This window comes from Chiloscyllium punctatum, chromosome 24, assembly GCF_047496795.1.
Source record: "Chiloscyllium punctatum isolate Juve2018m chromosome 24, sChiPun1.3, whole genome shotgun sequence".
Lineage (NCBI taxonomy): Eukaryota > Metazoa > Chordata > Chondrichthyes > Orectolobiformes > Hemiscylliidae > Chiloscyllium > Chiloscyllium punctatum.
In genome coordinates, this window is record NC_092762.1 from 12,430,585 (window position 1) to 12,574,763 (window position 144,179).

At 45.4% G+C, this 144,179-nt stretch overlaps 1 long non-coding RNA gene and 1 other non-coding gene across 2 annotated transcripts; one reads left to right on the forward strand and one right to left on the reverse strand.

Annotated features, from left to right (window-relative positions):
• Positions 1-28,089: 28,089 nt before the first annotated feature.
• Positions 28,090-109,828, reverse strand: LOC140494443 (uncharacterized). The gene is made up of 9 exons (XR_011963965.1): positions 109,767-109,828; positions 108,710-108,825; positions 87,280-87,416; positions 83,240-83,368; positions 72,900-73,034; positions 53,168-53,295; positions 47,315-47,869; positions 37,320-37,422; positions 28,090-29,777 (listed from the first exon to the last, which is right to left on the reverse strand). It is a non-coding gene; the product is annotated as an uncharacterized lncRNA (long non-coding RNA).
• An 18,642-nt stretch (positions 109,829-128,470) lies between these two features.
• trnas-gcu (transfer RNA serine (anticodon GCU)) lies at positions 128,471-128,552 on the forward strand. The gene has a single exon. It is a non-coding gene; the product is annotated as a tRNA-Ser (tRNA).
• The last annotated feature ends 15,627 nt before the right edge of the window (positions 128,553-144,179 follow it).

Sequence of the window (144,179 nt, forward strand, 5' to 3'; positions counted from 1 at the left end):
CCGGCCCTGACATCAAGACATCATTTAACTAAGGATGGTCTCAAGGAGCCTAAGCAGGATTGCGCTTAATGGGAATGAGTTGGAAACTTCCCTGGTTAGAGTGATTTAAAGCATAAAACACAATGATTGTGGTTTGTGTACAAAAATCCATGTAGTCCTGGACAAATCTGCAAAAGATCCTCAAGGTAGCTCCCTCAGCGCAAACATCTTCAGCTGCATCATAAAGATTAGAAGTGAGGGTGTTCATTGAAGGTCACACAATATTCAGGAAAAATGTTCCCCTTCAGCTCCTGAACTAGTCTGTGTCCATGTGCAGCAAGATCTGGACAACATTCAGGCTTGTGATGTTGGAAGTATCGGTAGCATTCATGCAACAGTGCTGCTGGACACTGCACATTTCCACAGTTAAAAGGAAGAGATTATTCAGCGCCTCACGCTGGCTTCACAGGAATATGAGGAAGTAATTCAGCTCAATGAAAATATTGGAGAAGTTTATAGATAACCCATTTAGTGCATACAACGAATTATACAAGAAGAGGAGGAGTCACGTGTTATAGAAGACCGCAGAGCTCCTCAAAAATATTTAAAGGCTTGGCCTAGACTCTATCAACAATGAAATGTTCTGATACAGTAATATCCCATAAACATGTACTTGGCAAAATGGAAAGATCAGACACAGATTGTCAGATGCAGTTCTCCAGTCTAGGAAGGAAAACAAATCCACTGACGCTTCCAACTCTGTGGTGACCCCAATAGCTTCTGATGTTCATGAGAAACCAAAACACTTGCTGTAATGTGGCTGCCAGAACTGCACACAGTATTCTATCTATGGCCTAACCAATGGCATGTTTAACTCATATTATGTCGCCTCGATGAAGAAACACTATGCCTACAGTCCCGTGTGATTTCTTAACGGGCTATTACACTGTCCAGTCACATTCAGGGATGTGTGGAGAAACACCCTCTGACCTCCCTAGTGTTCTGCTATTTATTGAATTCTCCCCTGTCTAGTTCCTTCATCCAAATTGCATCATATCCTATTTATCAATGTTCCATTCCATCTGCCATTGATCTGACAATTCCACCTGTATCTTCCCGTAACATAAGGCTTTCCTCCTCACTGCCAACCACCTGGCCAATCTTTGTATCAAACACAAAATTACTTATTACGCTCAGCACCCACCCCCCACCAGCCCCTCCACATTAATATTTACATCATTTATGAATAATTAGATACATTACACTTCTCGCTGTGGTACACCACCAGACACTGGTGTATCGCTAAAACCTTCCCAGTGACTTGGGACCACATAGCTGTTTTCTAGTCCTCTAGCACCTCTCTTGTGTGGTCAGATTCGATTAAAACATTTAGGTCAGGACATTTCCTCTCTTGTCTCCAACAGCATCCTGCGATACAACTCATCTGGACATTACATCATCCAAAACCATTAATCCCAACTTGTATCTTATATAAATCTGCTCGAGAACTTCCCAGTCCATCTTCTTGAATTCTGTACCTGCATCTTCCTTTCTCAAATAAAACAGATGTGAAACTCTCATGTCACAGTCTATCAATGTTCCCCGGTTTCACATACTGATTACACCATTGGTTTCGATATGGGTCCTAATTTTTTCCTTGTTATTCTGTTCAGCTTGCTTTTGTAGAACATCTTGGGTTCCCCCTAACATTGCCTGCTGCACTTCTCCATGCCCCTGTATTAGTCAGTCTGCTGTGGGTGAATTTTCTAAGTTTCCCTGAGATCACCTCTCATTCTTTGAAACAGTACAGAACACAGGTATAATCTCATCCACACTGCATGCAGTCTGTGCAGAACGCATTTACTTCGATATTCCAATTTCCGTTAACTGAAGGCCAACTTCACTTTTACCTTTCCGTTTCCTAAAGTCGCCCTGGAACCACTTGGTTCAATTTTATTTACTATTCACTTTCTGAACACTTACACATCCACCTGAATATCTAACTATATCACATCCAATAGTTCTCCATTGTCTCCCCCGACAAGAAACATCTTCAAACCATTTCAAAAAAAGTTTCTTAACAGTGATTATTCGGGTGAGATCCAAGATGACGGTGATCCAGTAGGTCTGCCCTGCTGAGCTCTGCACCAGAACCCAGACAAAGTTTTGCATTCACCATCTCCTTCTTCCCTATTGTGGTAAAATCGGAGGTTTTTGATCCCCAGTATTGCTCTATGCCATTTTAAGTGAGTAACGTCAAATAACTAAGTGAAAAGGATTATGAGGATCACAACCAGCAGGGCACTTCAGCAATGGATACACCCGCGGCTGTGACGTCAGCCTCTGCGAACGCTCCAGGAGACTTATCTGTGGAGTAGAGCCTGGCCTCAGAGTTCAGAGCCTGCGAGAGAAGATTGATTCAGTGATGGAGGAGACCTGAACCCGGCTGGAACTGATCTCAGCCAAGCTGCAGAAGCAGGATCAGGAGACCCAGCGTCTCGGGCCGTGCATTGTCGAGGTGGAACAGCGGATCGCGGCTTTGGAAACCATGGCAGAATCTTCGGCGGTTCGTGTCGAAGCCCTGGAATGGTAGCTAAGCACCTGAGTAGAGTAGGTCGACGACCTCGAAAATCAGGGCCATCAGAACAACATCAGCCTGGTCGGGTTGCCAGAACGAGAAGAAAACGGCCAGCTCGTCAACTTCTTTTCATTTCTCTCACTTACCGCTGAATGAGAAAGTGGGTTTAGCGATGGTGGGGGTGGTTACATTTTGTTTCACCCGGACTGCCTGAGGTCAAAGTATGGATGGGACGGATTTAATTTTCTTGTTGTAAGACGCATGCAACTTTTGAAATCATTGTTTTGCCTGGATTTGATGAGCCTTCAGCTCGGAAGAGCCATGGGGGATTAATGGGTAATATGTACACCCTCTGCAGGAAGGGGGGATCTCTCCACTTATTTGTGTTATATGTTGGCTCATTTTAGAAATATTTGTGAGAAGTTTTGCTTTGGCTGTTATTGTAGTTATAGTTTCAAGTTTGTATGAACTGTTTACTGCTTTCACTTGACGTGCTATAAATGGGGTTCTTCTCCCAGTGGGTCATGGGCTGCTTCGGATAGTTATGGCTAACCGCTTGTTTAATGGTGCACGAGGAACCTGAAGGAGAGTCACTCACTCATTAAGAGAAGAAGATACTTTCAAGCCTCAGAAAGGAAGGGGTCAATGTAGCCTTGCTGCAAGAAACACATCTAACTGATAAGGAGCACTTAAAGTTACAGCAGGGAAGGTTCGGTCCGGTGTTTATTTCATCCTTTAATTCGAAAAGTAGCGGAGTAGCTTCACTCATTCATACAAACCTTCCACTTCAGTTGTTTGACCAAATTAACGACGAACGTGAGTGGTTTCTGATCCTAAAAGCTTTAATACATGGAGAGGAATATGGGACATTGTATAATATTGCCCCACCACACCAAGTCAAATGCACACTCCAGGTTGATGACCCTTGGGGAACATTGTACAATTAAAAGGGAGACTTTTACCGACTTATGGACCCCGAAGTGGATAGGATGACAAGGGGTCTCACGGGTATTTTCCCGCCATCAAGGCAGCTGGTGGACCTGAACAGGGAGCTGTCTTGGTGAACGTTTGAGATGTCTTCACCCTGAAGGTAGGGGCTTCACGTTTTTTTTACCCCATGTAAGTGCTATACCAGGATTGACATTTCTTTGCCCCATTGGACTTTTTAAATTCGATGCTGCCCTGCAAAATTCTGATCATGCAGCAATGTACGTGGATGTTAAGGCCGATGGCGATGGGACAGGCTCGTAGCACTGGCGCATGGATCCTTGCCTCCTGAAAGATAGCAAATTCATTGAGTACTTTTCGCGGGAATTGAAGTTTTTATTGGGACATTAACTTGGGTATGGCCAATAATCCATCTGTGTTCTGGAAGACTGCCAAGGCCTATACAAGGGGTTTGATTATTTCTTACTCGGTGACTCGGAAGTGGCAGAAGGGACAGCAGTAGCATATACTCAAGGCTTGGCTGAAGGCAGCTGAGACAGAGTTCTTTGATAGACTGTCTGTAACTAAGCTGCAGCTTATTACAGTGCTCCGGGCTGCTCTGAACAATGCGCTCACCCACACCGCAAAGAGGGAGATTTCCTTTGCAAAACAGAGGTTATTCGAGTATGGTGCGAAACTGGGAAGGTATTTGGCGCACTTGGCCAGAAAGAAGAGTGCCCCCAATCTATTACATCCATTAGAGAGGGTGCTTGTACTATCACCTGCCGTCCCAAAAGGGTTAATGCAGCATTCAGAAAGTTCTACTCCGGGTTGCTCCAGTCGAGGATTGTGCGGACAGATTGGTGAAAACGGAGTCATTTTAAGACCCTGGACATCCCAGGTATAACTTCAGAGCAGGAGTCTCTTTTGAATGCCCCGTGACATCCAAGAGATACAGGATGCGGTAAAGCAGATCCAGAGTGGCAGACCGATCGGCCAGATGGCTTGTGGAGTGAGATTTATAAGGAGTTCATAGACATGATGGCTGGTCCAATGTTGGATATATTCAATTATACTTGTGGTCAGGGCTGCCTCCCATCCTCTCAGAGAGAAGCAAACATGTCTCTTATTCTCAAGAGAGGGAAAGCCCCAGAGGATTGCGTATTCGTATAGGCCTATACAGTTATTAAACGTGGAATTTCAAATTTTGTCGAAAATACTAGCGTTGAGGCTGGAGAAGATCTTGTCCTTCATTGTGAAAGAGGAACAGACACGTTTTATAAGGTGTCACAGGTCCCCTGTTAATATTAGGAGTTTGCAAAATATGGTTCAGGTGTGGCAGCAAGGTCGATTCCAGGCTTGGTAGTCTCATTGGATGCAGCGAAAGCATTTGCTTGTGTGTCGTGGCCGTACCTCTTTTATGTCTTGGAACTGTTTTGCCATGGAGGTGTCTTTGCCTGGTTGATGGCAGAATTATATAGTGACGCAACAGCGACATGAGTTCTCACTAATGGTATAAGGACTAATGGTATAATTTTAGCATCGGCAGAGGTGCCTCTTTCGCCGTTATTATTTGTATTGGTGATTGAGCCGTTGGCAGAGGCCACCCAGAGGGGCCCCAATATAACTGAACGGGTGGTAGGGTCAGGAAGGTATTACATCATCCTTACATAGATGACGTTCTTCACTCTCCACCTAACCTGATGATATCTTTGCCCCGTTTTAAATAAGTGATTGATTTATTTGAATCTATCTCGGGGTATTACATCAATTTTATGAAATCGGACGCCATGCCTGTTGGGTGTTATTCGAGTACCTGATCATGGGGGGTGCAATCCGATTCTCTTTCAGATGGTCACAAGAAGGTCTCCTCTATTTAGGCATTTTAATCACACCCGCCTTCTGTCAATTATATAAAGCAAACTTCTTGCAGGTGCTCGAGAAGATATGACAGGACCTTCGGCTCTGGGAAGATATTCAAATATCCTGATTGGGTAGAATACCTCCGGTTAAAATGAATGCACTTCCTCGTTTCTTCTATCCCATGTGAATAGTCCTTTTGATGCTCTCCAGGTCGGTTCTATGGAGGCTTTACAGTTGGTTAAGCTTGTTTACCTGGCACCACAGGTGGCCTCTTATGAAGCTCGCCAAATTGCAGCTTCTGCAGAAGATTAAGGATGTGAATTTTCTGGACTTTAAGAAATACCAACGAGGTTCCCTGCAGTCGTATGTGGTTGATTGAGCTTGCAAAGACCTGCGGTCAGTTTGGCTGGACATTGAGTCATCCCAGGCAAAATGTCCCCTCATTAATCTGTTGTTCATGGACAAGACGAGGATTGTTATGAACCATTGCAGAAATCCAATTGTCCATAAAATAGTTAAAGCCTGTAAAATGATGCGACAAAGTGAGGGCAATTTACAAAAATAATCTTCCCCTTTGACTCCCATTGTACGATTGATAGGATCCCAGCTGGGATTGATGGATTATGGCTTTCGGCTCTGAGAGTCCAGAGGAGTTTCCTGTTTGGGAGAATTATTTGACGTGGTGGTCATGGTGGTTTTAGAGCAGCTGAGCCAGAAATATGAGTTATCTTGGAGGGGCCACTTTCGTTAATTTTAGATGAGGACCTTTAGACAGAAAAAAAAGACTACATTAATGGTTCGTCCCCATAGGTCGGAAATTCAGGGAAGAGTGCTCTGGTCCACAGGTGCTCTCTCGGTCAGCACCCTCTATGATTTATTAAGAGGTAGTGTCTCAAATGATATAGAGCAGCTGCATGGAATCTGGGCTCAGGAATTGTGGGTGGAGATCTCACCAGAGGAGTGGGAAGATATTTGGGAAACCGTAAGGAAGATTTCAATTTGCAATAGGATGTAGGCTATGCAGTTGAAGGTACTCCGCAGGGTTTAATTGACACCCGAGCAGCCTGTCAAATTTAAGACAGGAGAGTCCCAAATATGCCCCAAATGTACAATAGATGTTGGTATACTTACGTTTTGCTTGTGATCATGCCACAAGCTTCGTAGGTATTGGTGCACTATCGCAAGTGTTTTGGAAGGGGTTTTGGGAACCGAGGTCAAGGCAAATCCGGTGACCCTCCTCTTGTGTTCGCTGAATCCTCCCTCTTTGGACTTGTATGGGAATAAATTGTTTAGTATTCTTTCATTTTGTGTGAGGAAGAACATTCTGATAAACTGGGTCCCAGGAAACCTCCCAGGACTCTGATCGTGGTGTAGGCTAGTTATGGAGCCAATTCCCCTCGACTTCCTTATGAGTATGGGCACCCAAGAAATGAACATTGTCATAGGACGTGGCGGCCCTATTTCAACCATATACACATGGTTTTATTGGCTATATTGGTCAGGACATTTGTGTAACAGTGAGGGCTCTGAGAGGAAGAATTCTGAACAAATACGGGTATGGCAACTCATGCTACCGGTGATGGGGAGCTTTGGTAGGATTGTGCTGGGTGTTATAACTTCATGTAATTTAAGTTAATTTGCCTTGGTTCAGCTCGGTTTAATCTATGTTTTGTTTTGATTTTGTTTTGACATCAGCCCATTGATTTTGTGCACAGGGAAGAGAATGAGTCCATTCAGCCACTCATGCTTCTTACACAGCAACCAGAGTAGGTCATTTCACACCATGTGTCAGTTATACAGGAAAGGAGGGAATGAAAAGAATATATAGAGGTGAGAATACAAGTTTACCACATTCACGATGGAATATAAAGTTGTGAGAAACCTGCTGGAATTTAAGAAAATTATTAAAATCGATTATTCAGGAATTAATGAAAGGACATTTACAAAGTGAAGCCACAATCCATCAGAATCAACATAATTTTACAAAGGATGAATCATATTTTCATTATTTATTTGAGTCTTTAAGAATGTGACAAGCAAGCTGCATAATGAGGATCCTGGAGATGTAAAATCAGGACTTGCAGAAGACATTGAATAAGGTGTGCAAAAAAGATTAATCTGCAGAATAAGATTGCATATGGTTCGAAGTTATTTATTCACTTGGATGTAGGCTTGGCGAAACAAAGAATTGCATTGAGTTGGAATAACTGGTTCATTTTCTGTTTCCAAAAATACCATAGGGCTCATTCCCAGGCCCCAACTATTAGCAATAAATACTATCACCTATTTGAGGGGATGGACATGCTATAATCAGTTTTTCAGAAGACACCGACTCAGTTGAGAAATTGTAATGAATGTTTAAGGATAGGTTGCAGATGAAATGAAACAATGAAAAGTATGCGGCCGTTTTGGTCAGTGTAACAGAAAGGCAACTTACTATCCAAACAGAGGGAAACTACAGAGTGCTTCGGTACAGAGGGATCTGGTATCCTCATCCATATCGCAAAAGACACAGATGCAGGTGTTGCAGATAATGAGAAAGGCAACTGCAAATTTGGTATTTATTTCTGAAAGAATAGATTATAAAGCGAGGGAGGTACTGCTGCAATAATGCCAGGCATTTGTGAGATCGCAATTGAGTACTGTGTACAGTTTTGGTGTCCTGACTGCAGGAGGGATGTAATTACCATAGAGGCAGTTCAGAAGAGGTTTACTAGACTGATTCCAGAGATAAGGAGTTTGTCCTCTGAAGGGAGATTGAGCAATTCAGGCCTATAATCTCTGGAGTTTAGAAAAATGGGAGGAGATGTCACTGAGGACTGGACAATGCTAAAAGTGATTGATAATGTCGACATGCATTGGGTATTTCCTCATGTGGGGCAACCTACAACAAGAGATCAGAGTTTTAGGATAAGTGGAGAGGAATTAGAACAGTGATGAGAGAACTTCTCTCAAAGCATTTTAAATCAGTGTAATTCACTGTTCCAGAGTGCAGTGGATGCTGGGATATTGAGTAACTGAGGGGATATGGAGAGTGGGCCGGAAAGTGGGACTGAGACCGAGATTACATCAGCCATGATTGTATTCAATGGTGGAGCAGGCTGACATCACATATGATTGTATTCAATGGTGGAACAGATTGACATCAGCCATGATTGTATTCAATGGTGGAGCAGGCTGACATCAGCCGTGATTGTATTCAATGGTGGAGCAGGCTGACATCAGCCGTGATTGTATTCAAATGTGGAGCAGGCTGACATCAGCCATGGTCCTCCCCCTGATATGAAGCTGCAGGCCGTGTTGAAGGAGGTGACACCGCTCTGTGACGAGCTCCTTGTTCAGTCAGGGTCCCCTCACACTCTGCTCCTTGGTTAAGTGGAGCTTGGGAAGCTGTTCCTGGAAAACCCCGGGGTGGATCCAGCAGATCCCTTTCCCCAGACACACGGATTGCGTGGTTTCAGAGCTTCCGCTCTCTGCAGCCTCTGCTCCATTTGTTGTTCATGTTACAGACCCAGAAGCTTTTGCTATCGTCCCCATGCTCCATCCACAGTTGTGTCACCAAATCCTCAGGTCTTCCTGAATGTCTGAAGTATCTCACAGCAGAACCTCCAATAAAACATTTCCAGCAGCTCCACTAACTTTCCAATAACAGGAGTCAGTCCGGAGTCCCTCAGTTCCAAGTTTGATGCCTGGTAATTAACAATAATCCTGGAGGGGCTTCCTCGTGTAATTGACCGCATGATCAGCTGAGAGGGACAAACACAGATGTTCAGTGAACAGGCACAGACCAAGTTTCAAAGACGTGTCTCAAAGCTGCTGGGACCCTCTGCCCACCAAGGAGCAGTACCTAGGACACATGGGGAAGTGAGCAACAGCCCAACACACACTCCACTGTTAATGGAGCACCACATGGGACACACCAGGCAGTGAAAAGCCCGAGACACACCATTTTATTGTTTCTGAGCTTCACAGTGCCAGCTCTTGATACGTTAAGGATCCAAATGGGACCCACAGCCGTGATGTATAGAAGAGCATGAGCCGTGCACTTTGCATGTTGTTTCTGAACTTCATAATTACGTCCCCGGGGATTCAGGAATATTAGCACCAACGGTCAGGTTAAGGTACAGAAAGACAGATACTCGTGTTATATTTGGATGATTACTTGATCAACAAGTTGAATAAACACGGCTCTTCTCAGAGAAATGGGATTAGCCGGAGGAGTCAGATGCTGACGGGTCCAATAACAAGAGTAAGAACATAAAATAAATATGCTGACAGATCAGCTCAAGTGGTCATTATGCCCGATACCAACTCCACCTCACAGAATCAGACATCATAATCCAGATGAGATATATATTCAGCGTGAAGCACTGTGCAGATGAGGCTAGTGTAGTGCTCAATACAAACCAGCAATCTGTACAGACTGTGCAGACCACATCAGTCCACGGGGGGCTGTGCAGTGAATAACTCTGTAAACCTGGAGCAGTTACCCTTCCAGCATGTCGAGCTGTGTCCACCATCCGAGTGCATTGCTCAGTAATACTGTGTTTGATCACTGCACACTGTCGGGAAACTTGCAGCCCATGCTGCAAGTGACAGGATGTGCAACTCCCATCCATTTACAGCTCCATATCTTCATTGTTACAGGCGCTTTAGAACATCTAATCAAGAGGAAGGATGAAGCTTACATAAGGTTGAGGAGCCAAGGGTTACGCAGTGCCCTAGAAGGTTGCAAGGTAACCAGGGTGGAAATGAAGAATAAACTCAGGAGAGATAAAAGTGTGCATGATAAAGGCTTGGCGGGTAGAATTAAGGTAAAACCTAAGACGTTCTACACTTACATGAAAAACAAGAGGATGGCCAGAGTGAGGGTACGGCGATCAGGGATAGTGGAGGAAACTTACGCCAGGAGTCAGAGGAGGTAGGGGAGGTTCTTAATGAATATTTGCTTCAGTATTCCCAAATGAGAGAGACCTTGACGTTTCTGAGGACAGCATGAAACAGGCGAATATGCTAGAACAGGAGGATGTGTTGATAAATTTGAGAAACACACGGATAGATAAATTTATTTGGCCAAACAGGATATGCCCTATGATACTATAGGAAGCGAGAAGAGATTGCTGCGCATTTTGCGATGATCTTTTGCATCCTCACTGTCCACTGGAGTCGTGCCAGATGTCAGGAGGCTGGCAAAGGTTCATGCCTGTTTCAAGAAAGGGAATAGGGATAATCCTGGGAAGTATTGGCCAACCAGTCTTACACCAGTGACGGGTAAAGTATTGGAGAGGATGTGAGAGACAGGATTTATGAATACTTGGAAAATTATAAATGATTAGAGACAGTCAACATGGCTTTGTGAGGAGCACGTCATGCCTCATAAATCTTATTGAATTCCTTAACGATGTGACAAAACACGTTGATGAATTAGAGCAGTGGATGTGGTATATATGCATTTTAACAAGGCGTTTGATAAAGTTATTCACGGTAAGCTCATTCACAAGATAAGGAGGCATGGCTTACAGGGAGGTCTGGAAGTCTGGATGCAGAATTGGCTGGCCCACAGAAGACAGAAGGTGGTGGTAGATGGAACAGATCCCGCCTGGAGCTTGGTGACTAACTTGGTGATCTGTTCTGGGACCTCTGCTCTTTGTGATTTTTTTTATAAGAGAGTAGATGACGAATTGGAAGGGTGGGTTCATAGGTTCGCCGATGTCACGAACTTTGGTGGAGTTGGTGGTTAGTATGGAGGGCTGTTCTGGGTTACAACAGGACATTGACATAACTGAGCTGATGAGTGACAGATCGAGATAAATCTGGAACGGCGGGATCTTGGGTCCATGTCTATAGATCGTCAAAGTTGCCTTCCAGGTTGGTGCTGTTGTTTAGAAAGCATATGATGTGTTGGCTTTCACAGCTGGGGAGATCAGTTTCAGAGCTATGAGGTTATGCTGCAGCTCTATAATCCCACTGTTTAACCCACTGTGATAAAGTTGAATGTTGTTCTGCATTGAGAGCTTGCAAGTTCTTGTCATATGACTAGCTAATATTTTCAGAGTTTACTGGACTGAAACTATGTGACATCTGGCTGTGAAACAGATATGTTGAGCTTTGGTTGCTCTTTTAACAACTATTCGAATTTAAACAACCAAGTTTAAATAATGTCCCACTATACTAAAGCCAATCGATTTTAAATTTATTGTTTTGCCAACATCAAACCAAGGAGATGAGCTGATGTTGAGGGAATGAAGAGGCACGCATTTTGGAAGTTAGACAGAGAGTAAACTACTATCGTGAGAATTTGCCAAGGACAACATTCTCTGTGTAAGATTCATTTTTTGAACGAAATATCCTTGCATTAAAAGACAGAACATGACCCAGGGAGATATTCAGTGGAAAGAAGGAGGGCATTGGAGACTAAAGCCACTGTCTGGTTTAAGTAATTGTAATACAGTTTTTCTTGAATTGGAAGATTATATTGTTAAAGGTGGAGAAAGATAACAAACAGTTCAGAGAAGGGGAAGCTTTGAGTTGGGAATAACTGTTGTTATTCAATGTTCACTTTTAGAATTAAGGAATACATTGATATTATTTCCTGTTAAGTATTGGAATTTGCGAGCTTTCTGTCACTCGACTTTAACAGATTATGAGCGAGGTGAGCTTTTCTGAGTGTTTGGTTTCATTAGCAGAAGGGTTCATCGCCGTGTCATAACACCACACTTGTAATACCGTGTTCTAGTCACCTCATTAAAGGAAAGAGGTGGAAGCTATAGAGAGAATGCAGAGAGTTATCTATGGAACAGCAGAAAGGTTGACAGGAGCCACACAGAGTGAGTGAAATATTGAGAAAGTCACCACGTGAAAAGTAAACACTGGCAGATTCCTGATGTCTATTTAAACGTCAGTGTGGCACTGGGTGTAGTGCGTCTGTATTGATGACTGGGTATCTGTGTGTGCATGTGCATCTGTGTATCGGCATTTGTCTATGTGTGCTGAAAATGTGTTGCTGGAAAAGCGCAGCAGGTCAGGCAGCATCCAAGGAGCAGGAGAATCGATGTTTAGGGCATGAGCCCTTCTTCAGGAATTTGTTTATGTGTGCCTGTATATGTGCTATTGCATCAGTCTCCGTGTGTGTCTGTGCATCTATATTCATCTCTGTGTGTCTCTGCATGTCTGATTTTTTCACTGTGTGTATCTGCGTTTCTGCATTCATCGCTGTGTGCATCTGCATGTCTGTATTTGTCTCTGTGTGTATCTGCATGTCTGTATTTGTCTCTGTGTGTATCTGCATGCCTATATTTATGTCTGTGTGCAGCTGCATGTCTGTATTCATCTCTGTGTGTACCAGACTGTCTGTATTCAACTCTGTGTGTATCTGCGTGTCTGTATCCATCTCTGCGTGTATCTGTGTATCTCTATTCGTCTCTGTGTGCATCTGCGTATCTCTGTGTGTATCAGCACGCCTGTTTTTGTCTCTGTGTATATCAGTTTATCTGTATTCAACTCTGTGTATACGTGTATTTGTATTCCTCTCTGTTGGTATCAGTGTGACTTTATTCATCTCTGTGTGTAACTGCGTATCTATATTTGCCCTTCTGGGTATCTGCGTGTCTATATTTGTGTTTCTGTGTATCTGTGTGTATGTATTCATCTCTGTGTACATTTATGTGTCTGCATTCATCTCTGAATCTGTGTGTCTGTATTCATCTCTATGTGCATCTGCCTGCCTGTATCTATCTGTGTGTGTCATTAAATTCGTCTCTGTGTGTATCTGCGAGTCTGTATGTGTGTCTGTGTATCTGTGTTTGTCTCTGTGTGGATCTGTGTATCTGTTTTCATCTCTGTGTGTATCCGTGTGTCTTTATTCGTCTCTGTGGGCATCTGTGTGACTCTATTCGTCTCTGTGTGTATCTGCATGTTTGCGTTTGTCTCTGTTTGTATCTGCGTGTCTGTATTCATCTTACGTGTATCTGTGTGTCTCTATCCGTCTCTCTGTCTATCTGCGTGTCTCTGTGTGTATCTGCGTGTCTGCATCTGTCTCTGTGTTCATCTGCGTGTTTGCATTCGTCTCTATGTCTATCTGCATGCCTGTGTTCATGTGTGAGTATCTGTGTGTCTGTATTCGTCTCTGTGTGTATCTGCAGGTCTGTGTTTGTCTCTGTGTGTATCTGCGTGTCTGTGTTCATCTCTGTGCGTATCCTTTTCGTCTGTATTCATCCCTGTGGGCACCTGTGTGAGTCTATTCGTCTTTGTGTGTATCTGCATGTCGATATTTGTCTCTGTGTTTATCTGCGTGTCTGTATTCATCTCTGTATCTGCGTGCCTGTATTCATCTCTGTTGTGTATCTTCCTGTCTGTATTTGTCTCTGTGTCTATCTGTGTGCCTGTATTTGTTTCTGTGTGTCGCTGCACGTCTCTGTGTGCGCCTGTGCATCTGTATTCATCTCTGTGTGTCTGTATTTGTCTCTTTGTGTATTTGCGTGTCTGTTTTCATCTCTGCATTTTGTCTGCGTGCCTGTATTCGTCTCTGTGTGTATCTGTGTGTCCATGTGCACAGCGGATCTGTCAGCCTCTCTGGTGTTTAAAGTGATGCAATGTCCCTCTCTGCTGGCCTTCACACTCCTCTGAGTTGACAGCACCGCAGGGTGACAACCATCAGGGGATTCAGTCTGGGAGGGAGGGGGAGGGAGACAGCTCAGAGCGCCATCCAAACTGACAGAACCATCTGCACACGCACACATCCACAGTTTGGTATATGGAGGATTGTATTCGTACTGAGGACCCTTAGAGTGGAGAATGTTCATGTAAAGTTATGTCTATGGTCACTCTGCAATGTGGAAGTGATTTGTCTTTGAAGATTATTCATGACACAGAGTGCGCAAATTAAAGTGTATTTCCATCGCAAATGCATCCAAGCAAGATTGACGGAACAATTTGTAAGTCAATGCAATGAATGTATTTCACGTTCATTATCTTGAAATGTTTTATAATATACTCCTACAAATTATAAATGAGAAAAGATTGAAAATCCTGAAATGGACACAGTGGTGGTGGTAATATCTTAGGAACGATATCGTTAGGTATCAGACGAAACTGCTCTGTGCTTCCAAAGACGTTATTTGAAAAACCAAACAGCCATGCAATGTGAAAGATTGACAGTATTTGATGTCCTCTGAAAGAAACAAAAAAAACCTGACACTAGTGCAAAGGCATGGGGAGGCTAGCAGAAGGTGGCATTGTATAACTATAAACTAAACAGGGACAGACGTAGAGGTGTGGGGAGGGAGTGGTGAGGGGTTGATCTCAATTTCAATGGATTTACCCCAAAAAACGGCAGGACATCATCTCAGGAGATACACACATACATACACAGACACGTTAAACACACAACACATATTCATACAGAAATGGACACACACACAAACACACACACTCCTGCACACAGTTTCTTTAAGATAGAGTTGAATAAGCTTTTCATTAATTTGGGAATCAGTGATCATTTGGCGAAGGCAGGAGAATGTAGGTGAGAAACAGTTCAGCTGTAATCCAATGGCACAGCAGATCCAATGGGATAAGTGGCCTGATTCTGCTCTATTTTCCCATATTCAGGAGAGAGCTTTCAAAGGTTGAATTTGAATGCAGATTACGGGGTTAAAGGTAGGCTTCTTGGCAGTGTGGAGGAACAAAGGGATGTTGGGGTCCACGTCTGTAGATTCCTCAAAGTTGCCAAAGCCCTCAAGGTAAGAATGTGTATGATGTGTTGGCTTTCATAAGCTCGGGGATTGTGTTTAGAGCTGCGAGGTTATGCTGCAGATGCATAGAGGCCTGATTAGAACACACTTGGAATATTGTGTTGAGTTCTGTTCGCCTCATTAAAGGAAGGATGTGGAAGTTTTAGAGAGGGTGCAGACGGGAGTTCCCCGCACGTTGCCTGTCCTATAGGGCATGTCTTATGAAGATGGTTTGAGGGAGCTTTAGCTTTTCTCATTAGAGTAAAGAAGGATGAACGGTGACTTGATAGAGGCGTGCAAGATGATGAGAGGCACAGATGGAATGGATTAGTAGATTCTTTATCATAGGGTAGAAATGGCTAACACGAGGAAAACATAATTTTAATGTGATTGGAGGAGGGTTTTGGGGGGATGTCAAGAGGCAGGTTGTTTACACAGGTAGTGATAGGTGCGTGGAATGCACTGCCAGCAGTGATCGTAGAATTACTACATTAGGGACATTCAAGTAACTCTTGGATAAGCACATAGATGATAATAGGATGAAGGCTCTGCAGTTTAGTTTAATCTTAGAGTCGGATAAAAGGTCAGCACACCATTGAGGGCTGAAGGGCTCTTACTGTGCTGTACTGTTCAATGTTCGCTGTTCTAATTTCTTGAAATCTTGTGAAAATATTGTACCTGGAATTCCTTTAACGTCAGTGGAGGTTAATCTGATCAGTATTTGATTGTTGAGGGTTAATGGAAATTTGGGGAGGTTTGAGGGGCTGAATGGTCTATATCTGTTCCTAATCGTTGTGTCAAAAGAATAATGATTGGTTTAAGGGGAACTCATTTTGAGAATAAGGTTATTCCTATTTCAGACTGGGAAAGGGATGTTCCTTTTTCTTTAGGATTGTATGGTCTGTGGTCTTCTCATGCCCAAGGATCAGTGAAGACTGGGTTAATGAAAACACTCAAGGAGGAGTTATATAGATCGTTGATGAACAAGAGAATCAATGATTGTTGGGAACAGACAGGAAAGGCATGCTTAGTTACCATCACATCAACAATGGACATTCTGAATTGTACAGCAGGCTCGAGGGGCTGAATGGCCACCTGCTGCTCTTGCTTCATGTATTGTTCACTCACTCAACCCCGCGATGCTGTTACAGAAGGTGAGGAAGATCGCATTCAGCCATTCAGAATCGATCTGCACCTCTAAGTAATTATAAAGAAATAGGATGAAGATCTTCAGCCATTTCAGTACATTACGCAGCGCAAGAAGAGGTCACACCTACTTTCTAGATTGCTACACAGGAACAGGGGAGTCCTGGGTAACTATGAGGAAATAGATAGTCGGGAGAAATGTGTATTTTCGGGTTGGAAATCTTTAACTTGGTGACGTGCCTCAGAGATCAGTGCAACATCAAAAGCTATTTAGAATCTGTCAATGATTTGCGTGTGGGAACTATTGGATGGAAATCAATTGGCTCAAACACGAAGATTCGATAAGATGTCAAGTGGAGGTAGAGAGTCTGTAATGTGATATAGACAGCGAAGGTTAGTGTGCAAACCTTCAGCAGAAACAGGATAACATGGGGTACCGAAGTTTGTGCTGTGGCAGAAGGGGAAAACAACAATTCAAAGAAGAGAGATCGCAAAACTCAGTTGTACAAAGGCATTTGTTCAGCCGGGTACATACATCACACGGGGTTAGTATGCAGATGCAGCAAGTAATTATGAAGGTATTTGGAATGATTACTTCATGAAAAGGCTATCAGGATATTTTACTGCATCTTTACAGAGGATTTCTGAGTCAACATCTGATGTACTGTGGGCAGTGGTGATTCCATAAACTGAAAAATAAATATACTCAATAGCTTTAGAAGATTTTGTGAATATGTTTCACTGCACTTGCTCTTGGAAAGATGGCCTTATTATGTCATACAGCACGGAAACAGACCCTTCGGTGCACCATGTCCATGCCGACCAGATGTCCTAAATTAATCAAGTTCCATTTGCCAGCACTTGGCCCATATCCCATAAAACCTTCGTGTTCACTCAAATGGCTTCATTCAAATGGCTAAAAATGCTGTAGCTGTCCCAGCCTCCAACATTTCCTCTGGCAGTTCATTCTATACACTCTGTGAATAGTTACCACTTTTGTCCCTTTTATATGTTTCTCCCCTCACCTTCAATCTATGTGCTCTAATTGTGGACTGCCCTAAGCTTGGAAAATATTCTTGGATCTTCACCATTTCTTTTCTCCTCATGATGTTTTAAACCTCTATAAGGCGAGAGCACTTCAGGGTTGAGAATGAGAGGCGTTCGTATTGAACTGTTTCAGATATTGAGGAGAGTGTATCTGATGCACAGCCTATGGACATTGTCTCTGGTATATGAGTCTAGAACTGAGGATTCAAATTTAAGAAAACAACATGTATATGTTAAATACTCTTTTCATAGTATAAGAAAACAAATACTATGAAGACATGATTTTATTGGACAAAAATATGAGGACACATACAAACGTATCTTCATTAAATTTCCTACATGGAGCAGAGAACAGGGACATAGTCCTACAGTTCCGAGAATGTTCAAGGAGGCCTCACGTGGTCCAGTTTGGTGTTGAGATAACATTCCTGTATATTTCTGCTCCGAGATGGAGAAAATGCAACATGCTGGAAAAGCCACTGCTTATTGCTCCCTCTCTTTCCTTGTTCCTTCTCGCAGCAATGTATGAGAGATGAAAACCGTTCAGTCATCTTTATCATTCATGTAGGATTACTGTTGAGGAATCATTGGCATCTCCCCACTGCCTAAAATCAAAGGTAATTCAGCAAATCCGACTGTTCCAGGAATGAATCCTGCTTGTGTGAGCAGAACAACCTCAGAGGCAGAATAACATTTCATTATTTTACTTTTGTCTTGAGTTTAACTATTGCTTGGTCAAAGCTCTTTCAAGCTGATATTTTGCAGCTTTTTTTCCTGCTTGTATTTAGGTATGTGTATGTGTGTGTCTGTGTGCACTTGCGTGTGTGAGACACTGTGTATGTCTTAGTGTGTGTGTCTGTGTGTATGCACAGACTGCATCTCAGTGTGCGTTCAAAGATAAATATTAATGTACGTATTTGTCCAAACTGTTTGCCATTTATTTTTCCATCTTAGCTTTGAGTAACTTTGCTTTGATGAATTATTTTTGCAAATGTAAGATATCGAGATGTCTTGTCCCCAGCAAAGAACCTGACCTAGTCTGAGACCTATATCATTGGTCATATCACCAACCGAGTTACATTTAAAATTTATCATGATCAATGGAGGAACGGGACTAGAAAATGAAACAGTGGTCCATCCAGCCCCAGTCTGAACACGGATGAGGAGAATTTCACAAAAGTTTGTTTGTGTGGGAATGCTCTTCCCCAGATGTTTGTGGTGCCTGTGTGTTTGCATTTAGTCAAAGCAATGGCAGTCAGATATTGAACAGTAAAAGACAATGAACTACAGATATGGAAGTGGGGCTGAGAGCACATCCAGATCAGCCACGATCTTACTGCCTAGTTGAGAAGGCTTAACGTGTCTAATGACACACTCCTACTCCTCAGCCCTACGTCCCTATGTTCCATTCAGTTCCTCAAAACTGCAAGACAGGAGCGTTTGGAGTTCATTTACTCCGATAACCTGGTGCACAGAAACCGAGGAGACCATTCAGTGACTGAAGACTCGAGAGTGTAGCGTTGTAAAAGCACAGCAGTTCAGGCAGCATCCAACGAGCGGGAGAATCGCCGTTTCTGAGCATATACTTCTGCGCTAAACGTGGTTTTAACAGAATACAAGGACGCCATTCGATCCAATGAAACTATTGGACAAGAATAGGGATAGCCCATTCAGACCCTCCTGCCTATTACACAACGAGTGAAGGAGTGTAGTCAGCACATCGAGATGTTAAACAGGAACCGGAGTCGCCAAGTCAGGTCCTTGAGCTGCTTCCAGATGACCAGGAGGTGGCCATTCAGCCTATCGAAACATGTATACAGAAATAGGAAGATGTCTTTGATGCCCGAACATAACAAAGAGTGAAGCAGAGTCTACTCAGATAGACTGCTCTATGTTTTTCCTCCTGGTTCCTTTGCTCGTGGTACATATGTGTCACTTTAACTTGGTTTGCTGAACGTGAGAGGGAAAAGTGAGAAGTGAAAAGTTTGTGCGAAGTCTCAAGGAAATGCCTTCTATCTCCGAGAAGACATTATTGTGCTCCTATAGAGGACAGAAGGTGGTGGGAATAGCGAACTATTTCAGGAGTAAGGCATTAAGGCTGCTGATAGATTTATGAACAGTGCAGAGACACACACCAACTGCACATTGAGACAGTGAGAATTCATTCAGAGCCTGGCGCTCCCTCTCAACCAACATGGGGTCTCCACACTGGTACGTGAACTACTGGGAATTACATATCATGGGGAAAATGCAATTTCTCACAAAATCACCATCTTTTTTCCGGACATAATAAATGTTAGTCCATAATCCTCAAGTTTAAATGTAATTGCATGTTATTCTCTTGAAGTGCTATGGCTGTTGCTGGATTATACTCTTATACCTTTTATCAGTTAATTATCGTTTACACAATGCAATTCAATAATTTACTTGCAAAGGTGCAAACGTCTTATTGCACAGTTGTATGCCGTTTCTTTTTTAGGTTTGTTGTAGCCTTAGCCGTGAGTGCGTGAGTTTCCTCTGGGTGCTACGGTTTCCTCCCACAGTCCAAAGATATGCAGGTTACGTGAATTGGCCATGCTAAATTGCCCAGTGTCAGGGGTGAATCGAGGGTCGAGGAATGGATCTAGGTTGGTTACAGTTCGGAGGGTCGATGTGGACTTGTTGAGCTGAAGGGCCTGTTTCCATATTGTAGGAATCTAAAAAAAATCATGTTTATCGGGATTCAAGGGTCAGACACAGTATGTATTTTTCATGGGCTAAGAAACAGAAAGGAATAGAAGACAGTGACTGTGGAGACTGATGAGTAGTAAAGTGATATCCCCCCATCCCCAATGTCTTCTTGACAGACAGAATAAAATCAAATGTAGAGAAAGAAACAGATATATTCGGAAGAAGGAAAAGCAAGTGACAGTGTAAATGAAACAGGATAATTTGAAATGGAATGGCCGAACAATGATTGATCTGTGTGTGTGTGAGAGAGAGAGTGTGTGTGAGTGTGTGTGTGTCTGCGTGTGTGTGAGCGTGTGCGTGTCTGTGTGTGTGTCTGAGTTTGAGAAAGTGTGTTTGTCTCTGTGCTTGTGAGTGCGTGTGTGTCTGTGTGTGTGAGTGAGTGTGTGTGTCTGTCTGTGTGTGTCTGTGTGAGTGTGTGTGTGTCTGTGTGTGTGAGTGAGTGTGTGTGTGTGTGAAAGTGAGCGTGCCTGTGTGTGTGAGTGAGTGTGTGTCTGTGTGAGTGTGTCTGTGTGACTGTGTGTGTGTCTGTATGTGTGCCTGTGATTGGGAGAGTGTGTGTGTCTGTGTATGTGTGTCTCTGTGCCTCTGAGGGAGGACTGGGAAATGTAACCTCCCCCTTTAAGGAGAGAGGGACACAGAAGACAGGAAATTATAGAAGGATTTATTGGATCTTTGGTTTATGAATAGATGTGTGGAGCATAAGAACAAGGAAGTTGTGAAGCATATTGGAAATAGTGTGGTTAAGCTACAGCATAATAAGAGTTACAATTACAATGCCATTGCGAACAGCAGTGATGAAAGTACAGTTAAAACAAAGAAAATCAGTTCGAAGCAGACAGGTGCATTAATGACAAAAAGACTGTTTCCTAGATCCTGTTGTGCGAATGTTGAGATAAGCTTGTCAGTAAACAGACAAGGAATGTATAAAAAGCACAATAAAATCTGTTGCTGATAAGGTCTCAACGTGCAACTATGTAGCCAATACCTATGAAGCTGAAAAAGCACAGCAAGTGAGACAGCATCCTAGGAAGAGGAAAGTCAACGTTTCAGGCTGAAAGACTTCATCAGGATTGGGGTGGGAAAGGGGATCCGGGAAGTAAATAGAGGGAGGGCCGTGGGGCTGGTGGAAGGCTAGGTGGGATGGCGATAGGGGGATGCAGGCAGGGAATTATTGTGATTGGTCAGTGGGAAGGATGCAACAGATATGCGAATGGGAAGATGCACAGCTTTGGTGAGGTCAGGGAAAGGGGACATGGGGTAAAGCTGTTGGTCGAGAGATTTTGAAGCCAGTGAAGACAATATTAAACTGTAAGGTCTCCAGCTGAAATATCAAGTTGTGTTCCCCAGTTTCTGTTTGACCTCATTCTGACAGTGGAGGAGGCCTGTCGCCGGATGAGCAAGGGGAGGGGAGTGATTGAAATGGATGGCAACTGGAATGCTGAATTTGTTAAAGCGCGCAGAGAGCCGATGCTCCATGATTATGTCCCTGAGTCCTCCCTTTGGTCTCCACAACATAGAGGAGACAACGTTGGGATTTGGAGATGAGCTCAGTGGGCCAGGATCAGGCTCTGTGTGGAGCATTAGTGCTCTGTACAAAACAACCAACCCGACTTTCCAGTTACCATTCATTTTATTTCCCACTCCCACTCGCCCGGCGACATGCCTTTCCTTAGCCAGTCCACTGTCAGAGATACACCACGTGAGAGTTTACCTTTGAAGCTGATAGCCCAATGGCCTCAATATTGACTGAAGCCGATTCAAAAACACTCCACCCACAGCGTTATCCCATGTCCCTTTTCCCTGACCAGACCCACCTGTACCTGATCCACCCTTCCCACTGACCAATCACAGTAACCTCATACCTTCATGTACCTACCACCCCCATACCTACCCGCCGCCCTTTCATATCCCATCACTCCATTTCTGGGCTCCCCTCCCCCTCACCCGTCCTGACGAAAGGTCCAAGATCAAAACATTACCTTTGCTCCTCCTCTGATTCTGTCTGGTCTGCTGTGTTTATCCAGATCCAAGTTTATTAACTCTGGCCTCCCGCAGCTATAGTACTTACACTTTCCAAGCTGTGGAACTAGGTGGTCTAAATATAAGAAGAAATAAATTTGGACATTTGAAAAAATGGCGGACACATCTGTTATTTCTTAACAACCCAATACACATATTCCAGAAGAAGCAGCATTTCATTTGTACTCTTTCAATCCAGTCTCCTGTCATTGCTGCTCACAATGCAGTCTCCTTTATATTGGGAAGACCAAACAGAAACTGTATTGAGGAACACTCCCACTCTGTCTGTGGGAATAACCCTGACCTTCTCATTGCTTCCCATTTCAAAAACTTACCTTGCTGTCATGCAAACATTTCAGTCCTGGGTTGCTGTAATGCTCCAATGAAGCAAAACCCAAGCTCGAATAACACCTCACTTTAGACCTTGGAACGTTCTATCCTGATGGAATTTTTATTCAATTCCATACTTGCACAGCCTGACCGCATTATGGCTGGTCTCCATTCTTCACACATTCTTTCTCCTGGTCTCCCAATGAACTTGCCCTGTTTGTGAATCGTTTGTCTTGCAGTTAATTAATGAACCCATTTCCCCCTTCACAATCTAATTAATACTCATTTTACATTTGATTCTCTTTTACCAGAAATAAAAGTCAATTTGTCAATGGCATTGCTCCTCTACATCATCTTGTTTCCCGTCACCCCCCCTCTACCGCAGTCAAGGGATTTAAAAGCCCATTTTCCAATCCTTTTTTGTTCTGAAGAGAAGTCACACTTGAAAAGATTCAAGAAAAACCTCCTCTCCATTGTTGTAATGTTCCAGTCCGCTATTCTCAGATTCAGATCTGTCCTCTCTCTGTCTACGCAGCTGTTGATCTCTGTTACTGTTGGAGCTGATGCATCTGCTCCTACACTGGGATAGCGCACTGAATGAAGCCCTTCACCAATAGGAGAGGGAAACCCTCCAGTGACAGTTACATTGCATGGAGACTGACATCAATCATAGTCACGGAGCAATCAGTCCCAGCTTTTAATCCAGAACAGTCAGTTCACAATATAACTGGACTCGACTACATGTCGACATTGCTGGCTATTGGTCAAATCTCCCATCACCAATTGCTCTAGTGAAGTCAGTTGTGAGGGAGAAAGATGAATGTTATCTTTTCGTAAGCTCGATGATTCTGCTCGGTTGTCCATTTACTATGCTGTAACCATCTCTCTCCAAATCCCTCCACCTACCAAAATATACACAATCAGGATGTTGTTTCTGTGCGGATCTCTCCTCCACGGGAACAACCGCCAGCCAACACACTGTCACTGGGCACAGTTGCCTTGAACATAGACAGGAAGTGTGGACTTCTCTGAATGTTCCTCTCACTGCTCTAATAAGGCAACTAGGGAATATTCTTCAGTAATTTATTTATACAAATTGACAAACTTCTAAATGCAGTTTTATTTGTGTAAAACCGTACTTTTTTACGCATTTTGGCCTCAGTTGAAACCAAAAGTCATAATTACAATGAACTTATGCATTAAGACTTATGAATTAATGAGTCAGGTTTGAATGATCATGACATTCGCTGGGAGATAGGACAGAATGGGATAGTGGCTGTGGAGACTGCTTGGGGTGGGGGGGGGGGGAGCGGGGGTACAATGATATTCCCCAGTCATCATCACGCTTTCTGCCAGACAGAATTAAATCTAATGCACAACAAGGAAACAGCAACTTTTGAGAAATGCAATGCTGAATGACAATATGAACTGAACAGGATCATTTTAAATGTGATAAAGTGAACTGTGTTTAATATACACACCATTTAATCATTGGGAATACAGTTCGATTAGGATCACTGGACCAGAAACATTAACTTTGATTTCTCTTCACAGATACTGCCAGACCAGCTGAACTTGCCCTCTAAGTTCTGCTTTTTTTTTTGTTTGAGCTTGATCATATTGTTCTTATCCGGCAAGATGCTTAAAATTAAAAGCAGACACTAATAACAAAATGTGGAGGGCTATGGGGACAGTGCAGGAGACTAACAGTAGAGATATAGTCGTTCCAAACTGGAAGAGACAATGGGCTGAGTTTCCCCCACTTTTGCTGTAAATAATTCTGTGTTATGTAACCAAAGCCTTTGGGAGGGGGTAGACAAGCGAGTTCAATGAAGGTCACAGAGTGGTCCACCATCAATAATTTGTTCCTATTATCTCATGAAATTTCTGCTGCCTCTAAAATGTCTTTTCAAACAAAGTGGAGTTCCTGAGATTTACAGGATAATCAGAAAAATATTCTTTTTTCCTTTGAATCTTAAAGAAGCAACAGATTTCGGCTGTAACACAGGTGTCACAGACACACCAACTATAATAGTAACAGGAAAGGACTACATGGTCCACATATAACCAAATTCAGCATGTAGCCCTGCCAAGAAACATGAAATATAGTGATACAGAAACATGAAAAACAAATAAAAAATGGTGAAGAAGTGCCACAGATGAGGAAGTATCTGCAGAGATAAACAAAGTTAGCAAGAATCCAAAGTCATAATTTTGGTGTATTAAGGGGAAGACGATAACGCGGGAAAGAATGGAAGTGTTAGGGACTAAGGGGACAGCCTGTTTACACAGCCAGAGAATATGTTAAATACATTCTACGAATCGGTGTTCAGTTTGGAGAAGAACTTTCTGCATTCAGGGAGAGTGACGGTTTGACCCTTGAGTAAATTGACACAGGAGCTGAGGAAGAATTGGAAGTTTATGCAAGAGAGAGTGGGCAAATCACCAGATTAAGGACCACCAAGTCTCACATCAGTGAGAGGGAAACAATTGTAGAAAATTCGGAGGGCTGTTGAGGCTGGAGCATTAAATATCTTCAAGGCTGAGACAGACAGATTTTTATACAAGTGTTGTGGGAATTCGCAGGAAAGTGGAATGGGGGATTAACAAAATAAAAATAACCTAATCGAAGGAAAAGCAGACTCAGTTAGAGGATAGATATATTGTTGTCCCAATGTCTAATGGTGTTCTTTTCCAAAAGCCCTGTACTCACAAGAACATCACCTCTGTCGCTATGGAGTGAGACACAGTTTTGAATGCAATCGAAGGATTCAATGAATTCATAAACGCGATACTAATAGACAGAAAGTACGAGAGGACTGCGACAACACACATTGACTGTTGGGGGGAAGATTTGCATTGACAGTCACCACTACCAGAAGGCAGACTTCAGCGTGACACCCTCCAAGGCCAAGCAGAGACCTCCACTGGGGACCTGGTAGTCAGTGGCCAGGTGTCAAGGAGTGCTGAAGGCCTAAACACTACATCACTGTCGTGTCTCCTTCCCTCCCTGACCAAAACTGTTTCTGGAGGAGTAGAGAGACATGCCGTTGTAGCAGAGTAAGCAGTAAGGCATTGACACGAGTGGCTTCGGACAGCTCCAGCTCAGCAAAATGTACAGGGATACTGAAATACAGTCCTTTCAACTTTATTTTTACAGTTGTCGCGATGCCAGTTAGGGCAGTCGCACGTTCCTCTTGTGGGATGTGGGAGCTCACGGAAATTTTCACCGTCCCTGATGACTATACATGTGGACAGTGCACCCAGCTTCAGCTCCTAGGAGACCGTGTTAGGGAGCTGGAGCTGGGTGGCATGGTGGCTCAGTGGTGAGGACTACTGGGAGTAATTCAGGAGACACAGCAGAGACTCATCCCAAGCTAAAAGAAGCATGGTATAGGGAGGATGAGGCAACAACGGCTGACAGGGGAAATCAGGGTTAGCGTAAAAGCAAAAGAGAAATCAGATAACATGGCAAATGGCAGTGGGAAACCAGAGGATTTGGAAGCTTACAAATGCCAATATAGGGCAACAAAATAAGAAATAGGAGGAAGAAGATTAAATATGAGGGTAAGCTAGCCAGTAAAATAAAAGACTGTAAGAGATTCTTTAGATACATAAAGGGCAAAAGAGAGGCAGAAATGGACATTGAATACGACGCCGGAGATACAGTAATGGGGAACAAATAATGGCTGAGAAACTGAACAATTATTTCAGGTCACATTTCACAGTGAACGACACGAATAGTATCCCCAAAAATTCAAGATAGCGAGGGGACAGAGCTTATTAGGAGAAGTTGCTCGAAAAACTAAATAGGTAAATAAACTGGACAAGATGGACAATATCCCAGAGTTCCAAGGGAGTTAGTTGAAGAAATAATGGAGACATTTGTGGTGATCTTTCATGAAATTCTAGAATCAGGGAGAGGCTCAAAAGACTAAAAAGTTGCAAACATGATACCCTCTTTATAAAGGGAATAAGGCAAAAAGGCAGAAAGTGATAGACCAATGAGCCTAACCTCAGTCATGTGTAAGATCCTAGAATCCATTGAGAAGGATGAGATTCTGAATACTTGCATGTGAATTGTAAAATTGGGCAGTCAGTATGGGGTCATCAAGAGGACGTCATGCCTCATAAATCTGTAAATGTTATTTGAGGATGCAACAAGCAAGAGAGACAAAGGAAAGTCAATGGATGTTATCCACCTGGATTTCAAGAAGGACTTTGGCAAGGTGCTGCACAGGAGGCTGCTGAGTAAAATAAGGCCCCTTTTTGTTCGAGGTAAGTTACGAGTGTGTGCAGAAGCTTGGCTGTCTGGCAGCAAGTAGAGAGTGGGGGTAAAAAGGCCCTTCTTGGGATTGCAGCCGATGACAACTGGTGTTCCACATGGCTCAGTGTTGGGACCACAACTTTTTACTTTGTGCATTAACGATCTACATTAAGGAACTGAGGGTATTCTGGCGAGGTTTTTAGATGATACAAAGGTAGGTACAGGGACAGGCAGCATTGAGATGGCAGGGAGGCTGCAGAAGGATTTAGACAGGGTAGGAGAGTGGGCAAAGAAGTGACAGATTGAGTACATCTTGGGAAAGCCTGATGCGATGCACTTTGTGAGGAGGGAGATAGGCAAGGACTATTTTATAAATGGAGAAAAAATTCAGAAGTCTGAAGAGCAAAGAGAGTTGTGAGTTCTAGTACAGGATTGTCTCAAGGTAAACTTGCAGGTTGAGTCAATAGTTAGGAAGGTGTTGCATCTGCCGCACAGTTTGCTTAAATTCTTCCAATCAGCAAAAGAACTGAGTCAACTCTTACAAACAATAATATTTGTTTATTGAGCACACTCCATGTTAGTCCAATAAAGTTTACTATAAAGTAATGAAAAATACTGCAAACCATCTTATTTTTTTAAATTAACTTTGACTGACTGTGTACCACCACACTAGAACTTGGCCGGGCCCCACGTGGTGATGCCTTCTTACTCTTCTGATGGTCTTGGAGTTGGTTTCTTTCTCAATGGTTATTCTCCAGTTGCCGCACTCTGTGCGGCTTTGAGAGATTCGTATTTTTGCAAGTCTTCAAGCCCTTGGGAGGGTAAGGAGGATCTGCCAATGGAATTATCAAGTTCATTTACCCAGATAAATCAGACTCAACCAGGGGTCAGCATATTGATGGCCCAAGGGCGACATTCCATTGTACCATTGAAGTCCAATTTCAGGTGGGTATTGCAGAGTCTGTAGCTGTCAGGTTTTTTTTTGCAAACTGTCTGTGGGTAGCTGCAGCCTGTCTGGATTCTGCAGCATATGGATTAGCAAAGAGTTTATTCAAGGCTGGGAACCATTTCCCACCATGCTTTAATTATTGTTCATTTTTAGAACTCCGTGCTAAGTTTATTAATGTCCATCATGTGTTCATTGTTCCTGGTGGTCTATCCGGTCAGAAAGACAAATACAGTGATGGCATTCATTTTGAGAGGACTTTAATATTAAAACAGAGATGGATTGATGAGGTTTTACAAGGATCTGATCAGACCATATTTGGAGTATGTTTGCAATAGCATCATTTAAGATATATCTAGACAGATACAAGAATGGGCAGATAGCAAAGGGATACAGACCCTCAGAAAATATGCGACAGATTTAGACAGAGGATCTGGAACAGTGCAGGCTTGGAGGGCCAAAGGGCCTGGTCCTGTACTGGAATTTTCTTTGTTCTTCGTTCTTTCTTTTTCATTCTAAAAATTGCAAGTTTTCATCTTATTGTATGTTACAATTTAATAACATAAACCATTTATTTATTTGACAGTGCATGCTAAATTATTGTCATTTCTAAATTAGAGTCAGAGAGTCATAGAGATGTACAGCATGAATACAGACCCTTTGGTCCAACTCAGCCATGCCGACCAGATGTCCCAACCCAATCTAGTCTCACCTGCCAGCACCCAGGCCATATCCCTCCAAGCCCTTCCTATTTATATACCCATGCAGATGCCTTTTAAATGTTGCAATTGTACCAGCCTCCACCACTTCCTCTGGCAGCTCATTTCATACATGTACCACCCTTGGCGTGAAAAATTTGTCCCTTCGGTCTCTTTTATATTTTTCCCCTTTCACCCTAAACCTCTTCCCTCAAGTTCTGGACTCCCCCACACCAGGGAGAACACCTTGTCTATTTATCCTATCCATGCCCCTCATGATTTTATGAAACTCGATAAGGTCACCCCTCAGCCTCTGACACTCCAGGGAAAACTGCCCTAGCCTATTCAGGCTCTCCTTACAGCTGAAATACTCCAACCCTGGCAACATCATTGCAAATCCTTTCTGAACCCTTTCAAGTTTCACAACTTCCTTCCGATAGGAAGGAGACCAGAATTGCACACAATATTAAAAAAGTGGCCTCACCAACTTCCTGTACAGCCACAACATGACCTTCCAACTCCTGTACTCAATACTCTGACCAATAAAGGAAAGCATATGAATGTCTTCTTCACTATCTTATCTATCTACAACTCTACTTTCAAGGAACAACGAATCTGTACTCCAAGGTCTCTTTCGTCAGCAACACTCCCTAGGATATCACCATTCGGAATATAAGACCTGCTTAGATTTGCTTTCCCAAAATGCAGCACCTCACATTTATGTAAATTAAAAGCCTAAGCCCATTGGGCCATCTGATCCTGTTGCAATCCGAGGTCATCTTCTTTGCTGTTCTCTACCCCTCCAATTTTGGTGTTATCTGTAAACTTACTAACTATACCTCTTATGCTCACATTCAAATCATTTATATAAATGACAAAAAGTAGTGGACCCAGTACCGATCCTTGTGGCACTCCGTCAGTCACAGGCCTCCAGTCTGATAAAAAAAAACCCTGCACCACCACCCTCTGCCTTCTATGTTTGAGTCAGTTCTGGATCCAAATGGCTACTTCTCCCTCTATTCCATGACATCTAACCTGACTAACCAGTCTCCCATGGGGAACCTAGTCGAACAACTTACTGAAGTACAAATAAATCATGTCCACCACTCTGGCCTCATCAATCATCATTGTTACTTCTGCAAAAAATTCAAAGAAGGTTGTGAGACATGATTTCCCACGCATACAGCCATGTTGACTATCCCGAATCAGTCCTTACCTTTCCAAATACATGTACATCCTGTCCCTCAGGACTCCCACCAACAACTTGCCCACCACCGCTGTCATGCTCACTGTTCTATAGTTTCCTAGCTTGTCCTTACCAACTTTCTTAAACATTGGCACCACATTCACCAACCTCCATTCCTCTGGCACCTCACCTATGACTAGCGATGATACAAATATCTCAGTCACAGGCCCAGCAATCCGTTCCCTGGCTTGCCACAGAGTTCTCTATACACCTGATCAGGTTCCGGGGATTTATCCACTTTTATACGTTTCAAGACATCCTGCACATCCTCCTCTGTAATAAGAACATTTCGAAGATGTTACCATTTATTTCCCAATGTTCTATATCTTCCATGTCCTTACCAACAGTAAACATTGATGCAAAATACTCATTTTGTATTGCCCCCAACGTCTGCATTCCACACAAAGGATTCCAAGCCGATCTTTGAGGTGCGCTATTCTTTCCCTATTTACCCTTTTGTCCTTAATGTCTTTGTAAAATCCTTTTGGATTTTCCTTAATTCTATTTGCCAATGTTATCTCATGTCCCCTTTTTTACCCTCCTGATTTCCCTCTTAAGAATATTCATATTGTCTTTTGTACTCTTCTAAGGGTTTACTCGATCTACCTTATCTCTACCTGTCATATGCTCCCTTCTTTTTCTTAACCAGACCCCCAATTTATTTAGTTAAGCAGCATTACCTATATCTACTATCTCTTCCTTTCACCGTAACAGGAATATACTGTCTCTGGACTCCGTTACCTAATTTCTGAATACTTACCACTTTCCAGCTGCCCCTTTATCTGCGAACATCTGCTTCCAGTCAGCTTTTGAAAGTTCTTGCCTAACATCATCAAAATTAGTCTTACTCCAAGTTAGAACTTCAACTTTTAGATCTGGTCTATCATTTTCCATCACTATTTTAAAACTAATTGAATTGTTGGCAGATAGCTGAAGCTCACACACTTCAGTCAGAATTCAATCGATTGATTATACATAAATGTGTCAGAATGATAATTCTATCTGATTTTTCAATCGTTTGCTCACTCTGAATATGCAATCAGTCAGAGGTCAACCACTTTGCAAATGATATAGCCACAATGTATGCATTTGTATACTGGCTTTTAGTGTGTCATTGTGATCACCAGAATAATCAGACAACATTTTCTTTTTGGTACAATACAAAACGCACACTCTTTACTTTTGTATCATAAAATGTTGGTAGGTGTTTACATTTTAGTTCCATCAATATAGAACCAACCTAATTGTTTTCAGAGATGATGCAATTATTGTTCAGTTGAATAATTGTAGTTCATATCTCATCATTGCCCAATTCACAAACATGGCTAACTCCTGATCATTGTTCAGGTCAGTAAACCCACCACGTTGTAATCATGGCCGACATTAAAAATGGATTCCAAAAGGCCTGAATTCAGGCACCGTGCTACTGGACCTCGCAGCTGCCTGTGACACTGAGTGAGATACTGGCCTGCTCCAGAATCTGACCAGAAAGTTTCCAAGCTGGTTCAGGACAATCATTCAAACATTCCTTCAAAGTGAATCATTTGGATTCCACCTTGGGCAGGAGGAAACTAGCCAACACACTGTCAGTCATCATTCCTGATGAAGGGCTTTTGCCTGAAACATCGACCTTCCTGCACCTAGGATGCTGCCTGACCTGCTGTGCTCTTCCAGCACCGCTGTAATCTAGACTCTGGTTTCCAGCATCCGCAGTCCTTGTTTTTTACCTAGCAATGTTCTTAGTGTTGTTAAAAATACTGTCTAAATTAGATACCAATGTTTGATCAGGAACCAGGTCTTACAAGTTCATCTTCAGTCAGAGCATGACCCAGAGAGCATTGTATGGACATGGAGTGTCAGATTCACATGGTATTGGTTATGGTGCTGACATCTGGTATGTTCCCCATACTTCCTACATCTGCTCCCTGGTCCAGACGCTGTGTGAACATGTTCACAATTGACAGTTTTCTGCAGCATCTTGTGTCTCCCTTTGAATCCTCTGAAATTATATCCAATAAAGGCACCTTCACATTCACCAGTATCAAAATAAAATTGTACCTGCCTGTGGATGGTCAGATATTAATACATGGGTCACCAAACAGAATGTATCTGAAGAAACCAGGAGCTAATGACAAGACAAAAAATAGTTTAACAACTAAACTTGTTGGATTTTGTCTGGTCGAGGTAACCACACATATTGTGCTGGCACTCAGCTGACTGTAACCATGCACACCATAACTGGAAGTCTTGGCCTTACGCCCCTTCCAGCTTCCTGACCTCACACACCTCACTCTCTCACACATTCACCATCTGATGAGAATCCACCAGCTGAGAGAAACTTGGAACATAGAACAGTGCAGCACAATAAGAGCCCTTCAGCCCTCAATGCCTTGCCAATATTTTATCCTACTCTAAGATCAGATTAACCTACATAACCTTCAATGCACTAGCTTCCATGTGCCTATCCAAGAGTCTTCTTAATTATCCCTAATGTATCTGACTCTATTTCTATCATTGGCCGTGCATTCCACCCCACCACTCTCTGTGCAAAGCAGCTATCTCTGACATCTCCCCTAAACCTTCCTCCAATCACCTTAAAATAACGCCCCTGGTAGATAGCCATTTCTGCCATTGGATTAGACTCCCATGTCCAATCTTTGACTCTCAATTCTTGTACACCTCTATCAAGTCAGCTGTCATTCTTCTTCGCTCCAGGGTAAAATCCCTAGCTCCCTCAAACTTTCTTCTAAGACATGTCCTCCAGTCCAGGCAGCATTCTGGCAAATCTCCTCTGCATACTCTCTAAGGCTTCCATATCCTTCCTATGATGAGGCAAACAGAACTGAACACAATATTCCAAATGTGTTTGAACCACAGCTTTATAGAGCTAAGCATTAACCTCACTGCTCTTAAACTCAATCCCCCTGCTAATGAAAGCCAACACACCATACACCTTCTTAACAACTTTATCAACTTGGGTGACAATTTTGTGGGACCTATGGACGTGGACCCCAAGATCCCTCTGTTCCTCCCCATTGCCAAGAATTCTGCATTTATCTCTGTATTCTGTAATCAAATGCAACTTTCCAAAATAAAACACTTCACACTTTTTAAGGATGAACTTTATCTGCCAATTATTAGTCCAGCGCTGCATCCTGTCAATGTCCTGTTGCAACCTACAACAGCCATCCACAGTATCCACAACTCCATCAACCTGCATGTCTTCGGTAAACTTACTAACCCACCATTCCACTTCCTTATCAAATTTATTTATAAAAATCACAAACAGCACAGGTCCTAGAACCGATCCTTGTGGAACACCACTGGTCTCTGAGCTCCAGGCTGAATACATTCCATCTGCAACCATCCCTCTGTCTTCTATGGGCCAGCCACACTCGTATCCAGAGAGCCACATTTCCTGCGTCCCATGCCTCCTTACCTTCTGAATGAGCCTACAATGGGGAACCTTATCAAACGCCTTGCTAAAATTTGTGTTCACCACATCTCCTTCGATCTACCTTCATCAACATGAATTTTTCACATCTTCAAATAATTCAATAAGGTTTGTGAACCTCCTATCTCTAATCAAATTATCATTTTCTAAATAATTGTAAATCCTGCCTCTCAGAAGCGTCTCCAATACTTTGCCTACCACTGATGTAAGACTGACTGTTTGATCATTCCCAGGATTATCCCTATTCCCTTCCTTGAACAAGGGAATAACATTTCCCACACTCCAATCATCTGGCCCCACTCTAGTGGACAGTGAAGACACAACGATCATCACCAAAGGCACATCTTCCACCACTTGCTGGAGTAACCTCGTGTATACCCAATCTGGCCCAAGGGATTTATCTATCCTTATGTTAGTGCTTCAATCAGTCTGTATTTCCCCTCAACTTGTCTACACCCTGCCCAACCAATGGATTGAATGCTTTCCATTTCAGTGATATATATAGTGCTGCCTTCCTGAGCAAGTATAGTTCCCCAACGTCCTGCGAATCACGGAATCAAAGAAAAAGGAATGCACCAATCCCTTCCTGATGAAGAGCGCATGCTCGAACCGTCGACTCTCTTGCTCCTCGGATGCTGCCTGACCTGCTGTGCTTTTCCAGCATCATACTTTTCGATTCCAATCTCCAAGAACTGCAGTCCTCACTTTCTCCATTACTGAGGATTGTCCCCTCTGCACATTGAGCAGGGAATTAACCATCAAAAATCATTTTATGTGGAGCTGACTGCTCAGTTCTGGAAAGTTGCACTTGATGAATACATTTTAAAAAAAAATAAATTACAATTCAACAAATAGTCATTCAGTCCTAGAGTTACAATTTTGGTTCATGATTTGGGCAGCCTGATAACAAATAGAGAATGATTGACGAACTCCGGGGCACAGAGTAGTCCAGGTGTTATATTCCAGCTTACATTAATGCTGGGAGTTTTATCAGACAGACTGTTGTGACAATGACATGAGTTGACATGGAACTTTTTTGCCATCACAGAGACGTGTTTGAGAGGGGTCAGGGCTAACAACTCAATATTCTGTTGTACTGGAACTACGGTCAGGACAGGAGAGGGTGTTAAAGAGGAGGTGGTTTTGCATTATTAATTAAGGAACAGTTACTGCAGTAAGGAGGGACGATACATTGGACGTGTCTTGAAATGAGGCTTTATTGGTCGAGGTTAGGGTCCAAACGATGACAGACACAATGCTGGGGATATTTTAAAGAGCCCCAGAAAGATGAACATGCAGATGCAAATGCATAAGCAATTCACTGAGGTGTGTAAAAACCAATTCACTGAGGTGTGAAGGAAAGCAAGTCCGAAGATGTTACAGAGATAGGAAAGCAAGGCTGGAGATGTTACAGGGATAGGAATGAAAGGCTGGAGATGTTACAGGGATGGGGAAGCAAGGCTGGAGATGTTACAGGGATGGGGAAGCAAGGCTGGAGATGTTACACAGATAGGAAAGCAAGGCTGGAGATGTTACAGGGATAGGAATGAAAGGCTGGAGATGTTACAGGGATGGGGAAGCAAGGCTGGAGATGTTACAGGGATGGGGAAGCAAGGCTGGAGATGTTACAGGGATAGGAAAGCAAGGCTGGAGATGTTACAGGGATAGGAATGAAAGGCTGGAGATGTTACAGGGATGGGGAAGCAAGGCTGGAGATGTTACAGGGATGGGGAAGCAAGGCTGGAGATGTTACAGGGATAGGAAAGCAAGGTAGGAGATGTTACAGGGATAGGAAAGCACGGCTGGAGATGTTACAGGGATAGGAAAGCAAGGTAGGAGATGTTACAGAGATAGGAAAGCACGGCTGGAGATGTTACAGGGATAGGAAAGCAAGGTTGGAGATGTTACACAGATAGGAAAGCAAGGTTGGAGATGTTACACAGATAGGAAAACAAGGCAGGAGATGTTACAGGGATAGGAAAGCAAGGTTGGAGATGTTACACAGAGAGGAAAGCAAGCTCTAAATGTTACAGGGATATGAAAGCAATGCTGGAGATGTTTCAGAGAGAGGAAAACAAGGCTGGAGATGTTACAGAGATAGGAATGAAAGGCTGGAAATGTTACAGAGAGAGGAAAACAAGGTTCTAGATGTTATAGAGAGAGGAAAGCAAGGCTAGAGATGCAACAGAGGTAGGAAAGAAAGGCTGGACATGTTACAGAGAGAGGATAAAAAGGATGGAAATGTTACAGAGAGAGAGGAACGCAAGACTGGAAATGTAACAGAGATAAGAAAGCAAGGTGCGAGATGTTACAGAGATAGGAAAGCAAGACTGGAGGTATCACAGAAATAATGTGGCCTGTGCATGCTAGAACAGGTTAGTGAGATATTTTTGAACTCCTTCCTAGGATATGGGGAAAGGTGAAGCAGCTGGAGTTTAGAGAGATAGGGAGGGGTGTAGGGGCTGGCGGAGTTTACAGTGATAGGTGGGGCTATAGTATGATATAAATGTTGTAGTGATTACGGAGGGTTACGGAGATACAGATGGATGTAGCGGCTGGAGGAGATGACAGGGAAAGATACAGCGATACACGTAGATAGTTTAAAAATGGAATTGTGCAATGTCTTAATAGAGAAAATATTGTAGACATCTGTGGAATAAACAAGGTACTGAGAGGAACTGAAAGAGTGAGATCTTGGACTGTCCAATCACAAAAGTTATAGAGTGTCATACAGCACAGAAGAGGCCCTTCGATTGATAGTGACAGAAAAGTAAAAGCCCTGCAGACACTGGAAATCCCTCCTTCCTAACGTCTGGGGGCTAGCGCTAAATGTGGGAGAGGCGTCCTACAGACTCCTCAAGCAACAATGTGACAAAATGAAGCCTCACGTGTCAGATCAAACACAGAGACGGAAACGTCCTGCTGACTCCCTTCCTTCAGCTGATGGATCAGTGTCCCTCTACATTGAACATTTGGAGGAAACACTGACAGAGTGAATGAGCTGAAGAATGTATACTGGGTGGGCTATTTCAAAATCACCACCAACAGGTGCTCAGCAGCACCGTTCCTGATCGGGATGGTCATGTCAAAAAGAATATAGCTGAGAGAATGGGTCTGCACCAGGTGGGGAGGGAACGACTGACAGGGAGAAACATACTTGACCTCATCTTCACCACGGCTGCAGAGAAATTGATCGATGGCCATATTGGGAATTGGGAACAATGACTACCGCACACAGCATTTTTGGAGACACACACACACAATTCACAATGAGTCTGTGTGTGTGTGTGTGTGTGTGTGTGTACACGCGTGAGCGCACATGTGAGAGATACTATCCCCATGCTAAACGGGACAGATTTCGAAGAGATCTGGAACTCAGCACTGGCCTGTGTGAGGTGATTCGGGTCATGACCAACAGCAGCAGAAGAGTACTCCAGCACAATTTTCACTGTCACTGCTTGGCATTTGGTCCACTTTACCCTGACCATCAGGCCAGGGGATAAACCCTTGTTCAATGAAGAATACTGCAGGCCTGGCCAAGAGCAGCACCAGGTACACCTCACAATGAGGTGATGTTCCCAAACAGGACCACTTACTCACCAAATAGCAGAAACAGCTAGTGACAGACAGATCTAACCAACAAATCTGACCTAATCTCCACAATCCTGTCACATGTAGTCAGGTTGAATGGTGGTGTCAATCAAACAACTCACTGGAGGAGGTGGATCCCCACATATCACCTTCCTCAGTGACGGAAGAACCCAATACAACAATAGAAAAGCTCAGGCTGAAACGACTACAACAATGTTCAGACAGAAGTATCGATAGGAGGATCTATTTTAGTCTCCTCCAGATGGCAGTCTTCAGCTAATTCGATTCACTGTGTATGGTAATTCCAAACGGCTGGAGGGATGGGGAATGCAAAGGCTGTGGGCCCTGATAACATTCCATTCAAGCTGTTCCTGTTGGGATACAGCACTGGCATCAACCTGTCAATGTGGGAAACTATCCGGGTGTGTCCTGTACACACACAGACAAACCATCAGACAATCATTGACTGCCCCATTGCTCTCATCTCTATCGTTAATAAAGGGATGTAAGATGTCACCCACAGTGGGATCAAGCAGCACTTCCTCAGCACCAACCTGCTCACTGAAGCTCAGATTGGGCTCTCATCCCTTGGACTCATTGAAGCCTTGGTTTAACGATGTACAACAAGAGACCACGCAGCTGAATTCTAGAGTTGAGGCAACAGTGACTGCACTTAACATCATCATAACTACCTTTGACTAAGTGTTGTATCCAGTATTAACAGCAAAACTGGAGCAAATAGGAATCGTTTACACTGACTGAAGTTATACCTGGTACAAAGGATGGTGGTTGGGTTTGGAGTTGGAGGAGAGCAGCCATCTCAGTTCCAGGACAGCTCCATACCAGTTCCCCTGTGTTGGTGTTTGAGTAAGTCTGTAGATAAGAAATGGTAAAGTAAGGTACCATACTCTTACAGGATGATAGGGCTGCTCTCTCGTTAGACAAAGACGACTGGCGGTAGTTTAACTGGACAGTCATAATGCCTCAGGTAAGGGGGATGTTGGGTAGGACAGCCCTTTTCAGTCACCGCAGTCAGTGCAGCATTGAACCCACACTGTTAGTATTAACCTGCATTACAAACTAGCCGTCCAACTGATTGAGCTAACCAAGTCCTCACTCGGCTCCTTGGGTTAGATATTGTAATATTATTCCATTTAGATATGTTGTTAGACACCTCTGGAGAAGGTGGAACTAGAAGCAAGCTTCCTAACTCAGAGAGAGGGACAGCATCAGTGAGCTATAAGAGTGCTCTCTGCCCTAGGCCCAATAATTTTCAGCTGCTTCATAAATGACTGAAAAATCACAAGTGGGGATGTTTGCCAATGATTTTGCAACGTTCAACACCATTCGTGATTTACTCAGATACTGAAGCAGTCCTTATCCAAATGGAACATGACCTGGAAATATGACAATCCCATTTCCATTACACATGTGCCAGACAACAATTACTTCTACCAATGGAAAATTGAACCACATCCTCTCACGTTCAATGCCACCACCATCACTTAACACACAAAATGCAATATCGCAGGGTTCACCGTTAACCTGAACTGGACTGACCATATGATTTCATTACCCATTCCTATAAAGGGCTTATGCTGAAACATTGACTCTCCTGTACCTCAGATGCTGCCTGACCTGTTTTTCCTTTTCCAGCGCCACTTTTTGACCCATATTGGCTACAAGAATATGTCAGGGGCGAGAAATTCTGCAGGAATTACTCATCTCAAAATTTCCGAAAGCCTGTCCCCTATTGCTAGGACACATGTTGAATGTGTGTGTGATTAAATACTTCCATTTGCCTGTGTGAGTGCAGCTTCACCCCTCATACACTGACACTCAGTAGCAGCAATACCTGACATCTACACGGTGCTCTGCAGAAATTTACCAAGGCTCCTTACAATAGACCTCTGAAACCCCCGACCATCGAGAAGGACAAGGGAAGCAGATACACGGGACCCCCACCATGTTCGCTTCTGTCCCAAGCCATCTACCATCCTGATTGGGAAGTATATTGCTGTTCCTTCAGTGTCACTGTTTCAAGTTCCCTATCTATCAATAAATGCCGTCCCAATCACATTTCATGAATAAATTAACATTTAAAAAATTGTCTAGACCTATTCAATGCTGGGTTTTGTGAGCTCAGGCTGTTTGGTCCAGGCAATACTTTGCTTGTTGTGAACAGCTGAAGGGATACGATATTTTGAAACAATCTGTCAGTCTCTCAGAGGCATGGCCTACATATTGAGCACCACAGAATCTGGCATTTTCATCCCACATCACTGACCTCTGAGATAGACAGAAGCAACTGAAAACGTACTCATATTTGACTGGAACATGTTTAAACACAGTGATATTTTTGCCACGAAAATGATTATGAGTGGATATTAGCAGGGAGAAAGTGAGGACTGCAGATGCTGGAGATAAGAGTCAAAAAGTGTGGTTCTGGAAAAAAAACTCAGATGTTCAGGCAGCATCTGAGGAGCAGGAGAATCGACTATTAGTAACAATATTAATACAAGGGAAAATAATTGTATATTTTCAAAGTCCTTGTACTTAATAACAATTTGATCTTGGGAGTGGCAATGAGACTCATCATTTCAATGCTACTTACTGTGAGTTTTCATCATATTGTTGTTATAACAGTGTATTGAATAAATGGTTGGATTTTGTGCTTATTGGACAATCTAAAAGTTGGTATTATGAAAGGCTATCGGACCTTCAGGAAAGAGACTTTACTTAATGGCTGTTAACGATGAGAACAAAGCTGCAAACACTTACACAGAAATAACCAGCTCAAGTCACACACAAGGTTGTTTGGCTGCGATCACGCTGGCCATCAATGGAGCTGCACAATTCTGTTTGGATACTGACATTGTGCGGAAAACATACACTGGATGTGGTTTATGAGGGATTCAATGTAAGATGGCATGTGCTGCAGGAGACCATCACCTTTATAACACCTTCATTCAGGATCAGGGCCAAGGTTCAGAATTACAGAGTTTAGGTGGAACACAAGAAGACTTGCAAGTAAACACTTGCAAGACATGGCTGTTTACAGGTCGTTGTTATAAATATTGAGCTGCGTCTGGACCAGCGCCATGTGCTAGTCCATTGAGCAGTCTGAACCACTCACATCTCCCCGTTGTTCAGGTATGTCTCTAACCAGTCTACTGTGGGGCATTGTGTGAGTAACTGCCCAGCTCCAGCTTGAAAGCTCTCTGGACAGATTTTGGAGATGGCCAGTGTTTTGGAGGTCGTGGTGAGGCCCAATAACACTGTGTCTGAATTCAGGCTTTTCCTCAAAGTCATTTCCAACAGCTTTGCTGCCTGCGAGATGGTGTGTTCACTGATCTGAACATGAATCGGCTGTTTACTACAGTCACTGAATTGTGTAATAGTTAGCTGTGCGCTCTGGTATTTCAATTATTGTTCCCTTCAATTGTTTTCAACTGAAAAACAATGATGTTTGGTTTATTTTAAAATATGTAAGAAATAAAGTGATATTAACTCTTCATTACAGAAAATGTGAAAGTGACCTGGTATATATTTCCCATGGACTAATCAAGCAACAGTCAGATATTGTCTGTCAAGCAGGATTCTGTGAACAGGACTATGTCCCAGGCAACATCACCACCCTCGCTGGTAGGTTCTGTCCCACTGACAGGACATAGCCAGGCAGAGGGGGACAGCTCCTTGGTATATAGTCAATATAGGGTGGTTAGCGCTGCTGCCTTATAGCACCAGGATCCCAGCTTTGATTCCAGCCTCGGGCAACTGCCTGTGTGGAGTTTGCACATTCTCCCTGTGTCTGCGTAGGTTTCCTCCCACAGTCCATAGATGTGCAGCTCTGGTGAATTGGTCATGGTAAACTGCCCAAAGTGTTCATGCATTAGTCAGAGAGGTGGGTGTTGCTCTTCTGAGGGTCAGTGTGGACTGGTTGGGCCGAAGGGCCAGTTCCCATACTGTATGGAATCCAATCTAATGATAGTGCTCAGCATTGATGCTGGATCCTGTGGCTGCTAGACTGCTCTGTGGCAGGTTATGGTGGAATCAATAAAAGGGAAACATATAATTGACCACATCGTCACCGATCTGCCTGCTGCAGAGACACCTCTCCATTTCATATATCAGTAAGAATGGTCACTCCACAATGGGGAGCAAGGGCTACCTTCACATTTTGCAGACCCTCCTCCCCATGATACTGAATGGGACAGACTGTAAACAGGTTGGATAATTAATGATGATGCAGCCATGAGGTGCAGAGGGCCATCGGCAGCAGCAGAATCATACTCCGTACAGCTCATTCACTCTTCAACCTCACAGCCAGACAGACCTCCCACTGTACAGAAACCATCACGGCCCGACATATCTCCCTCTGTACAGTAACCATCACGGCCCATCACTGTGGGCGGCACGGTGGCACAGTGGTTAGCACTGCTGCCTCACAGCGCCAGAGACCCGGGTTCAATTCCCGCCTCAGGCGACTGACTGTGTGGAGTTTGCACATTCTCCCCGTGTCTGCGTGGGTTTCCTCCGGGGGCTCCGGTTTCCTCCCACACTCCAAAGATGTGCAGGTTAGGTGAATTGGCCATGTAGTGGTAGGTAAGGGGTCAATGTAGACGTAGGGGTATTGGTGGGTTACGCTTTGGCGGGGCGGTGTGGACTTGTTGGGCCGAAGGGCCTGTTTCCACACTGTAAGTAATCTAATCTAATCTAATACCTCCCACCGTACAGTAACCATCATGGCCCATCATATGTCCCACTCTACGGGAACCATCAAGAGTGGCATGGTGGCTCACAGCGCCAAGGTCCTGGGTTCGATTCCAGCCTCGGGCGATCCTCTGAGTGAAGTTTGCACATTCCCCCCCGTGTCTGCATGGGTTTCCTCCCACAAACCAGGTGAATTGGCCATGCTAATTTTTTAAGTGTTTTAGTCAGAGGGAATTGGGTATCCATGGGTTACTCTTCACAGGGTTGATGTGGACTGGTTTGGCCAAAGGGCCTGTTTCCACACTGTAGGGAATCTAATCTACTCTGCAAGGTTCAAGTCAGGAATATGATGGAATAATCAATTGTCTGAATGAGTGCAGCTCCAACAGTACTCTAGTATGGACTTAATAGCAACAGGCAATGCAGTTGCGTTGGGAGGATCATGTCTCACAAACTTAATTGAATGTTTTGAGGAAATGACAAAATTGATTGATGAGGGCATGGGGCTGAATGTTGGTCAATTAGACCTTAGCAAGTCGTTTGGTGTGGTTCCTTATGGCAGGCTCATACAGAAGGTGAAGTGAAATGGGATCAGCGGTCAGTTAGTAAGATGGATAGAGAACTGTTTGGTCATAGAAGACAGAGTAGTGATGGAACAGTGTTTTTGTGACTGGAGATCTGTAAATAGATTGGCGGAGTTGCAGATTGTAAGGATGATTGCCAGATAATACAGCAGGATGTAGGTCAGCTGCAGACTTGGACAGAGAAAACACAGATGTAACTTTATCTGGACAGTTGTGACGTGATAAATTTTAGAAGGTCGAATGCAGGAGAGAAGTATAAAGTGGATGGAAAAACTATTGATTGCATCAACATCCGAAGGGATCTAGGTGTACAGCTCCACAGTTCCCTGAAAGTGGTAACACGGGTGGAGAGGGTGTTCAAGAAGACTGATGGCAAACTTGCAGACAAGCATCAGAGCATGCAGTATGAAAATTAGCAGGTCATATTGCAGCTGTAGAGAAACTTAGTTCAAGTTACATTTAGAATTATGTGCTCAGTACTAGTTGCCACACGATGCTGAAGTGTTGGAGAGGGTATGGAAAAGTTTTACGAGGATGTTGTGTGGTTTGGAGGGTATTACCCAGAAGGAGAAATTGAACACACATGGTTTATTTGCACATGGGCATCATTGGATATGGGGCTACCTGATAGATATTTACACAATTATCAGAGGCATAGACAGAAGGACAGCTAGAGGCTTCCCCCCACCACCCCCCACCCAGAGTACAAATATCAATTACTCAGGACCGTAGGTTTTAGGTAAAAGGGAGAAAGTTCAGGCGATATGATAGGTAAGGGTTTTTTTTGCTGTTCCAGACAGAATGTGAAAGTGCCTGAAATGCACTGATAGAGGGGAAGAAGCCACTATAGCAAGGTTTCAGAGGGATCTTGGCACAAGAATGAGTAAGTAGGGAACAGAATGACATAGAGGGTATTGGAGCAAAAACTTTTGTTTTATCTTTAGAAGGTCATCCTGTGTCAATGCGGGCTTGCTGGGCTGAAGGGCTTGTTCCTGTGCTGGACTGTTCTTTCAGACAAGATTTGAGCACGGGAGTGGCGAGATGCTCACTGAATGATTACTGATGATCAACAGCCACATTATTGTGGATCCCTCCCCTCATCATCTTGCAGCTTCAGATCGTTTCCCAATGTGGGGAAACTGAATATTGAGAATTTGACATAATGTCAGAGCTGGTACCTGGTGAAGCCACCTTGACCCTCGCTCCTGCAGACTTCTGTCTTGGACACCAACGTCTCCGGGGGACACTGCACTGACAGAAGCTGCATGTCCTCCACACTCACCAATGCTGACATCTGACACATGCCAGCTTCACCGTACCATCCCAGCACATCTCCGACCCACTGATAGTACACTTCTGTACTTCAATGCTGCAGCTCAGGCTGCACTGACAACTCTCATTGCAATGCTGCTACAAGGACACTGTGCTCAGGGACACACACCCAGCTCATGGTCTGTCCCTCTGGGCTGCTCACTCCGTGTTTGTACGCACACAATCCTGCTTCAAGGACACTGTGCTCAGGGACACCCACCCCGCTCATGGGCTGTCCCTCTGGGCTGCTCAATCCATGTTTGTACGCATTCACTTTGAACTGACTTGAATGCTCACAGAATTATTGCCTTGCCTTACCCTGCCTTTAGCAGCGTTTCTCCTCGGCTACATGTACTAGGCTCACCCATCCGCTGTGTTGTCTTGGTGTTTAGCAGAGACACAAACCCAGGAAGCTTGATATCATTGTCCACAGTCAGTCACGGTGCCCAGCACAGGGAGTCAGGGAGAGTCTCAGATCCCAGTCCGGGAGCTTGAACACGGTCAGTCACGGTGCCCAGCACAGTGAGTCAGGGGGAGTCTCAGATCCCAGTCAGTCACGGTGCCCAGCACAGTGAGTCAGGGGGGAGTCTCAGATCCCAGTCCGGGAGCTCGGACACGGTCAGTCACGGTGCCCAGCACAGTGAGTCAGGGGGAGTCTCAGATCCCAGTCCGGGAGCTTGAACACGGTCAGTCACGGTGCCCAGCACAGTGAGTCAGGGGGAGTCTCAGATCCCAGTCCGGGAGCTCGGACACGGTCAGTTAGCCTCTCATGGTTGGTGGGGTCAGGATCCTTCCCCTTGAGGGGGTGAGGAGATGAATATTAGGCTGCCCCATATCCCTCTTCGCTCTTTGTGCCCTAGTGTGGGATGATTCCTTCCGGAATGTGAGAATTACCAAGGAGGATTAGTGAAATGGAAGTGGTTGGTACAGCTGTTAGTGCTGGGACAGTTGGGGGAAAGGTGTCGAGGTGTTCTGAGTGAGGGAGTTGGCAGCACAAACACCAGGCAGAGTTGGGCAGAGGGGCAGAGAAGAGATTGCAGAGAGACTGAGAGAAGGTGCTGCATTCACTGATGGTGGGAGAAAATGAGCCTTGGTGGGAGGTGGGTGCAGTAACAGAGAGAGAGTGAGGGTGAGGTCACGAATTTCAGATGGTGGCACTTACCCTGGTGGAGTGGAGAAGGTCACTGACCTCCTTCCTATACTGCTGGGTATTCACCCAGTCGGCTGGTACCTCACTGACCCAGGGATCAGCCTCGGACGAAGCTGGCAGGGTCTGGTGTCATAGCTTCCCCTGCCAGCCCTTTAGGAAGATAATGTCCCTCTCCTGCACCATGCCGTCCACCAGAAACTCAGGGGCTTGGCCACAAAGTGAAGCCCCAGTTTAACCCCCTCTGCCATGTCCAGGACAGTTTCAGATTCACAATCCAAGAGTAAAATGACTTTTTAAAGATGGCTCTGGGAAACAGGGAGGCCGGTGCATTCTGGGATATCCAGGCAGAGGGCAGTTGTTGTGACAAAGGGGAAAATCATCACGTTAGTGTCAGATGAGAGGAAGACCACACGGGCAGGGAGGGTAGTTAATGAGGCAGATTGGGGATGGTATCATGAGAAAATGCAATTCACCTTGTGGAGAGAAACCCTCCATAAAACCTGATTAAAATGAGACTTGACCAATCTTAAGATGGGTTAGGCCTTTGTCTGTCTGGATCAAAATAGGGATGAAATATTGGGAGCAACAAACTTGGAGTGGACAAATATACAGGAGATTCAAATCCTTAGAAAGAGGCAACACAATGTTCCAGACTGTTAAAAGGAGCCGGGGAAAATTCCCGGCCTTATAGTTACCTACATTATCCAATCCTCACTGGATGCAGGGATGGTGCCGGAGGCCTGGAGAACGGCTAATACCGCGACTTTGTTTAGTGTAGAGCCAGAGACTGACTGAATAGGTCGCTGCTGGAATTCTGAGACAGTGGATAAACGGTCACTGAGGAAGTCCCATGGACTCCAGGACAGTCGGTTTGGATTTGTTCAAGGAAGATCGTGTGTAATTAATCTGACTGTGTCGGTTTGAGGCACTAACCCGTAACTGCATGTGAATTTCTTGGATTTGACGAGAGATCCCATGGCACACTGTTTAAAAACAGAAACTATAGGATCCAGGGGAATGGAGCAAATAACCCAGAGAAGTGCAAGGCAAGGCATTTGGGGACATCAACAAGAGAGAGGAATACACAATAAATGAGAGTATGGTCAGTGTGGGCAGGTAAATGAAGTAGGCTGGACTGGAAAGGGAATAGAGGAGATCCGTTACCCTGTGACAGTGGAAGTGCAGTTATGGGGAAAGATTGGAATGGAGGATACTGAGAGGAGATTTGATTGGGGTGCACATAATGTCAGGAGCCTGGATAGAAAGGGAGAGAATACCTTGCTCCCGTTGGAGAGCTCAGTTACCTGTGGCGAATACTTAATGTATGTGGTTGAAATAGTGGAGACATGATGAGGAAAGTTGTGCTTTCACCCAGAGTATGGTCGGGATCTGGGAGTCACACATGGAAGCGGAGTAGAGACAGAAACTCTCAAACCATTTTAAAAAGGTGTTGGAATCTGCACCTGAAGTCCTACACTGTCTGGGGAGACAGAACTTGGGCTTTAAAAAACAACGTTACATCTTGTCCAACGCAGACAGTGGACAGAGGTATCTCCTCTATACTGTGCTATTTTCTGAAGTTTGCAAAGGTGACCAACATCTGATAGGATTAATACGCAGGGATGAGGCGTTAGGGCAGAGAGGAGCAGTGTGTAAATTGATGAGCATCACAATAATACTGATCCCATCCTTTATACACAATGCTACTTCACTGTGTTGGCCTGTTTATCCTTCCTGTAAAAATGGGGAAAAGATCTGATTCTCCAGGTCTGTCGTGGTCACACCACAGCCCCATCTCCATCTGATCTGGTTCACACTATTTAACGCTACCATTTCACTGGTCTTGTTGAAAAGTTCCCAGCTTCATTCTTGTCCCATTGAAGACTGCTGTCAGTCAACTAATGTTTCTCACTCTCAATTATTGCATTTCATTCGCTACCAATATCCTGAACTTTACAATAAAATGATCGCTGCGCCCCAAAACCATCCCCTACCGACAGTGGATCCACTTGCCCCACCTCTTTCCCAAGGACCAGATCCAATAGTACATCCTCTCTTGGGTTGGATACATACTCCTGCAGTCAGCTCTCCTCCAGGTAATCCAGGAACACTTGACCCTCGTGAACCTTCACCACCAGTATCTCTGTCTATATCTGGAAACATTAATTTTTTCAGTATAACTAATCTGTAGTATTGTCATCGCTCTCAAATGATCCTGCGTATTTATTGTCTCCATCATTTTTTTGGTTCCTGGCAGACAGACTGCACCTCACAGTTTAATTGCATACTTTTTGTTCTGTAGCTCCAGCCAAATTCTGTCCTTGGATGGATCCTCTTTCTCTTGGACACCTTAACTAATGCTAATCTAAACCAATACTTCTACCTTCATTCTTTCCCTTCCCTTCTATCATTTTGGAATCCTTTATACTCAGCAATATTTAACACCCAGTCCTGCCATTCCTTGAGCCAGCTCTCGGTGATCAGTACATCAGATTTCCACACACTAATCTACATCTGTAACTCCCTACATTCCGAGTATTTATGTTCCTGCAGAGTACCTCAGATTAAGGCTTCCTTTCTTCATCTTCCACTAATTAACTTGTTGCTGTAAATTAGTACCAACTGTCACTCCCATTATTTTGAGAATCCTGGTAATCTCTTCTACTATTCCTTTTTGGATCCTAAGCACACATCAAGTTATTTTCAATCCCTCCCACGCAGCCCGCAATGAATTCAGTCCCAGCTCTGTCACATTAGCTCATCCAGCTTGTCCAGTTGCTGCCTTCCCCAGAACCAGTCCCAATGCCCCAGGAAGCTGAAGCCCTTCCTGCTGCATCATCGTTCCAGTCACACTCTCATCTACCTAAAACAGAACCACAACAACAAGCACCCGAGCTACAAATCTTCTCCCAAACTTTGAATTTATTCTTGGCTCACAATTTCACTTCTCCCTCTTATTTCTGTGCTCAACCCTTATTTCAGAAGTTAAAAAAAATTGCTAACTTACAGCAATTAACTGACAGTTGCTAATACCGGTGTATTTATCAGCCAATGAACTTGCAGGTTTTTCTGTGATGGCTCTTGCATTTCTTTCAAACTCAGTGCAGGCAGGTCCCAGCAGCAGGAAGTTGTCTCTGTTACTCCCAGGTACATGTAATCCTCCAGCTCCCACTCCACTCTGCTCCTTCACAGGGTCACCGTCTCTGTGACTCCCAGGCACGATTCGGCCTTGATCCTCAGTGTTGATTTATATCCTCCCACTTTGCTGCCTCTGTAACTCCCAGGTGTGAGTTAGCCTCATGCTCCTGCTCCAAGTTGTTCTGTCACATGGTCACTCCCTCTGTGATTCGGTGCTGGTTTCGAGGCTCCTGCTCTGCTGTTTCTCCAACTCCAAGTCCCAGTTGGCCTCGATTCTCATTGCGGATGTATATTCTCCCGGTTTGTGCTGCTCTCTCTCAGGTTCCCTCCATTTGTGACTCCCAGGTAATGGTAGGCCTCAAGCCTCAGCTGAGGTTTATAACACCCCATTCCGCACTGCTCTCTTATAGGATTGCTGTTGTGCCTGGAGGACAGTGGAAAAGAGGAGGATTAGACAGAGCAGAGGCTGTTAGAGTGATTGAGCGAGCTGTATGGGATGGAACAGGTTATCTGGGGAGCTAGGCAGACCTGCAGCAACTAAAGAAGTTTGCTGGAAGATACAGTGAGAGTTTCAGACATTGAAGAAGGCAAGGGAAATAGAGAGATGGTGGATTGATCATGACGGAGCTTTGTAGAGTCAAAAGGGCTTTTTCTGAGCTGCTCACAGAGATGTGTAGACTTCAGCAAATACAAATTGACAGCCAGCAAGTGTCGTATGCTACTGGAGACTGTTGGATGTTACAGAGCGAGAAGACTTGCAGCAACTGGGCAGAATATAAACTTTTGGAGCACTTGTGGTGTTCAAGGACCCTCAGGACATGAGGAGGTGCAGAGAATGGGAGCATTCCAAATATGGGATTATAGGGGCTGGAAGTTCTTAGATGGATAAGGAGGATGAAACGTCCCAATTTAGCACACGCAACCATTGTAATTATAGAGATTTAGGAAGGGAACCTGTGCTGTCATTGAATACAGTTATGTGGAGAGTTACAGAAGCTTAAGGGTTTACAAATTTAAAAAGGGATAGAGTTGAGGTGATCAGAAATTTAAACAAGAATAAAGAAATTTTAGAGATCTCAGGCACAGATGGGAATGGATGAGGTGAGATAGTGTGAGGAACTATAAGAGTTATAAGTCAGGGAGGATGTCAGATATAAAAGGGAGAGCTGCATTGTCTGTTTGCAGTTAGAGACATGAGGAGTGTTGTAGCGCCTGCTGGAGGGGACACAGATAACTACAGTTCCAACGGCTGATGCAGTGGCTCAGGAAGGCAGCTCCCCACCACCTTCTCAGGGACAACTCCAAATCAACAATAAATGCTGGCTCAGCCAACAAAGCTCATCTTCATGAATGAAGGAAGAAAAGATCGACAAGTAGAACTGAGATCACTCAGGCAGGCCCTTTCAACAGCACTTCACAAACCCGGAACCACTATACCCTGGAAGGACAGGAGCTCCAGGTGCAGAGGAATACCAGCATTTCCAAGGTGCCCTCCAAGGCATGCTCCATCCTCCCAGCACTGAGTCTGTCCCTACACCCAAAGGACTGCAGTGGGTCAGGAAGGCAGCTCCCCACCACCTTCTTCAGGGAATTACAGATGGGAAGGTAATGGGGAAACTCTGCTGTTTACAGACAGACAGAAAAATAAATCCAGCAGTGGGTGTGAAATGACATTTCCCTGTCAGAACAGCATGCTGAGCATGGAGAGAGGATTTGTCTGGTTGGCACAAGGCAGAGAGTGTGAAGAAAGGGGTCTTTTTCACGATGGGAACTGGTGATGGGGGGAGCTCCGCAGGGGTCAGTGTTGGGACTACACTCTACACGTTATTCATTCAGAGTCTGGACAAAGGATGTGAAGGGGTACGAGAAATGGGTTTCCAAGAAAGATTCCAGGGATGAAATGCTTGTCATATGAGGAGCAGGTGAAGTCTCTGGGTCTGCACTTGATGAAGTTTCAGAGGCGGCGGCAGAATCTCATTCAAACTTACAGAATACTGAGGGGCCTGGATGGAGTGGACGGGGGCAAGATGTTTCCACGAGCAGGAGAGACGAGGGGCCAAGGGCACAGCTTCAGAGTGAAGGGACGACCCTTTAGAATAGACATGTGGAGGAATTTATTCAGCCAGAGGGTGATGGATCTGTGGAACTCACTGCCTCATGGGACTGTGGATGCTAAGTTATTCAGTGTATCTTACTCAGCGATAAGCAGGTTCTGGATGAATAAGGAGATCAAGGGTTACAGGGAGTGAGAGAATGGGGTTGAGAAACAATTCATACACAATCGAATAGTGGAGTAGACCTGATGGATTGAATGGTCTAATTCTACCCCTATACATGATGGTCTTATGGACTGCGCTTATTCCATAGGTTTCTAACTGTGCAGTTAGTATTTCTGGCATATCGTTTAACATATATTCCTGTACTTTCGTGATTATTGCTGTAACCTCTTGGTTTCAGATCAACTGCAGAAAGCTACACTATGGTGTAACTTGGGAATCCTGGTGTATAAATCTCAGAAAGGTAGCATACAGGGCCAGCATGACAGAGAATGTAAATGGAATGCTGGCATTGATTTCAAAGGGAATGGAGAATAAAAATAGTGAAGGCTTGTAACAACTATAGAAGACTCCTGTCAGCCCGCACGGAGAATACAGTGAACAGGTTTGGTGCCCTATCTGGAGGGAAAATATCCTTGTATTGGAGGCAGCGCAGAGAAGGTTCACCAGGCTGATCATCAAAACGGAGGGATATTGATAAAAAGAGGTGGAGAAGGTTGAACTTGCAGTCATTAAAATTTAGAAAATGAGGCAAATTTATTGATACACCAAAGATTCTTGTGTTCTTACAGATTAGGTACTGAGACATTGTTTCACTGTGCAAGGATCTGTAACCGGAGATGAAGGGGAATACAGTTACCAGACAAGCTAAGAGAGAAAAACTGGGCTGTAGAGACTGGAGGATGTTACAGAGTTCAGTGATTTGAGATCAGGTGGTTATCGGGCTGAAAGATGTCAAGTAGAGTTACAGGATTATCAGTTCTGAAGGATTTACAGAGATTGGGAGGAATATAGGGACGAGAGATTACACAGAGGCACTGGAGAGTAGACAGATGGGGTGGTATTGGAGCTACAGGAGTTTATAGAGAAAGGGAGGATTGGAGGGACTGGAGAGTACACAGGTAGGGGTGGCAGTTGGAGCTGCAGGAGTTTATAGAGACTGGGAGGATTGTTGGTGCTGGGAATTACACTGACATGGACAAGAGTTGGAGCTGCAGGAGTGAGTGAGATAGGGAGGTTTGAAGGGGCTGGATCAGTTCACACAGCCAGGGAGAAGTGTAGGGATTGGAGGAGCCAGAGATACTGAGGGTTGTAGGGCTGCAGAAGTTCAGAGAGTTACTGAGGACTATGAAGGCAGGTTTACAGCATTCCCATCAGTTACACAGAGATGTGGAGTGCTGTTCTGGAGTGGGTTACAAACATCGAGAGGGTTGCAGATACTGGAAGATATTACAAAGACAGTGAGCTGTAGTATTTGAGGAGGTTACAGCGACAGGATGCGTTGAGGAGTTGGAGGCTGCTCCAGGTGTTAAACATGCTGCAAGGGATCAAAACCTTACATCAATCGGGGGGATTGGAAGCTCTGGAGATAAAGAATGAGAATTGCAGTAACTGAAGAATATCACAGAGATGGGGAGGAACATATAAGTTAGAGGAGTTATAACATGAGACGGGCTCTCTTCAATGGAGTCAGGGAAGATACAGGGAGATCTGAAGGGACAACAGGTGATCAAAAGGTCAGTGAGGCTTCTCACTGTCGGATTGCGTCAGTTTACGCAGGCATGGGGTATTTTATGGAATTGTGTTACTTACAGAGATTAAGAGAGTTGTATAGAATTGAGGAAAGAACAGAGATATGGAAGGCTGTAGTTAATGAAGACTTTTGTTGATGTCAGATGCTGAGGTTCTGGAAAGAATATGGACCGGAAAGCTGTACAATCTGTAAGAGCTTACAGAGACAGGAACAGCAATAGATCCTGGAGACACGAACACAGATAGGGAGTATTACAGACACTGGAGGAGGTTTCTGCTTTAGGGATGGTTGTAGGGAAGTGTAACGTTTACACAGATAGGGGTGTAAGAGCTGGAGAAGGTTATGGAGATGATTAGATTGGTGGGGAGACTAGAGGAGTTTACACTGACAGGACGGGTGATAGCGACGGGAGGATGTTACATAGATAGTAAGTCTTATAGAAACTGATCGGGAGAGTCACAAGCATTGGAGCTGGTTCCACAGATCGGGGGTTTTACAGTGTCCTGGGAGGATTACGCAGATAGGGAGGTTTGTAGGATGTCCACATTTTCAGAGTGCTTCAGGAATGGAAAAGGTTGCACAGTAAAGGAGGGATGGTGGAGTGTGGGAGTTCACACAGACTCGGAGGTTTGAAGGGGTTGGGGCTGATTATGGATAGAGGGATATATTTAGCTGCAGTAATATGGAACGCAGAGGGAGAGTTTAGATTAGATTCACTACAGCATGAGAACAGGTACTTCGGCCCAACAAGTCCACACCAACTCTCCAAAGAGTAATCCACCCAGACCCACTTCTCTCCGACAATGCACCTAACACTATGGACAATTTAACATGGCCGATTCACCTGACCTGCACATCTTTGAACTGTGGGAGGAAACTGGAACACCTGGAGGAAACCCACGCAGACACAGGGAGAAGGATCAAACTCCACACAGACAGACAGTCACCTAACGCTGGAATCGAACCTGGGTCCCTGGCACTGTGAGGCACCAGTGCTCACCACTGAGCCACCGTGCTGCCCAAATTGTAGAATTACACAAAGAGAGAGTGTTTGAGGTGCTGGGAGGAGGACTGTAGGGAGTGGACGAGCAAACAAAGATGTGGAGTGCTGCTGTGGCTTGAAAAGGGTCTGGAGGTGTTCCTATCGGTAAGGAGGTGGGTAGGGTTGAGAGAAGGTTACTGTGGTCGTGTGGTGCTATAGGCCAGGAGGCAGGAGTGTGATCGGGCCTGCAGAAGGTTACAGTGATATCATGTTTTCTTGGGGCTTGAGGAAGGTCCACAGGTGGGTATTTTGCTCCAGGCTGGAGGATTTTACAGAGACAAGGACACTGTAAGTATTGTGCAAAACTACAGAAATGGGAATTATTGAACTGAGTGATTATTGAGATTGGGCATGTTATCGACATTGGAGCAATTTACATACAGGGAGAGTCATCAGCATCGGAGTAGGTTTCAAATATACAGTGGGAATTTGGGAGGGGTGGAGGTTACAGAAATAGGAAAACTTCTGGGAATTACAAGCATTCAAGACATTGGCACAAACAAGTTAGACCGAAAGGCATGTTTCCTTGCTGTCTGACTCTATCACATGACAAGAGACAGCGTGGGGAGGGAAGATAGAACAGAAAGATCCCATGTTTCAATACCATCTCCTTGAGGGAGGCCTGCTTTCCCCTCTGTTGAACTGATCCTCACTAAGACAGCACAGGCCTGGATTGATAACTGTCAACCTACTGTATTGACACAGGAAGGCTCAGTACAGCAGAGATGTAAATTAACAAGACGGTGGGGTTTGAGCCTGGGACCATCATGCTCTGGGTTTACCCTTCAACACTGTATCTATGTCATGTCTTCTGGACCAAAGTTCGATCCCTTAAATATACTCTGCTCTGTTCACTGTGAGTGATCTTGCCTCACTGCAGGATTTACTGAAGGCTCCAGCTCTCACTCTCCATCTCTCTGGCTGACCAACCATCTTCAGTGTGGTGATGGACGAAACAGGAATTGGGAATTCTGTTGAGTCAAGAGCATCCTGAGTATCTACAGGAGATAGAGAAACAGACAGAATGGGAAATTAGACTGATGCAGTGAGGGTTACACAGGGAGAATGGCACTAAGTCCCACAGAGATCTGGAAAATCCCAGTCTCCATCCCTGGTCTGTGTTGCCTCATCTCCCTGGAGTGGAGAATTCTGTTGGCTTAGGATCTGGAGTAGCTGCAAAAGGTGCAGTCACCGGCCTCAATTAAACCCTCACAGTGACAGATACCACATGGAGAGAGACTGAGGGATATCACCAGAGTGCAGGGAGGTATCAGGATCAAACCACGGTCAGGAAGATGTACTGGGATCAGTACTCAGGGATGAGGGAGCTATCAGTGGACCAGGCAATGACCTTGTGTTACTCTCACTAGACTGTTCATCCCGAATTTAACGCCGACCAGATATCCTTTCCTAATTTAATGCCAGAGTCAGGGATACCCATCTAACCACTTAATAATACCCTTTCAGTAAGCAAATCTGTTCTAGGCTGCCAGTCTGGCCTACATATGAATCCAGACCCAGAGGAATGGGATTGACGCTCAAATTCCCACTGTAATGATCTGACAAGCCACTCAGCTCGAAGGCTGGTCAGGGTGGGCATGCGATGCTGGCCAGCCAGAGACAGCAACATCCCATGGGTGATTTAAAATCAACACTGGTGGGAGCAGTGTCCTGGCCAAACATGTCGGTAGGTTTATGGACAGGGTTTTAAACTGACATGGAGGGTGCAAGGACATAGTTCAGATGAAAGGAGCTTTCCAAATCCAAAGAGAAAACGTGAAGCCTCGGAACTGGAAGGGACAGAGTTTAACTAAAACTGTACATCAATGAATCGGTTTGTGACAGGACATTGTGGGGAAGAGGAAATTATAATGTTGTTTTGATTTGGAATGGACAAAGTATCTACAATAAGGAAATAGCCTTGGGACACAGAGATAAATGAGACTTAGTCACCAGACAGACATGATTACAGGGTGAACAAAAGGTGGTACATCAATATTCAACAGTAAACAACCGTACAGGATCTCAGGCAGAATGGAAAAGCAAGATGGGAGACCCCTGACACTAATGGATAACAAAGGCATTACAGAGAAAGCATTTGGTCTCAGATTATGCAGCTGAATCAGCCCGAATACAAATTCTGGGTGCTATGTGTCAAAAACACAAGCAGGATAACAGTTTTTATGCTGCCTTGCAGTATTTCATTGCTCATCCCTGCATTAAACAGGAATTCATTAGAAATTGTAGCCAAGGTGGTGTGATAATTTTTGGAGACTTCAATCTTTGTATAATCTGGGACAGACACATTGGCAAGAGTGATATTATCCGAGATCCTCCTTGAATGTTTTTGTCAGTGTTTCTTTGAATAACACATTGTGCAAATAGCTAGGGATGTAACTATCTCAAATCAATCTTTGGGTGATGAAGCTGAGTGAATGAGTAATATCACACCGAGATACTCCAAGAAATTATACCGGAATTCAAAGAGATTATGACATTTTAAAGTGACCATAAATCACACCCGAGCATCAGTAACAAAGCCCATTATATGATTTTGAGAGAGAACTGACCAAGGTAAATAGGGGAAACAGACTGAAATGTCAGGCTGTAAATGAACAGTGGAAACCATTTAGAGCCAGAGAGACCTAGAGACGTACAGCACATAAACGGACCCTTCGGTCCAACTCGTCCAAGCCGACCAGATATCCTTTCCTAATCTCGTCCCATCTGCCAGCACTTGGCCCATATCCCAATAAACCCTTTTTATTCATATACCAATCCAGATGCTTTTTGAATGCTGCAATTGTACCAGACTCCACCACTTCCTCTGGCAGTACATTCCCTACATAACCACACTCTGCGTGAAAAGGTTGCCTCTTAGGTCCCTTTTAAATCTTTCATCTCTCACCTTAAATCTACTCCTGCTATTTCTGGTCTCCACTACCCCAGGGAAAAGAACTTGTCTGTTTGTCCTATCCATGCCCCTCATGATTTTATAAACCTCAAGAACATCACCCCTTAGCCTCTGACACTCCAGGGAAAACAGTTTCAGTCGTTTCAGCCTCTCCCAATAGCACAAATCCTCCAATCCTGGCAACATCCATGTAAAACTTTTCTAAACACTTTCAAGTTTCACAACATCCTTCCAATAGGAAAAAGACGAGAACTGCATGCAATATCCCAAAAGTCCCCGAACCAGTGAGCTGTACAGCTGCAACATGACCTCCAAACTCCTATAATCAATGCTCTGACCAATAAAGGCAAGCAAACCAAACACCTTCTTCACTATCCGCTTACCTAGGTAACACTTACGGGGGCATGGGTGTGGACATGGATTGGACGGTGGGTGTGGTGGGCGGGGGGGCGGTGTTGAATGGGTTTGGGGATGGGCTGAGGGTGATGTAGGATGTGTCTGAGAGTTGGGGGCAGGCGGCGAGTGGAGGGTGGTGTCAGACGGTTTTGGGGGCAGGATTCGCTGTTGGGTCGGTTTGGGGGGTTGACGTTGAGTGGCGGGTGGGGGCGGTGTTGGATGGGTTTGGAGGCGAGCGGGGTGTGTTTTTGGGGTTTGGCAGGGTGTGGGGGCTCGTCCATGGCTTGCTGCTGCCGAGTCACCGGAACAGGGAGCAGACTGGACTGAAAACTCCGAGCCCCAGAGGAAAGGTATTGAATCGATTAACCGAATAATCAATTATCCAAACGAAATAGTGCCCGCCCATCTCGTTCAGATAATCGAGGTTCCTCTGTAAACCATCTGGACTATACCCTAGTGTTGTGTGAGTTTTACCTTCACCCAATCAACCCCTGCTCGATCCTCCTGAATGGCCCCAATATTGGCCCAGTTCCAGTTTGACCTAAATCTGTCAACCCGTCTGATCGTTTTCCACAACTATGTTAAAACAAAGACAGTTGTGGTGACTGGACGCAATGTGCTCTCCGACTGACGCTTCACTCAATTGCCTGACCTTATTTTAGATTAGATTACTTACAGTGTGGAAACAGGCCCTTCGGCCCAACAAGTCCACACCGCCCCGCCGAAGAGCAACCCACTCAGACCCATTCCCCTACACCGAACACTAAGGGCAATTTAGCATGGCCAATTCACCTGACCTGCACATCTTTGGACTGTGGGAGGAAACCGGAGCACGCAGAGGAAACCCACGCAGACACGGGGAGAATGTGCAAACTCCACACAGTCAGTCGCCTGAGGCGGGAATTGAACCTGGGTCATCTGGCGCTGTGAGGCAGCAGTGCTAACCACTGTGCCACCGTGCCGCCCACTATGCCACCGTGCCGCCCACCATTTTCTGAGGAGAGGTCCAGTGTTGCACCCGCCTGAGTAGCATAGCGCCCTCTACGTCTTGATTGAGGAAACTTTCTTGGACACATTTTACAAATTCCACCCAGTGTGGGCCTTTTACACTCTGGGTGACCCAGCCAATCCAGGGGAAGTTAAAATCTCCATCCAATACTACTCTATTATTTTTATAGGTACCTGCAAACTCACTACACATTTGCTCCTCTCGTACCCGCTGGCTATTTGAGGGTCTAGAACACGATCCCAGCAGACTGACCATCCCCTCTTTGTTTCTAGCGTATAAATTTATGCCCTCATTTGATGACTGCTTAACAGAATTGTCTCGATGCACAGCTGTTATGTCCTTCCTAATCAAAAGGACAACTCCCCCTCCTCACTTACTTGTCCCTCTGTCACGTCTGTAGTTTCTGTATCCTGAGATCACTGAGCTGCCAGTCCTGCCCTTCTCTCAGCCATGTTTCTATTATGGCTATAATATCCCAGTCCCCAGAGCTAATCCATGCTCTGAGCTCGTCTGCCTTACCAGTCAGGCCTCGTGTGTTGAAATAAATGCCATTTAAACCAGATATCTTTCCCTCCCTCGACTGTGCCCCTGGATATCCTGAATAGGTAACTTGCTCTTGATGGCTGATGTATTTCCCCTGAGTTTTTGATGGTCCCTCTCTCACTCAGAGTCTCAAACTAGTTTAAATCCTCCTGGGTAACACAAGCTAATCTCCTCCCTGGGATACTTGTGCCCCTTTGCTTCAAGTGGAAACCATCCCCTTTGTACCGGTCCCCTCTACCCCAGAAGAGATCCTAATGACCCAAGAACTGAAAACCCTGCCCACTATACCAGCTCCTCAGTCACACATCCATCCGGCCTACCTTTCTATTTCTATCCTCACTGGCACTTGGCACTGGGAGTAATCTGGAGATCATTAAGGTCAATATCCTGCTTTTTTAACTTCTCACCTGACTCCCTGTACTCATTTCACAGGACCCCATCCCTTTGTCTACCTCTGTCATGTGGACCAATGTTCACAATGACCTCTGGATGTTCACCCTCCCCCTTCATAATGTTCAATAACGACTCAGAGACATCCTTGACCCTGGTACCCGGGAGGCAGCACACCATCCTGGGGTCTCTTCTGGAGCCACACAGTCTCCTGTCTGTCCCCCTCACAACTGTGCCTCCTATCAATATCACAATCATTACAGAGGATCTGGCAAATATAGACTGGGAGGAACTCCCTGCAGTTGGGTCCATGTTAGGAAAGTGGAGTAGTTTAAAGTGATGCAGTGAGACCACAGGGCCAGTGTGCTCCTTGAAGAGTGAATAGTAAAGGCAGCAAGTCCAGGGAATACTGATCAAGTGATGTCGTGAGTTTGATAAAGAAAATACAGTGCAATAAAATCAGGTGAAGCCCTTCACAAGTATAGAGAGTGCAAGGGGATTGTGGAAAATGAGGGACAAACAATGGTCATGAAATATATTTGGCAGATACAATTGCGGAAAAGCCACAAGTATTTTATCAGCATCGTGAGAGTCAGAGGATTCCCAGCGAAAGAGGGAGGCCTGTGAGAAACCAAAGGGTCAATCTGTGCATGGAGTCAGAGAAAGCAGGTGAGGTCTTCAATGAATACTTCCCACCTGTATACACACAGGAGAAAGACATTGTCGCCGGGGATTTCAGTTGGGATGCTGAGGTTCCAGAATATGTTAAGATCAATAAGGAGGAGGTATTAAATGTTTTCACAGGCATAAAGGTGGAGAAATCCCCAGTGCCCAGGGAAATGTATCCCAGGCTGCTATGTCATTCAGAAAAGGACATCTGTCCACCCTCACGTTTTCTGCACGACTTGGCCACAGCAAAGTATTTGCCTCCCAATTACCCTCTTCAGAGGCCAAGCAAGTTACTCAGTTCAAGGGCAGCTAGGACTGGGCAAGAACGGCTGGTCAGCCAGAGACACCCACATCCCAAACCTGATTTAATAAATAATCCATTCGGATGGTCCCACTGGAACCGTGCTGGGACCCGGGTCCTGGCCAATCACGTCGGTAGGTTTATGGACAGGGCTTTCAACTTACAGAGAGGATGCTGGGACAGGGTTCAGGTGAAAGGAACTTTCCAAATCCAAAGAGAAAAGGTGAAGCAACGGAACAGCATAGGGATGTGGCTGAAGACAAGCAGAAAGGAACAGGAAGGGACAGAGTTTAACTAAAATTGTACATCAGCGAAAAGATTTGTGACAGAAAATTGTGGTAAAGAGTAAGTTATGTTTTTTTAAAATGGACAACGTCACTGTAATAAGGTAGATGGATTTGTGACACAGAGATAAAAGAGATTTAGACACCAGGGAGACATGGATACAGGGTGAACAAAAATTTTCAATGGTTCACAATCTTGCAGAAACTCAGGAAAAATGGGTAACACTAAAAATTATGGATACCAAAGGCATTACAGAGAAAGCATTTGGCTGCAGATCATGAAGTCGAGTCAGTCTGAATGTAAATTACTACTTGCCAAGGACACAAGCAGCAGAACAGTTTTAGCCACTGAACAGTATACCATTGGTCATCATTGCATTACACAGGGACTCGTTGGAATTTTTTAACAAAGGCAATGTGATAAGTTTGGAAAACTTCAATATTCGTATAATCTGGGACAACACACGGTCAACATTGATATTGGAATAGGACTTCGGTTATATATTTTTTCAGTGTTTCTTTGAAAAACGCATTGTGCAACTGTTAAGGGACATAACTATCGCAGAGTGACCGTGTAATGAAACTTAGTGAATGAGTAATATCACCTGGAGAGATCCTTCGGGAAATTGTAATAAAGTGCAGTTTAAAGAAATATAAAGTTTTAAAGGGATTCACAGAGGACAAGCTACAACTAGAAACAAAAAAAGCCAATTACATGTGTGTGAGAGGACAAATGACCACGGTAAACAGGCTAAACAGACTGAGACATGTGTCTGTAAATGGACAGCAGAAAACATTTGAAGGAACAGTGTAAAACGCTCAACAGAAGGACATTCCACTGAAACAGTATAAACCACAGCAAGAAATCCCCACTGGTCCCGCACTCAGGACAAAAGGGATCATACTAGATTATGAGGCTGAGAGGATCACCAAAAAGTACTTAAAATCCTGAAGTGAGAGAGTGTTTTAGGAGTAAATGTTAAATAGATTGCAAAGGGTATACTAGCAGGAGGAGGGCAGTGCGAAGGGGAACCATGGTCAGGGTTTATTGACACAATAGGAACAGGGAAAGGTGAAGGTGCTCGAGGTGGTGAGAGTGTTACAGGGAGTGGTCAGGGCCTGAATGGTGTTACAAAGCCAGCTGGAGGGGTTTGCAGAGGTAGGGAGGGACATATGGATTTTTATTTATTCAGTCATGAGATGTGGTTGTCACTGCCGGGACTAACATTCTTTGCCCCACTGCTAATTACCCAGAGTATAGCACAGAGTCAGCCATATTGCTGTGGGTCTGGTGTCACGTGCAGGCCAAACCAGGTTAGAATGTCAGATGGTCTTCTCTAAAGGACGTAAGTGAACCAGAGGAGTTCTTCCCACTGATCAACAATGTTTTAATGGTTGCCCCACCAATGTCTTTTACAGATACAACATGACATCCCAACTCTTACTCTTAATGCTCTCCCCAATGAAGGTAACCATCCCAAACGCCTGTTTCACCAGCCTGTCTACCTGTGACACCACATTCAAATAACTGTCTACCTGCATCCCTGGGTTTCTGACAGACAACACTACCCAGGGCCCGAACATTAACTGTACAGGTCCCACCCTGGTTTGTTTCACCAAAATAGAACACCTCACCTTTATCTAATTAAACTCCATCTGCTATTCTTTAGCCCACTATCCCAGCAGTACTGTTCATCCTGTTGTATCATAGTTAACCTTCTTCACTGTCCACTTTACCACCAATTTCAGTGTCACCCAAAAACCTTACTTACCAGGAAACCAATATTCCCATCCAAACCATTTATCCAAATAACAAACAACAGGGGACCCACTCCACCGCTGGTCACATGCCTCCAGTCAGAAAAACAACATGTCTCCCATCACCCTCTGTCTACAACCATCAAGCAAATTTTGTATCCAGTTCACTAGCTCCTCCTGAATGCCATATCCTTTTACACTGATCTGAGCTTATTACCCAGTTTACCAGACAGAACACACAACACAGAACAGTTCAGCCCAAGACCCTTCGGCCATGCTGCTATGCTAACATTTTATCCGACTGTAAAATCAAACTGGCCTACATAACCTTCGTATTACTCTATCCATGTGTCTGTCCAAGAGTCTATTAAATGTCCCGAATGTGTCTAATTTTACTCCCACCATTGGCAGTCCATCCGACCACCTACCATCTCTATCCTCTTATCCATCCTCCAATCACCTTAAAATTATGCCGCCATGTAATAGCCATTTATGCCATAGGATAAAAAGTCTCTGACTATTCACTCTCTCTGCGCCTCTCATCACCTTGTTCACCTCTACCAGGTCGCCCCACCCCCTTCTTCACTCGAATGAGAAAAGCCTTAGCTCCGTCAAACTTTCTCCATAAGAAATGCCCTCCATTCCAGGCAGCATCCTGGTAAATCTCCAGTGTCCGCTCTCTAAAACGTGCACACCCTTCCTGTAAAGATGGGATGAGAACTGAACACAATATTCCAAGTGTGGTCACACCAGGTCGCGATAAAGATGCAGTAAAACCTCACGGCTCTTGAAATCGATCCCCTTGCTAAGAAAAGCCAACACAACATATGCCTTTTTAACAACCCTACCAACGTGCGTGGCAACTTTGAGGGATCTATGGACATGGACGCCATGATCTCTCTGTTCCTCCACACTGCCAAGTATTTTGCCTTTTAACACTGTATTCTATATTCAGGTTCGACTTTCCAGAATGAATCACTTCACACTTTTCCAGATTGGTCTCCATCTGCCACTTCCAGCCCAGCTCTGCGTCCTGTCAATGTCCCATTGCAACCTACAACAGCCCTCCACATTCCCCACCACTCCACCAACCTTCATGTGATTGACAAACTTACTAACCCACTCTTCAACATCCACATCCAAGTCATTTATAAAAATCACAAAGAGCAGAGTCCCAGAGCTGATTGTTACAGAACCCCACTGGTCACTGAGCTCCAGGCTCAATACTGTCCATCTGCTGCCACCCTCTGTCTTCTCTGGGCCATCCAATCCTGTATCCAGACAGACAGATTTCCCTGTATCCCAATCATCCTTCTTTTCTGAATGAGCCATCAAAATATTCTGTCATATCCTCAAAGAATTCAATAAGGTTTGTGAGGCATGACCTGCCCCTCACAAACCCATGCTGTCTCTAATTTAACTATGGCTTTCCAAGTAGTCATAAATCCTTTCTTTAGAGTCCTCGCCAATAATCTGCACACCACAAACATTAGACCAAATCTGTAATTCCCAGAATTCTACCTCCGTAATATGGTCTAGACGCTACAAATCTTGTCTCCTCTGCCATGTTCCCTAGAGGGTGGTGGGGATTACAGAGTCAGGGAGGGATATCAGGACAGGAGGATTTTGCAGACAGTAGGAGGGTTGCAGTTCTAAAAGGAGGCTTCAGTAATTGTGAGGTTTCATGGTGATGAAAGCATTTGGGGAGGGAGGGAGGATTGTAGGGTAATGAGAGGATTCACAGTTTAGGTGCTTTGTTCGGACTGTAAGTGGTTACTGAGTTGGGGAGGGTGTAAGCACTGGTGGATATTACAGAAACATGTGGTTTTGGTTGCAATGCAGGAAGAGGATTCAGGAAGCTGGAGAGTATGGGGTCTGAACGAGGTTACACAAATGGGAAGAGTTGTCAGGAGCGAAGGTGTTTACAGAGATACCAATGGGCTGATCTGGAGCAGAGGACCCAGATTGGGAGGGGTGTGGGGACTGGAGGTGATTTCACAGGGAGAGAGGACCATAGAGCCACAGGAGGTTACAGAAATGTGGAGAGCTGTAGGGCTGAAAGGGGTTCATGGAGATGGGAATGTTGGGAGGGATAGAGAAGTTTACAGGGATAAGGATGTTTGTAGGACTGGGCTGGATTACACAGACAGGGACTGTTTTAGGGAGCTGAGCAGATTACAGAGATAAAGAGGTTTGTATCATCTTGCAGAACAAACAGAGATATGGAGGGTCATCATGACTGAAGATGTTTATAGATATAGGAAGGCTTAGGTTCTGGGGGTTATTTAGACATGGAGGCTGTGGAATCTGGATTCTTTTTTGAGAGATTGGGTAGCAAGTTTGGTTGGAGACAGTTTCACAGATAAGGGAGCACAGCACAAACAGAAGGAAGTTCCTGCAGTAAGGAGGGTTTGAGTGGAGAGTGATGTTTACACAGATGGGGGTAAGAGTTGGAGTAGGTTATGGAGATGGGTAAATGTTTGGAGATACAGGAGGAGCTTACATTGACAGGGTGGGTGATAGTGACGGGAGGATGTTACATTGTTAATGAGTCTTGTAGGAACAGGATCGGGAGAGGCACAGGCATTGGAGTGGGATCTACAGATCGGGAGTGTTGCAGGGACCTGAGAGGATAACACAGATAGGGATGGTGGTAGGGTCTCCACAGACTGATGGCATTTTAGGGACTGGAAGAGATTCCATCCACAAGGAGGACTGTGAGAGCTGCAGGAGCTTATGGAGAGTTGAAGATTTGGAGCAGTTCACAGAGGGAGGGTTCTCCCACAGGAGTAGGTCACAGATAGTGAGGGTTGTGTGGCCTGAGAAAGTTAAAGAGAGGGGAGTTTTCGGCATTGGAAGATATTACACTGACAGGGACAGTTGAAGAGACTGAAGCAAAAATGCATGGAGAAGTTTACACAGATAGGGAGGTGAGTAGGGACTGAAGGTGAATACACAGACATGGAGGGTTGTATTGTTAGACGGAGCTGAGAGGGATAGGGACTGGTGTAGGGATTTACACAGATAGGGAAGGTTGTGTTTTTGGTGAAGGTTACACTGACACAGACAGTGTTAAAGATTGTTTAATGGACTACAGAGGAGCTCAGAGAGAATGTATTATGGGGAGTGGAGGAGATTACAGACACAGAGATGGCTGTCGGGTTGAAAAAAGGTTCTCCAGATCCTCAGTGCTGTAAGGCTGGAGGGAGGTTACAATAATAAGGGTTACCTACATTTAATGACTTTTTTTGATATAGAGAAAGTCTCAGAACGGGATTGTCAAAAGGAAGGATAGATAGTCCAGATGAGTTTACAGAGATATAAATGTTTTTGGGGGTTTCAGGATGGAACAGTGATTGGGAGTGATGTAATGAATGGCAACAGTTATAGAGAGGGTTCTAAAAGCAGGAAGCGGTGACAGTCATATCGATCTTTGTAAAGACTAGAGAAGTTTACATCGCCAAGGAGTGTTTTAGAGTCTGTTGGAGATTACACAGATATGGGGAGTATTGGGGATGAAGCAAGGTTCAAGAGACAGGGATGGTTGACAGTACTGGACAATAACCTGAATAGAATCTCCAGTGTGGAAACAGGCCATTCGGCCCAACAAGTCCACACCAACCCTCTAAACAGCATCCTAACCAGACCCATCCCTATCCCTGTCCAATAAACCCTGCATTCCTCATGGTGAACTCACCTAAACCACACTTGCCTGAATACTACAGGCAATTTATGATGGCCAATCACGTATCGTGCAAATGTTGGACTGTGGCAGTAAACCAGAGCAGCCGGAAGAAACCCACACAGTTGGAGCGAGAACATGCAAAGTCCACACAGACAGTCGGCCAAGGTTGGAATTGAAGCCAGATTCCAGGCACAGTGAGGCTGATTATACAGAGCACTGCAGAGATTGGACTAGGTGGATGGAGACACTGGAGGAGCTGACATTGACAGGGTGGGTGCTGGCAATGAAAAGCTATCACATAGATAGAGGGTCTTGTAGGAACTGTATTGAAAGAGTCACAGGCATTGGAATGACTTCTGCAGATTGGGAGAATTACAGGGACTGAGAGGATTGTAGGGTCTCCACAGATTGATCGTGTCTTTAAGAATATGTAGATACTGAAATCTTAAACCCAATGAATGCAGTCTTCATTTAAAGACCAGAGCCTTATTATCCCTCATCAGCCAAGGATCCCTAACCCTGCCAGCTTTTCGCTTCACCCCAATGGGGCAGACTGGTCCTGGATTCTTAAGATCACACTTTGAAAAGCCTCCCATTTGCCAGTTGTTCCTTTTCCTTCAAACAGACTCACCCAATCGATTAGAATCATAATGTGGAGGTGCTGGTGTCGGACTGGGGATGGACAAAGTTAAAAATCACCCGACACTCGGTTCCAGTCCAACCGGTTCATTTGAAAGCACTAGCTTTCAGAGCACTGCTTCTTCATCAGGTGGTTGTGGAGCACAATCCTAAGGTACAGAATTTATAGCAACAGGATGGAGTGTCATGGAATATAATATCAAAGAAATTTAGTTTAAGCCTTTCATCTGTTACAGTGATCACCAGCCCTTCCAAAGCGAGTTGGATTATAACTGGGCGTTGTGCAATTTTAAATTCACGGCATTGACGCTGGCCAGATCCTGCAGAATGGCCCCAAACCTGGCCCTGTTCCAGTTTTCCTCTTCAATCTGTGGACCTGCTGATCTTTTTCCATAACTATGTTAAAACGAAGACAGTTGTGGGCACTGGACCCAAAGTGCTCTCTGAATGACACTTCAGTCACTTGCCCGACCTGGTTTTCTGAGGGAGGTCCAGTGTTGCACCTGCCTGAGTAGAGTAGGGCCCTCGGCATATTGATTTAGGAACCTTCCTTGGACACATTTGAAAAATTGCTCTCCGTCCAGGTCTTTTTATACTCTAGGTGGCCCAGTCAATACAGGGAATATTAAAATCTCCAGCCTGCACACCTCTATTATTCCTATAGTTATCTGCAATCTCTCTACACAGCTGCTCCTCTGGTATCTGTTGGGTCTACAACAGTCTACAATACAGTCCCAACAAAGTGACCACCCCCTTCTTCTTTCTAACTTCTAACCATGTGGAATTTTAAATGACTATATGTTTTAAAAGTTGGAATTAACAATCCATAAATAAGTATTGATAAAAATCCAAACACTTGACCTTCAGAGAAAGACAACAGTTCACTCTCATGTGGTCTGCACGACATACCCACAGCAAAGTGTTTGCCTCTCAATGACCCTGTGAAATGGGCGAGACAGCTGCTTAGCTCAAGGGCAGCAAGGGATGGGTAATAAAGGCTAGTCAGCCACAGACACCCACATCCCATACCTGATTTTTTTAAAAATCCATTCAGATTGGTCCCAGCACAGTTCCAGAGGAACAATGTCCTGGCCAATCACGTTGGTAGATTTATGGACAGGGCTTTAAACTGACAGAGATGATGCAGGGACAGGCTTCAGGTGAAAGGAGCTTTCCAAATCCAAAGAGAAAAGGTGAAGCATCAGAGCAGCGTGGGAATGTGACTGAAGACAACAGAAAGGAACAGGATGGGATAAAGTTTAACTAAAACTGTAGATCAGCAAATCCATTTGTGACAGGAAATTATGTTTTTTATTAATGGACAAAGTCTCTGCAACAAGGTATATGGATTTGTGACACAGAGATAAAAGGGATTTAGACACCAGAGAGATGTGGTTACAGGGCGAACAAAAGGTGAAACATAAATATTCAATGGTTCACAACCTTGTGCAAATTCAGGCAAAATGGACGACGCTAAAATAATGGGTAAGAAAGGCATTACAGAGAAAGCATTTGACATCAGATCATGAAGTAGAGTCAGTCTGAATGTAAATTCTGGCTACTCCTTGCCAAGGACACAAGCAGCAGAACAGTTTTCGACCACCCACCGAACAGCATTTCATGGCTCATCACTGCAATAAATAGGAATTCATTGGAATGTTTAATACAGGCATGGTGAACATTTAGTGAAACGTCAATATTCGCAAAGTCTGGGACAATCACACTGACAACAGTGATATAGGAAGAGGAGTTCAAATAATTTTTTTCAGTGTTTCTTGGAATAACTCATTGTGCAACTGGCGAGGGACATAACTATCTCAGAGCGACTGTTGTGTGATAAAACTTAATGAATGAGTAATGTCACCTGGAGAGATCCTCTGGGAAATTGTAATAAAGTGCAGTTTAAAGAAATATAAAGTTTTAAAGTGAATCACAGAAAGGACAACTAGAAACAGAAATAGCCAATTACATGGGTTTGAGAGGAGAACTGACCAAGGTAAACAGGCTAAACAGACTGAAATATGTGCCTGTCAATGAACAGTGGAAAACCTTTGAAGGAACAGTGTAAAATACTCAACAAAAGGACATTCCACTGAAACAGACAAAAACTCAGCAAGAAATCCCCACCAGTCCCTCACTCAGGACAAAATGGATCATATCAGATTATGAGACTGAGAAGATCACCACAAAGTACATAAAATCCTGAAGTGAGAGAGAGTTTTAGAGTAAGTTTTAAAGGCATTGCAATGGGTCTGCTCGCAGGACGAGGGCAGTGGGAAGGGGAATCGTTGTAAAGGTTTATTGACATGATAGAAACAGGGAGAGATGAAGATGCTGGAGGTGGTGAGAGTGTTACAGAGAGTGGTCAGGGCCTGAACGGTGTTACAAAGCCAGTATGGATTGCTGCAGCTGGAGGGGTTTGCAGAGAGAGGGAGGGACATATGTATTATTTATTCATTCATGGGATGTGGGTGTCACTGCCTGGACCAGCATTCTTTGACCCCATGCTAATTACCCAGAGATTGTTGGGGCCCTGGTGGATATATATAATACTTTGCTGGCCACAGGTGAAGTGCTGAATGACTGGAGGATCGATAATGTGGTTCCTTTGTTCAAGAAGGGCAGCAGGGATAGGTCAGGTAATTACAGAGCAGATAGTCTGACAGCAGGGGGAGGGAAATTATTGGAAACAATTGAGAGGATGAATCAACACTTGCAAACGTAAGGATCAACTTGGTTTAGTCATCATGGATTTGACAGAGGAAGATACTGTCTGAGGAATTCAGTTCAGTTTTTTTTTAAATGGTGCTTAAGTATATCGATGAAGGCAGTGCAGATGACGTGGTAAACATGGACTTGACTAAGTCCTGAAACAAGATCCAACATGGAAGGCTGGTCCAAAAGGACTGGGTTCCAAGGCAAGTTGGCAAATTGGATGCAAAATTTGTGGATAGAATATTTTCACCACCGGGTGTACCACAGGGAACTGTGCAGGAACCATTGAACATTAATAACTCGGATGTGAAAGCAGAAGGTATCATTAGTCGGTTTGCAGGTGACATGAAAGGGGAGGGTGTTGTTCACAGTGAGGAGGGTGGTCTCTGTCTGCAGTCCGATGTCGATCAGATGATAATCTAAGCAGAGTTTAGTTCTGATCGAAGTGAGGTAATACTCTGTGGGAGGTACGATAAGAGAAGTACAGACATAATAAACGGAAGGTCCTTGCGGAGTACTGAGGAATACAGGGACCTTGGTGGACAAGTCCATAGATCCCTGAAGGTGTCAGCACAGGGAGACAGGGGGGGGGAAAGGCATCTCAACTGGGAGCGGGAGAGGGACCCATATCCTGGTGGGGTGAATTGCTAGAGCTGCTTGAGAGGATATAACCCAGTCTGGCAGGGTGTTGGACCTTAAAATAGACGTAAGGCCTGTAAGAAGATTGAGGCTGGTACACGAGTTAAAGACAGGAATTTCAGCAGACAAGGCAGGCAAGAACATAGCAGGGAATGGGGGAAAACTGATGATTAAACTGCATTTATTTCAATGCAAGGGGCCAGACAGCTAAGGAAGATGAACTCAAGGCATGGATTAGAACATGGGACTGGGATATTATAGTTATTACAGAAACACAGCTGAGGGAGGGGCAGGACTGGCAGTTCATTGTTTCAAGGAGGTAGAGATGCTGCAGGAAGAGGAGGCAAGAGAGGACGTGTGGTGGTGGGTTTTGATTGCATGAATCATCACAGCAGTACTTAGAGAGGATATTCCTGTGGATTGCCCAGTGAAGCTGTGTTAGTGGAACAGAGAAATAAGAATGGGTCATCACTTTGATACGATGGGACTGCTGACCCCGAATAATCTGTGGCAAACTGAGGGACAAATATATCGGGACATCTTAAATATCAACCATAATAATAGGGCTGTTATGGTACAGTTTATGAACTTTCCAAACCTAGACTGGGACTGCCAGTGTTCAGTGTTTGCAAGGGAGGAATTTGGTAATTGTGTTCCAGAAAACTCCCAATCAATATGTAAATGGCCTGAAAAGAGAAAGGGGCAAAACGTGACCTCCCCTTGGGAAACAAGGTAGGGAAGGGGACTGAGGTGTGAGTGGGAAAGCGTTTTGCCAAAGTGACCACAGTTCTAGTAGTTTGAAAATAGCTTTAGAAAAGGACAGGCCTGGTCCACAAGTGCAAGTTATAAAATGGAGCCTGACCAATCTTGATTGTATTAGTCAGGAACTTTGAAAATGTGATTGGGGAAGGGAATTATTTACAGGGAAAGGGAAGTTTGGCAAGTGAGAATATTTTAAAAGTGAGATAAACTGATCGATCACCGCCAGCATTTTCCTGTTTGTGTGAAGGTCAATGCTGACAGCATTCGGAAACACTGGCTGTCTATTGAGGGTCTGGCCAAGGAAAAGGGGGCACATGTCAGGTATAGCCAGCTGGATCAAGGGAATCCCTGAGGATATACAGGGGCTGTTGGAATACACTTTGAGTAGAAAACAGGAATGGAGAAAGGCGAAATGAAATAGCCTCAGCAGAGAAGGAAAGGGGAATCCAAAAGTGATTGTATCAGTATATTAAGAGTGCATAAGTAACTCAGGACAAAATAGTGTCCGTTAAAGATCAATGAGGCCATCGATGTTTGGAACTGCAGGATATTTGCTAAGATCCTAAACAATTTTTTTCACTCCAGAACTTACTGTGGAGAAAGACTGGGGAGTTCAGGGAACAAGAGTAATACGTTAGACCACAATTGGAGTTCTCTGCAATTCCAGTCTCTCTGCTGCAAGAAGGATGTTGTGAAACTTGAAAGGACTCAGAAAAGATTAACAAGATATTGCCCGGGTTGGTGCTGAATAAGCTGGGGTTACTGTCACTGGAGAATCGGAGACTGAGGGATGACCTTACAGAGGTTTATATGAACATGAGGTGCATGGATAGGGTAAGCATTCAAGGCCTTTTCCCAGAAGTTGGGGAGTCCAAAAATAGAGGGCATAGGTTTAAGGTTAGAGGTGAATGGTTTACAGAGGGACTGAAGGAACAGCTTCTTCACACACATGGTGATGTGTGTATGGAATGAGCTGAAAGAGAAAGTAATGGAGACTGATACAATTACAACATTTAAAATTGGCATCTGAATAGTAAGGGTGGGGGGCATGGTGGCACAGTGGTTAGCACTGCTGCCTCACAGCGCCAGAGACCCGGGTTCAATTCCCGACTCAGGCGACTGACTGTGTGGAGGTTTGCACATTCTCCCCGTGTCTGCGTGGGTTTCCTCCAGGTGCTCCGGTTTCATCCCACAGTCCAAAGATGCGCACGCCAGGTGAATTGGCCATGCTCAATTGCCCGTAGTGTTAGTTGAAGGGTTAAATGTACGGGAATGGGTGGGTTACGCTTCTGCAGGTCGGTGTGGACTTGTTGGGCCAAAAGGCCTGTTTCCACACTGTAAGTAATCTAATCTAATCTGTAAGTATTCTAATCTAAAAGGGTGTAGACGTATATGGGCCAAATGCTGGAAAAGGGAATGGATTTATTTAGACCGGGTAAGCCAGTATGAGTTGGGGCCCGAAGGGTCTGTTTCTATGCTGTATATCTCTATGACTTGAAAAGAGTGCATGTTATAAAAGAGGTGGCGCTGGAGGTTTTAAAACTCAAAGCTATGGCAAGTCCCAGAACCTGATTAAGTGTATCACAGGACACTGTGGGATGCTGGGGAAGGAATTGTGGAGCCCCGAGCAAAGGTATGTGTACAACTGACAGCCATGTGTGATGGGCTGGCAGGCTGGAGGGTGGCATCATGGACAGTGAAGGAGGTTTTCTGAGATTACAAAGGGATCTTGATGAAGGGAGTGAATGGGCTGAAAAACTAGAGATGGAATTCAATCTGAATAAATACGAGGTAATGCATTTTGTAAAACAAACAAGGGTAGAGCTTATACAATTAATGCTCAGGCCTTGATTAGTGTTTTAGAGCAGAGGGACCTCCGGGTTCAGGTACATAATCCTTGAAGGCTGCATCACAGGACGAATAAGACAGTGCTTTGCATGCCTGACTATTGCTCAGGCCATAGAGTGTAGGATTTGGACGTCATGTTGAGTTTGCATAGACATTTGTGAGGCCTGTTCTGCAATACTCGGTCCAGTTCTGGTCGCCCAGTTAACAGGGAGGATATTATTAAGCTGCAGGACGTTCAGAAGAGATTTACCAGGATATTGCTGGGTATGGAAGGCTTGAGATCTGAAAAATGGCTGGATAGGCTGAGTCTTTTTTCACTGGAGCCTGGCGGTTGAGACGTGATGCTATAAAGGTTTATGAAAAAAATTAGATATATAGAACAATTTAATGGTAGTTGCCTTTTCCTCAGGATGGGGGAGTCTCAAGAGGAGGGGCCACATTTTTAAGGTTAGAGGAGAGAGATGTTCAAAATAAAGATATGGGACAATTTGCTACACAGAAGGTGGTTTGAGTGTGGAATGACCTTCCTGAGAAAGGGGTTGATGTGGGTACAATTACAACGTTTAAAAGATATTTGGAAAACAGGTGAATGGGGAAGGGTTGGAGTGATACGGGACAGCAACAGGCAGCTGGGAAGAGTTTCGTTTTAGATGATGGTGGGTATCAACTGAAGGGTCAGTTTCCATGCTGTATGGCTCTATGACAAGAATATGGTTTGATTCCATTATTGAAGAAAGGATCAGGGCTGGGTCCACTGATGTGCATCATCGACATAAACAATTTAGTTGAAAATATAGGAGTGATTGTGCGAAAGTTTGTTGATGATCAAATGAATGGTGTAGTGGGCAGTAAATACGGTTATCAAAGGGGATCTTGACCAACTGGGCCAGTGGGCCAAGGAATGAAAGATGGAGTTTAATTCAGGTGTTGGATTTTGTTAAGACAAACCAGGGAGGACTAACACAGTTAATGGAAGGGCTCTGGGCAGGGTTGTTGAACAGAGAGAGAGAGAGAGAGAGACCAGGGGGTGCAAGTTACATTGTTCCTCGGAAGTGGCATCACAGGTGGACAGGGTGGGGAAAGCGACATTTGGCACATTTGCCGACATTGGCCAGCACTTTGTTACATACGTTGGAGATATTTGTAACATTGTCCTAAATATTTCCCTTGGGCAGAGGAGGCCACGAGGTGACCCTAAGAATGGTGAATAACCAAGGGTAGGTGAGTCCAAAACTAGAGGATATAAAGGGGAGGTGAGAGAGAGCAAGGATTTAAAGAGGGAGCTGAGGGGGAACATTATCCACAGAGGATGGTGCATAAACGGAACAGACTGCCTCAGGCACATGGGAGAAACAAAAACATTACAGCATGGAAAAGACATTTGGGCAGGTACATGGAGAGAAGAAGGTTTGAAGAGATAAGGGCCAAATGCAGGCAAATGAGACTCATTGAGTATATGAAACATGGGCAGCATTGAGGGGTTTGACCACAGGTTCTGTTTCAGTGCTGTATCACTCTGTATCCAGCTAAAGAGGATTAGTGTACCAAAATAAGGCATGTTGTAGACACTGAAGCAAGTTACAACGATAGTGATGGTAGTCTAGAATGCAGTATGTCTCAAATATGTGGAGGGAGTATCGGGAAGGGAGGAGGTTACAGGGACAGGGACGATTGTAGGAGTTAAAAATGACTGAAGACACTGGTGCACAAGCCATGCCACAGATGGTGTTGCAGAGTAGTGAGTCTTAGTATAGTGTTGGATGGAGAACACAGAACAGAAAGATCCCAGGCAGCATTCACAACCTCTTGTCGGAGGCTTACTCTCCCCTCTGTTGTACTGATGCTCGCTAAGACAGCACAGGACTGGATTGATAACTATGAACTCCCGATGCTGTCTCAGTGCAACATAAGTTAAAGTAGACGTGGTGATTGAGCACGGGGTGTGTCTATACGGTGCTCCCCATCCAGCACTGTATCTGTGTCCTGTCTTGGTAGCGATGTTTGGAGCCCTCTCATTGATCTCTGCTCTGTGCACTATGAGTGATCTTACCTAACTGCAGGATTTATTGAAGGCTCCAGATCTCCCTGCCCTTTGTCTCTCTGGCTGACCAACCATCTTCAATGAGGTGATGGATGAGACACACAGCAGTTGGGAAGTCTATTGAGTCAGCAACTTCCTGAGTACCTACAGGAGACAGAGAAATAGACAGAATGGGAAATTAGACTGATGCAGTGAGGGTTACACAAGGAGAATGGAAATGAACCCCACAGAGATCTGGAAAATCCCAAACTCCATCCCTGGTCTGTGCTGTTGAGTCTCTCTGGAGTGGAGAATTCTGTTAGCTCAGGATCTGGAGCAGCTGCAAGAGTGAGAGACGCGGACAGAGGCAGCAATTAGACCCTCACAGTGAGGGATACCACATGGAGGGAGACTGAGTGATATCACTGGGGTGCTGGAAGACTTCAGGATCATACAGTCATGTTGGAAGAATGGGTTTAGCTTCATGTGTCAGTGCTCAGGGATGAGCAACCAGTGAGCAGGTGAAGTGATGGTCTAGTAACATTATTGTTAGGACATTTATCCAAAACCTCAGCTAATTTCAGGTGAGGCAGGTTTGAATCCCATCATAAGATATGGTGGAATTTAAAATCAATAATTTTAAAAACATCAATTAACAATCCATAAACAAATATGAAACCATTGCTGATGTACAAAAATCCCAATCCCTTAGATTAGATTCCCTACAGTGTGGAAACAGGCCTTTCGACCCAACCAGTCCACACCATCCCTCCAAAGAGTAACCCACTCAGACCCATCTCCCTCGACCTAATACACCTAACATTATGGGCAATTTAGCATGGCCAATTCACCTGACCTGCACGTGTTTGGACTGTGGGAAGAAACCGGAGCATCCAGAGGCAATTCACGCAGACACGTGGAGAATGTGCAAACTCCACACAGTCGCCCGCGGCTGGAATCGAACCTGGGACCCTGGTGCTGTGAGGCAGGAGTGCTAATCACTGAGCCACTGTACCGCCCACTTTCCTTTTGACAACGAGATCTGATCATCCTCACGTGGTCTGCATGACAGACCCACAGCAAAGTGTTTCCCTCTCAATTGCCCTCTGAAATGGCCGAGCAAGTTACTCAGTTCAAGGGCAGCTAGGGCTGGGCAATAAAGGCTGGTCAGTCAGAGACACCCACATCCCATACCTGATTTATAAAAATATCCAATAGGATGGTCCCACTGGAACCGTGATGGGACTAGTGTCCTGGCCAATCATGACAGTAGGTTTATGGACAGGGCTTTAAACTAAGAGAGAGGATGCAGGGACAGGGTCCAGGTGAAAGGAGCTTTCCAAATCCAAAAAGAAAAGGTGAAGCATCGGAACAGTATGGGGATGTGGCTGAAGGTAATCAAAAAGGAACAGGATGGGACAGAGTTTAACAAAAACTGTACTTCAGTGAATAGGTTTGTGACAGGAAATTGTGGGAAAGAGTAAATTATGTTTTTTTTCAATGGACGAAGTCTTATCAATAAGGCAGATGGATTTGTGACACTGAGATAAAAGAGGTTTAGACAACAGAGAGACATGGTTACAGGGTGAACAAAAGGTGGACATAAATATTCAATGGATCACAACCTTGCGGAAACTCAGGCAAAATGGGTAACACTAACAATAATGGATAACAAAGGCATCACAGAGAAAGCATTTGGTCTCAGATCATGAAGTAGAGTCAGTCTGAATGTAAATTCTGGCTACTACTTGCCAAGGACACAAGCAGCAGAACAGTTTTAGCCACTGAACAGCATTCTGCTGCTCATTACTGCATTACACAGGAACTCATTGGAATTTTTTTAACAAACACATTGCGATAATTTTGGGAAACATCAATATTCACAAAATGTAGGACAGTCACACTGGCAAGAGTGATATTGGAAGAGGAGTTCAGAAAATTAGTTTTCAGTGTTTCTTTGAATAACAAATTGTGCAACTGGCTAGGGACATAACTATCTCAGAGCGATCATTGTGTGATGAAACTGAGTAAATGAGTAATGTCACCTGGAGAGATCCTCTGCGAAATTGTGATAAAGTGCAATTTAAGGAAATATAAAGTTTTAAAGTGAATCACAGAAAGGACAAGCTACAACTAGAAACAAAAATAAACAATATCATGAGTTTGAGAGGGGAACTGACCAAGGTAAACAGGCTAAACAGACTGAAATATGTGCCTGTCAATGAACAGTGGAAAACATTTGAAGGAACAGTGTAAAACACTCAACAAAAGGACATTCCATCGAAACAGACAAATCCTCAGCAAGAAATCCCCATCGGTCCCTCATTCAAGTAAAAAGGATCATATTAGATTATCGGGTTTAGAGGATCACCAAAAAGTCCTTAAAATCCTGAAGTGAGAGAATGTTTTCGCAGTAAGTTTTAAAGGGATTGCAAAGGGTCTGCTCGCAGGAGGAGGTCAGATGGAAGAGGGAATAATTGTCAAGGTTTTATGTCACAAAAGGAACTGGGAGAGCTGAAGGTGCTGGAGGTGGTGAGAGTGTTACAGAGAGGGGTCAGGGTCTGAACGGTGTTACAAAGCAAGTACAGATTGCTGCAGCTGGAGGTGTTTGCAGAGGTCGGGAGGGATATATATATTTTTATTTATTCATTCATGGGATGAAGATGTCTTTGATTGGACCAACATTCTTTGCCCCACTGCTAATTACCAAGAGTAGAGCACAGAGTCAGCCATATTGCTTTGGGTCTGGTGTCACGTGCAGACCAGGTTAGAATGTCAGATGTTCTTCTCTAAAGGATGTAAGTGAACCAGATGAGTACTTCCTACTGGTCAACAATGCTTTTATGGTGGCCTCACCAATGTCCTGTACAGTCACAACATGACATCCCAACTTCTACTCTCAATGCTCTGCCCAATGAAGGTAACCATCCTAAACGCCTGCTTCACCAGCCTATCTACCTGTGACACCACTTTCAAAGAACTGTGTACCTGCATCCCTGGGTCTCTGACTGACAACACTACCCAGAGTCCGAACATGAACTGTACAGGCCCCACCCTGGTTTGTTTCACCAAAATGGAACACCTCACGTTTATCTAATTAAACTCTATCTGCTATTCTTCAGCCCACTATCCCAGTGTATTATTCGTCCTGTTGTATCATAGATAACCTTCTTCACTGACCACCTTACCAACAATTTCAGTGTCACTCAAAAAAAACTTACCAGGATTCCAATATTCCCATCCAAACCATTTATCCAAATGACAAACAACAGTGGACCCACTTCACCGCTGGTCACATGTCTCTTGTCAGAAAAACAAAATGTCCCCCATCACCCTCTGTCTCCTACCATCAAGCCCAATTTTGTATCCAGTGGACTAGCTCCTCCTGAATGCCATATCCTTTTACATTGATCTGAGCTTATTATCCAGTTTACCAGACAGAACGTAGAACACAGAACAGTACAGCACAAGACCCTTCGGCCATGATGCCATGCCCATCTTTTATCCGACTGTGAGATCAAACTAACTTACATACCCTTTATTTTGCTGTCATCCATGTGCCTATCCAAGAGTCTGTTAAAATGTCCCATTACATCCACCCACCAGTCTCTGTGTAAAGAACCTACATCTGAAATCTCCCCTTACCCATCCTCCAATCACCTTACAATTATGCCCCCTTGTACCATGTATGCCATGGGATAAAGAGGTCTCTCACTGTTCACTCTATCTTTGCCTCACACCATCTTGTTCACCTCTACCAAATCACACCACACTTCTTCACTCCAATGTGAAAAGCCTTCGCTCCCTCAACCTTTCTCCATAAGACATGTTCTCCAGTCCAGGTAGCATCCTGGTAAATCTCCTCTTTACCCTCTCTAAAGCTTCCACATCCTTCCTGTAATGAAGGGACCAAAACTGAACACAATATTCGAATTGGGATCTAAACAGGGCTGCATAGAGCTGCAGCATAATCTCATGGCTTTAAAACTCAATCCCCCAGCTAATGAAAGCCAATACAACAGATTCTTTCTTAATAACACCATCAGCTTGGTGGCAAATTTGATGGATCTCTGGTCATGAAATCCAAGATCCCTCTGTTCCTCCACACTATTCAGTATTCTGCCTTTACCCCTGTATTCTGTATTCAAGTCTCACCTTCCAAAATGCATCAATTCACACATTTCCAGATTTGACTTCATCTGCCACTTCTCAGCCCAGCTCTACATCCTGTCAATGTCTCATTGCAACCTCCAGCAGACATCCACACTATTTACCATTCCACCAACCTTCATGTCATTGGCAAACTTTCTTACCCACTCTTCCACTCACACATCCAAGTCATACATAAAATCACAAAGAGCAGAGATTTTTTGACCTCTCCCTGCAGAAGACCACTGGTCAATGAGCTCCTGGCTGAATGATTTCCATCTGTCATCAATCTCTGTCTTCTCAGGGCCAGGAATTCTCTATTCAGACAGGCAGGTTTCCCTGTATCCCACGCTCTGTACTTTCTCAATGAGCCATAAATGTGTTTTGTTACATTATCAAAGGATTCAACAAGATTTGTGAGGCATGACCTGTCCCTTACAAAGCCATGATGACTTCCTCTAATCAAACTATGGTTTTCCAAGGAATCGTAAATCCTGTATCTCAGAGTCCTCTCCAATAATCTGCACTTCACAGACAGAAGACTGACAGGTCTGTGATTCCCAGGATTATCTCTATTCCCTTTCTTGAACAACGCATGACTGATTCACCTAACCTGCACATCTTTGGTTTGTGGGTGGAAACCTGAGCACCTGTCGGAAACCCACACAGACATGGGGAGAATGTGCAAACTCCACACAGACAGTCGCCTGGGGCTGGAATTGAAATCGCGTCCCTGGTGCTGTGAGGCAGCAGTGCTAACCACTGAGCCACGGTGCTGCCCCATGTAACTCTCCAGAGCCCTGCTTCTGATCCTTGGTTCCTCAAACTTAAATTAGCTTCCTTCTTCCTCTTGACTAGATGTTCTACATCCCTTGGAACCTTGTCAAATGCTTTGCTGAAGTTCATGTAGACAACGCTGACTGCTCTGCCTTCATCAATCTCTTGGTCAACTCCTCGAAGAGTCAATCCGGTTTGTGAAACATGGTTTCCCACTCACAAAGCCATGCTGACTATCTCTAATCAGCCCTTGCCTTTCCAAATATATGTAGCTCCTTTCTCTCAGAATCTCCTCCAACAACTTACCCAGCACTGGGCTCACTGGGTTGTGATTTCCTGGCTGCTCCCTGCAGACATTAAGTGATGGAACAGCATTAGCCACCCTCCAGTCTTCATGTAACTCATTGTGTGTATTGATAAAATAAATATATGTTAGGGACACTATCTCTTCCCCAAATTCCCACAATATTCTAGGATCAACCTAATAAGCGACTGAGGATTGATCTACCTTTATTTGTTTTAAGATTCCAGCACTTTCTTTCCTCTGTTGAGGATTCTTTCCAAGACATCACTATTTATTTCCCAAACTTCCTGAGCTTCCATGTCTTTCTCCACAGTAAATTCTGACAACACTATTTTGTCTAATATCTCACCCACCTCCTGACAGTTAAGGTGCCCTATTCTCTACCAAATTACTCTTTAGCCCTTATTGAAACTTGTGTAAAGTTTTCTGAAAATTCAAATAAACCGTATCCTCAGTCCAACCACTCCTACACCCGTATCCACTCTGCTATTTATATTCACACCAATAAAAATAAAATCCAACAGGCTCAAAAACACATCCTCTTTTCATTAAAAGTGTTTCTAAGGGTCCAGTTATTCTTCATTGACATATCCTTTCAAACATATTTCAGCTCCTGACCTACTGTCAGGCTAACACTGTTTGGTTTCAGACTGGCAGCAGGAAGAGTTATGGGTGTTCGTGTTTATCAATCTGAAAAAGGTAGGTTACAGTTTCAACAGGTAATAGATGTTTTGGAAATAAGGAGGGTCGTGGGGACTGAAGGACATTATGGAAATAGGGAGCGATGTGCGGATTCAACGAGATTATGGACGTAGAGAATGCACTAGTGACTGAAGAACATTATGGAGTTAGGGAGTGATGTGGGGCCTGAAAGGGGCCAAAGAGATCTGCAGGGCTGTTGGGCGTAAAGGAGGTTGCACAGATCAGGAGGATGATGGGGATTGAAGGAGGTTACTCTGAACAGGAGGGTCGTTGGGTCAGGATGAGATTATGGAGATAGGGAGGGTTGTGGGGCCTTTTGGAGGTTATGGAGTTAGGGAGGTTTGTGGGGAATGATTCAGGTTACATGGATAGGAAGAGTCGTGGGGACTGAAGGAGTTTATGGAGATAGGGAGGGCTGTGGGGACTGAAAGAGGTTATATAGATAGTAAGTTTATAGAGAAGCACAGGAAAGAAGAGCAGGTATCGGCCATTTGACCACAGAGTCGGTCCTACCATTCTATATGATCATGACTGATCATTTAACCCAGTACAGTATTCCTGCTTTCACACCTTACTCTGATATTATAGTGACTACTGGCATTTAGTGATACAGCGGGCTGTAGTAACTGGGACAGGGGGTGGGGGGGGGGGGGGTCTTACAGAGATAGGGAGGGTTGTGGAAGCTGGGACAGGTGACAGATACAGGGCGGGTTTTCGGAAGGGGAGGACTTTACACAGATTTGAAGGAATGCAGGGATGGGACGTGATAACAATCACAGGGAGGATTTTGGAAGCTCGATCTGAGACGGGTACAGCTGAGAACAGAAGGGAGTCAAACAAACAGTCAGGGCAGGCAGGGACAAGGGAGGATTAATAAATTAAACTGCATTTATTTCAATGCAAGGGGCCTAACAGGGAAGGCAGATTAACTCAGGGTATGGTTAGGAACATGGGACTGGGATCGCATAGCAATTACAGAAACATGGCTCAGGGATGGGCAGGACTGGCAGCTTAATGTTCCAGGATACAAATGCAACAGGAAGGATAGAAAGGGAGGCAAGAGAGGAGGGGGAGTGGCATTTTTGATAAGGGATAGCATTACAGCTGTGCTGATGGAGGATATTCCCAGAAATACATCCAGGGAAGTTATTTGGTGGAACTGAGAAATAAGAAAGGGATGATCACCTTATTAGGATTGTATTATAGACCCCACAGTAGTCAAAGGGAAATTGCCAAACAAACTTGTAAGGAGATCTCAGTTATCTGTAAGAATAATAGGGTAGATATGGTAGGGGATTTTAACTTTCCAAACATCGACTGGGACTGCCATAGTGTAAAGGTTTAGATGGAGAGGAATTTGTTAAGTGTGTACACGACAATTTTCTGATTCAGTATGTGGATGTACCAACTAGAAAAGGTGCAAAACTTGACCTAAACTAAGGAAATAAGGCAGGGCAGGTGAGTGAGGTGTCAGTGGGGGAGCACTTTGGGACCAGCGACCATAATTCTATTCATTTTAAAATAGTGATGGAAAAGGATAGACCAGATCTAAAAGTTGAAGTTCTAAATTGGATAAAGGCCCATTTTGACATATTAGGCAAGAACTTTTGAAAGCTGATTGGAGGCAGATGTTCGCAGTTAAAGGGACGTATGGAAAATGGGAAGCCTTCAGAAGTGAGATAACAAGAATCCAGAGAAAGTATATTCCTGTCAGGGTGAGAGGGAAGGCTGGTAGGAATAGGGAATGCTGGATGACTAAAGAAATTGAGGGTTTAGTTCAGAAAAAGAAGGAAGCATATGTCGGGTATAGACAGGATAGATAGAGTGAGTCCTTAGAGTATAAAGGAAGTTGGAGTATACTAAAGAGGTAAATCAGGAGGGCAAAAAATGGACCTGAGATAGCTTTGACAAATAGAATTAAGGAGAATCCAAAGGGTTTTTACAAATATATTAAGGACAAAGGGTAACTAGGGAGAGAATAGGGCCCCTGAAAGGTCAGCAAGGCGGCCTTTGTGTGGAGCCACAGAAAATGGGAGAGATACTAAATTAATATTTTGCATCATTATTTACTGTGGAAAAGGATATGGAAGATGTAGACTTTAGGGAAATCGATTGTGACATCTTGCAAAATGTTCAGATACAGAGGAAGAAGTGCTGGATAACTCCCCAGGACCTGATCAGGTGTACCCGAGAATTCTGTGGGAAGCTAGAGAAGTGATTACTGGGCCTCTTGCTGAGATATTTGTATCATCAATAATCACAGGTGAGATGCTGGAAGACTGGAGGTTGGCAAAAGTGGTGCAACTGTTTAAGAAGGGCGGTAAAGACAAGCCATGGAACTATAGACCGATGAGCCTGAACTCAGCGGTGGGCAGGTTGTTGGAGGGAATCCTGAGGGACAAGATGTACATGTATTTGGAAAGGCAAGGACTGATTATTGATAGTCAACATGGCTTTGTGCGTGGGAAATCATGTCCCACACACTCGAGTGAGTTTTTTGAAGAAGTAGCAGAGAAGATTGATGAGGGCAGAGTGATAGATGTGATCTATATGGACTTCAGTAAGGCATTCGACAAGGTTCCCCATGGGAGACTGATTAGCAAGGTTAGATCTCATGGAATACAGGTAAAACTAGCCATTTGGATACAGAACTGGCTCAAAAGTAAAAGACAGAGAGTGGTGGTGGAGGGTTGTTTTTCAGACTGAAGGCCTGTGACCAGTGGAGTGTCACAAGGATCAGTGCTGGGCCCTCTACTTTTTATCATTTACATAAATGATTTGGATGAGAGCATAAGAGGTACAGTTTGCAGATGACACCAAAATTGGAGGTGTAGTGGACAGCGAAGAGGGTTACAACAGGATCTGGACCAGATGGGACAATGGGCTAACTGGCAGGTGGAGTTCAATTCAGATAAATGCGAGGTGCTGCATTTTCAAAAAGCAAATCTTAGCAGGACCTATACACGTAATGGTAAGGTCCTAGGGAGTGTTGTTGAACAAAGAGACCTTGGAGTGCAGATTCATAACTCCTTGAAAGTGGAATCGCAGATAGATTAGAGAGTGAAGGCGGCGTTTGGTATGCTTTCCTTTATTGGTCAGAGTATTGAGTCCAGGAGTTGGGAGGTCATGTTGCGGCTGTACAGCACATTGGTTAAGCCACTGTTGGAATATTTTGTGCAATTCTGGTCTCCTTCCTATCAGAAAAATTTTGTGAAACTTGAAAGGGTTCAGAAAAGATTTACAAGAATGCTGCCAGGGTTGGAGGATTTGAGCTACAGGGAGAGGCTGAACAGGCTGGGGCTGTGGCGTCAGAGGCTGAGTGGTGACCTTATAGAGGTTTACAAAATTATGAGGGGCATGGATAGGATAAATAGACAAAGACTTTTCCCTGGGGTCGGTGAGTCCAGAACTAGAAGGTATAGGTTTAGGGTGAGAGGGGAAAGATATAAAAGCGACCTAAGGGGCAACTTTTTCAAGCAGAGGGTGGTACATGTATGGAACGAGCTGCCAGAGGATGTGGTGGAGGCTGATACAACTGCAACATTTAAGAGGCATTTGGATGGGTATAGGAATGGGAAGGGTTTGGAGGGATATGGGCCGGGTGCTGGCAGGTGGGATTAGATTAGGTTGGGATATCTGGTCGGCATTGACAGGTTGGACCGAAGGGTCTGTTTACGTGCTGTACATCTCTATGACTCCATCACTCATGGAGATTATAGAAATAAACTGTGTGTTCGCGTCTGGAGGAGATTAAAAGGTATAAAAGTTTGTAGTTACCGAAGGAAATCACATCAATCGGGACCAGCAGTGTTTACAGAGACTGAGTGCGTTTTAGAGACAGGAAGAGTTCATAGTCATCATTAGAAATGCAGAAACTAATTTATGAGAGAAGCAGGGTCACTCTGCACTGTGCCCAGAGACAAGGAGGAGTCTAACGGCTGGAGGAGGTTACTAAGGTACAGAGCTTTTTTGTTGTCGTGACGGGAAGGTCACAGAGATCATGAAGGTAGTAGGAGTTCAAAAAAGTCACAAAGACAGGGAGGTTTCTCAGGTCTGGAAAGGACTACACTGACCAGGATGGCTTAAGGAACTGAAGAGTTGTTTTTCTTCAGTTAAGGAGAGATGTGACAGAACCCGGGATTAAAGGCAAAGGCAGAAACTTGGAGAGTTTTACTGATATGAGGAGCTTACAGGGATAGGCAGGATTGTAGGGGCTGATAGAGATAGGGGAAGTGGTATCAATGAAACAGACAATGGAGAAACTGACAGACATAGGGAGGGTTCTGTGGAACAGATGAATTTACAGACAAGATGGTGATAATGAAGCCTGAGAATTTTCTCATGTTCCTTGCCCAGCATTGTTCCGACATCATGCCCTCAGGGTCTGAATTAAAGTCCACTAACTCCTCCCTGTGCTGTTTACTGTGAGTGATCTTACCGGCTGCAGGATTTACTGAAGGCTCCAGATCTTCCTCTCCATCTCTCTCTGGCTGACCAACTGTCTTCAATGTGGTGATGTACGAGACAGGAATTGGGAATTCTGCTGAGTCAGGGACATCAGGAATACCTACAGGAGACAGAGAAATAGACAGAATGGAAAATTACACTGATGCAATGAATGTTACACTTGGAGAATGGCATTGAATCCCACAGAGATCTGGAAATTCCTAATGTCCATTCCTGGCCTGTTGTGCTGCGTCCCTCTGGAGTGGAGAATGCTGTTGGCTCAGGATCTGGAGTAGCTGCAAGAGTGAGACACTGACAGAGGCAGCAATTAGACCCAAAAGTAAGGGATATCACATGGAGAGAGACTGAGTGATATCAGCAGAGTGCTGGAAGGTGTCAGGATTACACAATGGTATCATCAGAAGTGGTTCTGACCAGTGAGCACTGCTACCAGTACTCAGGGAGGACTGAGCTATTTTATTGGGATAGGCTCCTCTGGTACCAGGATTATGCAGTGTGCTATAAATGGACACAGATGAGGAGGGGGACAGGTCTGAGGTGAATGGAAATTCCCAAGTCCAAAGAGAAAGGTTGAAATATTGGAACACCATGGAGATGTGGATGAAGACCGACAGAAAGAAACAGTAAGGGACTGAGTTTAATTAAAATACGACATTGTCAAACAGATTTGTGACAGGAAATTATTGTTCAAAATAAAGTAAATGCCATTTCCGCCCCTCTCAATTCCTCATTCACCACAAGTGACATCACTTCCGCCCCTCACATCATCGCTGATGTCACACACTCAGTGACTTCCATGCCCCCCCCCAACTGCCGTGTTTGTCACCACTTCCGCCCCCACCAATGCCGCGCACTTGCATTCTGCTGACACCACCCCCAGGTCCCACCGTCACCATCCCTGCCCCCAGAGGGGAACACCACTTCTGCTCATGACTCCATCCCCATCCCCCCGAACACCACACCCACTCCAGTTACAGGCTCCGTCGCCTCCCCCAGCTCCACACCTACGCCTGGTCCCAGCTCCCAGTCCTGCCGAGTTTTCACCATTCCCCTGACCTCCCCCTCACTGAGGGCGAATGACCAGTCCTCAGCAAAGGCCTCACCTTCATCCCCCTCCGTCCACACAGCAATGAATTTAATACACGCCGTGACATCGAACACTTCTTCCACCACCTCCGCCTCAGAGCTGACTTTTACAATGAAGACTCCCGCCTATTTTCTGATGGTCCCTTTGCCAACCTCCAATACACTCCATCCACCTGGATAACCCGCGCTGGCCTATTACCTGCCTTCGATTTCTTCATTTCCAACTTCCACCGAGACATTAACCGCCTCACCCTATCTACCCCCTCCCCCACTCCAACCTCTCACCCTCACAACGTGCAGCCCTCCACTTCCTCTGCTCCAATACCGACCTCACCATCAAACCAGCAGATAAAGGGGGTGCAGTGGTAGTCTGGTGCACTGACCTCTACACCGCTGAAGCCATGATGCCAACTCAAAGACACCTCCTCCTACCACCCCTCTACCATGACCCACCTCCCATCACCAAACCGTCATCTCCCAGAGCAGACAGAACCTCATCACCTCAGGAGGAGATCTCCCACCCACAGCTTCCAACCTCATTGTCCGGGATCCCCCACTGCCCGGTTCTACCTCCTTCCCAAGATCCACAAGCCTGACCACCCTGGCCGACCCATTGTCTCAGCTTGCTCATACCTCACCGAACTCATGTCTGCCTACCTCGACATTGTCCTATTCCCCCAATCCAGGAATTACCCATATTCGTTCGAGACACCACTCACACCCTCCACTCCTCCCAGACTTCCATTTGCCTGGCCCCCAATGCCTCATCTTCACAATGGATATCCAATCCCTCCACACCTCCATCCACCATGACCAGGATCTCCAAGCCCTCCGTTTCTTCATCCCCCAACGTCCGCAACAGCACTCTTCCACCGATACTCTCATGAGTTTGGCTGTACTTGTCCTCACCATTAACAATTTTTCCTTCAAATCCTCCCACTTCCTCCAGACCAAAGGGGTAGCCATGGGCACCCGTATGGGCCCCACTATGCCTGTCTCTTTGGCTACGTAGAACAGTCCATCTTCCGTAGTTACACCAGCACCACTCCCCACATCCTCCTCCGCAACATTGATGACTGCATTGCCACCACCTCGTGCTCCCTCGAGGAGTTTGAGCAATTCATCAACTTCACCAACACATTCCACCCTGACCTTAAATTTACCTGGACCATCTCTGATACCTCCCTCCCCTTCCTGGACCTCTCCATCCCCATTAATGACAACCAACTTGACAACGATATTTTTTACAAACCTACCGACTCCCACAGCTACCTAGATTACATATCTTCCCTCCCTACCGCCTGCAAAATTCCTTCCCCTATTCCCAATTCCTCTGCCTCTGCCGTACCTGCTCCCAGGAGGGCCAGTTCCACCACAGAACACACCATATAGCCTCCTTCTTTAGATACTGCAATTTCCCTTCCCACGTGGTTAAAGATGCCCTCCAAAGCATCTCGTCCACATCCCGCACCTCTGCCTTCAAACCCCACCCCTCCAACCGTAACAAGGACAGAACACCCCTGGTGCTCACCTTCCACCCTACCAACCTTCACATAAACCAAATCATCCGCCGACATTTCCGCCACCTCCAAACGGACCCCACCACCAGGGATATATTTCCCTCACCACCTCTCTCCACTTTCCGCAAAGACCATTCCCTCCGTGACTACCTGGTCAGTTCGACGCCCCCAAAAAACCCACCCTCCCTTCCTGGCACCTTCTCCTGCCACCGCAGGAATTACAAAACCTGCGCCCACACCTCCCCCCTCACCACCATCCAAGGCCCCAAAGGAGCCTTCCACATCCAAAGTTTTACCTGCACATCCACCAATATCATTTATTGTATCCGTTGCTCCCGATGCGGTCTCCTCTACATTGGGGAGACTGGACACCTCCTAGCAGAGTACTTTATGGAACATCTCTGGTACACCCGCACCAATCAACCCCACCGCCCTGTGACCCAACATTTCAACTCCCCCTTCCACTCTGCCGAGGACATGCAGGTCCTCGGCTTCCTCCAGCAACACTTCCTCACCACCCGACGCCTGGAGGAAGAACGCCTCACCTTCCGCCTTGGAACACTTCAACCCCAGGCCATCAATGTGGACTTCACCAGTTTCCTCATTTCCCCTTCCCCATCTCACCCCACCTCCAGCCTTCCAACTCAGCCCCGCCCTCATGACCTGTCCTAACGGCCTATCTCCCTTCCCACCTATCCATTCCACCCTCCACTCTGACCTATCACCCCCATCCCCACCCCCATTCACCCAATGTACTCTTTGCTACCTTCCCCTATCCTCCACTCTGACCTATCACCTTCTTCCCCACCCCATTCACCTATAGTACTCTTTGCTACTTTCTCCCCATCCCCACCCCCTCTCATTTATCTCCCCACTCTGCAGGCTCCCGGCCTCTGTTCCTGATGAAGGGCTTTTGCCCGAAACGTCGATTTTCCTGCTCCTCGGATGCTGCCTGACCTGCTGTGCTTTTCCAGCACCACTCTAACCTAGACTCTGGTTTGCAGCATCTGCAGTCCTTGTTTTTAACCTTATTGGAGGAGGAGACTACCGAGATAAGGCATGTTGGAGACACTGAACCAAGTTACAGGCATAGGGATGGTAATCTGGAATGCAGTACATTTCAAATATGTGGAGGGACTATCGGGAAGGGGAGAGGTTACAGCGATAGGATCTGTTATAAGAATTAAAAATTATTGAAGACACTGGACCACAAGACATGCCATAGATACACTGTTGTAGAGTAGTGAGTTTTAATATAACAGAACTTACATTGGGATGGTGATTGAGCCTGGGGTGTGTGTGTGTACACTGCTCCCCTCCAGCACTGAATCGATGTCATGTTGTGTTCACAGATGTTTGGAGCCCTCTCATTGTTCTTTGCTCTGTGCACTGTGGGTGACCTTACCTCACTACTGGATTTATTGAAGGCTCCAGATCTCCTTTCCCTTTGTCTCTCTCTGGCAGACCAACTGTGTTCAATGAGGTGATGGACGATCCACCCAGCAGCTGGGAAGGCTATTGAGTCAGGCCTTTCCTGAGTACCTACAGGAGACAGAGAAATAGACAGAATGGGAAATTAAACAAATGCAGTGAGGGTTACACATGGAGAATGGCACTGAGTTCCACAGAGATCTGGAAAATGGAGCGATATTAAGTAATAGTCCCAGATTGCTGGAAGATGTCAGGATCACACAATTGTGTCGGAAGAATGGGTTTAGCTTCATGATGCCCTGGTATCAGTGCTCAGGGATGAGCACCCAGTGAGCAGGTGAAGTAATGGCCTAGTGGTATTATTGCGAGAGAATGTATCCAAAATCTCAGCTAATGTTCAGGGGGAGGCAGGATTGAATCCCACCATCTGAAAAGGAGACATTTGAAATCAATAATTTTTAAAATAATAATTAACAATCCACAAATAAGTATGAAACCATTACTGATGTACAACAAATCCAAACACTTGTCCTTTCGAGAAGGACATCTGCCCATCCTCACATGGTCTGCACGACATCCCCACAGCAAAGGGTTTGCCTCTCAATTACCCTCTGAAATGGCCGAGCAAGTTACTCAGTTCAAGGGCAGCTAAGGCTGGGCAAGAAAAGCTGGTCAGCCACAGACTCACACATCCCATACCTGATTTATAAATAATCCATTAGGATGGTCCCCCTGGAACTGTGCTGGGACCAGTGTCCTGGCCAAACATGTCGGTAGGTTTATGGACAGGGTTTAAACTGACAGAGAGGATGCAGGTGAAAGGAGCTTTCCAAATCCAAAGGGAAAAGGTGAAGCAATGGAACAGCATGGGAATGTGGCTGAAGACAAGCAGAAAGGAACAGGATGGGACAGAGTTTAACTAAAATTGTACATCAGCAAATAGAATTGTGACAGAAAATTGTGGAAGAGAGAATATTATTTTTTTTTGAATGGACGAAGTTGCTGCAATATGGTCGATGGATTTGTGACACGGAGATAAAAGAGATTTAGACAGCAGGGAGACATGGATACAGGGTGAACAAAAATATTCAGTGGTTCGTAATCATGTGCAAACTCAGGCAAAATGGGCAACGCTAACAATAATGGATAACAAAGGCATGACAGAGAAAGCATTTGGCTGCAGATCATGAAGTAGAGTCAGTCTGAATGTAAATTCTGGCTACTTCTTGCCAAGGACACAAGCAGCAGAACAGTTTTAGCCAATGAACAGCGTTTCATTGCTCATCACTGCATTAAACAGGAACTCATTGGAATTTTTTTAACAAAGGCATTGTGATAATTTTGGAAACTTCAATATTTGTATAATCTGGGACAAACACACAGTCAACATTGATATTGGAAGAGGAGTTCGGTTAATTTTTTTTTCAGTGTTTCTTTGAAAAACACATTGTGCAACTGTTAAGGGACATAACTATCGAAGAGCGACTGTGTAATGAAACTTAGTGAATGAGTAATGTCACCTGCAGAGATCCTTCGGGAAATTGTGATAAAGTGCAGTTTAAATAAATATAAAGTTTTAAAGTGAATCACAGAAAGGACAAGCTACAACTAGAAACAAAAATAGCCAATGACATGAGTTTGAGAGGAGAATTAACCAAGGTAAATAGGCTAAACAGACTGAAATATGTGTCTGTAAATGAACAGTGGAAAACATTTGAAGGGACAATGCAAAATACTCAACAAAAGGACATTCGATTGAAATAGTAAAAACCTCAACAAGAAATTCCCACTGATACCTCACTCAGGACAAAGGGAATCATACTGGATTATGAGGCTGAGAAGATCACCAAAAAGTACTTAAAATCCTGAAGTGAGAGAGTGTTTTAGGAGTAAATGTTAATGGATTACAATGGGTCTGCTCGCAGGAGGAGGGCTGTGGGAAGGGGAGCCACGGTCAGGGTTCATTGACACAATAGGAACAGGGAGAGGTGAAGGTGCTGGAGGTGGTAGGAGTGTTACAGAGAGGGGTCAGGGTGTTACAAAGCTAGGACGGATTGCTGCAATGGAGGGGTTTGCAGAGGTACGGAGGGACATAGGTATTCTTATATATTCATTCATGGGAAGTGGGTGTCACTGCCTGGAACAACGTTCTTTGAACCCTCTGCTAATTACCCAGAGGGTAGCTCAGAGTCAGCCATATTGCTGTGGGTCTGGAGTCACATGTCGTCCAGACCAGGTTAGAATATTTGATGACCTTCCCTAAAGGAGGTTAGTGAACTAGATGTGTTCTTCCTCCTGATCAACAATGTTTTAATGGTGGCCCCACCAATGTATTTTACAGCCACAACATGACATCCCAACTCTTACTCTTAATGCTCTCCCCAATGAAGGTAACCGTCCCAAACACCTGCTTCACCAGCCTGTCTACCTGTGACACCACTTTCAAAGAACTGTGTACCTGGGTCACTGGGTCACTGACTGACAACACTACCCAGGGCCCGAACATTAACTGTACAGGTCCCACCCTGGTTTGTTTCACCAAAATGGAACACCTCACCTTTATCTAATTAAACTCCATCTGCTATTCTTCAGCCCACTATCCCAGCAGTACTGTTCATCCTGTTGTATCACAGATAACCTGACCACTTTACCACCAATTTCAGTGTTACCCAAAACAATTACTTACCACAAAACCAATATTCCCATCCAAACCATTTATCCAAATAACAAACAACAGTGGGCCCACTTCATCGCTGGTCACATGTCTCCAGTCAGAAAAACAACATGTCTCCCATCACCCTATGTCTACAATCATCAAGGAAATTTTGTATCCAGTTCACTAGCTCCTCCTGAATGCCATATCCTTTTACACTGATCTGAGCTTATTCCCCAGTTTACCAGACAGAACACAGAACGCAGAACAGTTCAGCACAAGACCTTTCGGCCATGATTTCATGCTAACCTTTTATCCAACTGCAAGATCAAAATAAACTACATACCCTTCATTTTACTATTATCCATGTGTCTGTCCAAGAGTCTATTAAATGTCCCAGATGTGTCTAATTTTACCATCGCAGTCCATCCAACCACCTACCATTCTCTATCCTCTTATCCATCCTCCATTCACCTTAAAATTACACCCCCTTGTAATAGCCATTTATGCCAGAGGAGGAAAAGTCTCTGACTATTCACTCACTCTGTGCCACTTATCATCTTGTTTACCTCTAACAAGTCACCCCACCCCTTCTCCAATGAAAAAAGCTTGAGCTCCCTCTACCTTTCTTCGTAAGAACTGCCCTCCATTCCAGGCAGTATCTTGGTAAATCTCCTGTGTACGGTCTCTAAAACTTGCACAGCCTTCCTGTAAACAGGGGACCAGAACTGAACACAATATTCCATGTATGGTCTCACCAGGACGCTATAAAGATGCAGTAAAACCTCACAGCTCTTACAGTCAATCCCCTTCTAAGGGGAGCCAACACAACATATGCCTTTTTAACAACCCTACCAACGTGCGTGGCGATTTTGAAGGATCGATGGACACGGGCCCCATGATCTCTGTCCCTCCGCACTGCCAAGTCGTCTGCCTTTCACCCTGTATTCTGTTTTCAAGTTCAAACTTCCAGAATGAATCACTTCACACTTTTCCAGATTGAACTCCATCTGCCACTTCCAGCCCAGCTCTGCGTCCTGTCAATGTCCCATTGCAACCTACAACAGCCCTCCACATTCCCCACCACTCCACCAACCTTCATGTCATTGGCAAACTTCCTAACCTACTCTCCAACATCTACATCCAAGTCATTTATAAAAATCACAGAGAGCAGAGTCCCAGAGCCGATTGTTACAGAACCCCACTGGTCACTGAGCTCCAGGCTCAATACTGTCCATCTGCTGCAACCCTCTGTCTTCTCTGGGCCATCCAATCCTGTATCCAGACAGACAGATTTCCCTGTATCCCAATCATCCTTCTTTTCTGAATGAGCCATTAACATATTCTGCCATATCCTCAAAGAATTCAATAAGGTTTGTGAGGCATGAACTGACCCTTCACAAACCCATAATGACTGTGGCTAATTTAACTATGGTTTTCCAAGTAGTAATAAATCCTGTCTTTAGAGTCCTCACCAATAATCTGCAGACCACAGACATTCGACCAAATCGGTAATTCCCAGAATTCTACCTCTGTAACATGGCTCGGACTTTACAAATCTTCCCTCCTCTGCCATGATCCCCAGAAGGGCACTGGAGGGTTGTGGGGGGTTACAGAGTCAGGGAGGGATATCAGGACAGGAGGATTTTGCAGCCATTAGAAGGGTTGCAATGCCAAAAGGAGGCTTCAATAATTGTGAGGATTCATGGTGATGAAGGCATTTGAGGAGGGAGGGAGGATTGTAGGGTAATGAGAGGTTTCACAGTTTAGGTGTTTTGTTAGGACTGCAAGTGGTTACTGAGTTGGGGAGGGTGTAAGCACTGGTGGATATTACAGAAACATGTGGTTTTAGTTGCAATGGCAGGAAGAGGATTCAGGAAGCTGGAGAGTATGGGGGCTGAACGAGGTTACACAAATGGGAAGAGTTGTCAGGAGTGCAGGTGTTTACAGAGACAGCAATGGTCTGATCTGGAGCAGAGGACCCAGATTGGGAGGGATGTGGGTAGGGGAGGTGGTTTCACAGGGAGGGAGGACCATAGAGCCACAGGAGGTTACAGAAATGTGGAGAGCTGTAGGGCTGACAGGGATTCATGGAGATGGGAATGTTGGGAGGGATGGAGAAGTTTACAGGGATAAGGATGTTTGTAGGACAGGGCTGGTTCACAGACAGGGACTGTTTTAGGGAGCTGAGCAGATTACAGAGATAAAGATATTTGTATCGACTGGAAGAACAAACAGAGATATGGAGGGTAGTCATGACTGAAGATGTTTATAGACATAGGAAGGCTCACGTTCTGGGGGTTATGGAGGCTGTGGAATCTGGATTTCTTTTCAGAGACAGGGATAACAATTTTGGTCAGAAACAGTTTCACAGATAAGGGAGCATAGCACAAACAGGAGGAAGTTGGAGAGGAAGGAAACGTTTAAACAGATAGTGATGTAAGAGCTGGACAAGGTTATGGAGATGGGTAGATGGTGGAGACACAGGAGGAGCTTACATTGACATGGGGGTGATAGTGACAGGAGGGTGTTAAATAGATAGTGGGTTTTGTAGGGACTGGATTGGGAGAGGCACAGGCATGGAGTGAGTTCGACAGATCAGGATTACTGCAGAGACCTGAGAGGATTACACTGATAGGGATGGTGGTCGGGTCTCCACAGACTGTTGGTGTTTAGGGACTGGAAGAGATTTGGTAGATAGGGAGGGATGTAAGAGCTGCAGGAGCTTATGGAGAGTTGAAGAGTTGGAGCAATTTGCAGAGGTAGGTTTCTCAGACAGGAGTAGGTTATCGATAGTGAGGGTTGTGTGGTCTGAGTAAGTCAAAAAGAGGAGAGTTTTCACGTCTGGAAGAGGTTACACTGACAGGGACAGTTGAAGAGACTGAAGCAAAAATGTATGGATTAGGTTACACAGATAGGGAGGTGAGTAGGGACTGAAGGTGAATACACAAACACGGAGGGTTGTATTGTTAGACGGAGTGAGTGGGCCAGAGATTTACACAGATCAGGAAGGTTGTGTTTTTGGACAAGGTTACACTGATACAGACAGTGTCAGGGAGTGTTTAGTGGACAACAGAGGAGCTCAGAGAGAATGTATTATGGGGAGTGGAGGAGATTACAGACACAGAGATGGCTGTCGGGTTGAAAAGAGCTTCTACAGATCCTCGGTGCTGTAAAGCTGGAGGGAGGTTATAACAGTGAGTGTTGCCAAGACTTAATTACTTCACTGATATAGAGCAGGTCTCAGCACGTAACTGTCAAAGGGAAGTTGAGACAGTCCAGATGAGTTTTCAGAGATACAAATGTTTATGGGAGTTTCAAGAGGGAACAATGATTGGGAGTGCTGTACCAAATGGGAATAGTTATAGGGAGGGTTCAAAAAGCAGGAAGAGGTGACAGACATATCGATCTTTGTAAGGACTGGAGAAGGTTACATCGCCAAGGAGTGTTTTAGAGTCTGGAGGAGATTACAGTGTTTAGGAGAATATTGGGGATAAGGCAAGGTGTAAGAGACGGGGATGGTTGACAGGGCTGGACAATAACCTGAATAGAATCGCCATCGTGTGCAACCAGGCCATTCGGCCCAACCAGTCCATTCCAAAACTCTGAAGAGCATCCTACCCAGACCCACCCCTCTACCTATACATTAAACCCTGAATTTCTCGTGGTGAACTTACTTAAACCACACATTCCTGAATACCACAGTCAATTTATGATGGCCAATTCACTGATGGTGCAAATTTTGGACACACACACACACACACACACACACACACACACACACACACACACAGTGAGGGGATACACGCAGACACACAGTGAGGGAGGGACACATACGCAAATCGAGGGAGGGACACACGCACACACACGAAGCGAGGGAGGGACACACGCACACAACAAGGGAGGGACACACACACAGCGAGGGAGGGACACACATACACAGCGAGGAAGGGACACACATACACAGCGAGGAAGGGACACACATACACAGCGAGGAAGGGACACACATACACAGCGAGGAAGGGACACACATACACAGTGAGGAAGGGACACACATACACAGCGAGGGAGGGACACACATACACAGCGAGGGAGGGACACACATATACAGCGAGGGAGGGACACGCGCACACACAGCGAGGGAGGGACACGCGCACACACACAGCGAGGGAGGGACACGCGCACACACACAGCGAGGGAGGGACACGCGCACACACACAGCGAGGGAGGGACATGCACACACACAGCAGGAAAGAGACACGCACACACACAGCAAGTGAGGGACACACACAGACATGCAGCGAAGGGACACACACACACACACACACACTCACAGACAGTGAGGGAAGGACATGCACACACAGCGAGGGAGGGACATGCTGAAACACGCAGTGAGGGAGGGGACATGCACATACACAGCGAGGGAGGGACACGCACACAGCGAGGGAGATACACACACACACTCACACACAGCGAGGGAGGGACACGCACAGACACGCAGCGAAGGGGAACACACATACACACACAGACAGAGAGGGAAGGACATGCACACACAGCGAGGGAGGGACACACTGAGACACGCAGTGAGGGAGCGACACGCACACACACAGCGAGGGAGGGACACGCACACACACAGCGAGGGAGGGACACGCACACACACAGCGAGGGAGGGACACGCACACACACAGCGAGGGGGAAGGCACGTGCACACAAATTGAGAGGGGGCACACACACGCAAAGCGAGGGAGGGACACGCAAACAGACACACAGTGAGGGGAATACAGACAGACACACTGCGAGGGACAGGAACACACACACACACAGCGAGGGAGGGACGCGCACATACACACAGCGGGAACGGGGACACACACACGTAAAGCGAAGGAGGGACACGCACACATACACACAAACAAACACAGAGCAAGGGAGAGACGCCCACACACAGCGAGGTAGGGACAAACACACACTCTTACGGTGAGGGGAATACACGCAGACACACAGCGAGGGAGGTACACGCACATACACTGCAAGGAGGGACACGCACACACTGCGAAGGAGGGACAAGCTCACACATGTCGAGGGGGAGGGCATGTGGACAGAAATTGAGAGGGGGCACGCACACACACAGCGAGGGAGGGACACGCACACACAACGAGGGGGGAAGCGCAGACACAATGAGGGGATATACACAAAGAGCAATGGAGGGACACATACACACACAAACACACACAAACAAAGAGCGAGGGAGTGACACGCGCACACAGAGCAAGAGGGACACACACACACAAAGCGAGGGTGGGATACGCACATACACTCCTAGAGGGACACACATTCTCACAGCAAGTGGGGGGCACACACACAGTGAGGGAGGGACATGTGCAAGCACAGAAACACAGACACATGCAGCGAGGGAGGAACTCACGCACAGAAACACGCACACACAGAGCAAGAGAGGAACACTCGCAAACACACCAGCGAGGGTGAGACACATGCACACACAGCGAGGGAGGTCCAACACACACACACACACACACACACACACACACACACACACACACACACACAAACAAAGCAAGAGAGGGACACTCACAAACACAGCGAGGAGGAGACACATGCACACACAAGAGGGAAGGCCACACACACGCGTGCACATCTAGAGGGACACACACACACACACACACACACACACACACACAGAGCAAGAGAGGGACACGCACACACAGCGAGGGAGGGTCACACACAAACACACACACACACAGAGCAAGAGAGGGACACACACACACACAGCGAGGGGGAGACACATGCACACAGCGACGGAGGGCCATGCACAGCAACAGGGACAAACACATGCACACACACATACACAGCAAAGGGGGGGATCTCACACATACACAGCGAGGGAGGGACACGCACACACACACAACAGCAAGGGGGACACGCACACTCACAGCATGGGAGGAGACACACTTACACACACACACACACACACACACACACACAGCGAGGGAGGGACACGCAGTGAAGGGGGGACACACAAACACATATAGTGAGGATATGACACGTACACACACACAGTAAGGAAGGGACACCCACACACACGGCGAGGGAGGGATATGCACACACACAGCGAGGGAGGGACACCCACACACAGGGAAGGAGGGACAAGTAGACACACGGCGAGGGGGAGGGCAAGTGCACAGAAATTGAGAGGGTGCACGCACACACAGCGACTGGGGATACGCACAGGCACAGCGAGGGAGGGATACGCGCACACACAGCGAGGGGGGACATGCACTCACACACCGAGGGGAGATGCGCACATACAGTGAGAGGGATATACACAAAGAGCAAGGGTGGGACACACACACAGCAAGAGGGACACACACACACATACACAGAGCAAGGGGGGAAAGTCACACATACACACACACACACATCCAGGGAGGGACATGACACACACAGCGAGGGAGGGACACACACACAAACACACACACACAGAGCTAGGGAGGGAAGGACATGCACAAACAGTGTGGGAGGGACAGGCACACACAGCGAGGGACAGACATACACATACACAGCGAGGGAGACACACACACACACACACAGAAGGAGGAACAAGCACACACATGACGAGGGGGAGGAAATGTGCACAGAAAGTGAGAGGGGGCACGCACACACAGTGAGAGGGGACACACACTGACACGGCGAGGGAGGGACACAGGCACACACAGCAAGGGGGGACATGCACTCACACAGTGATGGGGATATACACAAAGAGCAAGGGAGGGACACACATACACACAAACACACACAAACACACACAGAGCAAGGGGGAAAAGTCACACATACACAGCGAGGGAGGGACACGCACATACACAGCAATGGGGACACACACACACACACACACACAGAGCGAGGGAGGGACACACACACACTCACACACACAGCGAGCGAGGGACACACAAACAGCGAGGGAGTGAAACGTACACATACAGTGAGAGAGTGACACACACACACAAACACACACAGTGAGGCAGGGAAGGACACGCACACACACAGAGCAAGTGAGGGACACACACTCACAGCAAGAGAGGGACACGCACACACACAGCGAGGGGGGAGACACATGCTCACTCAACGAGGGAGGGCCAAGCACACACTCGCACAGCAAGAGGAACACACACACACACACACACAGAGCAAGGGTGGAAAGTCATACTTACACAGCGAGGGAGGGACACGCACATAAACAGAGCGAGAGAGGGACAAGCACACACGCACAGAGTGAGGGAGGACGTACACACACAGTGAGGGAGGGACACTCAGCGAAGGGACACACACACAGGCACAGTGAGGGAAAGACATGCATGCGCACATACACAGAGAGAGAGTGAGGGACACACACAGAGCGAGGGACGGGGACACACACACGCGCAATGTGAAGGAGTGACATGCAAACACACACAGTGAGAGGGGGATACACGCAGACACACAGTGAGGCAGGGACACACAAACACAGACACACACAGAGCAAGAGAGGGACACTCGCAAACACAGCGAGGGGGAGACACATGCACACACACGCACAGCAAGAGGTACACTTACACACACACACACAGAGCAAGAGAGGGACACGCACGCACACACACAACCAGGGAGGGATATGCACACACAGCAAGGGAGGGTAACACACAAACACACACACACACACACACACAGAGGGAGGGACACGCACATACACACATATACACACACACAGCGAGGGAGGGACACGCACACACACAGCGAGTGAGGGACACGCAGTGAAGGGGTGACACAAGAACACATACTGTGAGGATGTGACACGTACACACACACAGCGAGGAAGAGATACACACACACACAGCGAGAGAGGGACGTGCTGAGACATGCAGCGAGGGAGGGACACACACACAGGGAAGGAGGGACAAGCACACACACGGCGAGGGGGGAGGAAATGTGCACAGAAAGTGAGGGGACACGCACACACAGTGAGTGGGACAGGCACTGACACAGCGAGGGAGGGACACAATCACACAGAGCAAGGGGGGACATGCACTCACACAGCGAGGGGAATATACACAAAGAGCAAGGGAGGGACACACACACACACACACACACAAAGCCATGGAGGGACACACACACAAACTCACACAGCGTGACGCACAGTGAGGAATTGACACGCATGCATACACACACACACACACCGAGGGAGGGACACTCACATACACTGCAAAAGGGACACACATACTCACAACAAGAGGGACACACACACAGTGAGAGTGGGACACACACACACACACGGAGGGAAGGACATGCACACACACAGCGAGGGAGGACACGCACACACAGCGAGGGAAGGACATGCACACACACAGCGAGGGAGGGATATACACCAACACACAGAGTGAGAGACGGACACGCACATAAACAGCAAGGGAAGGACACACGCACACACAGGGAATGAGGGACAAGCAGACACACGGTGAGGGGGATGGCATGTGCACAGAAATTGAGAGGGGGCACACACACACAGCGAGACGGGACACACACAGACATGGCGAGGGAGGGACACACGCACACACAGCAAGAGGGGACAGGCACTCACACAGCGAGGGGCGATGCGGACACACAATGGTGGGGATATGCACAAAGAACAAGGGAGGGATACACACTCACAAAGCGAGGAAGTGACACGCGCACACACAGCAAGAGGCACACACACACACGCACAAAGCAAGGGAGGGACACGCGCATAGACACACAGCAAGGAAGGGGCACACACACACACACACACACGCAGCGAGGGAAGGACACTCACATACACTGTAAAAGGGTCACACATACTCACAACAAGAGGGGACACGTACACACAGAGAGGGATGGACACGCTCATGCCCAAGCACACAAACACAGACACACAGCGAGAGAGGGGCACGCACACACACAGCCAGTGAGGGACATGGACACACACACACACACACACACACACACACACACACACACAGCGAGGGAGGGTCACACACACACACACACACACACAGAGCAAGAGAGGGTCACGCACACACACAGCGAGGGGGAGACACATGCACACAGCGACGGAGGGCCATGCACAGCAAGAGGGACAAACACACGCACACACACATACACAGCGAAGGGGGGGATCTCACACATACACAGCGAGGGAGGGACACGCACACACACACACACACACACACACACACACACACACAGTGAGGGAGGGACACACACACACACACACACACACACACACACACACACAGTGAGGAGGGACACACACACACACACACACACACACACACACACAGTGAGGAGGGACACACACACACACACACACACACAGTGAGGAGGGACACACACACACACACACACACACACAGTGAGGAGGGACACACACACACACACACACACACACACAGTGAGGAGGGACACACACACACAGTGAGGAGGGACACACACACACAGTGAGGAGGGACACACACACACACACACACAGTGAGGAGGGACACACACACACACACATACAGTGAGGAGGGACACACACACACACACACACACACACAGTGAGGAGGGACACACACACACACACACACACACAGTGAGGAGGGACACACACACACACACACACACACACACACAGTGAGGAGGGACACACACACACACAGTGAGGGAGGGACACACACACACACAGTGAGGGAGGGACACACACACACACACACACACACACAGTGAGGAGGGACACACACACACACAGTGAGGAGGGACACACACACACACAGTGAGGAGGGACACACACACACACACACACACACACAGTGAGGAGGGACACACACACACACACACACACAGTGAGGAGGGACACACACACACACACACACACACAGTGAGGAGGGACACACACACACACACACACAGAGCAAGGGAGGGACACGCACACACACAGCGAGGGAGGGACACACAGCAAAGGAGGGACAAGCACACACACCACGAGGGGGAGGGCATGTGCACACAAATTGAGAGGGGGCACACACACGCAAAGCAAAGGAGGGACACGCACACACAGAGCGAGGGAGGGACACGCACACACAGACAGCGAGGGAGCGACACATGCATGAGAAAGCACACAAACACAGACAGACACAGCGAAAGAGTTACACACACACACACACACACACACACACACACACACACACACACACACACAGCAAGAGAGGGACACACGCCCACACAGCGAGGGGGGAGACACATGCTCACCCAACGAGGGAGGGCCAAGCACACACTCGCACAGCAAGAGGGACACACACACACATACACACAGTGAGGAGACACACACACACACACACACACACACACACACAGAGCAAGGGAGGGACACGCACACACACAGCGAGGGAGGAACACACACACGCAGAGCGAGGGAGGGACACGCAGCGAAGGGACACACACACAGACACAGTGAGGGAAGGACATGCACAGTCAGTGAGGAAAGGAAATGCATGCGCACATACACAGAGAGCGAGGGACACACACACAGTGAGGGAGTGACACACACACACAGAGCAAGGGAGGGACACGCTGAGACACGCAGCGAGGGAGGGAGCATGGACACACACAGCGAGGGAGGGACACACACACACAGCGAGGAAGCGACACGCACACACATAGCGAGAGAGGGACACACAGTGAAGGAGGGACAAGCACACACACCACGAGGGGGAGGGCATGTGCACACAAATTGAGAGGGTGCACACACATGCAAAGCGATGGAGGGACACACACATACACACAGTGAGGGGGATACATGCAGACACACGGCGAGGGAGGGACACACACAGTGAGGGACAGGGACACACACACGCAAAGTGAAGGAGGGACACGCAGACACACACACAGCGATGAGGGACACACACACACACACAGCGAGGGAGGGACACACACACACACAGCGAGGGAGGGACACACACACACACAGCGAGGGAGGGACACACACACACACAGCGAGGGAGGGACACACACACAAAGCAAGTGCGACGCGCACACAGTGAGAGAGGGGCGCGCGCGCACACACACACACACACACACAGCGAGGGAGGGACACACAGACACACAGTGAGTCAGTGATATGCATACACACACATACAGAGCGAGGAGAGGACACCCTCACACACTGCAAGAGGGGCACACGCACACAGCGAGGGTGGGACACGCACACACACAAGAAGGTTGAGACACGCAGACACAGCGAGGGTGGGACATTGCTCAGAAAGCGAGAGGGGACACACACACACAAAGTGAGGGATGGTGACACACACGCATACGCACACACAAATAAAAACACACAGCGAAGGAGGGACATGCACACACACAGTGAGGGAGGGATATGCTCACACACATCGTGAAGGAGGGACATGCTCACACACAGCAAGGGAGGTACAAACACACAAGTGAGGAGAGTTACACACACACAGCGAGGGAAGGGGACACACACACGCATACACACACAAACACAGAACAATGGAGGGACACGTGCACACACAGTGATGTGTCTCCTCGGACGTGTAATTATCCAGCTCTCACTCCAGTCTGCGCCCTCACAGGGTCACCGTCTCTGTGACTCCCAGGTACAACTAGGCCTCGATCCTCAGGGCTGATTTATATTCTCCCAGGTGTGAGTCAGCCTCAAGCTCCTGCTCCAAGTTGCTCCCTCACACGGTCACTCCCTCTGTGACTCGGTGCTGATTTCGAGCCTCCTGCTCTGCTTTTTATCCAAATCCAAGTCCCAGTCGGCCTTGACCCTCGCTGCTGATTTATATTCTCCCGCTCTGTGCTGCTCTCTCTCAGGTTCTCTCCCCTTGTGACTCCCAGGTAATGGTAGGCCTCAAGCCTCAGCTGAGATTTATAACATCCCATTCCCCACTGCTCTCTTACAGGATCGCCGTTGTGCATGGAAGACAGTGGGAAAGAGGAGGATTAGACAGAGCAGAGGGTGTTACAGTGATTGAGGGAGCTGTAGGGGATGAAACAGGTTATCTGGTAAGCTAGGCAGACCTGCAGTATCTAAAGAACTTTACTGGAAGATACAGCGAAAGTTGCAGACACTGAACAAGGCAAAGGAAATAGAGAGATGGTGGCTTGTTCATGACGGTGCTTTGTAGAGTCTAAAGGGCTTCAAAGTTTGGGAGAAGATCTGTAGCATGGGTGCTCGTTGTTGTGGTTCTGTTCACCGAGTTGGGAATTTGTGTTGCAGACGTTTCGTCCCCTGTCTAGGTGACATCCTCAGTGCTTGGGAGCCTCCTGTGAAGCGCTTCTGTGATCTTTCCTCCGGGATTTATAGTGATTTGTATCTGCCGCTTGCGGTTGTCATATCCAGCTGTCCGCTGCAGTGGCCAGTATATTGGGTCCAGGTCGATGTGCTTATAGATTGAATCTGTGGATGAGTGCCATGCCTCGAGGAATTCCCTGGATGTTCTCTGTTTGGCTTGTTCTATAATAGTAGTGTTGTCCCAGTCGAACTCACGTTGCTTGTCATCTGCATGTGTGGCTACTAAGGATAGCTGGTCGTGTCGTTTCGTGGCCAGTTTGGTGTTCATGGGTGCGGATCATTAGCTGTCTTCCTGTTTGTCCTATGTAGTGTTTTGTGCAGTCCTTGCATGGGATTTTGTACACTACATTGGTTTTGCTCATGCTGGTCAGGTCCATCGTCCTGGTGAGTTGTTGTCTGAGAATGGCTGTTGGTTTGTGTGCTGTTATGAGTCCTAGTGGTCGCAGTAGTCTGGCTGTCAGTTCGGAAATGTTCCTGATGTATGGTAGTGTGGCTAGTCCTTTGGGTCGTGGCATGTCTTCATTCCGTTGTCTTTCCCTTAGGCATCTGTGGATGAAATTGCGTGGAGTTTCACCCCACCCCGCAGCTCACCAATAGGAAAAACAACACACTGAGAAACCATCAATAAAAAACGGACAGATAACCAGGTTTGACCGACAGGGAATGAAAACTGAAACCAACAACACCCCCAGATTCTATGGACTACCTAAAGTTCACAAACCAGACATCCCACTCAGACCCATAGTATCACTACCAGGGACACCATCACACAAACTGGCTAAAGAATTACAGCAGAAACTGAAACACCTGATCAGCGGATCCAGACACTCTGTACAGTCAACACAGGAATTCTTGGACATCATCAGAAATACACACATAGACAAGGTAGAAACTATGGTCTCATTTGATGTAATGGCACTGTTCACCTCTATCGACAAAACCCTAGCCAGAGAAACAATAGCCAACCTGCTGGACATACAGAACAGACAACAGGACGTTGAACCTATCAACAAAGACGGCATACTCAAACTACTGGACCTGTGCCTCACAACACACTTCACATTCAACAACCAAATATATGAACAAATCAACGGCACACCCATGGACTCACCCATCTCTGGACTCATAGCAGAAGTGGTAATGCAAAGATTAGAACAAACAGTCTTACTGCAAATTCAACCCAAACTCTGGGTCAGATACGTGGAGGACACCTTTGTAATCATTAAAAACACAGAAATAGAGAACACACACCGGATCATCAACGCCACACTCACCGCAATCCGATTCACAAGAGAGAAAGAAAAGGACAACCAACTCCCATTCCTAGACGTGACGGTACAGAGAACACCGAATGGAGAATTCACCACAAAGGTTTACAGGAAAGCCACACACACAGACCAAGTCCTGATCTATGAAAGCAACCACCTCAACACACACAAAAGAAGTTGCATCAAAATACTGTTCAAAAGGGCCACAACACACTGCAGTACACACAACTGCAAAAAGAGGAAGAATGTATCCACCAAAAACGGATTCCCCCCGCAATTTCATTAGGGATTGTCTGTATGGATTTGCTAGACGACTGTCCTCTGATATTGATGAGGGCAGTGCAGATGATGTGGTTTATATGGAGTTCATTAAGGTCTTTGACAAGGTCCCACAAGGAAGGCTGGTCCAAAGGGAAGATCCCATGGGATCCAAGGTCAGTTGGTAAATTGGCTCCACAATTGGTGGAGGGTTGGTTTTGTGATTGAAAGCCTTTGCCCAGCGGGTGTACCACAGGGATCTGTGCAGGAACCATTGCTGTTCATTATGGACATTAATCACTCGGATGTGAAAGCAGAAGGTAACATTAGTAGGTTTGCAGATGATATGAAAGGCGACGGTGTTGTCCACAGTGAGGAGGATGGACTCAGGCTGCAGTCTGATATCGATCAGATGATAAACTGAACAGAGTAATGTCAGACAGAGTTTACTTCTGGTCACTGTGAGGTAATGCACTGTGGGAAGTCTAATAAATGAATGATATACATCATGAATGGTAGGTCCTCCTGGAGAACTGAGGAATACAGGGACCTTAGTGAACAAGTCCCTGGATGTCTGAAGGTGTCAGCACAGGTAGACAGGGTGGGGAATACACCTGAACTGGGAGCAGGAGGGGGACCCACATCCTGGTGGGGAACGTTGCTGGAGCTGCTCGAAGGGATTTAAACTCGTCTGGCAGGGCTGGGTGACCCCAAAGATTCGTAAGGCCAGAAAGAAAGTTGAGGTTGGTACAAATGTTCAAGAGAGCAATATAAGTAGACAAGGCAGGCAAGAACATAGCAGACAATTAGGGAAAACTGGTGGATTAAACTGCAGTTATTTCAATGCAAAAGGCCCAGACAGATAAGGCAGATGAACCCAGAGCATGGATGGGAAAATGGGATTGGGATCCCATAGATATTACAGAAACACAGCTGAGGGAGCAACAGGACCAGCAGCTCAATGTTCTGGAGACAGATACTACAGGAAGGATAGAACAGGAGGCAAAACAGGAGGAGAGCTGGTGGGTTTGATTGGGGGAAACATCCCAGCAGTACCTCGAGGGAGGATTCATGTAGGATCGCCCAGTTAAATGATATTAGTGGAACTGAGAAATAAAAATTGGTCATTAGTTTTCTACGGTCAGACTACAGCGATAGGCAATGGGAGATGGAGGAGCAAATATGTCAGGAGATTTCAGACATCTCTTAGAATAATAGGGTTGTAATGATAGGGGATCTTAACCGTTCCAAACCTGGACTGGGATTGTTACTAAGTTAAGCATTTGGTTAGAAGGAATTTGTTAAGTGTGTTCCGAAAACTCCCAGTCATTATGTAAGTGGCCCAACTGGAGAATGGGGCCAAACCTGACCTCCCCTTGGGAAACAAGGTCGGGAACGGGACTGAGGTGTTAGTGGGGGAGCACATTGGAAAGTTACCACAATTGTATTAGTTTGAAAATAGCGATGGAAAAGGACAGGCCTGGTCCACAAGTTAAAGTTATTCAATGGAGCAAGATAGTATTAGACATGATTTTTTAAAGTAGATCAGGGGAGAGTATTTGCAGATAAAGGGAAATCTGGCAAGTCGGAATATTTTAAACCCAAGATAAAAGGAGCGTTCAGCGCCAGCGTGTTCCTGTTAGTGTGCAGCTCAATGCTGACTGAATTTGGAAACACTGGCTGAGTTTCGAGGCTGTGGTCAAGAAAAAGGGGGTCACATGTCAGATATAACTGGCTGACTCAAGGGAATCCCTTCAGGATCATCGGGGCTGTAGAAATACACTTAGTGTGGAAATCAGGAATGTAATAAGGGGACACGAGATCGCTTTGGCAGAGAAAGTTAAGGAGAATCCAAAGAGATTCTACAAGTGAATTAAGAGCAAAAGAAGAGCTCGGGACAAACCCGGTCTCCTTAATGATCAATGAAGGCAACAATGTGTGAAACGACAAGATCCGAAACAAATATTTCACTTTGGAACTTACTGTGGATAAAGACTGGGGCACTCAGGGAACTAAACAGTGTTTGGCCTGACCACTATTGGATTACTGTGTGCAATTCTGGTCTCAATGCCATCGGAAGGATGTTGTGGAACATGAAAGGGTTCAGAAGAAATGACCAAAGATGTTGCCAGGGTTGGAGGGTTTGTGCTTCAGGGAAAAGCCTGAATAGGCTGGGGCTGTTTTCACTTGAACATGGGAAGCTGTGGAGTTAACCGATAAAAGGTGTTTAAAATCATGATGGTCATCGATAGGGTAAATAGACAAGGTCATTTCCCCAGGCGAGGGAAACTTTTCAAAGGAACCTCAAGAATAACTGGCTCCCGCAGAGTGGATGGAATAAGCTGCCAGAGCAAATAGTGGAGGCTGATAGAAATACATTTAAAAGGCATGTGGATGGGTGTACGAATAGCAAGGGTTCAGAGGGATATTGGGAAAATTGTGGCAAATGTGACTAGAAACGTCATGCAGGAGTTGGTCCGAAGGGCCTGTTTCTGTGCTGTACATTTCTATGACTCAATGTCTTGAAATGAGTCCACATTACAGAAAAGGAGGTGCTGAAGGTTTTAAAACACAAAGGTAGATAAATCCCCAGGACCTGATCAAATGGATCTCAGGACATTGTGGGAAGCTGGTGAAGAAATTGTAGGGCCCCTAACAGAGATATTTGTAACTTAGAGAGCTAGGTGTGATAGGCTGTTAGACTGGAGGGTGGCATTGTGGACAGTGAAGAAGGTTTTCTGGGATTACAAAGGGATCCTGATGAAAGGTGTGAATGGCTGAAAAACTATCGATGGAGTTCAATCTGAATAAATGCGAGGTAATGCATTTTGTACAACAAACCCGGGTAGGGCTTATACAATTAATGGCAAGACCTTCAGTAGTGTTGTAGAACAGAGGGACCTCAGGGTTCAGCTACATAATTCTTTGAAGTTTGTGACATGGAGAGACAGGATAGTTTAAAAAAAGGTGCTTGCCTCACTTGCTTTCATTGCTCAGTCCTTTGGATATAGGAGTTGGAAAGTCGCATTGAGATTATACAGGCCATTGGTGAGTCCTCTTCTGGAATACTGTGTCCAGTTCTGGTCGCCCAGTTATAGGAAGGACATTATTAAGTTGGAAAGGGTTGGGAGGAGATTTACTGGGATGTGGCTGGGTACGAAAGGCTTCAGTATAAAGAAAGGCTGAATAGGTTGGTATTTTTCACTGAAACCTGAATGTTGACAGATGACCTCATAGAAGTTTATAAAATCATGTGGGGGATAGATAGAGTTAATGGGAGTTGTCTTTTCCCATGGACAGGGGAGTTTCAAGACAAGGCACAACATTTTTAAGTTTAGAGGAGAGACATTTAAAAAAAAAAAGACTTGAGAGGCACATTGTTACACAGAGGGTGGGTTGTGTGTGAAATGAACTTCCCAAGAACATGGGGACAATTAAAATGTTTAACAGACATTTAGATTAGTACAGGAATAGGAACGGTTTGAAGGGATATGATCCAGAAACAGGCAGGTGGGATGAGATCTGTTTTAGAGTATGGTTAGCGTTAACTGAACAGTGCGGTCTGACTCTCCAACTATGATTATAATGTTGTGTCATTAATTAAGAAAGGCTGCAAGAGAAAGCCAGGGAACTTCAGACTGATGAGCCAGACATCAGGGTAGGTCAGTTGTTGGAGGTCATTCTGAGAGGTAGGCCTTACATGCATTTGGAAAGATAAGGCCTGATTACGGACAGCCAGCATGGCTTTGTGCATGGGAAAACATGTCCCACAAACTTGACTGGAGTTTGCTCAAGATGTGACCAAAATGATAGACGAAGGGGCCAAGGAATGAAAGATGGAGTTTAATTCAGTTGTTGGATTTAGTTCAGACAAACCAAGGAGGACTAACACGGGTAATGGTTGGGCCCTGAACAGTGTTGTAGAAAAGAGAGAGACCAAGGGGTGCAGTTACATTGTTCCTTTGACTGGCATCACAGGGCGACAGGGTGTTGAAAGCGGCAATTGGCACACTTGTGAGAGCATTGGTGAGAGCATTGAGTACATGAGTTGGAGATATTGGTAACTCTGTCGTCAATATTTTTCCTGGGCAGAGGAGGCCACGGGGTGACCTTATACAAGTTTATGAAACCATGTATGGTCTAAGTAAGGTGAATTGCCAAGGGTAGGTGAGTCCAAAGATAGAGGCATAAACGTGACGTGAGACAGCAAGGATTTAAAGAGGGAACTGAGGGGCAACATTATCCACAGAGGATGGTGCATAGACGGAATGGACTGCCAGAGGAAATGGTAAAAACAAGTACAATTACAACATGGAAAAGACACTCGAGCAGGTACATGGAGAGGAGAAGGTTTGAAGGGCTATGGGCCAAACACAGGCAATTCTGACTCATTCCATTTAGGAAACCTCGGCCGAAGAGTCATACCACACAGAAACAGAACCTCTGTCTCCAGTTATTGGAGGAGGAGACTATCGAGACACGGCATGTTGTAGAGACTGAAGCAAGTTACAGCGATACAGATGGTCATCTGGACGGGAGGTTTCAAATATGTGAAATAATTGGTGAGAGGGGAGGAGATGACAGAGATAGGAACTGTTATAGGAGTTAGAATGAATGAAGACACTGGTCCTCAATACAAGCCATAGATACAATGTTGGAGAGGGAAAAAGGAACAGAAAGATCCCAGGCAGCATTACCACCCTCTCGGGGGAGGCCTGCTTTCCCCTCAGTTGTTCTGATGCTCCCTAAGAAAGCACAAGCCTGGACTGATAACTGGGAACTCCCGATGCTGTCTCATTGCAACAAAACTTGCAGCAGGCGTGGTGATTATTACTTTCTGCTCTGTGCACTGGAATGATCTTACCTGGCAGCAGGATTTATTGAAGACTCCCGACCTCCCTGACTTTGTCTTTCTGGCTGACCAACCATCGTCCCAACCAGCAGTTGGCAAGTCTATTGAGTCTGGAACTTCATGAGTACCTGTAGAGGACACAGAAATAGGCAGAATGGGCAATTAGACGAATGCTTTGAGGGTTACACATATAGAATGGCACTGAGCCCACAGAGATCTGGAAAATCCTGACCTGTGTTGCCTCATCTCTCTGGAGTGGAGAATTCTGTTGGCTCATGATCTGGAGTAGCTTCAAAAGTGAGAGATGCTGACAGAGGCAGCAATTAGACCCACACAGTGAGGGATACCACATGGAAAGTTACCGAGTCACATCATCAGAATGCCGGGTCAAACAATTGTGCAGGGAGAAAGGGTTTTGATTCATGTTGCACTGGGATATACAAACTGTGAGCAGGCGAAGTGATGGCCTAGAGGCATTATTGTGTGACAATTTATCCAGAAACTCAGCAAGTGTTCTCTGGACACAGGTTCTAATCCCACCATTGCAAATGATTGAATGTGAAGTAAATGCTTCAAAAACAATGTAATTAAAACCTTGTAAGTGAGTATTAAACAATTGCTGATGTTAAGAAAAATCCATCGGGTGCATTCCTGTCTTTAGTGAAGTAATCGAAGATGGGACTGGGATATCACAGGTATTCCAGAAACAACAGCTGAGGGAGGGACAGGACAGGCAGCTCAATGTTCCAGGGGACAGATGCTGCAGGAAGGACAGAAGGGGAGCTGAGAGAGGAGGAGAGCTGCTGTTTCTGATTGGGTGAAACCACACAGCAGGACTGAGAGAGGATATTCCTGTGGGATCGCCCAGTGAAGCTGTGTTCGTGGAATTAATCAATAACAATGGGGCTTCCCTTTCCTCTGATTGTTCTACAGACCCCCAGAGCCCCGCCCTCCTGCACCTTGACCTTCTCAAGATGGCGGCCCTCAGTCCCGCGCTCCCTCTTCCCTCAAACAAATGGCGGCCGTGACCCTGGGCCCCTTCCCTGATCAGAGACCGCCACCTCCTTACCCGGGCCTGGAGGGTCTTTTTCGAGTTATTTTTAACCTGTATCCAGGAATTGTGAAATCTCTCCGCTCCATTTTCCCGGCGAGGCTCCCACACACCGGCTCTAAGCGCCGCTCTCTGAGGCCGATCGCAGCCGCTGCCGGAGAAAGCCGCTCCATGTCTCTCTCTCTGTGTCCTGATCAATGTGACATTGCGCATGCTCCACATAGAAACCAAACCGCGCGTGCGTCTGAGATTATCTGTGAGTTTATAGAGAATATTCATATCAGCACAGGATCATGGGTAAAATATTTGTCATTAACAGTTACTCTGTCCAGTTACAGTCATTGAGATCATTAGTATGCAAATAGATTGTTCGCTCCAACTTTACCATACTAGCCAGGTATGTAAATTACCAATCGTTCTGGGAGTTTGAAAATAAATTTCTTAGTCGCATTGTGTAAACCGACCTGTGAATTATTCACGCCGACCTGTGAATTATTCTCAGCTCGTCCCCCTAAACTTTTGCAAAATCAACCATGTGTTTATCCAAGGATTGTTTAAATCTCCCTAATGTACGTTATCAGATTTACATCTCAACTATTTTGTAAAAATCTCACATTGATTCATGAGAGAGGTTTAATGCTCCACTATGTAGTGAGAATGATCAATCCTGCAAAATAGTTTGCTTTCTGAACAATCCTGAAGCGTTCACTCTCCGAGAATGCTTTGGCCCCGCTCCTCACTCACTCTGGTTAGACGACCGGCTGCTGATTGGTTTTCCTGTTCCGCCCCTTCCTCCCAATTGCGGAGTTGATTCCGGCGCGACTCAGTAGGCTAAGGGACAGGGGAGGTTAGAATCGATGCCTTGTGATGTGGTGAAAATATCCTGAATCTTGGATCGAGAGGGCTGAGTTCATTTCACAGCTTGTGCAGGTGTGTGTAACAACAACTTGATTAAGAAAAAACAAAGGAAGGCAGGAACAGAGTAAAAACAATAGAACATGCAAACAATATGGTGGGGCTCTCAATGCTCTGGTGATTTCAGTCTTTACCATGTGTTTCAGGACCCCAGTACAGACTGTGCCACTTCTCTTTGTGCACAGCCAGATACCACGATTGTGGGGCAAAGTGATGTGGTGGGGTACAGATTCTGGATGAGAGGTGCTGGAAGAGCACCGCAGTTCAGGCAGCATCCGAGGAGCAGTAAAATCGACGTTTTGGGCAAAAGCCCTTCATCAGGTATAAAGGCAGAGAGCCTGAAGCATGGAGAGATAAGCTAGAGGAATATTGAACACAATATTCCAAGTGTGACTGCACCAGTGTTTTGTATAGTTGCAGTATGGTATTTCAACTTCGGAACTCAATTCCTCCACGAATGAAACCTAACACACCGTTTGCCTTCTTAACAGCACTATCAACCTGGGTGGCAACTTTCAGGGATCTATGTACATGGACTCAAAGATCCCTCTGCACACCACACGACCAAGAATTTTTCCATTGACCCAGTATTCAGCCTTCCTGTTATTCTTCTCAAAGTGCATCACCTCACATTTAGTTGCATTGAACTCTATTTGCCACCTCTCAGCCCAATTCTGCAGTTTATCCAAGTCCCCTTGCAACCTGTAACATTCTTCCACACTGTCCACTACTACACTGACTTTAGTGTCGTCTGCAAATTTCCTAATCCATTCACCTATCACTGCAATGGTTCCAAAATAGATTCTGGTGACACGTGACTAGTAACTGGAATCCAGGCTGAATATTTTACATCAACCACCACTCGCTGCCTTCTTTCAGAAAGAAAGTTTCTAATCGAAACTGCTAAATCACCCTCAATTCTATGCCTCTGCATTTTTTCCAACAGCCTACCATGTGGAACCTTGTCAAAGGCTTTACTTTTGTCCATGTATACCATGTCAAATGCCCTACCCTCATCTACATGCTTGGTGACCTTCTCAAAAAACTCAATGTGGTTTGTGAGACATGACCTGCCCTTGACAAAGCCAAGTTGACTATCTGAAATCAATTGATGTTTGCCAGATGATTATAAGTCTTATCTACTATAATCCTTTCCTTAACATTTCCTACAACAGAAGGAAGGCTCTCTACAGCCTTTCTTGAACAAGGGCACAACATTTGCAATCTTCCAGTGCTCTGGTACCAAATCTGCAGACAATGGCAACTCAAATATCCAAGCTAAAGGCTATGCTACCTTCTCCCTAGCTTCCCAGAGAATCCTCGGATAATTCCCATCCAGCCCAGGGGACTTGTCTATTTTCACTCCTTCCAGCATTGATAATACCTGTTCGTAACTAACCTTGATAATTTCTAGTCTAATATATCATACCTCATTCTCCTCCTCCACAATATTCTGCTTTTCCTGAGTGAAAACTGATGAGAAATGTTCATTTATCATCTCTCCAATCTCCACAGGTTCAACACTCATCTTCCCATTCTGTCTGTGATTGGCCCTATTCCTACACTCATCATCTTTTTATTCCTCACATACCTATAGAAAGCTTTAGGGTTCTCTTTTATTCTATTTGTTAAAGACTGCTCGTGTCCTCTCTTTGCTCTTTTTAACTCTCTCTTTAAATCCTTCTTAGCTGATCTTAATTCTCCATCGCCTCATCTGAACCATCTTGCCTCATCAACACCTAAGCCTCCTTCTTCTTCGTAACAAGAGATGCAGTTTCCGCAGTAAACCAAGGTTCCCTTACCTTATCACTTCCGCCCGCCTGACAGGGACATACCTATCAAGGACACGCAATACCTTAAACCAGCTCCACATTTCCATTGTCTGCATACCCTACATTTTTCTCCCCCATTCTGTGCATCTAATTCTTGCCTAATAGCATTATAATTGCCCTTGCCCCATCAATAACTCTTGACCTGTGGCATGTACTTATTCCTTTCCCTTGCTAAACTAAACTTAACTGAATTATGGTCACACTCCAAAGTGCTCACCTACAACTAAATCAAACACCTAGTCTGGTTCATTACCAAAGACCAGATCCAATGTGGCCTCCCCTCTTGTCGGCCCTTCAACATACTGTGTCAGGAAACCCTCCTGTACACATTGGATAAAACTGATCCAACCAAAGTATTAGTTATAGCATTTCCAGTCAATTTTGGGGAAGTTAAAGTCCCCCATAATGACCACCCTGTTATTTTCACTCCTATCCAGAATAATTTTGCTAATCCTCTCTTCCACCTCCCTGGAACTCTGTGGAGGCCTATAAAATAAACTCCAAGGAGTGTGACCTCTCCTCTTCTGTTTCTAACCTCAGCCCACACTACCTCAGGAGACTAGTCCTCATCAAAAGTTCTCTCAGCCACCGTTATACTCTCCTCGACGAATGTGACATGCATGGATCCATTGCAGAGCTTCAAACTCCATGAGGCAGCCGTACTCTGTGACGGAGAGACTCAGTCTGGAACCTCCTCTGTCCTTAAGACTTTATGCACTGCCTGTGCTCCTCCATTTCCCCTTTGCACGTTCCCTTTCCAACCCACCCCACCTGCATCACTCCACGAATGGTACTGTCAAGGGCAGAAGTCTGTGGAATATCCTCCCTAACCTTCTCTATCCTCCTTTAAGATGTATTTTAAAATCATTCTCTTTAATCAACGTTTTGATCATCCATGAAGCACCTTAGGAGATTTGCCATTGTAAAAGATTCCATACAATGCAAGTAGTTGTTGTTAGTGCTGTACAGTAGGAGAAACAGGAATGATGCATTCAAAATTCCAACAAGAAAGTCACTGACAGGTGTAGTGTGCAGGCCACCAAATAATAACATCACATTGGGATGGGCAATAAACAAAGAAATAACTATTGCCTGTAAAAATGGTATGGCTATTATCATGGGTGATGTTAATCTACATGTAGTTTGATCAAACCAGCTCAGTCAGGGTAGCCTTGAGTTTATTAAGTGTATCCATGATAGATACTGACTTTTATTGATAGAGGAATTGAGTTCCGGAGTCCTGAGGTCATGCTGCAGTTGTATAAGACTCTGGTGCGGCCGCATCTGGAATATTGTGTGCAGTTTTGGTCGCCATACTATAGGAAGGATGTGGAGGCACTGGAACGGGTGCAGAGGAAGTTTACCAGGATGTTGCCTGGTATGGTAGGAAGATCCTATGAGGAAAGGCTGAGGCACTTGGGGTTGTTTTCATTGGAGAAAAGAAGGTTTAGGGGTGACTTGATAGAGGTGTACAAGATGATTAGGGGGTTAGATAGGGTTGACAGTGAGAACCTTTTTCCACGTATGGAGTCAGCTATTACAAGGGGGCATAGCTTTAAATTAAGGGGGGTAGATATAGGACTGATGTTAGGGGTAGGTTCTTCACTCAGCGAGTCGTAAGTTCATGGAATGCCCTGCCGGTAGCAGTAGTGGACTCTCCCTCTTTATGGGTATTTAAGCGGGCATTGGATAGGTATATGGAGGATAGTGGGTTAGTGTAGGTTAGGTGGGCTTTGATCGGCGCAACATCGAGGGCCGAAGGGCCTGTACTGCGCTGTAATGTTCTATGTTTTCTTGAACAGTATGAAATGGAACTGACAAGGGAGCAATCTATCCAGCATCTGGCCCTGTGCAATGAGACAGGAATAATTAATGACCTCAGAGTTAGGGATCCTCTTGAAAGAAGTGATCACTGTATGGTTGAATTTAGAATACATATGGAGAGTGTGAAGGTAAAATCTAATACCTGGGTCCTGTGCTTCAAAACAGGGAACTACAATAGAATGAGGGAGAACCTGGATAAAGTAGACTGGAAACAAAGATTTTATGGTGGGACAGTTGATGAGCAGTGGAAGATTTTCAGAGGCACTTTACAAAGTGCTCAGCAATGATATATTTCAGTGAAAAGGAAGGACTGTAAGAAAAGGCATACTCTGCGATGGGTATCTAAGGAAAGCAATCAAATTGAAAGAGAAGGCATGCAAAGTGGCCAAAAACAGCCTGAAACTAAAACTGGGAAAACTATAAAGGTCAACAGAAAGCCACAGAAGAGCTATAAAGAAAAGTAAGATAGAACATGAGAAAAATAAACTAGCATAGACTATAAAGACAGAAAACAAAATTTTATATTGAATGAGAAAAGAGTGGCTAAAGTAAATGTTGGTCCTTTGGAAAATGAGAAGGAACATTTAATTATGGGAGATCACAGTGGAGGACACTAATATCTTGCCAATAATTAGCCATGAGACAAAGATAGGTGAGGATTTGGAAACTGTCATTATTACGGAACAGCTAGTGTTGGACTGTTGGAGTTAATTGAGCTAATGACAGAAAAGTCTTCTGAGCCTGATGGAATGCAGCCCAGGGTACTAAAGGAGATGCCAGGAGAAATAGCAAATGCACTGGCAATAATTGTCAAAAATTCACTGGGTCTGTGGCAGTCCCAGGAGATTGGAAAGCAGCAAAAGTGATGCCACGTTTTTAAAAAGGAGGTGGACAAAAGGTGGGGAATTATACACAAGTTAGCTTATTCTCTGTAGTGGGAAAGATGCTTGGGTCTATTGTCAAGGAAGAAATAGCAGGGAATCTTAATAGAAATTGTCCCATTGGACAACAGAGCATGGGTTCATGTAGGGCAGGTCATGCTTCACAAACCTTTTGGAATTCTATGAAGACATTTCGAGCAAGGTGGACAACAAGGTCCCAGTGGATGTGGTGTACCCGGATTTCCAAAAGGCCTTCAACAAGGTGCTGTGCAAGAGGCTGTTGCATAATATAAAGGTGCATGGCATTAGGAGTAGAGTATTCGCATGGATAGAAGATTGGTTGACTAACAGGAAGCAAAGTGTGGGGATAAATGAGTACTATTCCGGCTGGCAATCAGTGACTAATAGTGTGCCTCAGGGATCAGTGTTGGGACTGCGATTATTTAGAATTGATACAGATGATTTGGAGTTGGGGACCACATGTAGGGTGTCAAAGTTTGCATCTGACACTAAGATGAGTCACAGAACAAAGTGTGCGGAGGACTGGGAAACTTTGCAGAGGAACAGAGATACAGAGAGTGAGTGGGCAATGGGCTGGCATTTGGAATAGAATGTTCATAAATGTAAAGTCCTACTGTTTGGTTGGAGTAACATTAAAAAAGAGATTATTACTTGAATTTTAAAAAGTTGCAACATTTGCTATGCAGGGGCACCTGAGTAACCTTCTGTATGAAGGTTGGTCACCAGGTACAACAATCAACTCAGAAAGCAAATGGAATTTTAGCCTTCGTTGCTGAAGGGATTGTGTTTAAAAGCAGAGGTTGTGTTCCAGCTGTATTGGGTGCTGGTGAGGCCACACCTGGAGTACTGCATGCAGTTTCTGTCTCCTTACTTTCTCAAGGATGTACCGGCACTAGAGGGGGTGCAGAGGAGGTAAACTAGGTTGATTCCAGAATTGAGGGGGTTGTCTTAACAGAGACTGAGTAGATTGGGATTATATTCTTTGGAAATAAGAAGAATGGGAAACATATAAAATAATGAATGGAATGGATAAAATAGAAGTAGAGAGAATGTTACCACTGGCAGACGAAGCCAGGACAAGAGAGCATCACCTCAAGATTAGAGGCAGCAAATTTCAGACTGAATTGAGAAGGGGCTTCTTGACCTCGATGGAATTCATTGCACAGGGAAGTCGTTGATGCTAGTTCAGTAAACATTTTTAAAGCTAAGGTAACTTATTTTTAAAAAAAATAACCAATTAATTAATGGACACGGTGAGAACGTCGGTAAATGGTTCTGCGTCCACGAAATGATCAGCCATGACCTTAATGAATGGCAGAGCAAGCTCAAAGGGCAGGACGGCCTTCTCCTGTTCCTAGTTCTTTTGTTGTTATATTTTGCATTCCTCCCTCACTCTTGACTTTCAGGTGCTGGTGATGGATTAGGATAGACAAAATTAAAATTCACAGAACACCAGGTTATAGTCTGTGAGAGGCAATTTCGGTTCAAACAATTAAGATGTGCCTGGACCACAGGCTGATCTATAATAAAAGACAAGACTTTTGCTTCTTTTCTAAAACATTTTGTATACTCAAAAGTAGGATAATTTAAATTGTGCAAAATGCTGACATTTTGCGAGCAGAGTAAAAACAAACAGGTCCTTGATTGATGAAACCATTAACACAGACAGGGAAGAATGAGTCCTTGACTGATAAGACTGCAGGATAGAAAAACGACTCGAGAGACATCTGCTACAGATTGATACAGAGACATCTGCTACAGATTGATAAGACCGCTAGCACAGACAGAGAAGAATAAGTCTTTGACTGATAAGACTACAGGGTAAAAAAAACAACAACTCTGGAGACATTGGAAACATTTGTTGCAGACTTTGTGATAAGGGTGCAAATTGGAGAATAATGACGGTTTAAGAATGTGAACCTCGTGGCTCGTTAGAGCCAAGGAGGGGAGGGACATGTGCTGTATGTAATGAGAAACTTTGTAAGCCTCGGCGCGCCTTTTTCTCAGAAGGGTGCCCAACTCTGCAGACTTGCTAATAAAACTTTGTTTTCCTGAATTTGTCTAGAGCGATTATTAAGAAGCGATTTTCGTTTCTAACAAACTTGGGGGCTCGTCCGATCAACACTCCGGCCGCGGGGGGAGCTGAGGAAGGACATTGGAGAAGGTGCACCCTGCCGAGTTCGGCAGTCCCTGATTCCTTGCTTGTCGCCCCGCGCGGCTTGAGCGAGTGATATCCAGAAGGCTCAGGAAAACAAAGGAGGGGTGTGGCCGAGGCAGTGGGGACGGTTAACGATCGAGTAATTTCGGTGCACCGAACCCAGGTAAGAAAAAACTTGCGGGGACCGTGTTTCCGGACGCCTGGGGACCTACGGGGTGCCTGTGGATTTTTCTACAGAGACGTGGGACTCAGGTATCTAGAGGCCGGGGCTCGCCTGTGAGGGATTTTGCAGAGACCGTGTTTGAGGAGGAACGTGTACCTACGGGGTGCCTGTGATCTGTGTCACAGAGATGTAGGACACAGGAATCCAAAGACCGGGGGTGCCTGCAAAGGAACCTGGGCGATCACGGGACTGAAGGTCCAGGAATTGGCTAAATTGTGATAGATTATCACGGGATAATACGAGAAATACGAAGTCCTCGGCAATGGGAAATAAGGGATCCAAGGCGAATAAGGGAAGGGTAGGCTTAAACAGGAACAATGACACATACCCCGGGGTACCTGACGATAGTCCGTTAGGAAGAATGTTAAATAATTGGAATCAGGGTAGGAGAAAAGGTAAATCTAGAAGGAAGATGGTAAAATACTGTCAAAAGTGGTCCCAGAAACCTATTCAGGGTGACTCAGTGTGGTGGCCTAGATTCGGTACTGACGAAGACTGGGTCCAGCAAGCTCTCATTTTATATGTCAATTCAAAACCTAATGTTATTCTGGAGGAAAGTGATTATGCCCTTTGTTGGCTACCGGTTACGATATCTTGCAAAATGAAGACTAATGAAGACTCGAAAGGGCAGAAAGAATGGGAACCTTTAGATCACTTACCACCGCCCTACGTGATCCCGTCTGCCCCACAAAATGTTCCTTCGGGTGACGATGATTCAGGGGAAGGGGAAGTAAATGGGTAGGAATCACAGGCTACCTCAGGGGTACAGACCAGATCTCAAGCTGGAAGGGGTCACAGACAAAACCCTGTCTCGACTGCAAGAATGAATCCACACCGGGAAGTGCCCATGGGGGGCGAGGAAGGAGGGACGGGATATGTGAACGTTCCCTTGACGAGTACTGAAGTACGGAATTTCAGGAGGGAGATGAAGGGTCTACTAGAGGACCCCATGGGCCTAGCTGAACAATTGGATCAGTTCCTGGGTCCGAATACTTACACGTGGGAAGAGATGTGTTCCATCATGAAAACATTGTTCTCTAGCCAGGAGCGACAGATGATAAGACAAGCTGCGCTCTTGGTCTGGGAGAGAGAGGGGAGAGAAGGAGGGGAGCAGAAGTTTCCCCTCACTGACCCCGAGTGGGATAAGAAAACGGAAGAAGGACGGCGCAACATGAGAGACATGCGGGAATATTGGATAAAAGGAATAAGACACGCAGCCCCGAAGGGGCACAATTTTACCAAGGCCTTTGGTAATCATCAAAACCCGGAGGAAACCCCTACGGACTTCCTAGACAGAATTAGGAAGAATTTGCAGCAGTTCGCTGGGGTGGACCCTGAGACGGATGTGGGGCAACAACGCATACGGGTAGAGTTTGTATCAAAAGCCTGGCCGGACATACGAAAGAAGTTAGAGAAAATGGATGATTGGGATAGTAAATCTCTAAGTGAACTACTACGGGAGGCACAAAAGGTGTTTGTGAGAAGGGACGATGAGAAGCAAAAGAAAGCGACAAAGATAATGATGCAAACGGTGCAACAAATGACAGCTGGAAGAAGGGAAAAGGGAGAGCCATGGCAGGAACAGGAAAGGGGAGAGTCGTGGCAAGAGCAGAGGAAAAGAGGACCATGACCGGAACAAAGGAAGAGTGGAGGAACGCGAGACCGCGACCGGGAAACGAGGAGGATACTCAGATGTTACTACTGTAATGAAGAGGGACATTTTAAACGAGAGTGCCCCCGCTACAAGCGGGAGGTGCGGTCGTACGCTCTGATGGAGGAAGATTAGGGAGGTCGGGGGTTCCTACCCTTGGGGCAAAAGGACTATCGACAGGAACCCCTGGTAAACTTGAAAGTAGGGCCCTAAGGATCGGAGATCACATTTATGGTGGACTCAGGAGCCGAAAGATCAAGTATAATCCAAATACCCCCCGGCACCCGAGCAGGAGGAACAGTTATGGGGGTATCTGGAATTGGAGGACAGAAATTACAAGTCCCAGTGGTGGAGGACGTGGAAACTGGGTGTGAAAACAGAACTACTAAACGAGACCTCCTTCTACTGCCATAGGCGGGGATTAATTTGTTAGGAAGAGACTTGCAGGTCAAACTAGGGATCGGAACGGTACCAAATAACGGGGAAATGGTGGTAAGGTTGTTCGCCCTCACCGAAGAAGATGATCAACAAATAGACCCGGAAGTATGGTACCGAGAGGGGAACAGAGGGGGCCTAAACATCAAACCTCTCCAAATCACCATGTTACCAGGAAGAGGCCCGGTAAGAAGGAAACAGTACCCGATTGCTATGGAAGGACGGGAAGGGTTACAACCTGTGATAGAAAGATTAATCACAGATGGACTACTGGAGGAATGTATGTCCCCTTTCAATACTCCAATACTCCCTGTGAGGAAGCCGGATGGGACATATAGGCTGGTGCAAGACTTGCGGGGGTTGAATGATGTAGTCCAGGCTAGATACCCGGTGGTGCCCAATCCCTACACGTTAATGAGTAAAATTTCCCCCGAACTTGAATATTCAGCGTAATAGATCTGAAGGATGCCTTCTGGAGTTGCCCCCTTGACAAAGAAAGTCGGAACCTTTTTGCATTTGAATGGGAGAATCCCTTCACAGGACGAAAGCGACAGTTAAGATGGACGGTCTTGCCGCAGGGATTCACGGAGTCACCCAACTTGTTTGGACAAATACTGGAGCAGATCTTAGGAGGATTTCGGTGTAATGCGGAGAATCAATTGCTCCAATATGTCGATGATCTCCTACTCTCAGGACCAAGAGAAGAGGAGGTACGAGCAGACACCGTTGCCCTGCTGAACTTCCTGGGGAAACAGGGCCTACGCGTCTCCAGGACAAAACTCCAGTTTGTGGAGCAAGTAGTAAGATATCTGGGCCATCAAGTCAGTAAGGGACATCGCCGTATCACGCCAGAACGAATATCAGGGATTACGGGTATGCCAATACCCAGGACGAAGAAGGAGATCAGACAATTCCTGGGGCTAGTAGGGTATTGCCGGATATGGATTGAAAGTTACACCACTTTAGTAAAACTTTTGTACGACAAACTGGGACAAGAAGGACAAAAGGTGGACTGGTCAGATGAGGAGGAGCAGCGATTTAATATTATTAAAAGTAAACTGATCCGAGCTCCGGGATTGGCTTTACCCACCCTGAAGGAACCGTTCCAGTTATATGTCAATAGCGCCGGCGGAATTGCCCAGGGTGTGCTTACCCAGCTGCGGGCAGGGAAACGTCAGCCGGTTGCATTTTTGTCAAAAATGTTAGACCCTGTGTCCTGTGGATGGCCGACCTGTATACAGGCAGTGGCAGCTACGGCAATGTTAGTGGAAGAGGCCCGGAAACTTACCTTTGGAGGAAGAATCACAGTCTACTCCCCACATTCGGTTAGTGCCATACTGGCTCAGAAGGCTCACCGCTGGTTAACAGACCCTCGTATCCTCAAGTATGAGACAATTTTGATGACCGGAGACGATCTTACTTTTGTAAAAGATCTCAGTTGCAACCCTGCCCAGTTTCTGTACGGACGTCCTGCAGATGGAGGACAGGAGCATGATTGTGTGGAATTTGTAAACCTGCAGACCAAAAGCCGAGAGGACCTGCAAGAGGCCCCGCTGGGTGAGGGACAGGAACTGTACATCGACGGATCCTCCCGGTGCGTCAGTGGGGTCCGCTACAGTGGCTATGCTGTCGTAGATGGCGCAACAAAACGGACGATTGAGTCCGGACGACTGCCCGGGAAGTGGTCAGCCCAATCCTGTGAGTTGTACGCCCTCCAGAGGGCCCTGAAGTTGTTGGAAGGAAAAGTGGGGACCATATATACTGACTCAAAGTATGCATACGGAATCGTTCATACTTTTGGGAAAATCTGGAAAGAGCGAGGGTTGATAACCTCCCGGGGAAAAGAATTGGCTCACGAACAAATGATCAGCCTGACGTTGGAGGCCCTGGCGTTACCTACGGACCTCGCAGTAGTCCATGTACCCGGCCACCAGAAGGGGTCGACACCGGAAACGGTGGGAAACCGGCTGGCAGATGAGGAAGCCAAGCGGGCAGCGGTCGAAAAAAAAGTCCAATTGTTAACGTTAATACCGTTGAGGGAAGGGCTCGCTAAGCAACCCGTCTTCACCCAGGGGGAGATTGATAAAATGGATCAATTGGGTGCCCGGCTAGATACTAACGGGAAGTGGACGGTTCCTGATGGGAGACAAGTACTGAACAAACAGATCACCCGGGGTATTCTGCACCGATTACACCATCAGTCCCACTGGGGGGTGCAAGCCATGTGTGACACGATCCTGAGGGACTATGTATGCAGGGGGATATACACATTAGCCCAACAAGAGGTAGTCGGATGCCCCACTTGCCGGCGTATTAACCAGAAAGCCATGGGTTCTATGCCAGCCGGTGGTCAGCCCCTCGCAATTAGGCCATTCCAGAGGATCCAAGTCGACTTTACAAAATTACCCCCAGTACAGAGATGGAAATATCTGCTAGTAATAGTAGACCATTTCACTCACTGGGTAGAGGCTTTCCCAACTGCCAAAGACGATGCACCAACCGTGGCCCGACTGTTGTTAGAGAACATAATCCCGAGATATGGCACAATGGAATCTATCGACTCCGACTACGGGACACATTTTATTTCTAAGCTACACCATTTGATCTGTACTGCCCTGGGTATCCAATGGAAATTTCATGCACCCTGGCATCCTCAGAGTTCGGGTCGGGTTGAGAGAATGAATGGCACGCTCAAGACCCAATTGACTAAGCTGGTGTTAGAAACTATGTTACCTTGGCCGAAGTGCCTTCCCATTGCCCTATTGAGGATACGTACGGCACCTCGCCGGGATGTCGGGGTTTCCCCCTATGAAATGCTGTTCGGATTACCATATTGGAGTAAGGTTGATGGATGTCCCACTGTACAAGGGGGAGATGTATTTGTCAGAAACTATTTACTGGCCTTATCCCGTTCTTTTGCAGAACTCCGGAGTAAGGGTCTCCTGGCTCAGACTCCGCCGCTCGACTTCCTCTTGCATAAGGTGGAGCCCGGAGATTGGGTACTTGTTAAGACCTGGAAGGCCGGAAAGCTCCAGCCGCGGTGGGAAGGACCGTTCCTGGTTCTGTTAACAACTGAAGCAGCTGTTCGGACGAAAGAAAAAGGGTGGGCCCACGCATCAAGGATAAAGGGGCCTGTTCCGCCTGAAGGAGAAAGCACTTGGACATGCGAGCAAGGGGACAAGCCGTTGGTGGTAAAACTGAAAAGACAGCGATAATGAACTCTACTTGGACTGTATTGGTGGGGATATTGATCAGTTTACTCCTGTATGTGGGGGAGGGCGAGGGAAGATGTGACAAATGTCGGACTACAGTAAGGCTCGGAATTCGAATCTACTCGGGATCTTTTGTGTCTCACTCCCATGTGGATGATTGGTGTTACGATGTGAGTGCACGACACGAATGTTGGGAGGGTGGAAGACCCTATTATCAGGTGTATAACAAAGGATACGGTGGCAAAATCCGTGGATGCCCTATAAATGACCGCTGGGTGTGTGTTCGCAAAACTGGGAGGTGGGGCCTATCCTCCGTGTTGCTCAGGGAGCAGGTTGACAGAGTCAAGGAGGCCAAGATACAGAACACTGATCGGGCGTTGGGGAAAGAGCAAGACCGTCAAGGAACGGTCGTGGTCTCTAAAGTGCTATCTGTATACGAAGAGGTAGAAGAAAAGATTGAACTCCCTGATGTAACACAAAACCTGTTTATTGATCTCACCTCTAGAATAGCCACTGTTTTAAATGTTAGCAATTGCTGGATTTGTGGGGGTCCGCATATATCGGAACAATGGCCGTGGACTGGTCAAAGCTTAGACATATGGGAATTGCTGCAAACCACTTGGACTCATGTCAACGAAAGGAAAAGCCAGGGGTGGAGACTGACGAACAGCCCTGAGGGCCAGTTCTGTATTGAAGGCAAGGGGACCGTGGAGGTAGGGATTAGTCCCTGTCAGAATGTATTGGATGCGACCACGCGAGTATGGTGGCCTGAGGATATTACTTGGTACATTGCAAACCGAGGTCATGGAAATTGCGTTCCATTACGTACTGATTCCTCCTCTGACAAGCTGGGGGCTGATTACTGGAATTGCAGTGATCCTGGTCCTTATGAGGGCGTCCCTGGGGTAAAGGAGCTGTGGGATGGCGTTGTGAGGCAGGGAGGGCCTGCTCCAGATGGCCTATTTTGGATATGCGGTAATCAGGCATACTCCACACTGCCCATGGGATGGGCTGGGGTATGCTTCCTGGGTCTAATACGACCTGCGTTCTTCCTATTACCCCGGGAGGAAGGCGATGATTTGGGAATTAAACTCTTTGACTCCCTGCGTAGGTCGCCAAGGGATATCCAAGTCGGTGATTGGGGGGATGAGTGGCCACCGGCCCGGATTATTGAATACTACGGGCCAGCAACATGGGCACAGGACGGATCATGGGGATACCGTACTCCTATCTATATGTTAAATCGAATTATCAGGCTCCAAGCAGCCGTAGAGGTTATTACTAACCGGACTGCCCTGGCCCTGGAGTTGCTGGCTAAGCAGCAGGATCAGATGAGGGCTGCTATATATCAAAACCGGCTTGCCTTGGATTATCTGCTGGCCTCGGAGGGGGGCGTGTGCGGGAAGTTTAACCTGACTAACTGCTGTCTAGAAATTGACGATAATGGTAAAGCGGTTTTGAAAATTTCCGATGAAATTCGTAAATTGGCCCATGTGCCAGTACAATCCTGGCGTCCTCTTAGTGGCATCGGATGGTGGGATGGTCTCCTGGGTGGTAGTTGGTGGCGCACGGCGTTGCTGGTGGTTGTGGGGGGGCGTGATGCTTCTCCTCATATTACCCTGCCTATCCCCCTATATTCAGTTTTTAATTCAGAAAAATATTTCCCGACTCCAGGCAGTGGCGGTTCCACAACATGGGACACAGGAACTTAAGGTGCTGTTGCTGCGAAAGACCAAGGATTTCCCGGGCCCTTGAGGAGGGGAGGCTTATCTTAGTCATGCACATCTTAAAAAGAGAAAGGGTGGAATTGTGAGAGGCAATTTCGGTTAAAACAATTAAGATGTGCCTGACCCAACAGGATGCTCTACAATAAAAGACAAGACTTTTGCTTCTTTTCTAAAACATTTTGTATACTCAAAAGTGGGATAATTTAAATTGTGCAAATGCTGACATTTTGTGAGCAGAGTAAAAACAAGTCCTTGATTGATGAAACTATTAACACAGACAGGGAAGAATGAGTCCTTGACTGATAAGACTGCAGGATAGAAAAACAACTCGAGAGACATCTGCTACAGATTGATAAGACCGCTAGCACAGACAGAGAAGAATAAGTCTTTGACTGATAAGACTACAGGGTTAAAAAAACAACAACTCTGGAGACATTTGTTGCAGACTTTGTGATAAGGGTGCAAAATGGAGAATAATGACGGTTTAAGAATGTGAACCTCGTGGCTCGTTAGAGCCAAGGAGGGGAGGGACTTGTGCTGTATAGAATGAGAAACTTTGTAAGCCTCGGCGCGCCTTTTTCTCAGAAGGGTGCCCAACTCTGCAGACTTGTAAATAAACCTTTGCTTTCCTGAATTTGTCTAGAGCGATTATTAAGAAGCGATTTTCGTTTCTAACATTTGGGACAACCAATGCAAGCAGATTGCAAAATCTTCGTTTTCAAGTCTTGCTGCAACTGTGTTGGTTATAATGAACGCACACATGGGGTTCAGTGCTGTTATGATCTCCTAAAATGGAAAAGGAAATCCTTGCCTTCGAGGATATGTGGGGAATGTTCACTGATTCATCCCAGTAATGGCAGGACTGTCCTCTGGAAGCGTATGAGTAGAATCTTTCAATGTTCCAGGGAGTTTCGAATGAGTGGTGAAGGGAATGTCTCCATTCACAAATTTAGCATTCAGTAGAATTCAATACAGGGACCCATGAAATGATGAACAAATTGAACAAGAACATGGACATACGATACACAATAGCTACGACCATTACGATGTGAAAACTGTTGATTTCAGATCCACGATGGCCTTTGGTGATGGCATTTCCTGACCAGAACCAGTCTGCACTGGAATGACGGGAGACACACTCTGAAGTATTTGAACATCAGTCACCTTTTAGAAATCGCTGAGACTGACTCCGGAAACGGGGATTTAGATATGTTGGTCTTACAAACCTTTCAGACATTTCGTGGAAGAATAAAGGAAGTGATCGATAATTTTCGTCTCCATGGAGACGATGTTCATGAACTGGATATATAGTAATTTACCTTATTGGAGTTTATAAATAGAGGCGTCATATTTAAAAAGCAAAAATTTCATAGTGTAACGATAAAATCGTTTGATCACACTCAGTGGGAACATTGTGTGTAATCCTTGTCCTCATTCTCCACCAAAATCATGTGAAGAAGTTAGAAAGAGCACAGACGCTGTTTCCTGGATAGCAAGATATTAGAAAGCCAAGTGACGTTGTTTACTGAGACATAAAAATATCGGAAAGGATACAAACGGGATGAGAGAAAGAATGAAGGGGTTTATTCACGAGATTTGGAAATGCTGGAGCAGAAACACGCAAGTTTGATGTAAACAAATGAGAGTTTCAAATAACGCGAGGTTTGAATGAGTAAATTTCCTCTTTCCAGCCAATCAATAAGTTTCGTTAGAGCTTGAAAACCATTAGTGAATGATTAAGAAAAGTTTGGATGAGAGTATCTTCCACTCAATAGAGTTATTTAAATCGTGAACGACTTTCCAAAAATAAAACGTAGAAGCTGATTTCACAGTGTTTTAAAAGATAAACGAACAAACGTACAAGGAGAGAATTTACCATTGAGTGAAAGTCAGTGTGGTTGCGTAACAATTTCGAATTTGTTGACTTCAGACACAAAGACATTTCATGAACCCGTACAACTGAATAAGACTCAGTGTAACAAGTTCATGGATTGGTAAGTTGTGGCGTCGTATACAAGGTGAACCTCTGTAAATGGAGCTGATGTCGTAAAATAATGGCAGACAGAAGTGATATCCTAATGAGTAGAAATTGAATCGTCACTTGGAGACGCAACACCTACTTTAAAGACTTGACCACATTCACATGATGTTATTTATATTTCGTACATTCTTAACTCCACCCAAGAAATCCACCAAGAAGACTCTGTCCTTTTGTATTGTTCACCCTCTGTACTTCTCTGCAGCATGCCACTGAAGATAAAATATGCTCAGACCAAAGTTCAGTTCAATACAATATTCAAACGGTCTTATGTGATTTTTTTTTATTATTGCAATAACCTTTGTGAGTTTACAACAAACTGTGTAACATGAAACCAGTTCAACATCTATTATCCCGGAATTTAACGCAGTGCACATGAGAAACGTTATCCATCTGCTGATAAATCACCTTTGGCTCTCTCTCCACACATGTTTCTTCACGTTTTAGATACTTCCAGTATGTTTGTTGATCAATGAGTCATTATCCAGAAAAGGTTGTTTCTCAATCCACAAACACGGGTATTTTCCCATAAACTTAGCTTTGCTCAATATCACCTTCTGTCCGTACTCCTCAACACGACGACAAATTGAAGCTGCTCCATGTGAGGCTCAAAATTCAAACTTCGGCACAGCACAGCCCACTATACTGGAACAGAGATACCGTGTACTGGTCACCTGCAGCACAGGAGCAACACATTAATGCTTACCTCCACATTCCTGGTTTTACCTGAACGTTTGGGAAACCGAGTTTCTCTGATTCCATGGCTAGTAACGGGGATTATATGATCATCTTCACCAGTGGTTCTGTCCCCGAGTGAGGAAAGTGGTGTGGTACGCATTGTAAAGATGTCGATTGATGAAACGTACAATTCCATCTTTTGCCTTCACTAACTCATGAGCTTTTTAATTTGTTTTGCAAAAGTAGAAATCTTAAAATCTTCGTCTTGAACGGACTCAATGACAGATTTCCATTGTGTCTCTGGCATCAATTTTCAAAGTGTTAACGCCCTCTGAATTCTTCCCTCGCATTCCGCTGTTTGGGAAGTGTTCCTGTTGTGGGAAATGCACTTCCCCTTGTGTCACGTGCTGCTCCCAGCATGCGCTCTGGCACTGCACTCATTTTCCTTCTGACACTTGCTCACTGTGTTGCTGTGATCATACAGTGACTTGGTATCACACGACCCAGGAAAATGATACAGATCAAGGTTTTTGCATTGTTGAGTTCAATTGTCAGTTTAGCCATATTTTGGATTTTGAAATTGTGTGTTCTGTACACAAGTGCGTGTCAAAAACATCTGAGCTGAAATTAGGTCTTCCGAATAATGACATTGAGCACTATGCACTCTCCTCCAGTCTGGACAGGCAGTTTAATATACAATAGACAGCAGGTGCAGGAGTAGGCCATTCTGCCCTTCGAGCCAGCACCACCATTCATTATGATCATGGCTGAACATCCTCAATCTGTATTCCTTTCCTGCCTTATCCCCATAACCCTTGATTCCATTATCCTTAAGAGCTCTGTCCAACTCTTTATTGAAAGAACACCTCCTGCTGTCTCGGGTTCTTCATTCCGTTGACTTCAAATCGTCACAGAATACATTTTCATTTCCTCATTTTTGTTCAGATCACTGTGTGCATAGTGTGACAGTGGGAGTGCACTTGCCCCACAACCGAGGGGTCAGACCATCATCTTGGAACCGTACTGTGTTATTTCCCATTTCACCAACACCAGGGAGAAATATCTGCTGCTCTGCATAATTTATGCAATTCAATTATTGATAAGGTCATAGCCTACCCCCTTTCTGTGATGAGGTGGCCGAGAGGTTAAGGCGATGGACTGCTAATCCATTGTGTTCTGCACGCGTGGGTTCGAATCCCACTCTCGTCGCTATCATCAATGGTGCTGTTTTCGGATGATTGAAACTGGGACTACAGTTGTCAGTTTATATGCATTGACGTGATTACAAAATCTCAAAGAGTAGTTTGTGCCTTCTAAATAAACTGCATTGAAATGGGGGTTGCTTTGGGATAATGAAAAGAAACGCGATTTTCTTTTTCAAGTCAGTGCTGTGAACGTTTTTTCGCATGAAAGACATCCAGGAAAATCAAAAAACGAGAGCTGCGAAGTGCATGTTGATGCAAAGGGATTCTTAATGAATGTTTTCTCAGATGAAATATGAAGGACGTTGAGTAGAAGTAATGCCTCCTGGTGAGAAGAGCACAGCGAGACAGCACAAAATAATGGAGATATTCCAAAAGGGGCAGGGCGTGGGTTTAGGGGCACTGAGAACTGGCTGTATATGCACAGTGGAGAATTGCCAATGTGGGTGCCGTGCATGGGCACGGAAGGACTTACACATTGGTCTCGCCCTCGCCCCTTGCTCTCGCCATTGATGAATGCTGGAAATAAGGCACAGATAAACACAAGATGTGGGAAACAAGCTCTCTCGTTATGCACACACTGGATGCATCACATTGAACCATGAACAACTGGAGAAATCAGCATGTTACCTGTAGGGAGTGAAACTAAACTGTGGATCAATAACCGCAGATTTATGCAACATAAACATGAAAAATGATTTAAAATGTAGGGTGTAGGTTTGCTCGCTGAGCTGTAGCTTTGATATTCAGACGTTTCATTACTTGGCTTGGTAACATCAACATTAGTGGCGACCTCCAAGTGAAGTGAAGCTGTCGTCTCCTGCTTTCTATTTATATCTTGGTTCCTGGGGTTTGTGGTGATGTCATTTCCTGTTCGTCTTCTGAGGGGTTGAGAGATGACACGTTGATCTATGTATTTATTTATGGCATTGTGGTTGGAGTGCCAGGCCTCTAGGAATTCTATGGGGTGTCTTTGCGTAGACTGTCCCAGGATAGATGTGTTGTCCCAGTCGAAATGCTGGTATTTTTAGTCCGTGTGTCGGGCAACGAGGGAGAGAAGGCCGTGTCTTTTTGTGGCGAGCTGGTGTTCGTATATCCTGGTGGCTAACTTTCTTCCTGTTGTCTTACGTAGTGTTTGTGGCAGTCCTTGCATGGAATTTTGTGGATGACGTTGTTTTTGTCCATGGGTTGTACTGGGTCTTTTAAGTTTGTTCGTTTTTGTTTGAGAGTCTTGGTCGGTTTGTGTGCTACTGAGATTCCGAGGGGTCTTAGTAGTCTGGCTGTCATTTCTGAAACTTCTTTGATGTATGGTAAGGTGGTTAGGGTTTCTGGCTGTGTTTGGTCTGCTTGTCGTGGTTTGTTCTGGAGGAATCTGCGCACTGTATTTTTTGAGTATCTGTTCTTCTCGAATACTTTGTATAGGTGGTTCACCTGTGTTTTCAGAAGTTCGTCTGTGCTGCAGTGTATGGTGGCTCGTTGGAATAGTGTTCTTATACAGCTTCGTTTGTGTGTGCTGGGATGGTTGCTGATATAGTTAAGTATTTGCTCAGTGTTTGTCGGTTTTCTGTATACGCAGGTTTGTAGTTCTCCATTGTCCTTTCGTTCTACTGTGACGTTCAGAAATGCGAGTTTGTTGTCGGTTTCTTCCTCCTTGGTGAACTTTATGCCTGTGAGGGTGTTGTTGATGATGTAAAATGTCTTTACTATCTTGTTTCATTTTGTGATGACAAAGGTGTCATCTATGTAGCGGACCCAGATTTTTGGTTTGATTGTTGGTAGGGCTGTTTGTTCTAGTCATTGCATTACCGCTTCTGCTATGAATCCTGATAGCGGATATTCCATGGGTGTGCCGTTGGTTTGTTTGTAGACTCTGTTGTTGAATGTGAAGTGGGTGATGAGGCACAATCCACTAACTTCATGATGTTTTCGATGGTAATGTGATTGATGGTTGTTGGTGCGTCTGTGATGGTCTCTGCTAAAAGTGTGGTAAGTGTTTCCTTTGCCAGGTCGATGTTGATGAAGGTGAACAGTGCTGTTATGTCGAATGAGATCATTGCTTCCTCTTCCTCCACTTTGGTGTTTTTGATGATTTTTAGGAATTCCTGGGTGGAGTGGATGGAGTGCTGTGACTCTTCTTTGAGGTATTTCAGACTTGCGTGTAGTTCTTTGGCCAGTCTGTATGTTCGTGTTCCGGGTAATCAGACTATGGGTCTGAGCGGGGCTCCTAGTTTATGGATTTTTGGTAGTCTGGTTCGACTTGGGCAACACATTGATCCTGGGACAGTCTAAGCAAAGACATGCCAGAGAATTCCAAAAGGGATGGCACTCCAACCACAATGCCATAAACAAACACATAGATCTAAATGCCATTATCGACCCCGCAGAAAACGAACAGGAAATGACATCACCACAAACCCCAGGAACCCCTTCCAGGAGAAAGATATAAATAGAAAGCAAGAGACAACAGCTTCACTTGGAGGTCGCCACTGATGATGTTACCTCGCCAGGTAATGTAACGTCTGGATATCAAACCTACAGCTCAGCGAGAAAACCTACACCCTAAACCTCAACCTGAGCTACAAACCTTCACAACCCTTGCGATTTAAATTGTCTTTATACGGATATCATTAATAGACTTTTCGTTATAATACCCGTCTGGTTGAAAGAAGAAGACATCACATTTCAAGATGCATGACAACGTTTCCAATGTTGTTTTGAAATTGAGATCTATTTGATCATTTTACACAGTGAACAAGTTCATTTTAAATAATGCAAACCACATTCTCTCACCTGGAATAAAAGTGTGATTTCAATATAAACATTGTCCTTGCTAACGCGCAGTTACTCAACATGAAAAATAGGATGTAATTTTTATTAAGCATACATCAATTAGCACCATTTTCTTACTTCGGATTGACTGCAGTATGCACATGCTAAATAAGGTTTAAGGAAGAATGACTTTTAGAAATAATGATTCGGTGGTGACTAAAAATAATATTAGGTTCTCATGATGTGGATATTCCACCAATGGCTCCAGTGGTAGAAATGTTCAGTGGGCAGTATTTCTATGATGGTACAGAAGTATGTGAGGTGCCAGGGATTGGAGTTCCCACTTCATCTGGAGCAGCCTCTTTTGACGTGGACCAGGGAGCATTGTGACATCAGTCTGGGAGTTCCAAACACACCTGGAGCAGCTTCTATTGACATCGAGCAGTAGGGAGCATTGGGACATCCGAATGCAAGATCGAATCTCATTTGGAGCAGCTTCAGTTGGCATGGAGCAGGAAGCTTTGCGAGATCCATCTGGGAGCTCCACTCTCACTTGGATCAGCTTTTAATGACATGTAGCAGCAGGGAGCATTGGGACATCAGAGTGGTAGATCCAACCTCAACTGGACTGCTTATATTGATATGGAGGAGGGAACATTGAGACATCAGACTGGGAGCTCCACTCTCACCTGGATCAGCTTTTAATGACATGTAGCAGCAGGGAGCATTGGGACATCAGAGTGGTAGGGTCTAACCTGAACTGCACCACTTCTACTGACATGGAGCAGGGAGCATTGGGACATCAGACTGGGAGCTCCAACTTCAAGTAGAGCCGCTTCTATTGACATGGAGCAGCAAGGAGCATTGGAACGTCAGGTTGGGAGCTCCAACATCACCTGGAACAGCTTGTATTTACATGGAAGAGGAGGGAGGATTGGGACATTAGGCTTTGGGAAAAGGTATTCAACTATTTTAATCTAAAGTAAAATATGTTTCAACACCTCAGATGTTAATTGATTTATGAAGAATCTTTCCCGGAAAAATAATTAATTCTTTAGATAGTAAAGACAAGTCCTGAAAATATTCAACTCAGGAAAACGCATTGGTACAGAGAGAAATGGGAGTGATGCTTCATGTCTTTGTCTTTTCTTTTGTGGCTGACTCTGGACTTGATTACATCACCGGAAGGACGTTTTCACTCATTTCCTGCAATTTCGGACAGGTCATTCACGGTTTCTAAAGATGAAAATTAATGGGAATATGCGATGTTATGATTAGGCTGGAGTTTACCTCAAATTATGGTGAAAGCGCCGCAAAGTCAGTTGCAATTTCCAAGATCAGCAGTGACGTCAGTGATTGGCTGATCAGATTGTGAATGGTCGTTTTTTTTGAGGATAATTTGAAGTGAATCAATGATGGTGATTATCTTGGTTCTTTGTTCACCTTGTGACTGTTCCTGCTATTGCTCATGTCCTTGTTAACACCACAGCTCTGCAGCGTGTAAAATCTCAGCTGTGCATCTGGCCAGTGGTACAACCATTCGAAAAGCTGGCTATGGATCAGGCGGTTGTAACTTCAACTTTTACTTTGCACAAGCGCATTGTGGAGATTCATCACACATCCAACCTTCTCATTTTTGTTATGCTGAGGTGGGTAATATTTGAAATTTTCGTCTCCACGAACGAAAATTCTTTCACTGCCTTCGATCAGTTAAAAATTACTAAGAGCTGTCAGAGTAAAAATCACACAGCACCAGATTGTATTGAACAGATGTATTTGGAAGCACCAGTGTTCCATGCACTGCTTCTTCATCAGGTGTTTGTCAACTGTTGTAATCTTACATGGCTTTGTGTGATTATTAAATTTATCTACCCCAGTCCAACACCAACACCTCCAAGTCATGGGTACCGTCGACACCACGGTTGGATAAAGTCCAGATGATCTTCCAAAAGATCATGCATATTGACACACACACCAAGTTTTGGCAGAAAAACACCCACCTGATGAAGGAGCGGCTCTCCGAAAGCTAGTGCTTCCAAATAAACCTGTTGGACTCTGCCCTGATATTGTGTAATTTTTAACTTTGTCTACTCAACTCAAACACTGGCTCTTCCATATCATAGACAACATCAGTCATGTCCCACCGTTGTCAGAGAAGGCAATCCTGGAATCGCCCAATACATTGCACATAGGTATATTTCGTTTTCAGAAACCAACACATTCAATCCCTGCAGCTCCTATGTATTAAAAGACAGAAAGGAAATGGCTGAGACTCAGTTTTGACAATATTTTGAAACTCTTTGGGAAGTGGAATCAGAGGAGAATGAAGGATTAACTGTCTGACTGTGCAGAGAGAGGGAAGGCACTTTTCCCTTCTTTGATGAGCTGGGGTATTGACTGATCTAAGGCATGAAACAGATTCCTGGTAGAGCTGTGCTCTGTGCATCAGGAACAAGAAGTCCTGATTTCCTGAACGGTAATGAAACCCAGGCCACTCAGTTAAAGCGCTGAATACTAACCACTAGACCACCAGGGATGAGGGCAGGAGCCGTTGCACCGTTTCTTCATAACACATTTTTTGGAATTATGTCACTGCAGATATGTTTCCCCTCAAAAATGATTTAATTATCGAGTATTTACAGCACAGAAATGGGTCCCTTCATCTCATTTCCCAGCACTTGGTCTGTCACCTTGTGAACTCTGACGTTTCACCTGAATGCTAATTTCTCTGGAACGTTTTAATCTCGTAAAACACAATAAATGGGATTAAAGTTTGAAATGGGAACGGAACCCCATTTTTACCCATAGACTGAAGCACGCAGACACATTTCCCCAAGTGTGACACAGGCCTCGGTAGAAAACAAGGAGAAAGTAAGATTTCACCGACTTGTCTGATGTTGTCCCATTTCAGAGTTCAACACCAATGTCTGGTTACAGCAAAGAAAGGAAGCATTCAGCCCCTCCCGTCCCAGTGTTCCTTGCACATTGTTTCCCCATTACTCTGTAGTTTATACTAACTCACCTCGTTCTTGCTGCCAAACTTGATCACTGCTCACGCCCACTATTTCCTGTCCTGCCAAACGGTTTGCCTCAAGTTCTTGGAATAAAAAACAGGAATGGCCTATTTCAAGCACTTTTCTAGTTTACAAGGACAGTTTTATCACCACTGAGAAAGCACATTGCCAGCTCAGAGAGAAGGTCTCATCCTTTAGAAACTGAAATGCAAAGATGATTGGATAGCCTCAGTATTGTTAACCAACCAACAAGACCGGAATAGGGCCGAGGAGATCACGCACAGAAGGATGGGAGAATAGAATGGCGAATCTCATGGTGTCCAGGGTGATGTTAACAGAAATCTTCCCTGGTCGTATAGTGATGAGGATTCAGTGATTTCACTGTCATGGCTTGTTAAAGGTTAACGTTTACAGTAATCAATATGAAATACTGCTTGATATTTCGAAGTAGAATGATGTGCGGCAGAGAGAATCGTTTCCCTGCATGAACTAATAAGAGAGTTCAGAAGAGCCAGGAGGAGATATGAGAGCCAGGAGGAGAAATTAGAAGTTGTTGGCGGATAGGATCAGGGTTAACCCTAAGGCTTTCCATAGGTATGTCAGGAATAAAAGAATGACGAGAGTTAAATTAGGGCCAATCAAGAATAATAGTGGGAACTTGTGTGTGGAGTCAGAGGAGACATGGGAAACACTCAATAAATATTTGTCGACAGTGTTCACTATAGAAAATGAAAATGTTTGCGAGAAAGATACAGAGATACTTGCATCTAGACTCTTAGAGATTGAGTTTCGCAAGGAAGAGGTATTAGAAATACTGCAGAGTGTGAAAATAGACAAGTCGTCTGGGCCGGATGGTATCTATCCTAGGATCCTCTGGGAAGCAAAGGAAGAGATCGCCGAGCCTGTGCTATTGATCTAGAAATCATCATTGTCTACAGGAATAGTACCTGAGGACTGGAGGATAGCAAATGTGGTTCCCTTGTCAAGAAGGGTAGTGGAGACAACCCTGGTAATTAAGGACCAGTGAGTCTCACTTCAGTTGTGGGTAAAGCGTTGGAAAAGGTTATAAGAGATAGGATTTATAATCATCTAGAAAAGAATAATCTGATCAGGGACAGTCAGCACGGTTTTGTAAAGGGTAGGTCGTGCCTAACGAATCTTATGAGTTTTTTGACAAAGTGACCAAGCAGCTGGATGACAGTAAGCAGGTTGATGTGCTGTACATGGATTTCAGCAAGGTTTTCGATAAGGTTCCCCACAGTAGGCTATTATACAAAATGCGGAGGAATGGAATTGTGGGAGACATCGCAGGTTGGATCAGTAATGGCTTGCTGAAAGAAAACAGAGTGTTGTTGTTGATGCAATATGTTCATCTTGGTGTCCAGTTACTAGCGGCATTCTGCAAGGGTCGATGTGGGGTCCAGGGCTATTCTTCATTTTTATAAATGACCTGGTTGAGGGCTTAGAAGGGTGGGTTAGTAAATTTGCGGACAACATTACGGTCGGTGGAGTTGTGGACAGTGACGACGGATGTAGTAGGTTGCAGAGAGACATAGATAGGCTGCAGAGCTGGGCTGAGTGGTGGCAAATGGAGTTTAATGTGGACAAGTGTGAGGTGATATACTTTGGATGGAGTAATCGGAATGCAAAGTTCTGGGCTAATGGTAAGATTCTTGGGAGTGCAGATGAGCAGAGAGATCTCGGTGCCCATGTACACAGATCCCTGAAAGTTGCCACCCAGATTGACAGGGTTGTTAAGAAGGAAAACAGTGTTTTGGCCTTTATTAATAAAGGGATTGAGTTCTGGAATCAGAAGGTTATGCTGCAGCTGTACAAAGATCTGGTATGGCCACATTTAAAGTATTGTCAACAGTTCTGGTCACCGCATTATAAGAAGAATGTTGATGCTTTGGAAAGGCTGCAGAGGGAATTTTCTAGCATGTTGCCTGTTATGGAAGGAACGTATTACGAGGAAAGACTGAGGGCCTTGAGGCTGTCCTCGTTTGAGAGAAGACTGAAAGGTGATTTAATAGAGACATACAAGATAATCAGAGGTTTAGATAGGGTGGACAGGGAGAGTCTTTTTCCCAAGTTTGGGGATGGCAAACACGAGATTCACAACTTTAAAGTGAGGGGAAAAAGGTATAAGACAGATATCAGAGGTAGTTTCTTTACTCAGAGAGCAGTTAGGGCATGGAATGCTTTGCCTGTAACGGTGGTAGATTCGGCAAGATTAAGTGCATTTAAGTCATCATTGGAGAGGCATACGGAAGTATATGGAATAGTGTAGATGGGATGGGCTTCAGATTAGTATGACAGGGCTGCGCAACATCGAGGGCCGAAGGGCCTGTACTGCGCTCTAATTTTCTATATGCTGCATATCCACATCAGCAACGTCATCTGCAATTGCCTGACGTTCAATCAGTTTAAAACAAGAACGGAGGGGTCGTCAGGAAAACGGAAGGGGAATAGTGGTTTGTGAGTGTTAACGACATGCCTCGTGGAGCCAGGTTCAATGTAGATACTGACTATCGGCTTTCCTGTTTACATTGGTATACTGATCACTACGGATCAATTACCCAATATTGTCTGCCCTTTGTGTGTATTTCTTTGTACATTTCACCTCGGCTCAGTGCTCCGGGGGACCACGCCTTTTTTAAATTTGGCACATTTTTCTCAGGTCGGTTTTGCAGCTTCATATTAAGGCCAACAATTTTAGGAACAGACAGACACCATTCAGACCATCAAGCCTCCTCCGCTATTGAATGGTTTCATATCTGATCTGACAACCTTGAACTGCACTTTCTTGCCTTTCACCATAACGCTTGATGTCTTTGCTGTTTGAAGATCTGCCGATCTCAACCTCATTACACCTAATGACACTTCCTCAACAGTCTGCTACAAGAAAGTCCACTGATCCAGAACTGTCTGAGAGAATAAATGCTTCTTCGTCTCTATTTTAATGGTGGGATCCGCATTCTCATACGAAGTGAAAAATCGCACATCACCAGGTTATAGTCCAACAGGTTTAATGGAAGCAACAGCATTTGGAGAGCTGCTCCTTCATCAGGTGGCTGTGGAGTACACAGCGGTAAGGTACAGAATTTATAGCGAAAGGTTACAGTGTAATGTCACTGAAATTATACATTGGAAAAATACCTTGATTGCTTGTTAAGTCTTCCATCTGTTATAATGACTATGTAAGGTTCATTTCTTTCTCATGTAAATCGAAAAACTTTCTTTTAACAGTTACATTCTCAGGTGGGCTTTACCAATTAGTGTCAGTACAGGTAATATGTTGAAGGTGTTAGTCCGGGTGTGCTGCGTCTATGCCATAATGTTTAGACTGACGCTAATCTAAAAAAAAAACAACACGCTGCAGGCAAGAATGATTTAAGACATGGTATATTGGTGAAGCTGAGCAGAGGCTACGACAACGGAATGGGCGCTGCACATCAATCAACAGACAGGTGTGCCCCTTCCCAGTTGGAGAACACTTCAGTGATCCAGGACATTCGACCTCGGATCTTTGGGTGACAATCCTCTAAGTCGGTCTTCGGAACAGGCAGCAGCTAAAAGTGCCCCCGCAGAGACTGATAGCTGAATTCGGTACCCATGGTCATTGGGTTCATGTCACAGTACAGGTGATCCCATTGCCCTATCTACAAACAGAGACCCTCCTACACACGAGTGCGCACGCGCGTGTGTACGCACACTCACACACACACACACACACACGCACACACACACACACACACACACATACGTCTGTGGGGTGAATTTGTACTTGCACAGTTACATTGTACTTTGCTCAAAAACTGCATGAATCCATGTAAGTCTCTGGTAACACATTTTTATAAATTAGAATCATTCTAAACATTATGAGACAGACAGCAGCACATGGGGGCAGACACCAGTTGTTAAACTTCACCTGAGAATGAAACTTTAAAATAAAAAAGTTTTGCACTTTACATATGAAAGAAGTGAAGCTCACATGGTCATTCGAACAGATCGGAGACTGAGCAAACAATCAAGGTATTTTTCAATGTACAATTTCGTTTACGACACTATCCGAGTGAATCTCTCCTGCAACGTTCCCAGTGCGATCTCATCCCTGGGCAATTCTAGCACTGAGCCGAATGAACATATTTCTATTCTGTAACAGCATCGGGGGTAGCTCTGCAGCACTTATTGCCTTCCGGTTTGGAGTCACGTGGACGCCAGACCAGATAAGGACGGTAGTTTCCTTCCCTCAAGGACGTCAGTGAAACACATGGGTTTTTCAGACAACGTATTCTTAATTCTAGGCATTTATTGCATTCACATACTATCATCATCGTGGTGTGGTGAGAATCCAACCCTTGTGCCCAGAATATTACCTGGCTTTGCTCTGTTAACAATCCAGCTATAATACCACTAGGCTATCGCAGAAAGCCCTCATGGGGGATCTTTTCCAATAGAGTCTCTTTTCCCCAATTATTCCTTATGCTCTTTTATTGAGCCTCACACTCCAATAATATCTTGTCCATCTCAGTAAAAGCTGCTAAAAGAGAATTGATCTCACAGCCAAGGTATCCAAACGGATCAAATGATTTGAAGGTGCCAATGAAGAGATTGGGGCAACAGTGAGAGCAACGGCACAGACTGGATGGTATCAACGTGAAAGTGTATGTTAGATTGTGCAATGCCTCAGTCAAATGGGATGAGGGATGGAAAAGAGAGTTTGGGAGAGTGCGAGGGAGAGACATCTTCGAGAACTTTTGGGTTTAAATCCTGATACATGAAACGCAGAAATATCAGAGAGCAAAATTCGATGGAAAACAGATCATCACCTCGGAGAATATTGTCTTGTAAAAACGATTAATTTCTGACCATGTTACACCAAAAGTAAAACTTTGAGAGAACTGACCGCCATGCTGTGGATTCGAGCTGAGGTCGCTGGAATCACAATGCTGAATGCGAACTACAAAACGGTTATAGCATTCCACAGACTACACTTATAAACTGCAACCAGTATGGTAGCAGAGGAAATGTCAGGAAGAATGTACAACATCAGGACTTAGCGACAGGCATGTGGGAACGCAGAATGAACCGAATCTTTAACTTTAGCGACCCCAGAGACTGTGGAGAATCCATGAATGAGAGTACAGGAGAATGGGATTAACGAAACTCTCCAACCTCTTGGCAGAGTGCAGAATATTGTTGAAACGTATGCTTCAAAAGCATTATATTTGAATATCGGCTACTTCATCACTTTACCCAAACAAGGCAGGACCAATTGCTGCATGCAATCGCACATCATTCCAGTTCCAAACCCGGAATCAGAGAAACTGTGTGAAGCATGCACGAAGATCCAATTGGAAACTGGGATGGAATGAAAGGAGAGAGGCGCATGTATTTCCAAGGTTGGGACAGCTTCTGGTCAAAAGCGGGGCGGAAGGGAATACTTGCCACCATTTATAATATTATGAGCATAAACAGTACCTGTTGCTGAGACAGCCGATTGGCGCATCTAAAGTGTGTGGAGAGTTTAACTTTGGGGTGGCAAGGTTTGAAATTTCATTTTCGTATTTGGATCATTGGTTTTGACATTGGCATCTGCATTTGTTCGCATCAGCTCAGAATCAGCTTCTTGTTCCAAATAAATACTGCAACCTGGAGAAGGTAGTGTTGTGGTTATATAATAAACTAGTCATTCTTAGGGACTCACACATGGAACTGGTAATGTTAAAGTTCGTTGAATAAAACCTGGAATGAAAGCCTGATCTCAGGAACAGAGAACATGCCTTTAATTTCCTGCAATCCCATTCATACATGTCGCTTATACAGGGGATGCTACCATCTTTACCCAATCCTGCCTACTTGTGTCTCCAGGACCTGACACTTAATCCGAGAATGAAATCCGTGTGGGAAAGCAGGCCATTCAGCCCTTGCAGTCGACACTATCCCTCTGAAGTACATCCTCTCAGACCCACACTCCATACCTATTCCATTCCCCTTCATTTCCCATGACTGATCCCAGTAACCTTCACACCTACAGACTGTGGGAGGAAACTCACACAAGCAAAGAGATAATGTGCAAACTGCACACAGTCACACGAGACTGGGATCGAATCCATGTCTCTCGAGCAGCGAGGCAGCAGCGAATCAGGATGAACAACAAATGCTGCCCTGACCAGCGACATCCACACCCTGTGGGTGTATCAGGAAGAATAAAAACACATTCACAACATGGACAATGGGACTTAGGTCTGCGTTGACATGATTTCAACCAATCGTTCATCCTGGGTAGATACAAAGACACCGATATCACAGAGAAACCAGGGCAATGCGGGATTCAATTACCTGCTGAAGTGGAAACTCATCTACTCAGTCAAACTGGGGACAGAATATTCAACAGTCCCGTGTATGGGAAGGGCTCAATGAGCAAAAGAACCTCCAGATTTACCAGCAAGATTACATATCCCAGAAGGAGATCAATTGAACTGTCAACGCTGCTGTTAATCCCAACCAGCTGCCAGTTTCATAGCGTCAAAGTCATAGACTCACACAGCATGAAAACAGGCCTTTCACTCCTACAATCTCATACTGAACATAGTGCCAAACTGAACGAGTCGCATCTGATGGCACTTGTAACTGCTGAGGGTTAATAATGCCCTTGTGATATTATTACTGCATTGTTAATATGAATGTCCAGATATAATTCTGTGGGCACGGGTTCAAACCCTGGCATGGCAGATGCTGGAATTTTATTTAAACAAATACCTAGAGTCTAATAATGATGTTGAATCAGTAGATCTGATTCACTAATGCCTGATATGGAAGGAAACTGCCTTACCTATCTGGTCTGGCTGCTATGTGATTCCAGATCCATAATATCGTGGTTGATTCTGAACTTCCCTCTGGGCAATAGATTATGTACTAGGCATGAATGAATAGCTTTTGTTAATCCCACTGATACTTTCCAATTCATTTATCGATCCAAATATCCTGTAAATATTGTAAATGCACTTTCATTCATCACTGCCTCAGGAGGTGAATTGCACACATAAACCATCCTCTGTTAAAAAAAAAGCCTCTCATGTCTTATTTTAAATCCCTCTTTTCACTTTAAACAGTTGCCCTCTCGTGTTGAAGTCCCCCTCCTTGGAGAAAAGACAGTTACAGTTAACTCCAGCCGAACTCTCAATAATTTATAAATTTCTATCAGGTCGCCTTTCACACTCCAGTGATCGAGTGAAAATATTCTCAGTTTATCCAGCCTTTCGTTATAACACAAACCTTCCCCACTCGCCATACGCTTGTATACCTGTTCTAAACCAACTCCAGCTGAATAATTTCCTTGCTATTACTGGGAGATAAGAACTGGACACAGTTTTCCAGAAGACGCATCACCCAATGTCCTATTCAACTTCAACATAACGTACCAACTCCTGCGCTCAAAGGACAGAGCAACGAAGGCAAGATGACATTTTTTTAAACTATTCTGTCTATATATGAAGCAAATTAAAAAGAATTATGTACTTGCATTCCTGGCCTCCGTGTTCCACAACACGATGCAATGCCGGTCATTAATTGTATAAGCACTACTAATATTTGATGTAGCAAAATGCAATACCTTCCATTTATCCTGATTGAACTTCATGTGACATTTTTCAGCCCAACGACGCAATGGATTAAGATCCTTCTGGAACCTTAGATCACCTTCTTTACAGTCTCCAATTCTGCTGTCCTCTGCAAGCTTATGAACCATGGCTTCTATGAGTTCTATTGTTTTCTCATACAGGTCAACGATTTTTACTTATTTGTCGTGGCCATCATTTCGCAGTTTGCAAATCAGGTAACAATTAGTTATGTCTTTAACCATGAGGAAGAAAGGCATAGACTGCAGGGAGATTGGAAACAATTGGCAAGAAAATGTGCTGAAGGGAATTCAATCCAGTTAAGTGGGTGAGAATGAATTTGAGGACTCACAATGAGAAAAGTGTGAATACTGAGTGGTTTAAAGTAATAAAAGAGAAATTAGAGTAGACATTCACGAATGTTTGAAGGTGATTGGACAAGGGATCAAGTGGTCTCGATGTTCTTGACCGCAGGTGGGAATATAAAAGCCGGGAAACGATGCTGGAACTTTAGCAACGGCCTATTCAAGATCAATAGACAGGGGAATCAGATGGACGGAAGTGCGTACTGCAGGTGCTGGAAATCAGAATCAAGATTAGAGTGGTGCTGAAGAAGCACAGCAGGTCAGGCAGCATCCGAGTTTCAGAAAAAAATAACGTTTCGGGCAAACGCCCTTCATCAGGAATAAAGCTGGGAGCCTCGTTGGTGGAGCGATAAACGGGAGGACTGGGTCTGGGAAGAATTTAGCTGAGAGTGCAAGAGGTGGATAGAGATGGGTTAAAGGAGATAGGTCGGAGAAGAGGGTGGAGTGGATAGGTGGAAAGGAAAATAGACAAGTGGGACAGGTCAGTAGGATGGTGCCGTTAGAAATTTGGAACTCGGATAAGATGGCCGTGGGGAGATGAGAAAACTGGTGAAGACCACGTTGATGCCCTGGGGTTGAGGGTCCCGAAGTGGAATATCTGGCGTCTGGTGGTGAGGGAATGGCGGTGGAGGAGACCCAGGAACTGCATGTCCTTGGGAGAGTCGGGGACGTGGTAATTGATGTGTTTGGTCAGGGGGCGTTGGAGTTGAATTTTGCGGGTTCCCTGGAAATGTTCTCTGAAGCGCTCTCCGAGAATGTGTCTGTTGGCCCCAATGTAGAGGAGACCGCATGGCGAGCAACAGATGCAATAAATGACATGTGTGGAAGTGCACACGGATATTTGATGGATGTGGAAGGCTCACTGGAGCCTTGGAAGAGGGAAGCCCTTGTGAGAGGGAAGATGTGGGTGCAGGTTTTGCAATTCCTGTGGTGGCAGGGTAAGGTGCTGTGAGGGGAGGGTGGGTTTTTGGAGGGTGTGGACTTGACTAGGTAGTCGTGGAGGAAAGAGTCTTTGTGAAAAGTGGATAGGGGTGTTGAGGGAAATATAAATTTCCCTGTCACTGCAGGAATTGCAAAACCTGCACCCACATCTACCTCCTCACCTCTGTCCAAGGGTCTAAAGGAGGCTTCCATATCCATCAAAGTTTCTACTGCACTTCCACACATGCTATTTCTTGTATACAGTCCTCCCGATGCGGTCTCCTCTAAGTTGGAGACAGGAGATGTGTTCTCACACAACACTTCAGAGAATATCTCCAGAATACCCGCAAGAATCAACCCCAGTGCCCCATGGCCAAACATTTCAACTCCTCCTCCCACTCTGCCGAGGACATGAAGGTCCCTGGCCTCCTGTATCGCCACTGCCTCACGACCCGATGCCTGGAGGAAGAAAGCCTCATCATCTGCCTCGGGACGCTTCAACACCATGGTATCAATTTGGACTTCACCCGTTTCCTCATTTCCCCTCCCCCTACCTTACCCCAGTTCCCACCTTCCAGCTCAACTCCGTCCGCCTGACTTGCCCCACCTGTGCATCTTCATTCCCACCTATCCACTCCACCTACTTCTCTGACATTTCATATTCACCCCGCACCCGCATCCACTTACAGCACTCTCAGCTACCTTGTTTCCAGCCCCACCCGCTTCCCATTTATCTCTCCATCCCATGTGCTCCCAGTCTCATTCGTGATGAAGGTTTTTGACTGAAACGTCCATTTTTCCTGCTCCTCAAATGGTGCTGGACCTGCTGTGCTTCTCCAACACCACTCCAATCTTGAGGGGAGTCAGTTGATTGAGTGGATTTTGAGATATTCTCTATTGCTGACCACAGGCTGTGGCTGATTGCAGAACTTTAGCAACCAAC